We start from the raw sequence: 120885 nt of genomic DNA on the forward strand, positions 1-120885 counted from the left end.
TGTTTAGTGATAAAAGTTAGGAAAAAGTAAAAAGTTCTAAAAATGTGGTGGATCTTAGAAAGAAAAATGGAAGCAGGCATGAATTAAAGAATGGAGGATCAAAATTAACCACAGCTCCTACTTGTAACTCCACATACTATTTTTATCAGCAATATTGCCTGTAGCATAATATAGCATGATATTCAATAACTTATAAGTTAGGAATATTTCAGTGTAATAAAAAGCAATCTCAGAGATCAGCCTTGGCTGCATTACTATTCCTATCAGTTTTTACCAGTTTTGGTTCAGTTCAGTTCAGTCACTCAGTCATGTCTGACTCTTTGCGACCCCATGAATCGGAGCACGCCAGGCCTCCCTGTCCATCACCAACTCCCGGAGTTTACTCAAACTCATGTCCATCCAGTTGGTGATGCCATCCAGCCATCTCATCTTCTGTCGTCCCCTTCTCCTCCTGCCCCCCAATCCCTCCCAGCATCAGGGTCTTTTCCAATGAGTCAACTCTTTGCATGAGGTGGCCAAAGTATCAGAGTTTCAGCTTCAACATCAGTCCTTCCAATGAACACCCAGGACTGATCTCCTTTAGGATGGACTGGTTGGATCTCCTTGCAGTCCAAGGGACTCTCAAGAGTTTTCTCCAACACCACAGTTCAAAAGCATCAATTCTTCGGCACTCAGCTTTCTTTATAGCCCAACTCACACATCCATACATGACCACTGGAAAAACCATAGCCTTGACCAGACGGACCTTTGTTGGCAAAGTAATGTCTCTGCTTTTTAATATGCTTTCTAGGTTGGTCAAAGCTTTCCTTCCAAGGAGTAAGCATCTTTTAATTTCATGGCTGCAGTCACCATCTGCAGTGATTTTGGAGCCCCCCAAAATAAAGTCAGCCACTGTTTCCACTGTTTCCCCATCTATTTGCCATGAAGTGATGGGACCGGATGCCATGATCTTAGTTTTCTGAATGTTGAGCTTTAAGCTAATTTTTTCACTCTCTTCTTTCACTTTCATCAAGAGACTTTTTAGTTCCTCTTCACTTTTTGCCATAAGGGTTATCAGTTTAGTAAAACTTACTAGGAGGAAGGCAAGGAGCCAAGATCAGAGATAAGAACCTAGTTTAGTATGTAAAGATATGGGTGAAAACTTGTGCCAGTGAATTCCCTACCATTAATGTACTTCGATTTGGAATGTGTTCATATATGTATTCAAGCACATACAGGGGGTCTTGGAATGGATTCCCCACAGATAAGGGGGGAATATATATATTCCAGTTTATTTCAAAAGTATTAAATAGACATAAATAATTCAAATCCTCTGTTAGCAAAACAATGTTCCTGGAACAATCTGCTTTTTCTTAGCACATTCATTTAGGAAAAATAGTTACACAAAATGAGAATGAAGTTTAAGTTGTTTAAGAATAAATATGCTTGTTTTTCTAGTATTTTAAAAACACTTTCGATCTCAATTTTAAAAACACTTTAGTTCCAATAAATATACAAAAATATTATCTAAAATATAGGCACGTGGTAAATTTTTTTATAATTTAAATTTATTATATAAATATTATTAGAAAAAGTCAACTTGTTTGTATAGTCTCAAGATTATTTCAAATTGGCCCCTAATAATAAAACTTATTTAAAAAACACCCCACATGACTAAAAACTTCCAAAAGTATTTGTTCTTATAAGTGACTTTTAGCAATTTCAGTCTTTGAAACTCATTTTATAAACTAAATTGGTTTCCTTAACATTTTAATTTTCTTTCTGAATAAAATATTTTTTCTATAATTTACTATTGGTCTTTTTAAAGTAAATCTTAAATACTTTTCATTATTTTGTACAGGTAAATACATTTATCTCTTAATGTGCGTAGTACAACATGTTTTATTTGAGGTACTTACAAAAACAACTACAATAGTCACCCCTCGTCTGTGGGGAATCCATTCCAAGATCCCCTGTGGATGTCTGAAACTGCTATTAGTTTTGAACTCTGTTTCCTGTTTTCTACCACAACTTTAATGTCTTTCCAGTCTTAACTAAGTTCTTATCATACACTGTGGCTGTAACTTTTGCAGTTTGAGGTGCAACAGCAAAATCAACAAGAGTTTCTTTTTCTTTCTTTACACTTTCATGAATGTTCTTACCATAAATTTTAACAACCTCAGCATATGATTTTTTCCTATGAGAACTTTCATATTTTCACATAAAGGAAGCACTTTATGGCTTTTCACTGTCAAATCCTAATTGCCAACATCACTACTCTTGTGTTCGAGGGCCAGCATTAAGTCAAATGAGGGTTACTTGAACACAAGCACTGCAACAGCCAATCTGATAATCCAGACAGCTCCTAGGTGACTAGGGATGGGAAGTGTATACGTATACAGCATGTATGATAGTGTGTATGCTAGACAAAGGGATGGTTCACATCCCGGAAGGATGGAGTAGGATGGTGTGAAATTTCATCATGCTACTTAGAATGTGTACAGTTTAAAACTTATGAATTGTTTATTTCTGGAATCATTTAATATTTTGAGACCATCATTGTCTTTAAGTAATGGAAACTGTGATAAAGGGTAACTACTATATATATTATGATATCTTTTAATATCTTCACAATTGCACAAGTAATACCGGGTTTTATCAGGATTGTTTTCAACAAAATTCACACATTACCTTGGAAATAAAGTTTAAGTTAAACTTCAGCATTTTCCTCCAGTTTGATGCCCCCCCCACCCCGAGGGACTGATATTTATACAGCCTTGTCATGTCAACTCAAGAGATGCATCAACTTGGGATAAATTAGATTCTAGGCAGGGTTGGTATGAACTGACTGCTGATCTGAAATGTTCCTAAATATATTGTATGCCAAGTATCTCAAAATTGTTTATGGTACAGTCTGTGTTTTGTAGAATGCAGCTGCACTAAAAAGTGGATGTGAGGGTTTCCCTGGGTGGTGCAGTGGTAAATAATACACCGGACTACGCAGGAGACACAGGTTCGATCCCTGGTCCAGGAAGATCCCACATGCCAACTAAGCCCACGTGCCACAACTACTAAAACTCAGGTGCCCTAGGGCCCCTGCTCTGCAACAAGAGAAGCCACCACAATGAGAAGCTTGTACACTGCAGAGAGTAGCCTCCACTCTCTGCAACTAGAGAAAAGCCACACAGCAACAATCTGCATTCAGAGAATGACTTTGGAAGCTGTATCTGGGTATCTAAGACCTCTGGCATGTTGCTGTTACGTATGCTGATACTTCACTTGTTTGGTATTTTTTGCTTAAATTTTGGTGAACTTGGGTAATAATTTGAGTAAATAAACAATGGGTAAGTCCACTTCATCTTAAGAATTTGGTTATCATTCTACATTTGAAATCTACAGTGGTCTTATTAAATGACCCTTGTGCAGAAGGATGGGTCAGGAGGATCTTTTGAGGTTTTGGTGCTAAGGTAACTGAAAACTAATCTTTGGTTTGAGACAGTGGAAGTTTTTTGAGGCAAGTTATGGGAGACATGGGAGAAGGGCATGGCAACTCACTCCAGTATTCCTGCCTGGAGAATCCCATTGGACAGAGGAGCCTGGTGGGCTACAGTCCAGAAGGTCGCCTAGACTTGGACATGACTGAAACAACTTAGCATGCATGCATACATGGGAGACACATCTTATCAATGAAATTTAGATGATATAACTTCAAATTTCTGTGATTTAGCAGAATGTATTAATAAAGGCAAAAAAGGGAAGATATCTAGATACTTGGCTGGTTTACTTTTAAAAGCATTGACAAAATGGAAACTATATCAGAACACAAAGAAGCAGACTGAATGAGGGGCTTCCCTGGTGGTCCAGTGGCTAAGACTCTGAGCTCCCAATGCAGGGGGCCTAGGTTCAATCCCTGATCAGGTAACTAGGTCCCACATGCCACAACTAAGGGTTCACATGCTGCAACTGAAAGATCCCACAGGCTGCAATTAAGACTCAAATAAGTAACTAACTAAATATTAAAAAAGAAATAGACTGAGTGATGCAACAAACATGTAAAATAAAATATGTAGAACAGAAGATGGTGATATCAGCAAGAGAAATGAATTAGTGAGTGTGCAACATAAAATTTGGTGGTGAACTATTATCAGCTGGGAGGTAGGAAACTGGTAGTTAGGGCAACTGTATTTGCCTTGCCAAAGAAGTCTCAACAAATTTGTTCTATTTACTCCTATTTGGGGTTTGTCAAAGGGTATTTATTACCCATTTAGAGTAACAAGGGATACTCCTTTTGTTAAGGTAAAAGAATAAAAAGATGGTTGAGATCTGCTTTCAAAGTTTCAACAGGAAAACCCAAACATGTATGACTGGTCTAAGTTAAACGGCTTTGGGGTAGTGCACAGAGTTTTCTGGGATTACCAGAAATGGAAGCATAATACATAGTGATATGAGTTAGAGACAGAGAGGGCAACATTAAAGGACTAAAAGATAATACTTTGAAGATAATGTGATGTGGTGTTAGTAAGTTCAGCTCAGTTCAGTCAGTCAGTCGTGTCTGACTCTTTGCGACCCCATGAATCGCAGCACACCAGGCTTGCCTGTCCATCACCAACTCCCGGAGTCCACCCAAACACATGTCCATTGAGTCGGTGATGCCATCCAACCATCTCATCCTCCGTCATCCCCTTCTCCTCCTGCCCTCAATCTTTCCCAGCATCAGGGTCTTTTCAAGTGAGTCAGCTATTCGCATCAGATGGCCCAAGTATTGGAGTTTCAGCTTCAACATCAGTCAGTAAGTACTAAAATTACATTAAATTACAAATTGGAATATAAGAAAGTAAGGACAGCCTGTAGAAATGTCACCTCTATCTGAATGTTTTACTGGATTTGATATGTTGTGAGAATGGAGGGCTTTGCCCTTGCTTGCTAGTATCTATCAGGTATTAGTCTAGTTAGCCTCCACTCATTTCTACTTTGACATACAAATGAGAAGATTTAGAATTGTGTGAACTGATTCTACTGATCACCTTCTCTGTGCTAGGCATGGTGAAAACAGTTTAAGAAGTAGAGTGAACTAAAGGTGGCTGGTATACTAATATAGATTTGGCCAAGGAATTACATTTTTATTCTAATTTCAGAAGAAAGTTCAAACACTTTCATTTGATGAAGGCTCCAATACATGTTTGAATAGTTAATCGTTCCTGTGTAGCCATACATCTTCATTAGATTAAAAGATTTGATCCCTATAAAGAGGACACAGGTTTATTATTGGTACATTGAAAATACTATGCTACTTTATCTTTTAGAGAAGGAAGACACCTAGGAATTAGGAACTGTGGTAACACATATGACTAATCCAAAATGGCTAATTCATTCAACTAAAATATAGTGCCTTTCCTGATACATAAAAGTTGGGGAAATAACTTGGACTGGACCCCAGCAGACACTCTACAAATAGTATGGAATGAATTACTATCTTTGTAGACTCTCTAGATAAGAAGAGGACTATTTGCACATTAATGAGTGTATTTACTGCACTTGAGCATTTTATTAAACCTTATACTGTTACCCAAAAGAGATCTGAATTTTAATGGGGTTAAGAAAAATAATCCTAGAGACTTATAAACTGAACTCAGTCTCTTTGGAACTGTATCATTCCAAGTCACAAATGACTTCAGATGTGTCTGCTGTACAGTTGCAGAAAGATTGCAGTCTTTGGCAAACATTAACACTATCACACAATGGCATTCATTGAGGATTTTAGGCTTGTAAATCACTTGGTGTGCAGCAAAGAAGAACCCTTTGAAAGCCAAATGCAGGTCTGTTATTAGGCTCTGGTAGAAATAATTTCCCTAGGGGAAAAAGTAGATAATTTTTGCATTGCATGTAAAGAATGCCAGAGAAATGTTCCAGAAAATGAGATAACACAGCAGAGGTCATTGAATAAATGAAGAGTATATACAGGAGTATTCACTGGTGGTGGCTCTGGAGGAAGTATCTCTTATTTTTGAATTCATGACTAATTGCATGTAAAGAATGCCAGAGAAACGTTCCAGAAAATGAGATAACACAGCAGAGGTCATTGAATAAATGAAGAGTATATACAGGAGTATTCATTGGTGGTGGCTCTGGAGGAAGTATCTCTTATTTTTGAATTCATGACTAAACTATAGCTCTGTCACTGAGACCGAATATAGGACACCCCAAGGAGCTACCATCTCCTAGCTCCTAGTGAGCTAGGAGAATAATCTGAACCTTTTGATTCTTCCCCTGAAAAAGCAAAGCAAACTACCTGATTCATTAACAGAAGGTCCAGAACTGAGACAAGATGCCTTTTGGAAATCTGTAGCCATTTACCTTGCAGATGAAGGATAAAGTCTTAACTGAAGGAGGCAAGAGTAAATATACCCAACGTCAGGAAAAGGATAGTATACAGGATCCTCACCAGTCTTATTGGGTGGCTTGAAATGAGTTTTGACAGTAATAATTATGTGTTGCACTTTGGGCTGCATTTACCCTGTGGCTGAGGTCATAGAGCAGTAAATCAATGGTCATATATCCCCTTGGACAGCAAGGAGATCAAAACAGTCAATCTTAAGGGAAATCAACCCTGAATACTTGTTGGAAGGACTGATGCTGAAGCTGAAGCTCCAGTATTCTGGTCATCTGATGAGAATAGCCGACTCATTGGAAAAGCCCCTGATGCTGGGAAAGACTGAGGGCAAAGGAGAAGAGGGCATCAGAGGATGAGATGGCTGGATGGCATCACTGATGCAATGGAAATGAACTTGGGCGAACTTCAGGAGATGGTGAGGGACAGGGAGACCTAGTGTGCTGTAGTCTATTGGGTTGCAAACAGTTGGACATGACCAGGTGACTGAACAACAGCAAGAACAACATATATCAAAACTCTGATCACAAGCTGAAGCTAATGTTAACAACTTTGGCTAAGAAGCTTAATACTATGTGGACTTATATTACTCATCACCGTGGTTTAATTAAGAACTGGAACAGACTATTTAAACACCTGATATTAAAAATAAACAGTAATAATGGTATAGAGGATTAGCTGGCTTGACTATATAAGTATTTCCATCTGAATAAGAAGCTTAGTAAAGTGGGGATACCTCTGCCACAATTTTCAGATACAGAGATGGTAGTGAGGGAGTGGAGATTTCTGTACTTTAAAAAAAGTAACTTGAGGCCTGTCTTCTTTTTAATTGAGATTAAAACTAATTGAGATTGAGACTCCATGGGATCTCAAAGAGTCGGACACGACTGAGCGACTAACACCACCGCTACACCACCACCACCAACTTACATAGAGGCTTCCCTCGTGGCTAAGCGGTAAAGAATCTGCCTGCAATGCAGGAGACGCAGGAGATGTGGGCTTGATCCCCGGGTTGGGAAGAGCCCCTGGAGGAGGGCATGGTAACCCACTTCAGTATTCTTGCCTGGAGAAACCCATGGCCAGAGGAGCCTGGTGGGCTACAGTCCATAGTGTTGCAAAGAGTCAGACACAAGTGAAGCAACTTAGCATGCATGCAAAACTGACTTACAGGGCTTCCCTGGTGGCTCAGATGGTAAAGAATCTGCCTGCAATGCAGGAGACCCAGGTTTGATCCCTGGGTTGGGTAGATCCCCGGATAAGGAAACGTCTACCCATCCCAGTATTCCTGCCTGGAGAATTCCATGGATATGGGTGCCTGGTGGGCTACAGTTCATGGGGTCGCAAAGAGCTGCACATGACTGAACATCTAAGCATATACACACACTTCACTTCTGAGCCATAGTCAGCTCCAGGTCTTGTTTTTGCTGACTGTATAGAGCTTCTCTATCTTCAGCTGCAAAGAATATAATCAACCTGATTTCTGTATTGACCATCTGGTGATGTCCATGTGTAGAGTTGTGTCTTGGGTTGTTTGGAAAAGGGTGTTTACTACGACCAATGTGCTCTCATTGCCCTGCTTCATTCTCTACTCCAAGGCCAAACTTGCCTGTTACGCCAGGTGTCTCTTTACTTCCTACTTTTGCATTCCAGTCCCCTATGATGAAAAGCATATCTTTTTAAATTTTGGGGGGGGGGGTGTTATTTCTAGAAGTTCTTGTAGATCTTCATAGCACTGTTCAACTTCAGCTTCTTCAGCATGTGGCTGGGGAATAGACTTGGATTACTGTGATGTTGAATGGTTTGCTTTGGAAACAACCTAGATCATTCTGTTCTTTTTTAGATTGTACCCAAGTACTGCATTTCGGACTCCTTTATTGATTATGAGGGCTACTCTATTTCTTCAAAGGGATTCTTGCCCACAGTAGTAGATATAATGGTCATCTGAATTAAATTCACCCATTCCAGTTCACCTTAGTTCACAGATTCCTAAGATGTTGACGTTCACTCTTGCCATCTCCTGCTTGACCATACCTAATTTACCTTGATTCATGGACCTAACATTCCAGGTTCCTATGCAATAGTGTTCTTTACAGCATTGGATTTTATTTTCATCACCAGAGATATCCATAACTGACTGTCATTTCCACTTTGGCCCAGCTGCTTCATTCTTTCTGGAGCTATTAGTATTTGCCCTCTGCTCTTCCTCATTAGCATACTGGACACTTTCTGACCGGGGGCTCATCTTCCAGTGTCATATCTTTTTGTCTTTTCGTACTGTTCATGGGTTCTCACAGCAAGAATACTGGTGTGATTTGCCATTCTCTCCTTCAGCAGACCACATTTTGTCAGAACTCTTCACTACGATCCATCCGTCTTGGGTGGCCCTGCATGGCATGGCTCATAGCTTCATTAAGTTATGCAAGCCCTTTTGTCACAGCAAGGCTGTGATCCGTGAAGGGAATATACATTTTTTCACAGCAAAGGAAACCATAAACAAAATTAAAAGACAACACATAGACTTGGAGAAAATTGCATATTATGCAACCAACAAGGGCTTAACTTTCTTTTTTTTTTTTTTCAGAAATGATTTCCTTTATTTTTTTTTTTCAGTGGGTTTTGTCATACATTGATATGAATCAGCCATAGATTTACACGTATTCCCCATCCCGATCCCCCCTCCCACCTCCCTCTCCACCCGATTCCTCTGGGTCTTCCCAGTGCACCAGGCCCGAGCACTTGTCTCATGCATCCCACCTGGGCTGGTGATCTGTTTCACCATAGATAATATACATGCTGTTCTTTGGAAACATCCCACCCTCACCTTCTCCCACAGAGTTCAAAAGTCTGTTCTGTACTTCTGTGTCTCTTTTTCTGTTTTGCATATAGGGTTATCGTTACCATCTTTCTAAATTCCACATATATGTGTTAGTATGCTGTAATGTTCTTTATCTTTCTGGCTTACTTCACTCTGTATAATGGGCTCCAGTTTCATCCATCTCATTAGAACTGATTCAAATGAATTCTTTTTAATGGCTGAGTAATATTCCATGGTGTATATGTACCACAGCTTCCTTATCCATTCATCTGCTGATGGGCATCTAGGTTGCTTCCATGTCCTGGCTATTATAAACAGTGCTGCGATGAACATTGGGGTGCAGGCGTCTCTTTCAGATCTGGTTTCCTCGGTGTGTTAACTTTCAAAATATACAAACAGTTCATACAACTCAATAACAACAACAACAAAAAATCAAATAACCCAATTGAAAAATGGAGAGAAGATCTAAATAGACATTTCTCTAAAGAAGGCAAACAGATGGCCAATGCACACATGAAAAGATGCCCATTAAGCTAATTATTAGAGAAATGCAAATCAAAAATACAATGAGGTACTACCTCACACTAGTCAGAATGGACATCATGAAAAAGTCCACAAATAATAAATGTTAGAGAGGGTATGGAGAAAAGGGGACCAAAAGGGAGCCCTCTTACATTGTTGGTAAGAATGTAAATTGGCACAGCTGCTATGGAAAACAGTGTGGAGGTTCCTCAAAAAACTAAAACTAGGGTCAGTTATCATGTGAGTCAGCAATCCCCCTCCTTGGCACATGTCCAGACAAAACTATAATTCAAAAAGATACATGCACCCTATGTTCACGTTGTTCAGTTGCTCAGTCATGTCCAGCTCTTTGCAACCCCGTGGACTGCAGCACGCCAGGCTTCCCCGTCCTTCACCTGTGTTCACAGCAGCACTGTTTACAATAGTCAAGGCATGAAAACAACCTTAATGTCCATCAACAGATGAATGGGAAAAAAAAAGATGTGGTATATGTGCACAATGGGATATGACTCAGCCATTAAAAAACAATAAAATAGTGCCATCTGTAGCAACATGGATGGACTTAGAGATGATCGTACTAAGCAAAGTAAACCGGAAAGAGGAGACAAGTAGTAGAAGATATACCTTAAATGTGGAATCTAAAATGTAATACAGATGAACATACCTGTTAAATAGATTAACAGACATAGAGAACAGACTTGTGATTGCCAAGGGGGAGGGGGTTGGTGGTGGGAAGGATTGGGAGTTTGGGATTAGCATATGCAAACTTGTATATATAGGACGAGTAAACAACAAGGTTCTATTGTATAGCACAGAGAATTATAGTCAGTATCCTGTGATAAACCATAATGGAAAGGAATATGAAAAAATATATATATTGTGTATAACTGAACCACTTGGCTGTATAGCCGAAATTAACAAAACAGTGTAAATCAACTATACTTCAATAAAACAAAATGGTTATAAAAATGATAGCCAATAAATAAAATGGTTATAAAATAGATAACCAACAAAGATTTACTGTATATAGTGCTAAGTCACTACGATTGTGTCTGACTCTTTGTGACCCCATGGACTGTAGCCTGCCAGGCTCCTCTGTCCATGGGATTCTCCAGGCAGATACCAGAGTGGGTTGCCATTTCCTCCTCCAGAAGATCTTCCCGACCCGGGACTTGAACCCACATCTCGTATGTCTCCTGCACTGGCAGGCGGGTTCTTTAACCCTAGCACCACCTAAGAAGCCTTTACTGTATAATACTGTTGTTGTTATTGTCCAGTTGCCCAGTTGCACCCACTCTTTGTGACCCCATGGACTGCAGTATGCCAGGCCTCCCTGTCCTTTATCAGCTCCCAGATTTTGCCCAAGTTCATTTCATTGCATCGGTGATGCTGTCCAGCCATCTCATCCTCTGATGCCCTCTTCTCCTTCTGCCCTCAATCTTTCCCAGGATCAGGGACTTTTCCAATGAGTCATCTGTGTACATCAGATGACCAAAATACTGGGGCTTCAGCTTCAGCATCAGTCCTTCCAGTGAATATTCAGAGTTGATCTCCTTTAATGTTGACTGGCTTGATCTCCTTGCTGTCCAAGCGACTTTCAGGAGTCTTCTCCAGCACCACAGTTTGAAGGCATCAATTCTTTGGCATTCTGCCTTCTTTATGGTCCAGCTCTCGCAACTGTATGCGACCACTGGGAAGACCATAGCCTTGGCCATATGGACCTTTGTCGGCAGAGTAATGTCTCTGTTTTTCAACACACTGTCTAGGTTTGTCATTGCTTTCCTGCCAAGAAACAGTTGTCTTATTTCATGGCTGCAGTCACAGTCTGCTGTGATTTTGGAGCCCAAGAAGAGGAAATCTGTCACTACTTCCACCTTTCCCCTTCTATTTGCCATGCAGTAATGGGGCCAGATGCCATGATCTTAGTTTTTTTAATAGTCTTAAGTTGGCTTTTTCACTCTCCTCCTTCACCCTCATCAAGAGGTTCTTCAGTTCCAGGGAACTATATTCAATATTTTGTAATAAAGTATAATGGACAAATATCACTGATTTGAAAGATATGAATCTGAGCAAACTCTGGGAGATGATGGAGGACAAAGGAGTCTGGTGTGCTACAGTCCACTGGGTTGAAGAGCTGGACAGAACTTAGCAACTGAACAACAACATAATGGAAAAGAATTAAAAAAAAACAAGACTATTTCACTGAGTCACTTTGCTATACCATGAAACTAACACAATATTGTAAATCTCTATGTGGGTGGTCAGTCACTCAGTTGTGTCTGACTCTCTGTGGCCCCATGGGTTGTAGCTGACCAGGTTCCTTTGTCCATGGCATTTTCCAGAAAAGAGTATTGGAGCAGGTTGCCATTTCCTCTTCCAGGGCATCTTCCTGACCCAGGGATTGAACTTGAATCTCCTGCATTGCAGGGGGATTCTTTACCACTGAGCCATCAGGGAAGCCCCAAATACTAATAGTTAAATCTCTTTCTAAGAATATTTTGTTTTCATTGATTCTTTCCTGAGTTTGATTAACTCTTGTCTTGTACCTTAATTTTAGTCCATATCTGTTCTTTTTGTCTTAGAATTTAAAAATTTTTAATATATATGTACTTGTTTAAAATTTTGAGTTGGTGTCCTATGATACTATGTTACAATGATATCCTGTTCTCTGTTTTTAGGGGGAAAATGTAGAAATGCATTGGTTTTCATTTTGTTTTATTCTTACCATAGCTTACTATGGATGTTTGCAATTGCTTTCTGGTCATTTGAAATTTAAAATTTTCCAGGACCCTCAATTACAGTTATAGACAGACAAGAAGGAGGTATATATACATATATATGTATATTGGTTCATTATGTCCTTGTTAGTCTATAGTGCAATGAAAGTTTCAAATTTCTAGAACTTTCATTGGAGGAGCATTTGAAGTGTCTTCTGATTTTGTGATTCTCTTTTGTTTCTTTTCTTTTTTTTTTTTTTTACTATTTACTTACTTATTTTTATCTATTTAGCTGTGCCGGGTCTTAACAGGTGGGATCTTTTAGTTGTAGCACATGGGATCTCTTAACAGTTCCCTGAATAGGGATCAAACCCAGGCCCCCTGCATTGGGAGCACAGAGTCTTAGCCAGTGGTCCACTGGGGAAGTCCCTCTTTTGTTTCTATAAGGCCCTAATTTCCTTCTCTTTAATGTCTGTCCTTTCTTTATACAACAAGCTTGCCAGGAGTTCCTTTTTTCCCATGTCCCTCCTTCCACAGAGGTGATGCTTTCACTGAGCCTGCTTATTTCACTCTGCATACTTCCCGGTCCTTTTCAGCACCTCATAGCCTCTGCTATGTTTCAGGATTCTCTAGATAAGTAGGATATTATGGAAGTGAGTCAGATCTGCTTTAAGATATCAAGGATAGAAACCACTATATTCTTCTGAAAGATAAAGATGGTTGGGACATTTTGACCTTTGCAGATCTCCATAGTTTAATATATATTCTTTACAGCAATTTAAGGACTTCTTTGCATGCTTGATTATCTGAACAGATATTATGTTAAGCTCTGGGTTTATTATTTCCCATGTCTGTGTCAACTATGATATTCCATTCACAAAGGCCACGGCCAGGATTTACTTTACCTTTTACAGAATGTTTCTCTTATCAATTGAAGCTCGATTAAGGAGATGTTGAAATTATGTTGCTATGTGAGAAAATTTTGAACACCTGTCAACTATTTCTGAATCTAGCTTAAAAATCCACAGTAATAATGTTTATGCAATGTCACGTTAAATACCCCAGGCACTGTTAATCAAGAACCATAGAACTAAATCAATATGGTGATTATCCTCTTATTGAAGTGGATAATAGTAGATAGAACTTGGTGTCAGTGTGACATTAAAGTCCAAGCTAAAGCCAAAGAAGTCAAGTGTGCTAATCTCTATAGCCATAAACGTTGAAATTTCAAACAGTATAATACTTGGATTCTAAAGCAAGGTTGATCCATGTCACCTATAAATTTTATAAATATTTATTCACACTGAACAACACATAGGGGTATCACTTGCTTGCCAGCATTTTTGTGCTGGTTACTGCTTGGCCAATCACGGAGAGAATAAAAAGCCACCACATCTATTTAGGATAACCTGAAGAGGGTGTTAAACAAAGGCAAGAAGGACAGATGGAATACTGAAAATTTGCAACTGTAAATACTTCTTTAGGACAAATTAACCACTACCAGATTACAGTTACCTGTTTAGTTGTATGTGACTTTAGTTTTGTTAATGCATTCTTGAAGTATTGAAGACTGTAAATTATCTTGTTTCCAATAAGGGGAATTGAAATAAATTGGGGATAAAGAAGATAAAAACTTTCTGTCTCCTAGTTTTGTGGGTTATATAGGTGGAGTTTTAAGCTTGTTTTTAAATGACTCAGAGAATTCTGGAGCAAGTCTTTTGGGATAGTTAGAAGACCCCCTGGAGGAGGGAATGGCAACCACTCCAGTATTATTGCCTGGAGAATCTCCATGGACAGAGGAGCCTGGTAGGTTACAGTCCATGGAGTCACAAAGAGTGGGACGTGACCGAGCAACTAAGCACCATACAGCACATCTCTCCTCTTAAGAGGCAGTTTTAGCTCAATGTCCAAGGTGAGTAATTAAGTGAGAAGAGACTGGTCCAGGGAAAAGTCTCTTCACACTTAACTGAGGAGATGTGACACAAGGGGGCTTTCCTTTCAATGGAAACTCATTTAGGGCTTTTAGAAAGCAAGGATCGAGCCAACTACGATCACTGAAATACGCCCTGTATCAAGTCCTGTGTTACACTCGACTTGGTTGTGATCATCTTTGCTCTTATGGGGGAAAACAAACCAAAACAAAACAAAAGCCTAACAAGGTGTCATGAGAATGGTAATTATTTGAGATAATGAGAAACTGCCCAAGGGAAATTAGCAAAAGTTTGGTTCACAGACAGGAAATTACATGACAGTTTCACTAAGTAACTTTTCAATTCTCATGTGAGGAGGAATGGGCATTATGAGTAGACATTTCCATCAGTCCCTAAAACATCTCCTCTAAAGGAGTGCTAGGTTAATAATGAGAGACTTAAAGATTCAAATTATATAGGGTACTAATTAATTAATCCCTTATTAAATCTGATTCAAATCAGGGCCTTGTCAGCTAGGGATTCTCATTGCTTCTTCCTTTCCAAGCTCCATCAATGCCAGGATCTCTGGTTCTTTAAACTTCACTAATAGTATGAATTGGTGGCAATAGCTGACTTATTCCCAAAATATATTTGGAAACAAGCTGTTCTCAATTTTTAATGTGCACATGCTATTGAACTCTTATTATTGACTTCAGAAACTTTCTTGGTCCTTTGAATCACCAATATTACTTCCTCTAAAGTTTCAAAAATGAAACTTTTCATAGAGCCACAAGAGACTCCAAATAACCAAAGCAATCTTGAGAAAAAAGAACAAAGGAAGAGTAATTCTTCCTGACATCAGACTATATTTTAAAGCCACAATAATCAGAACAACATGGTACTGGCACAAAAACAGAAACATAGGTCAATGGAAAAGAATAGAGAGCCTATAAATAAATCCATGCACTTATCATAAATTAATCTGACAAAAAAGGCAAGAGGATACAATGGACAAAAGAAAGTCTCTTCATTAAGAAGTGCTGGGCTCCGTTTGCATGAAATATTTTTTCCAGCCCTTCACTTTTAGTCTGTATGTGTCCCTTGTTTTGAGGTGGGTCTCTTGTAGACAGCATATATAGGGGTCTTGTTTTTGTATCCATTCAGCCAGTCTTTGTCTTTTGGTTGGGGCATTCAACCCATTTACATTTAAGGTAATTATTGATAGGTATGGTCCCGTTGCCATTTACTTTGTTGTTTTGGGTTCACGTTTATACAACCTTTCTGTATTTCCTGTCTAGAGAAGATACCATTACATGCCAGTCAGGATGGCTGCTATCCAAAAGTCTACAAGCAATAAATGCTGGAGAGGGTGTGGAGAAAAGGGAACCCTCTTACACTGTTGGTGGGAATGCAAACTAGTACAGCCGCTATGGAGAACAGTGTGGAGATTCCTTAAAAAACTGGAAACAGAATTGCCATATGACCCAGCAATCCCACTTCTGGGCATACACACTGAGGAAACCAGATCTGAAAGAGACACGTGCACCCCAATGTTCATCGCAGCACTGTTTATAATAGCCAGGACATGGAAGCAATCTAGATGCCCATCAGCAGATGAATGGATAAGGAAGCTGTGGTACATATACACCATGGAATATTACTCAGCCATTAAAAAGGATTCATTTGAAACAGTTCTAATGAGATGGATGAAACTGGAGCCCATTATACAGAGTGAGGTAAGCCAGAAAGATAAAGACCATTATAGTATACTAACACATATATATGGAATTTAGAAAGATGGTAACGATAACCCTATACACAAAACAGAAAAAGAGACACAGAAGTACAGAACAGACTTTTGGACTCTGTGGGAGAAGGCGAGGGTGGGATGTTTTCGAGAGAACAGCATCAAAACATGTATATTATCTATGGTGAAACAGATCACTAGCCCAGGTTGGATGCATGAAACAAGTACTTGGGCCTGGTGCACTGGGAAGACCCAGAGGGATCGGGTAGAGAGGGAGGTGGGAGGGGGGATCAGGATGGGGAATACATGTAAATCTTTGGCTGATTCATGTCAATGTATGACAAAAACCACTACAATATTGTAAAGTAATTAGCTTCCAACTAATAAAAATAAATGAAAAAAAAAAAAAAGAAGAAGTGCTGGGAAAACAACATGTAAAAGAAAAGTTAGAACATTTTCTAATACCATATATAGAAATAAACTCAAAATTAATTAAAAGCCTAAACGTAAGACCAGAAACCATAAAACCATTCTCAGAAGAATACACAGGCAGAACACTCTCTGACATAAATTGCAGTAATATTTTTTTTGTGTGTGTGTGTGCCCAATGCCATCATTTTATTTTATTTTATTTTTTAAAATTAATTAATTTATTTATTTTACTTTACAACATTGTATTGGTTTTGCCATACATTGACTTGAATCCGCCATGGCTGTACATGTGTTCCCCATCCTGAAACCCCCTCCACCTCCCTCTCCATCCCATCCCTCTGGGTCATCCCAGTGCACCAGCCCCGAGCATCCTGTATCATGCATTGAACCTGGACTGGCGATTCGTTTCACATATGATAATCTACATGTTTCAATGCCATTCTCCCATATCATCCCGCCCTCGCCTTCTCCCATAGAGTCCAAAAGACTGTTTGATACATCTGTATCTCTCTTGCTGTTTCGCATACAGGGTTATAGTTACCATCTTCCTAAATTCCATATATATGTGTTAGTATACTGTATTGGTGTTTATCTTTCTGGCTTACTTCACTCTGTATAATAGGCTCCAGTTTCATCCACCTCATTAGAACTGATTCAAATGTATTCTTTTTAATGGCTGAGTAATATTCCATTGTGCATATGTACCACAGCTTTCTTATCCATTCATCTGCTGATGGGCATCTAGGTTGCTTCCATGTCCTGGCTACTGTAAACAGTGCTGTAATGAATATTGGGGTGCACGTGTCTCTTTCAATTTGGTTTCCTCAGTGTGTATGCCCAGAAGTGGGATTGCTGGGTCATATGGCAATTCTATTTCCAGTTTTTTAAGGAATCTCCACACTGTTCTCCATAGCGGCTGTACTAGTTTGCATTCCCACCAACAGTGTAAGAGGGTTCCCTTTTCTCCACACCCTCTCCAGCATTTATTGCTTGTAGACTTAGATAGCAGCCATCCTGACTGGCGTGTAATGATACCTCATTGAGGTTTTGATTTGCATTTCTCTGATAATGAGTGATGTTGAGCATCTTTTCATGTGTTTGTTAGCCACCTGTATGTCTTCTTTGGAGAAATGTCTGTTTAGTTCTTTGGCCCATTTTTTGATTGGGTCATTTATTTTTATGGAATTGAGCTGCAGGAGTTGTTTGTATATTTTTGAGATTAATTCTTTTCCGTTGCTTCATTTGCTATTATTTTCTCCCATTCTGAAGGCTCTCTCTTCACTTTGCTTATATTTTCCTTTGTTGTGCAAAAGCTTTTAATTTTAATTAGGTCCCATTTGTTTATTTTTGCTTTTATTTCCAATATTCTGGGAGGTGGGTCATAGAGGATCCTGCTGTGGTTTATGTTGGAGAGTGTTTTGCCTATGTTTTCTGAGGTTTGTTTCTTGAGTAGGCTGGATGAGGTCCATGTTTAGTGATAGGATACTAAATTTGGATTTGGACATGTTGAGTTTGTTGGGTCTTTGAGATATTTGATGAAATTATCAGGTCACTGGAATGTGGCAACATCAATAGTAATTAGTATGTCCTAAAAATGACTCAGAAGCAATTAGCTGCCTAATGACACAAAGCATGGTTCTAATTGTTACACTTGGGTATGTCTGGGGTGATTTGCTCATGGATTAGCTCATAATGCCCAGCAGAATGACTTTGCCTTCGTCCCACAGGGAATCCATTGATAACTTTCACTGAGCGAATCCCAAGATTCTTTTTGCTTTGTTAGGAATAGATTTGAAAGAGTACAAATAAATATGTTCCTGAAAGTAAGGCTTCCAAGGAAAATCTTTGCACAAGTGAACACTGCTTCATTCTATACCTTCTACTTTCCTTCCTTAAGAAGAGATGAAGCCATAGATGGGATAACATGTGCTCAGTCACATCTGACTCTTTGTGAGCCCACAGACTGTAGCCCACCAGACTTCTCTGTCCAAGGAATTTTAACTTGCTATCTGAAATATATTTGTCATGCAAAGTCGCTTTAGTCATGTCCTACTTTTTGCAAGCCTATGGACTGTAGCCCACCAGGCTCTTCTGTCCATGGCATTCTCCGGGCAAGACTACTGGAGTGGGTAGCTATTTCCTTCTCCAGGGATCAAACCCATATCTCCTGTGTCTCCTGCATTGGCAGGCAGATTCTTCACCAATGCGACACCTGGGAAGCCCACATGTGAGAACAGTGGTGGCCTAATCAATTTGGCATTCGTAAAGATGACTCTGGCCCTAACATAAAGTATGGTAGAGGGAAATATACCTTTCAAAATTTTATTTGAAAAATCACCATTTTTTCCTTCAAGAAAACCATCATTTTCTCATTCTCCCCAAGTCTTACAGAAACTGAATGAGGACACCAGGATCTGTCTAATTTTAATTATTTGTAGTTTTCAATTTGTCTATCTGATAAATAAACACCCAGGTAAGTGATAAAAATCCTGGCAATCCTATGAGATTTTCTATTTCTCTTCAGGACAAATAATTCCATATCCCTGTAATAAATATTAGATGTTCTACTGTTGAGAAAATAAGCATAATAAGATTTATTTTTAACAGTAAATTTGAAGAAATAGAAGAAAAATCCAATGGGGAAATAATTATAATGACTCAAAGTTTCAGATATTATTTCATAATCTATAGAAAATTTTCTAGTCAAGGTATGGACAATTTGGACATACCTTGGACAACAATTGGACAACAATTATGCTGTTCAAACTTGTTAAAAGTTATTCACGGAATCATGATAAGATGAGATAAAATCATCAATTGTATCTTTATTAGGGTCTTTAATTACAAATGTAAGAGGATTATCTATCTATCTATCTATCCATTCATCTATCTATCATCTATATCTTAAGGTGAAAGATCCAAAATTCTTAATAACTTTTGACCTAATTATGAAGTTTGGAAATATCAACTATAGATTGAGAGTTGGTGAGAAGAATAGATAGGGTTAGTCAGGACAAAATGTCCACTTTGGAAATGAAACAATCTGACTCTGTACTCATCGTCCATATGGCCAGTTTTCAGTGGAGATATATCATTCAATCTTCTTGCTATTTGTATTGTGTTTCCATGTCTCTTTACAGGTATATACTTTAAAAGAAATATTCTTAAAACTAATTTTTGTTCATGTAAGTGAAGATGGAAAATAACTAAGATCTTAAGAATAAAGTAATACAATTTTGGTAAATAGGTAAATTTTTGTCTGTATCTTTATCAACAAAAATATGTATATATATTGTGTTATTTATTTTATTTTGAGAAACAGCTGAATTTTCACACTAAATTATAGGTGGATTTTCCCCTTAAAGGTAATCTAAGAATCTCTACGCTCACTTCCAAATATCTTAGGATCTCTTCTTTTGGATTTACTTTTAGGAAAAATTTATATGTCACAGAAGAAAGTATAGTTATTTAAAGATCACATCAAATATTTCATTTGCATTATTGACAAAAAATAAAACACTTGTCAGTATATCCAAAGAGAAAAGTACTTAGTTATAAAAACAAATGAGAAACTTACTGTACTTTATACCTAACTCTATTCATTTAGAAAATATTTTTGAGTATTACAAAAGAGAGAGAGAGAGAAATCACTCTCAATGGTTGAAGTCAAATATCACTGAAAATATTGAAAAGCGCATCTACATAATCCAAAAAAATTACTGAACTGAAGATATATTTTTACAAATGTCCTGATTAAAGGGGCTACATAAACAAGGAAGATGCATGTTTTTAAAAACAAAATAGGACACTTTCATGGTCTTTTATGACTATGTTCTTCACCTACCCTTTTCACTGCAGTGATAGTCTGAGTAAATATGATGGAGGCAAACAAGACCCTGGTGACGGGGTTTGTTCTCACAGGACTCACAGATCTCCCAGGGCTGCAGGTCCCCCTGTTCCTGGTGTTCCTGGTCATCTACCTCACCACCATGGCGGGCAACCTTGGACTGATTTTTCTCATCTGGAAGGACTCCCATCTTCACACCCCCATGTATTCATTCCTGGGCAGCTTAGCCTTTGCAGATGCTTGTTCTTCCTCTTCTGTGACTCCCAAGATGCTAATGAATTTCTTATCTGTGAATCACACGATGTCCCTGGTTGAGTGCATCTCCCAATTTTATATTTTTGCTTCCAGTGCAAACACAGAATGTTTCCTCCTGGTGGTGATGGCCTATGACTGCTATGTGGCCATATGCAATCCCTTGCTTTACCCAGTGGTGATGTATAATATCTTCTGCACCCAATTAATAGGTGTTTCATATATTATTGGGTTTCTTCATCCCATGATGCATGTGGGTTTGTTATTTAGATTAACTTTCTGCAAGTCCAATGTAATACATTATTTCTACTGTGAAATTTTACAACTATTTAAGATTTCTTGTACTGACCCTAGAGTTAATATGCTCCTGATCTTTGTATTTTCAGTCTTTATACAGTCTTTCACTTTTATGAGTATCATTATCTCTTACACCCATGTTCTCTTTGCCATCCTAAAAAAGAACTCTGCAAAGGGCAGGAACAAAGCCTTCTCCACCTGCAGCGCCCACTTACTCTCTGCTTCCTTGTTCTATGGCACTCTCTTCTTCATGTATGTGCGTCCTGGGTCTCGATCAGCTGAAAATCAGGATAAACTATATTTTTTATTCTATACAATCATAATTCCTCTGCTAAATCCTTTTATTTACAGTCTGAGGAACAAAGAGGTTATAGGTGCCTTGAAGAGAATAATAAATAAGTAAACAGATTTTAAGGCAAAATTTGAACTGTTCTTTTCAAACTTCACAAAATCAAGGGGTCTGCAGTTAAGCAAATTGGTCTTGGCTTTATCATTTAAACAGAGGGTAGTTAGTGTACAGGGCAGTTTCTAAGTACTGTATGATGAAAGTCAGCTTCAATGGCAAGAGGTGTTCATATCACAGAAAACTGAATTTTTAATGAAAAATAGAAATCCTTTCTAAAACTAAGGATTTAGGGTTTGCAGTGTTTCACTCTGTAAATTCCACCTAAATTAGATACAGTAGTATGCAATTTTACTGTGGCAGGCATTTGCATGTTTCTTTGTTTGAAACTGGAGTGAGTGAGTGAAGCTAATTCTCTAAGCTTGAATATCAAAAGTCTTGCTGTTTCTCAACTGTTCAGAGACTCAGATGAAACGACTTCTTGTAGGAGATTGTCCCTGAAGAGGAAAATTTCTTTGAATGAAGAAAAGGTTTAAAAAGCACAGAATACAGAGACTGGTGCATTTTACTGGAGAATAATGAAAGTTGGGATAAAATGAAAAATGGACTATTGAATTTGGCTCAAATATATGCAGGTACATAGTGCATTTTACTGGGAAATTATAGGCAATAGTGATATTCAAGAATTTGCAGATATTAAAAGATTTCAGAATGCATTTCCTCAGATATTAGTAGTCTACTGTATTAATCTTTACATGTTTAATAAAATATAAATATAAATTCATATAATTTTCAAACTTATACTCTTGCATGTTTACTATTTGATTCATGTCAATGTATGACAAAAACCACTACAATATTGTAAAGTGATTAGCCTCCAACTAATAAAAATAAATGGAAAAAAAAATACGATGCAATTACACGATGCAACATTTCTTAACTTGTGTAAGTGCCACCCTGGAATGAGTCTCATTTCCAAAATGCTTATAAAAATCTGCAATATAATATCTATTGTTCTTTCATTGATTGCTCTGTATGGAATGTGGAGTGACTTTCTTTATTGGCTATATTCTAAATTTAAAGGAATTCTAAAGTAGTAAATGTAAAATTTATTTGCACTTATAATCATATTGCTAGCTACCCACTGCTGTTGCAAAATCCTCAGGTGGTGACCTGGTATTGCTGATCAGTAAGGGAGAATTAAGAGGAAGAAATATATAGAAAGAAAATCTGATGTATGGACACAACAGGTATGCAGGGTAGGAGGATGCAAGGCTGAGAACTGAAGTGATGCAGCTCTTCTTCCCTGTCTTAGACCATCTACAATCTTTCCCAGGGCACCTTCACTTTCACTTATTCTTAATAAGTGAACTTAAAATGATTATATGAATGTAGTCAGCCATCTAAACAGGCAGTGACAAGAAAAATGAACACACTGAAGCCAAATGAATTAGACAGTTCTACAAATCAAATCAGTACTGGGAGAAAATGATCCTTATCATATAAATGGAAGAACTTAATAGGAGCATCTCTGGTGCTGATAGAGATTGAAGTTTCTAATCCATCCATGCTTCTGCAAGGTGTCCTGTCCTCTCTTCAACCAGTTGGGGGAAAGGGTTTAGATTTGTGAAAAAGGACACGATTACTAATATTTCAAAGCACAAGTACTGTGAAGCCATATAATATCCAAACTCACCAGAAAAAAATCTCACATATTGAAGTATTTATTTTTTGAGAGTAATTTTGGAGAGAACTGACCGCTGGAGGGAGTCAATAGTGCATTTACATCCTTTAAGTTGGTGATTCTAAAATTGGCAAGTTTAGGCTCCCTCATTCTAAAATATAGCTCATCAAGCCATTTCCTAGGAACAAAGGAAATCTTGGTTTCCTAAGTTAAATAACCTGCAGTGGATAACACTGAAAGTATAGCAACCACAAGCAGACTGTGTTCCTGACAAACAGTCCCAGATTTCGGGGTAAAAGAAGATCTACAACTTTCTAGATAGAGAGACTGGATGACTAACAAAGTAAAGATAAGTACAGTAATATCTGATGTCTCATTTTTTGCACTGAAAATAGAGATAATGGAACAACATTTATAAACTACTGAGAAAAATAATGGGTTCATGAGTAGTGTTGTGTAAAGGGATTGTGAATGATCGTGCAAACTGTGTGCACCGCTTAACTCAGGAGCACCATTCACAAAACAATATTGTGTTGCTGGCTGCCCTGTGTTTTAGACACCATAAGCAATGATACAATAGATAATGATGGTGTGATTGGGAATAGTATTTTAAGTAGTTAGCTTTTGAAGACTATAAAACAAATAGCATTTCATCACTCTTCTAGGTGAATTTTGGCAAATATCAGAGGATACTTTACTCCAATTAAGAGCCCATGTTATGTAGTATAAACTGTATGCCATGACTCACTTTGAAACACTGTTTTCTACTTGGCTTCTCTGGTTGCTCAGATGGTACAGAATCCGCCTGCAATGTGGGAGACCTGGGTTTGATCCCTGGCTTGAGAAGATCCCCTGCAGAAGGAAATGGCAACCTACTCCAGTATTGCCTGGAGAATCCCATGGACAGAGGAGCCTGGTGGGCTACAGTCCATGGGGACACAAAGAGTCAGAATTGACTGAGTGACTAACACTGAAGTCTATAAGAGCAATTTTTGTCATTTCTTTTCTATTTGTAGACAAACCTCAATTTAAGGTTCTTGAGAATGCAATGCTTGAGGGGTAGTCTGACTCACTATAATAGCTAGTGTTGAGTGACTCATTCAGCATGAGTTATAGATCACACTGTCCATTGATTCATATATATTCCCTGTCACAGACACTGTTGGTGCCTGCCCATGTCTTTTTTATACATCTTCATCTGAGGGCTTTGTATGATGGCCAGAGCCATTTTAACCCTCATTCAAGGCAAACTGTAAGAACTGGGAAATGACTACTATTCACAGAATCTCCCTTAGACCATTTATCAACCAATGACTGACAGGAGTCAGTGAACAAATACCTCAGACATTTGCCCTTTAGTTGATATAAATTTGACATTTATGCTCTATACTGGCTTATGGTGTTTCCAAAAAATGATTAAGCTTGATTGCCCACAGCTGTAACCTGTTTGCTAAGTTACTCTATCAGCTGCATTTCCTTTCCTATTTCACTTCATCACTTTCTCAGTCATCAACTATTTACAGTTAAATTACTGCACTCAAATAATGTCTCAGTCTCTGAGATACAACCTAAGACACCCTGTACCCCTTCTATCTCTGGCAGAAAACAAACCAGGTACCACTTTTGCCCTAGGGTTTTATGCATGAACTAGGCATACCTGTACTACCCTATTTCAATGTGATGAAATTATTACTTCTACAGAAATCTCAATGGTTGTGGGTCCTCCCACTACTTTGAATATGCCCCATCTATCCAGATGTTATTCAGATCTAAGCAGAATGTTAAAGCGAGTTTTTCTTTTACCTCATACCTTTAAGAGTCTGTGCCCTACCACATACATATACAATATACTCTACCAAAGTTGATGATGAATGTCCATTTTAACTTGGTATCTGAAATATGTGTGTGCATGCTAAGTTGCTTCAGTCATATTCTACTCTTTGTGACCCCATGTACTGTAGCCCACCAGGCTCCTCTGTCCATGGGTTTCTCCAGGCAAGAATACTGGGGTAGGTTGCCATTTCCTCCTCCAGGTTATCTTCCCAACCCAGGGATTGAATCCACATCTCTTATGTCTCCTGCATTGGCAGGTGGGTTCTTTATCACTAGCACCACTTGGGAAGACCATCTGAAATAAACACTTTAGTTATTAAAAAGAATCTTAAATTTTATAATTAAGGATACTTCATTTGTCCTTCAAGTACCATCTATTTCCATTTTTGCCATCAAAGTTTTGCATTCATTATGTCAGGAAATCTGGAAGACCCAGCAGTGGCCACAGGACTGGAAAAGGTCAATCCTCATTCCAATTCCCAAGAAGGGTAGCACTAAAGAATATGCTAACCATCGGACAATCACACTCATCTCCTATGCTAGTAAGGTCATGCTTAAAATCTTGCATGCTAGGCTTCAGAATTATGTGAACTAAGAACTTCCAGATGTCTAAGCTGGATTTAGAAAAGGAAGAGGAGCTAGAGATCAAATTGCCAACATTCGCTGGATTATAAAGAAAGCAAGGGAAACTCAGAAAAACATCTATCTCTGTTTCATCAACTATGCTAAAGCCTTTGACTATGTGGATCATGACAAACTGTGGAATGCTCTTAGAGAGATGGGAATACCAGACCACCTTACCTGTCTCCTGAGAAACCTATGCGCAGGCCAAGAAGCAACAGTTAGAACCCTGTGTGGAATAACTGACTGATTCAAGATCGAGAGAGGAGTACGACAGGGCCGTCTGCTGCCACCCTGCTTGTTTAACCTATATGCTGAGCACATCGTGAGAAATGCCTGGCTGGATGAGTGACAAGCTGGAATGAAGACAGGTGGGAGAATCAACAACCTCAGATATGTGGATGATACCACTCCAATGGAAGAGAGTGAAGAGGAACTAAAGAGCCTCTTGATGAGGATGAAGGAGGAAGAGTGAAAGAGCTGGCTTAAGACAAGTATTGAAAAAACTAAGATCAGGGCATATGGCCCCATTACTGCACGGCAAATAGAAGGAGACAATGTGGAAATAGTGACAGATTTCCTCTTCTTGGACTCCAAAATCACTGCGGATGGTGACAGAAGCCATGAAATCAGATGACTGCTTCTTGGCAGGAAAGCAATGACAAACCTAGACAGTGTGTTGACAAACAGAGACATTACCCTGCCAACAAAGGTATGTGTATTCAAGACTACATAGTCTTCCCAGTGGTCATGTACGGCTGTGAAAGCTGGACTATAAAGAAGGTAGAATGCTGAAGAATTTATGTTTTCAAACTGTGGTGCTGGAGAAGACTCCTGAAAGTCCCTTGGGCAGCAAAGAGATCAAACCAGTCAATCTTAAGGGAGATCAACCCTGAATATTCACTGGAAGGACTGATTCTGAAGCTGAAGCTCTAGTATTTTGGCCATCTGATGCAAACAGACAACTCATTGGAAAAGTCACTGATGCTGGGAAAGACTGAGGGCAGAAGGAAAAGAAGGCATCAGAGGATGAGATGACTGGACATCATCACCGTTGCAATGAACATGAACTTGGGCAACTCTGGGAGATGGTGAGGGACAGGGGTGTGCTGCAGTCCATAAGGTCGCAAAGAGTCAGACATGACTGGGCAACTCAACAACAACATTTCCATTTTTACTGTCCTACAAATGAATGCCAGATTTCGGTTAAAACTTGTGAGACAAACAAACTAATAACAACAACAAACCAAGAAAGAAACAACCCAATATCAAAATAGAAAACACTAAAAAGAACTCGTGTCAGATATGACTCAGAAGTTGGGATTATCAATCAGCAAATTTAAAATGACCATGATTACTATGTTAAAGTTTCTATGCATGAAGAGATTTTAGAGAGAATTCCAGAGAGAGAGAGAGAGCATTTTTTAAAAGTCAAGTGAAAGTGCTAGAAATACATATTTTTTAAAACATGAGAACAAAGGTAAGCGTATTTTTGGTGAGCTCATCAGTAAATAAGACAGGGACAAATCCGTGAACTTGAATATACATTAATGAATATTATCAAAATTAAATATAAATAAGAAAAAAGTAAAAAAAAAAAACCCAGGATATTCACATACTATGAAAGACCATCAAGTTATCTAATATGTGTGTAACTGGAAACTGAGAAGAAGAGTGGAGCTGAAGAAATGTTTGAAAACATAATTGTCAAGAATTTTTCAAAGATAGTGAAAGTCATCAAACCAAAGATTCAAGAAGCACACAGAACCTGAGGCAGAATAACCAAAACAAACAGAAACCAAATCACAACAAAATAAAAATGCAGAACAACTGGACACATTATATTAAAGCAGCTAAAAACTAGAGATAAAAAGAAAAGTTTGAAGGTAGCTAGAGGGGAAGAAAAAGTATACAGTCAGAAGATAACTGAGTATTGAGTGACATATTTCAAATTGTGGGGGGAAAAGACCTGCCAACTCAGAATTCTACCTAACAAAAAATAAGTTCCAAAAATGGATGTGGTCCCAGTCCCTAGTTTGGGGGCATTTTCTCCCTGCTGAGGGTCACGCACCTGCTTTTGAGATCTGGCTCTTTACTCCCACAGATATAGGGGCAGGTTTAGAGGATGGGCCAGGAAGCTTGGAGCTGGGTGGGTTGACCCTCTTACCTGGTGGGCCTCCAACACCCCTCTTGTGTGTCTCCTTCAAAACAAACCAGGAATGGGGCAGGGGAGGACAGTGGCTGAAGTTTTTGGGTTCCTGGGAACTCAGTGCCATGTGAGTTCTGCAGAGGAATGGCATGGTGGGTCCTTTAGGGTGCAATGAAGCTGGAACCTCAAGGCAGCTGGACTTCTCAGCCTGAGGGCTAGTCTGCGGCCAGGGTGAGAGTGACTCTGAAGGGCCTCCCCAAGCCTTAGGCCGTCTTCCTGGTGCAGCAAACAGGACAAGGTGAAGCTGAGGCGAAACCCAGAGGGGTTCCTGGACAACAGAACTTTATAGAAGCTCAGAAGCAGAAGAGGATCACCCGGCGGGAAGGTGTTTTAGGATCTACTGTCTTGAGACTTTGCATCTCAATGTCAGTATGTGTGTAGCTGTGTCCCCTGCTGCAGAAGTAGGCGGGGGAGGCTGACAACAAGGAGGCTCTTCAGGGGCAGGCAAAGAGGAGTCGGTCACTTTGACCTTTGAGTGTGAAGTGTCCCCCTTTGTCCAGGTCACCACTCTGGGCTTTCCCACGCTTTCAAACTGAGGCGGGGAAAGAAGAAAGGCAGAGAAACTGAGGGAACAGACCCTGGGATTTGTGCCAGGGCTTTTGGAAAAGGAAATGGCAACCCACTCCAGTGCTCTTGCTGAGAAAATCCTATGGATGGAGGAGCCTGGTGCAGGCTACTGTCCATGGGGTTGCAAAGAGTCAGACATGACTGAGCGACTTCACTTTCTTTCTTTTGGAGTTAGGTTTTTCATTCAATACATAGGAAACAGTAAATTGGGGACAGGAAGAATGGAGGCTGGAAAAGGCAATGGCGACCCACTCCAGTACTCTTGCCTGGAAAATCCCATGGACAGAGGAGCCTGGTAGGCTGCAGTCCATGGGGTCGCAAAGAGTCGGACACGACTGAGCGACTTCACTTTTACTTTTCACTTTCATGCATTGGGGAAGGAAATGGCAACCCACTCCAGTGTTTTTGCCTGGAGAATCCCAGGGACGGGGGAGCCTGATGGGCTTCCATCTATGGGGTCGCACAGAGTTGGACACGACTGAAGTGACTTAGCAGCAGCAGCAGCAGAATGGAGGCAGAGAGTTTTGAGGAAAATGGCTGGAAGAAGGGTAAAATTCACTGACACTCTTGATTTAAAACCCCATGTCAATCATTGCTTTGTTCTTAAACAAAGAAACCTGGGACACAATAAAAAAAAATAGAATATAAAATAAAAATGTTTGTGACAAAAATGGAAAAAAAAATCATTATCTGAAGTCCTAGAGGAAAGGAAAACATTAAAGGAAGTTCTTTAGGCAGAAGGAATATGATACCAAAGAGAATCTTGGTGGTACACAAACAAATATTACTGAAAATAGTTAAAACATTCATATAAAAGGATCTTTCTTATTTTGGATTAGTCTAAGATGTAACAGAATGCCAAAAAAGAGTAGCAATATATCATACTTTTACAGATAAAATATATGACAATATAGCAAAAAGACTGGAGGGAGAATTTGCAAGTATATTCTTGTTAGATTATTACCCTACAAATATAGTGGCATAAAAATATTTGAAGGTAGATGTGATTAAAGTAATATATTGTATATCCTAAGAGAATGACAAAAATAGACATGTATAAATAAGCCAAATATAGATATAAAATAGAGTAATAAAGTTTCTATACTCCAAAAGCAGGCAGGGAAAGAACAGAAGAATAGAAGATAGAATAGAACAGAGAATAGGATTGGCCTGAATCTCCTGCGGGTCTCACGTTGGCAGGTGGATTCTTTACCACTGAGCACCTGGGAAGCCGGAATAAGAATAAATAACCTGAATATTTGTACACTTTTTTAAAATTTGGATTTTTAGTTAAAAGTTTTCAGGAAAAAAATCCAAGTATATATATTTTATATAAAACAGATAAGCAGAAATAGCTAAATCATCTTCTAGGAATTTTTTGAGAGAAGTACCCAAATATTTTTTTCGACATTCTAGGGAAAGACATAAGTGTAGGGAAAAGACAGCAAAGTAAAATATATTGCTACCTGAGCTTTGGTCAAAATAAGACAATATTGTGGCTTCCACTAGAGGTCCCGGGAATTTTTCTCCATGAAGCTCAATATGAATACTGATTTCCAGTATTGGAAGAGATGGAGTCAGAGGTGTGCAAAATTTAACCCTTGGTGCCCAAAGCTGGCCTGCACTGGCCAGACCGAAGCCTGGAGGCCAGTTTGGAAATGAGAGTGAAATGGAGTTGGCCACGTTTGGAAGAAAATCCAGGGTGAGCTTATTTCTCTGGTCAGGAAGAAAAGATGACTAGACTTTTAATAAGAGAGCAAGGACTACTTAGCATTACTATTAAAAAAAAGGAAAGATAGACAAATCAGACTGTGGTAAATCAAAGTCTGAAGTTTAGATACCCCTTAAGCCCACCCTTGTGGTCCCATCAGAATCTTGTCATATCATACATCACATTAACATCTCCTTACTTTAGGAGAAGGACAAAGGTAAATGAAAAGAGAATCAGAGTAGGAATTTAAACTCCTTTCTCTAGAGTTATTACTCCAAACATACTAAACAGGAACAGCAGGTTGCAAAACTGCATAATTTTCTTATCTGCAAACACGCAGATGTATGTATATTTGTATAATATATGATACACAAATTTTAAAGATTTATATTAAAATACTAGTAGTATATATTTTTGTGCTGTGCTGTCCTTAGTCGCTCAGGTCGTGTCTGACTCTTTGAGACCCCATGGCCTGCAGCCCGCCAGGCTCCTCTGTCCATGGGGATTCTCCAGGCAAGAATGCTGGAGTGGTTGCCCTGCCCTCCTCCAGGGGATTTTCCCAACCCAGGGATGGAACCCAGGTCTCCCGCATTGCAGGCGGATTCTTTACTGTCTGAGCCACCAGGGAAGCCAAGTATATATTTATAGATGATTATAAAATATTTTATTTTCCTATGTTTATCAATATTTTCAAATATTTCTGCAGGCGACAGCTGCATTTGTGAAATAAAATAATTTCAGAGTGAATGAAAGATACTGACAATGAGTCTGTCATTGACCAAACTCTATTCAGTTTCCCTTGAGTTCTTTTTCAACCAGGCTTGATTTTTGAACTTTCATATTCATCCCTGAATTGTCCAGTTTTAGAAAGAATCCTGCTAAGGCAGTTTGACCAGTGCTACCCCTACCCTTGATATCTGATCATCCTTGATACATAATTAGGTTCCTTATCCTCTACCATCTCCCAGGTGATGTCTGATCACTTTAACCTGCCTTCAGCAATGCTGTGAAATAGCTTCAGCCAAAATTCCCCTTATTCCTGATGTATCCTCTCGGTAATTTTTCACCTACTGCCTCCCTCCCCACTCCTTGGCTGTTAAGTACTCACTTGCTTATGCTATATTCAGAGATGAGCTCAACATCTCTCCCCCATTGCATGATCCCATTGAAGTGGTCCCTATACCTATTAAAATGTTGTTGTTGCTTAGTCACTAAGTCATGTCCAACTCTTTGCAACCCTATGAACCGTAGCCTGCCAGGCCCTTCTGCCCATGGGATTCCCCAGGCAAGAATACTGGAGTGGGTTGCCATTTCCTTCTCTAGTGCATCTTCCCAACCCAAGGACTGAATCTATGTCTCCTGCATTGGCAGGCGGATTCTTCACTGCTGAGCCACCCAGCCACCCACATATCTACTAAAATATTCTCCCCTTGAATAAGGTCTTCCTTATCAGCTTCAGCAAGTGTCACTAAATTATCTTTTCTTCATAGCACCCAGATTGGAGAAGAAGAAATAAATATATTTTAAACAGATGGTTTTTCTTTACTTCTTTGCCTTTCACTAGCAAAATTCTAAGAAAGCAGAATGTGGGTTAATAAGTCTATCAAACAATATGCCTTTTTTCCCTCCTATGTTGCCAGCCACATTTGAGTTTTTTTAACCTTTTAGATATAAAACCAAGATGTCACAAGTAAGTAAATTAAGGTTTATTATGTAATATATAAATGTTCATGGATAATTCTGTTAATGCACAAAAAGAAAATCTGAACTTGTTACCACCTTGTTCAAACTCCTTCAACAGTCACCCTTTAAGGTGGGGGTAAAGAACAAAGTCCCTCATCTGCCCTCCAAGGCCACATGTTACCTACATATACCAGCCTCTCTGACCCCATGTGGCTCCTCCTTGCTTCTCTTTTTGTAAACCTCATTTACCATGTTGTGACTGTCCAATTAGCTAGGCTCTTTGATAATCTGACAGTCCCTGCAATGATGAAGGCACTGTGAATGGGACCTGTCTACAAGCAATAATCACCTTGCTACAGATGAATATCCCTAGGCCACACACAAACTTACTGAAACAAAATCTGCATTTTAACAGGATTTCCAGGAGATCCACAGGCAATAAAGTTTGAAAAGTACTGTCTAGGTCTCTTCCCACTGTGGTCTTTGGTTTTGTTTTTCTTTTGCTTCTCCTCTGACCATTGCTTTGTAAGATTTCTCATCAAATTTCAGCTTAAAGCTAGAGGTTAGGTGTGATTCTGGAATGTGAGCTACAGTTAACACGAGGAGGACAACTTGGGGTTCACCCCTTAATGTAATCTAGAACTTAGAATAATTAAAATCATGTCTGATTAGCTCAGACAACAGGATACTAAGCAGAGAATCAACATTTATAGATAAATTGAAACTTTCATAAACATATCAGAAGTGTCACCTGTGCTGGAAGATAATGGCATAAAGTGTGATTTTTATTGTTAAAACTGGAGCTATCTACAATGATGGATGTTTATAACTGTAGGGCCTACAATGCTCAATGGGACAACTGGATTTCTCATACATGTCCATGTCCACCATAAGCTGTAAACACTTAGCTTTGTCCTAAAGGAAATCCTTGGGTGGTATCAGGGGAATTTTAGTCCTTCATTCCGCCTCCTTCTGGCAAAAACATACACCTGTGTAACTGGTTGACTGTTCTGTTCAGAGAAATTAATATAAACTACAATTTCTTGAGTTTGGGAAGTGAAGTCTTCAAAATGAATCAGTGTGCAAAGAATTGCTGTCTGTGTTATTGTCATTTCTGTGTTGCTGTAGATTTTTCTACTCTAGAAAGCCTGAAGTATTGAAAGGATATCCACAATTTCTCGTAAGTTATGGGTAAGAGAGAAATGATTTGTATAATAGTAGCTATTCTTTGTATAAAAATTTAAAATACTGTTTAATTTAAAATAATTTTAGATTGGGTTCAAAAGATGTCCAAATAGCCAGGTAGAGAAGAAAAAATTAGTGAATTAATTGTGTATTTTTGTGACTAAAAATTAGATATGTAAAATAGCTATAAGAATTGTTTCCTTTAAATTAAGTGTTTTATTATTTTTTAACTATAAAGATTTTATGAGGTAAATTTTGGTGAGCCAGAAAGTTAAATAATTTAAAATTAGGTTTAATGTTTCAGGTCATATGTTTCTTATATAAGAAATCATTTTAATGATTCCAACAAAAAGAATCACTCTGATTAATTAAATGCTGATTAAAAATTTTAAGGTAAATCACTTAAATATTAATTCCTCTATTCCTTCACCTACTTATAAGAATAATTTTAATATATATAGTATAGAAATATATATATATTCAAATACAAATGAAAAAATATATCATATATATGTATGCTATGAAATATACATAAATATATGTAAAATATGTTTTCACATATGAAAACATATGTAAAACATGTTTTCATATGAAAAATATATGTAAATCATATATACATTTATGTTAGAAAATATATAGACAAAGTTTCTCCATTGTGTTTTCTAGTATTTATGAATTAGTAAGTACTTGTGGGATGATTCAATGGTAGAAAATCTGCCTGCAATGCAGGAGACACGGGTTCAATCCCTGGGTCGGGAAGATCCCCTGGAGTAGAAAACGGCAACCCGCTCCAGTATTCTTGCCTGGAGAATCCCATGGACAGAGGAGCCTGGCGAGCTGCAGTCCACGGGGTTGCAGAGTTAGACATGACTGTGAGGCTGAGCACGCATGCAAAGTACCCACCCACGTATTAAATTTGATAATTCTCAATTACTTATTGATTAGGATTGAACAAGGAAGGAAATTTCATATAAAAATCTACTTAACTGAAATTATTGATGATCATTATATTGCCTGTATTCAAGATCCAGTTTTTTCACTGTTTTTGATTCCCTCTCAAAACTAAATATCCCACAATTGGTAAAGAGTAAAGTGCTCTCAAGTTAAATGAGCAGGATTTCTAGATAAGGTCAGTTCTAATCCCCGTAATAACAAAGAGAAAGCAATTTTGAATATGGAATTTTCTGACAGTACCAATATATTTATGATCAATACAAAATTTATAAAATAAAATTTTAAATTGAATTCTCTTTTTCATACACAAAGTCTATAGGAAAATAAACTTTGAATAAATAAATTTTTTCAGGACAGATAACCTCAGGGCACACCAGTTAAAACCCTCACTCCTGAGTCTCTGAGCCTTCCTCTTTACAGCTTCCCCCTGTTATCCGAAAGTTGAACATTTCTTTGAAACCTTTTAAAAGCTGAAATGGCATAAACAGAAGAAGCTATAACCTTAGGACCCATCTTCCTAACAGATGGACAAAATAAATCAAGATACAGTACAGATGTTCACAAACACAATTCAGAGCAATGATGACTTGATGTTGAAAAGATAACTATAGTTCCCTGAGGAAGGAGCTTGGTGGCGTCACTCTGGCTGCTGGGGGTATGTGTTGTCTCTCTAATTGCTTGCTGCAAAAGAAATGCTGAGCACTGCTTTTGCCTTTTTATTGGTAATAGCAAAATTCCTCTTCAGATCTCACTCGGTTATTAATATAGTTTTTTCACACAAGAAAAGTGGCAGTAAAGCCAACTTTTGAATAGGGGACATACCTGTATTTCCTCTTTGGTCTTTCTTGGATACTGCCTCTCTCAAATACTTCCTTGTCAGCTCTTTTTCGGGTTGTCTTTCCTATATGTATCCATCTATGGCTCTGATATTTTCCATCTGTTACCACCTCTCTGCTATTTCCTTTCATCAATATATACTGCCTGCCCACTTTTCCTGTTTCCTTTCTCCTCTCAACTCCTTCCTCTCCCATTTTTTGAAAACTTTCATCAAAATATTCTAGAGAAGAAAGAAAACCCTGTAAGTGTCTAGGAGAAGTAGAGAAATGTCAGCAGCTCTCTACCTTTCTTGGGGTACTCCATACTCTTCCACCCACTCGTTTCTCATTCACTTCTTAACTATGGTCTGGCCTCAACTGAATCACAGAATGCAAACTGCTCTCACTAAAGCCACTAAAAATCCCTTAATTTTCACACTCAATGAAACCTGATCATCCTTTGTCCTATTAGACCATTTATTTTGGCATCTGACATGTCCTTCTGTGCTTCTTGTAGTTCTTTTTGAGTATCTTTTCTCTCTGTAAGTTCACAGCACTCAGTGTTCCAGTTCCTTCCTGCTTTTCGGCTTAGAATTCTTTTCTGGTCTCTCCCTAGTCTTTCTCTGTTGTGAACTAGGACTCTTGGTTACCACAGGAAATGAGTTAATTAAATGGAAATGGCTCTAACATAGGATGAGAGAATGGAGAAATTGGGTGAAAAAACAATCTGGAACAGAAGGAAGGAAGCAAAGGAGCCAATCGATGGCCAAAATCATGTCCCAACACCAGCTCAATGAGACCTGCTGTCCCTACTGTTGAATTTGGAAGGCCAGCTGACACAATGCCATGGCCATGGATGCAGAATGCATTTGCTGGAGCCTTGATATTGCGGTCTTTGCAACCAATATTCTCTTTTGTCCCTGTGCCTTTTCTCTTTATTTCCATATTCTAAATGGAGGTTTTGTGGATTTGGTTTGCCAAATCTAGATCAAGTTCCCTCACTCTGTGTGCAACAGGAATGGAAAAGTCAGATTCTAGTTCTGTTGGTTTCTTTTTTAAAATTAATTTTTATTGGTATATAGTTGATTTACAATGTTGTGTTAGTTTCTCCTATACAACAAAGTGAATCAGTTATACATATACATACGCATATACCTAGTTCCCATATAGGTCATTATGGCCATCATCTTTTGGCTTCTTGAATGGGTGATACCTCTACCGGCCACCAAGGCTATGTGGCAGAAAAAGTGGTCAGATGTTGGCTATCAAATATATGCTGTGTATCCACTGTGCAACTGCTTTAATACAACTTCCTCAAGTTTCTTTCCATGTCCTTCTTTATGCACACTCTTCAATCGATAGGTTATTAATAAATATGCCTTCAGCTACTCCCCAAACTCCTAAGACATTACTTATATGAAGGTATAGTAGACTCATATTACTAAGTACATCTCCTCTTAATGTTCAGAGGATGCTCGCTGCATAAACTGGCCACTGTAGCTGAGACCTTGATTTCAATTTTTGATGATTATCTAGTCAGTCACCGCGTACCTCCTCTCTCCTTCACTAACCCACCCTTTCATATCTAATGTCGTCAGGTCCTAGTGACTGCACTTTGAATTCTTCTGCATCTATCTCTTTGTTTCTCTCATAACTACCAAAGTTATATTGCCAACAGACTAGACACTATACATGCATTTGAATCACTTGTGGAGCATTTTTTTAAAGTACAGATTGTTAGAACTCCATCTTGATCCACTGAATTAATTTCTACAGTAATACCTCACAATAGATGTCCTGCATAAAAAGCTCCACAGACAATTCTGATGGATAATCTGGTTAGAAATCCCCTGGACAATAGCAACATTTCCTGAAGAGTATCCCTGACCCCAGCTTCTCCTCCATGATATCTGTTTTCTGCACTATTGAAAAACTAAATTAAAATACTCTCCAGTGTCTCTCCCTGTCTTAAAAACTTTCAGTATGTACATATTACCTGAGGCAAAAAGCTCAAGATCCTTCACATGGTATTCAATTCATTTTATAACCCTGCTTCTTTTGAACATCTATTCCCTTGACTGATAATCCATGTCCCAGACTCAGAATTTCCCTACCACAGTCTATCAAGTTCCCACAAATTTAGCAAATGGTTAGAATGTTTCTTTTACGTAAATATATTAATTTCAGCACATTATTTGAACTGAAATTATTATACTGATTGACATCTCTTCAGATCCCCCAAATAGTTCATTATAGTAATATTTTATGAAATTAAAAGAAGTATGATTTCTTTTGACCCCAGTTTCCAAGCATTCAATTCATAAAACCATAGTGAATGTTCTTTCTACATTTTTTGCATTTTATTTCAGGGGACTTCCAGTGAAGATATGGAAGAGGAAAATATAACGTTGCTGACAGAGTTTGTCCTCACAGGACTTAAGTATCAACCACAGTGGCAAATCCCCTTGTTCCTGGTATTCTTGGTGATATTCCTCACCACCATTGTGGGGAACCTTGGTCTTATTGCTCTCATCTGGAATGACTCTCAACTTCACATCCCCATGTACTTATTCCTCGGGAGTCTGGCCTTTGTGGATACTTCCATATCATCCACAGTGACCCCCAAGATGCTGGTCAACTTCTTCATCAAAAGCAAGACGATCTCTCTCTCTGAATGCGTGGTACAATTTTTTTCTTTTACAGTCAGTGCAACCACAGAATGCTTTCTCTTGGCAAGTATGGCATACGATCGCTATGTGGCCATATGCAACCCTTTACTTTATCCAGTGATTATGACGAATAGACTATGCACGCGACTGTTGGTCTCATCATTTGCAGGTGGTGTTCTTCATGCCTTTATTCATATAGGTTTTTTATTTAGATTAACCTTCTGCAGTTACAACACGATACATAACTTTTACTGTGATATTATGCCACTGTTCAAAATTTCTTGTACTGACCCTTTTATTAATATTCTGATGGTTTTTATTTTCTCTGGTTCAATACAGGTGTTCACCATTCTGATTGTGCTTATTTCTTATACACTAGTTCTCTTTACAATTTTAAAAAAGAAGTCTGTTCAAGGTATAAGGAAGGCCTTCTCCACCTGTGGAGCCCACCTCCTCTCTGTCTCTTTATACTATGGGCCTCTTCTCTTCATGTATATTCGTCCTGAATCCACACAATCAGATGATCACGATATGATGGACTCTCTCTTTTACACTGTCATAATCCCTTTGTTAAATCCAATTATCTACAGCCTGAGAAATAAGAAAGTCATAGACTCGCTGATGAAAATGTTAAAGAGGAATATTTAGGTCTCATAATATCTGTTCTCTTTCCATTAAAACAGTCATAAAACTTCAGATCAGATTTTGTTATGTGATGACTAGTGTTCAATTTTTTTGTAGTTATAACTGTCATTATTTTAATGACCTAAGATGTTAGTTTCTAGCAAATTCCTTAAAATGTCTATATCTTTTTCAAAAACACAAAGGTATTTTAATTAAGTGTTCATATCATACTAAAATAACTAAAGCAGAAAACACATGAAAACATTTTACATGCTTGTATATTCTGTATGGTTTTATAAGTGAATTTATTAAGTATATTTTAAGCGCTAAAATAGTGTTGTACCTCTGAAAATTACTTGAGCACGATGTCTTTGATACAATATAACTGTATAAAAATGAAAGTCAGTTGCTCAGTTGTGTCCGACTCTTTGCAACCCCAAGGAATGCAGCCTGTCAGGCTCCTCTATCCATGGAATTCTCCAGACAAGAACACTGGAGTGGGTAGCCATTTTCTTCTTCCCTTCTCAAGGGGATCTTCCCAACCCAGGGATCGAACCCAGTTTCCCACATTGCAGGTGGATTCTTTACCGTCTGAGCCACCAGGGAAGCCTGATATATACAATATAGCTGTATAGCCTGGAGACACGTATCACATTTAACTCCACAGTAGAGGTGGGTTTGTGTTTGAGTGAACAGTGGCAAATCCCAGGAATTCTGCTAGCCATCAAAAAGTCTTTTACTCTACCGAATCTCACTTCTTGTGGGGACCAATTCACCAATTTCAACCTAATCAGGAACACCCTCACAAAAACACCCCCAAATAATGTTTAAGTAGGTATCTGGACAGCCCATGGATTAGTTGACACATAAAATTAACAATTACAAGTTCACTTGCTGTCAACTTAGTGCCCATACACATATCTTAAAAATTATATTCTATTTCTAAATAATGATAATAACAAGGAATAATTCCACCTAACATGATACAACTCTGCTGTGTACAACCGAAAATGTATTACCTCTTCCAAAGAGTGGAGGTAAAATCTTTGAGTGAAGTTTGCTATTCATTTTCTTTGATATCGGGTAATACAATGCCAAATTAACAACACTTTATTATGATAATATAAAGTCTGTACATCTTAGGTCTCATGATAAGGGAATAAGAATGGAAAGAAAACAAAGACAAGTGCTATACAGACACAAATATATTCATATTAAACTAAGAAGGAAATCTCTTGGCAATTACAATCCTCATATCTGTAACTGGACATGTGATTGTTGTTGGCATTTTAACTAACTTCTTTGACTACCCATTCTGTGTTCTCTTTGCCTTCAGCAAGCACCTGACTCAGGTGGTCATTGTTCTTCCCTTGGTGGAATGACCCAAATTTCTAAAGAGTCTGGGCCATTAGAACTATTGTGTGGTTTGGCCTCGCAGTTTTTCATTGACCTTAACCATGGGAATAACAATGCTAAAAGATACCCTCGAGGGTGCTGTGTATACCAGACATACTGTTTATCACCTTTTCGTGGAGGAGTCCAGTTTCCTCTTGTTACTTGCCATCAATCACCTCACCGAACATAGCAACTCACTTCTTTGTCTCATGATTCAAAGAAATGTAAAGTCAAAGGGACTGAGTGGTCGTCTACTTTCAGGTCAATGGAAGAATTGTCGTCTGTCTTGGTGGAAGCAGGCTGTCCCGCTAGAAGGTTTTCCCTTCACCATTGTCCTTCCTGAATGTCACAGAGAGGAGCTGTATGCAGCAGCTTTCCACTTTCTGATGGTGCCCACGTACCATGCAGAACCATCTGTAAGTCAGGCCCCAGACTTCTCAGTCAGCTAATTATAAGGGCACAGCCCCCAGCTGCGACACAGAAGCCTTTGCGGCAGGATTGGAGGCCAGTAGCATTGGAACCGGAGAAGGCGATGGCACCCCACTCCAGTACTCTTGCCTGGAAAATCCCATGGATCGAGGAGCCTGGTAGGCTGCAGTCCATGGGGTCGCTAAGAGTCAGGCACGACTGAGCGAATTCACTTTCACTTTTCACTTTCATGCATTGGAGAAGGAAATGGCAACCCACTCCAGTGTTCTTGCCTGGAGATCCCAGGGACAGGGGAGCCTGGTGGGCTGCCGTCTATGGGGTCACACAGAGTCGGACACGACTGAAGTGACTTAGCAGCAGCAGCAGCAGCAGCATTGGAACCACTTCTTCAAGTAACTTATTTGTGCCTTCAGGGCCTTTCCTGCTTGATCAAGTATATGCTGTTTCTATTTGATGAAGGAATGCTTCTGTGCACACTGAAATTTAAGGTTAGTGGGTCAGATGAGATCCCGTTTGTCAAGGGCAGCTCCAGTATCATGGCAAATCAGTGGTCCACGGTTAAACATTCATTTTTCTTTACCGAGGTTGACTATCAGGCCTACAGCTGCTTCTCTACAGTAGAGTAGTTATCCACGGAGAATGGCAGTGCTTTGCTCAAAGTTCTAAGGGCTTGTATTTTGATCCACCTCCAGAGGCTGATTAAAGGCTCCAAGCAGCTGCCACTGCTGATTCAGGCTCCACTGGATCTGCTGGATATGGCCTGAGAGGCAGGACAGCGTGCACCACAGCCTACACATGGTACAAAGCTGCCTTCTGCTCTGAGTACCTCTCAAGACTAGCACTTGGTAATGGGCTGGAATACCACACCCAAATAAGGATAATACTGCCTCCACAATTCACAGAGGCACATTATGTGTTGTGCCTCTCTTTTTCAGCAAGGGCCAGATGTAACAACTTATCCTTAACCTTAGAAGGGTTTTTTTTTCATTTATTTTTATTAGTTGGAGGCTAATTACTTTACAATATTGTAGTGGGTTTTGTAGGCTTTTTTTTTTTTGACAAGCTCTATATCACTGGACACCTATAAATTTCACTGAAATAGAAGATCCCTGAACTGTCATCATATTTATTTTCTACCCGTCCTGCAAGTGGCTTCCTGATAAATATTATTTCTTACTCACTAAGAGTCGGACACAACTGAGCAACTGAACTGAACTGAACTGAACTGAAAACCAATAAGCACAATGTCATCCAGGTAACAGACTAAAATGATATAATATTTACAAATCACATGTTTGATAAAAGACGTGTATCCAGAATAGATGAAACAGTCCCAATACTCATAATAAAAACAAATAAAATCAATCTAAAATGAGTAAGATATTTGAACAAACACTCCATCAAAAAAGTTATAGAGGTGTCAAAGAAAGATGCAAAAAGGCACTCTATAAAAATTAGTTACTAGGGAAATGCAAATGAAAGTGCAACAAGCTATTACTTATCAAAATGACTAAAATTGAAAAAAAACATCCATACTGGAAGTAATACAGGTATTTGTGATCAAGGATAGATGACCAAATAAGTTAGGAAGTAATTACTCAAAATTAAAGAGGACATCATACTGAAGCCAAGTGTTGGTTATGTTGAAGCTACCACTGCCCATCACATTCCCCACTCTATTCCTCTGTGCATTTTTCACATGATTCCTCTCTTCTATGATATTTTTCTCCTCTATTTTGGCTTTCACCAGCAAAATTCTAAGGAAGCAGATCAATAAGTCTATGATGCTGTTTGCTTCCCCCCATCTAGCCATCCAAGTCCTGAGTGGAGGTTAAGCATTTTCTTTTGTTACTCAGATAGCACATCAAATTATCAAAAATAAGTCAGTTAACTTTTGTTTACCTGAATGAATTACACTGAAAACTTTCTCTGCTAATGCAAAAAAGGAAAATCTGATCATCATACCACCATTTCAAAATCCCATAATAGTTTTCCTTTACATTGGAATATAGAACAAACTCTCTGACCTGGCCTCCACGTTCCTGTGTTACCCACATAAGCTGGCCTCCCTGATCCCATTTGGCTCTGCATGCATCCCTCTATTCAGCTACATTTACTATGTTGTGTTTCTCTAATTATCTAGGCTCTCTGATAAACTGATAGTCCCTCCAGTGGTGAAAGTCCTGTGGACTGCACCTGTCCATAAGCTTCACCTGTTATAAATGAAGATGCTCAGGTCCTATCCCTGATCTACTGAAACAGAATTTGCATTTTATCTAGACCTCCAGGAGACTCACAGGCATTAAAGTTTGAGAAGTACTGTCAGGTCACCTCTCATTGTGGTCTTTTGTTTTTCCTTTACTCCTTCCCCAGACCTTTGCTTAAAAAGCTTTCTCACCATACTTCAGCTTAAAGTTGGGAGTTAAGCATGTGTCTGGAACATGAGCTACAGTTTGCTTGAGGAGAACAAATTTACTTGGGGTCATGTCTTGACAGGAATCTAGATTCTAAGACCATACTGATCAAAGCACTCAGAGCATCAACATTTATTGAGCTTGCATACACATGTCAGAAGTGCCATCTGTGGTCGAAAGTGGTGACATAAAGTGTAATTTCTATTGTTAAAACCAGAACTGTCTACTATGACTGATGTTCATGATTTCAGAGACTGTGATGCCCCGTGGAACAACCTGGATTTCTCATACATGACCAAATCCACAATGCCCAGGAGAACAGCTTAGCTTTGGCCAAAAGTTAATCCGTGTGTACTATCAGGGGAAATTTAGTCCTTCATTCCTTCTGCTTCTGGCAGAAGCACACAGTTGTACAATTGGTTAACTCATGTGTTCAAAACAAATTTATATAATATAATTATAATTTATATTTATATATGCAAATAACATTTTCCTGAGCTTAGATAATGAAGCTTCCAAAATGCAACAGTGTTCAAAGAACTGTCACCTGTGTTATTGTCAATGCAGTGCTCCTAGATTTCTACTTCAGAAAGTCTGAACACTGAAATGATTACAACAATTTCTAACAGATACAGGTAAGAGAGAGTAATTTTTCTAATATTTATTATTTTTTATGGAAGGTTAAAATACTGTTAAAATTAATATAATTTTGATTTGATTTACAAGATGCCAAAATTGTCAGTTGAAAAATGGAAAAAAATAATGAATAATCTGCACATCTTATTTTTGAGAGGAAAATCTGGATGAGTAAAAGAGTTCTAAGAACATAATATACTCTTTAAATATTTAATCATCTCGTTAGCATAATTATAATGACTCTATAGAACAAGTTTTGATGAACTAGAACTTCAAACAAGTGAACAACAGTTTAAGAATTTAGGTCAAAATACTGTTTGTAGCTTGATAGGGATTACATTGAATCTATAGATTGCTTTGGGTAATATACTCATTTTCAAGCTATGGTATTTTTCACAGAACTAGAGCAAATAATTTCACAATTTGTATGGAAAAAAAAAAAAACCTGAATAGCCAAAGCAATCTTGAGAAAGAAGAATGGAACTGGAGGAATCAACCTGCCTGACTTCAGGCTCTACTACAAAGTCACAATCATCAAGACAGTATGGTACTGGCACAAAGACAGAAATATAGATCAATGGAACAGAATAGAAAGCCCAGAGATAAATCCACATACCTATGGACAACTTATCTTTGACAAAGGAGGCAAGGATATACAATGGAAAAAAGACAACCTCTTTAACAAGTGGTGCTGGGAAAACTGGTCAACCACTTGTAAAAGAATGAAACTAGAGCACTTTCTAACACCATACACAAAAATAAACTCAAAATGGATTAAAGATCTAAATGTAAGACCAGAAACTATAAAACTCCTAGAGGAGAACATAGGCAAAACACTCTCTGACATAAATCACAGCAGGATCTTCTATGATCCAGAATATTGGAAATAAAAACAAAAATAAACAAATGGGACCTAATGAAACTTAAAAGCTTTTGCACAACAAAGGAAACTATAAGCAAGGTGAAAAGACAGCCCTCAGATTGGGAGAAAATAATAGCAAACAAAGCAACAGACAGAGGATTAACCTCAAAAATATACAAGCAACTCCTGCAGCTCAATTCCAGAAAAATAAATGACCCAATCAAAAAATGGGCCAAAGAACTAAACAGACATTTCTCCAAAGAAGACATACAGACGACTAACAAACACATGAAAAGATGCTCAACATCACTCATTATCAGAGAAATGCAAATCAAAACCTCAATGAGGTACCATTACACGCCAGTCATAATGGCTGCTATCCAAAAGTCTACAAGCAATAAATGCTGGAGAGGGTGTGGAGAAAAGGGAACCCTCTTACACTGTTGGTGGGAATGCAAACTAGTACAGCCGCTATGGAGAACAGTGTGGAGATTCCTTAAAAAACTGGAAATAGAACTGCCATATGACCCAGCAATCCCACTGCTGGGCCTACACACTGAGGAAACCAGATCTGAAAGAGACACGTGCACCCCAATGTTCATCGCAGCACTGTTTATAATAGCCAGGACATGGAAGCAACCTAGATGCCCATCAGCAGACGAATGGATAAGGAAGCTGTGGTACATATACACCATGGAATATTACTCAGCCATTAAAAAGGATTCATTTGAAACAGTTCTAATGAGATGGATGAAACTGGAGCCCATTATACAGAGTGAAGTAAGCCAGAAAGATAAAGAACATTACAGCATACTAACACATATATATGGAATTTAGAAAGATGGTAATGATAACCCTATATGCAAAACAGAAAAAGAGACACAGATGTACAGAACAGACTTTGGCACTCTGTGGGAGAAGGCGAGGAGGGGATGTTCTGAGAGAACAGCATTGAAACAAGTATACAATCAAGGGTGAAACAGATCACCAGCCCAGGTGGGATGCATGAGACAAGTGCTCAGGGCTGGTGCACTGGGAAGACCCAGAGGGATGGGATGGGGAGGGAGGTGGGAGGGGGGATTGGGATGGGGAACACATGTAAATCCATGGCTGATTCATGTCAATGTGTGGCAAAAACCACTACAATACTGTAAAGTAATTAGCCTCCAATTAATAATAAAAAAAAGAATTTAGGTAATAATGTTTTCTGGATAAGAAATCTTTCTGATAATTGTATTCAAAATATTTATTTGACTTAATTACCCACATTCTCTGATTAAATTTTAAGTTAAATCACTTAAATAGCAATCTCTATTCTTTCACCCACTTCTGACAATAATTCTGTTATATAGACATGTATACACACAGACAGAAAAATGCAGAAAATTTTACTGCATTGCTTTTCTCAGATTTATGACTTAATCAGTACCTACATATCAAATTGAGAATTTTTTAATGTTTAGTGATTTGGGTTTGAGTGGGAGGATGCTTACTCGAAATAAATGTACATTTAACAACTTCAATTATTGTCACTGGATATATATATTGCCTTTATTCAGTTTCAGTCTTTGCTTGATTTTATTCCACTAATAAAACCTGTGGAGAAGCAAATGCTGTGCGTGTAAACCAGAAAGATTTCTAGAGATAGTCAGCTCTAATCACAATAATAACAAAGTAAAAGCATCTTTTAAAAGTGAAAATAACTTTGAGGCAATACTAGTATTTTTATAAACAAAAGGTAAAATTACAAAGAAAGTCTCTAATTCATACACAAATTCCATAGGAAAATAAACTTGGAATTTTGAGTAAAAGAAGAAAGAAATGTTTCTTTGTGCTGACAATATTTGTTGAAACCAGAATTGATAAGATATTTACCCCCCAAACCACTGAGACTTTCCTCTTATTTCATCTTCAGATCTTCTCTGATACTTCCTTTCTTCATTGCTTGTCGTTCCTACACTTACCATCTATGTTCCTTAGTCTCTTCTTGTTTTTTGTTGTTCCTTGTTTTCATCCACTCAAATTTCCCATTCCACTTCTCTACCTACTCTCTTCTCAATTTCTTCCTCTCTCTTTCTTTTGAAAACTTTCAAAATATTGTTCTATAAGAAATAAAAATTGCATCTGCCTGTGGGTGGTAAACAAATGTCAACTGTGGTCCATGTCTTAAATACTTTATTTCATTCTCCTCACTGCTGTGCCACTTGCTTCCCATTCCCTTCTCACTATTCTCTGATCTCAACTCTATCCCCAAATGGAGACTGCTCTCACTAAATATCTCTTAATTCTCACACTCATGACTTCTGTTCACTCCTTATCCTCCCAGAGCAGTTATTTCGCTTTAGACACCATACTTCCCTTTGTCTTTCTTGAGTATTTTCCTCGCTTTAAGTTCCCAACACTCAGCTTTCCAATTCCCACCTTCTCTGTTCACTCTGCCCAGTATCCTTTGCTTGTCTTTCCTTTTCTCCTCCTTTGTGAGCCAGAGCTCTTGGTTGCAAGATGAAATGAGTTAACTGAATGAAAACTGGCTTAAACACAGAAATGTTGGGGGGGTGGGGGTGGAGAAATCCACTGGGGAAATTGGCAAGATACAAAGGAAGAAGTCAGACAGTCAACAGCCAAACCATGTCCCAGCTCTAGCTCAATAAGATCACTTGTCACTGCTGCTGAACTTGAATTCCACAACTCACTACTGATGCCACTGTTAACGTGCACAGGATTCACGTTCTGGTTCCTCAGTTGATTTTGCAACCAAAGCAACCAAAATTCTCTTTGTCCCTCATTTGACCTCTGTCTCCCCTCTCCAAATCCCAAATCCAGGGTAAATGAGTTATTTTTTTCCCCCAGCTATAACAAGTCCCCTCCCTCTACGTGCCATGGATGGGAAAGTTAGTTTCCAGAAACTTTGCCTTCTACAAAGGATGAGAGCTTTAGTCTGCCACCAAGACTCATTTGGTAGAAAAGAGAATCAGATGTCATCCATCCAATAAATGATGTATATTCATCTTTAATCTCTTTCTATAACTTCTTCAACTTTATTTTCTTTCCTTCCATTTTTCACCTTATGCACACTGCTCAACGTACCAGCCATAGTAACTGCTTTCATTCACCTCAATGACACCCAAGTCATTATTTCTATGAAACACTTGTAGAATCACACTGCTAAGTTTACCTCACTCAGATGTCCAGAAGATGCCCCTTGCAAAAACTAGCTACTGCATCCGAGTCTTCAGTCTCAGTTTTTAATGACCACCTAACCAGTCACCAAGTGACTCTCTTACTAACCACTCCTTCACATTTAATCTGTCACCAAGTCTCATTGGCTCTATAGTCTGATTTATTTTTAATACTTTTATTTATTTGTTTATTTTTGGCTGTCCTGGTTCTTCGTTGCTGCGTGGGCTTTTCTCTATTTGCAGAGAGCAGAGGCTCCCCTGTAGTTGCAGCGTGTGGGCTTGTCACTGAGGGACCTTCAGGAGCGGTGGGGCCTGACCTCAGCAGCTGTGGTTCCCAGGCTCCGGAACACAGGCCCAGCAGTGGTGGGTCATGGGCTTAGTTACTCGGTGGCACATGGCATCTTGTTGGCCGGAGATTGAACCAAGGTCTTCAGCATTGGCAGGTGGATTCTTTACCACTGAGCCTCCAGGGAAGCCCTGATTTATTTTGATCTATGGCTCTGTCAGATGTTCGAGTTGGATTTAGAAAAGGCAGAGGAACCAGAGATCAAATTGCCAACATCTGCTGGATCATCAAAAAAGCAAGAGAGTTTCAGAGAAACATCTACTTCTGCTTTATTGCCTATGCCAAAGACTTTGACTGTGTGGGTCACAACAAACTGTGGAAAATTCTTAAACAGATGAGAATACCAGACCACCTGACCTGCCTCTTGAGAAACCTGTATGCAGGTCAGGAAGCAACAGTTAGAACTGAACATGGAACAACAGACTGGTTCCAAATAGGAAAAGGAGTACGTCAAGGCTGTATATTGTCACCCTGCTTATTTAACTTATATGCAGAGTATATCATGAGAAGCGCTGGGCTGGAAGAAGCACAAGCTGGAATCAAGATTGCTGGAAGAAATATCAATAACTTCAGATATGCAGACAACACCACGCTTATGGCAGAAAGCGAAGAAGAACTAAAGAGCCTCTTGATGAAAGTGAAAGAGGAGAGTGAAAAAGTTGGCTTAAAACTCAACATTCAGAAAATGAAGATCATGGCATCTGATTCCATCACTCTTGGCAAATAGATGGGGAAACAGTGGAAACAGTGACAGACTATTTTTTGGGGGCTCCAAAATCACTGCAGATGATGACTGCAGCCATGAAATTAAAAGACGCTTGCTCCTTGGAAGAAAAGCTATGACCAATCTAGACAGCATATTAAAAAGCGGAGACATTTCTTTGCCAACAAAGGTCTGTCTAGTCAAAGCTATGGTTTTCCAGTGGTCATGTATGGATATGAGACTTGGATTATAAAGAAGGCTGAGTGCTGAAGAATTGGTGCTTTTGAACTCTGGTGTTGGAGAAGACTCTTGAGAGTCACATGGACAGCAAAGAGGCCCAACCAGTCCATCCTAAAGGAAAATCAGTCCTGAATATTCATTGGAAGGACTGATGTTGAAGCTGAAACTCCAATACTTTGGCCACATGATGTGAAAAATTGACTCATTTGCAAAGACCCTGATGCTGGGAAAGATTGAGGGTGGGAGGAGAAGGGGACGACAGAGGATGAGATGGTTGGATGGCATCACTGACTCAATGGACATGAGTTTGAGTAAGCTCTGGGAGTTGGTGATGGACAGGGAGGCCTGGCGTGCTGCAGTCCACTGGGTTGCAAAGAGTCGGACACGACTGGGAGACTGAACTGAACTGAACTGACAGCTCTGTCTTCTCCCTCATCACCCCAATCACAGATGTTCATCACAGATGAACAAGAACTTCACATACTTTTAATCACCTGGGGAGCATTGAAAAATGCATGTTATTTGACCACATTCATGATCTTTGGGATCAATTTCTAAAATGGTATCTCAGGCAATATTCTGCATGAAAAACTACCCCAAACAATTTGGACATGTAATCTAGTTTGGGAATAACTGGACAAGAGTGATAGCTTACTAAAGAGTATTTATGACACAAGATTCTTCTTCCTACATTCTGTTTTCTACAACTAAATATTTAAGTTCACAAATAACCTTTGATGACACGCCACATCTTAAAAGTGGCAGTGCTTGCCTATTGCTTGGTGAATAAAATTGAAGATTATTCATATGATATTCAATTCACTTGATAACCTAGGCCTTTCTAACATTTTTAAAACCTGCGTTCATCTCAAACACACAGAATTTCCATGTCTCATTCAGTAGTTTCCCCATAAATTTGTTCATGTTCAGAATTTCCTTTTTCTAAATAGGTTTATTCCTCTACATATTTTGAACTGAAATAATCACATTTTCCAAATATAACAATTTCCCCCAATACTTCTCACATATTAAAGTAAGAGTAAATAAAATTGCATTCAGGCTAGTTTATGGTTTTATTTATATTAACCTAACTAAATTTTCTTTTTAATCTTCTGATATATATTCTTTTCACATTTACTGCATTGCTTTTCAGAGGCCATCTACTAAGGACAGGGAAATGAAAAATGCAACATTGCTGACAGTTTTTTTCTCACAGGACTTAAGTATCAACCACAGGGGCAAATCCCCTTGTTCTTGTCGTTCTTGGTGATATACCTCATCACCATTGTGGGAAACCTTGGTCTGATTGTTCTCATCTGCAATGACCCTCACCTTCACATTCCCATGTACTTAATCCTTGGAAACTTGGCCTTTGTTGATGCCTGGCTATTCTCCATAGTGACTCCAAAGATGCTGTGTCAGCTTCTGTGCCAAGAGCAAAATCATCTCTCTCACTGAATTCAAGTCACACTTTTCCCCCCTTGCAATCAGAGTAACCACAGAATGCTTTTTGCTGGCAACAATGGCATATGATCGCTATGTGGCCATAAGGCAAACCATTATATTATCCAATGATTATGACAGATAGACTGTGCGTCTGGCTACTAGCTTTGTCATTTTTAGGTGGCCTTTCCCATGCCACACTTCATAACATTTTTAAATTCAAATTAACCTTTTGTGATTCCATCATAGTATAGCACTTTTACTGTGATATTATACCATTGTTTAAGATGTCCTGTACTGACCCTTCCATTAATTTTCTGATAGTATTTATTTTCTCTGGATCAATACAGGTGTTCACCTTTCTCATTGTTCGTGTGTCTTATTCACTTGTTCTCTTTACAGTTTTAAAAAAGAAGTCTGTAGAAGGTGTGAGGAAGACCTTCTCCACTTGTGGTGCCCACCTGCTATCTGTCTCTTTATATTATGTGCCTCTTCTCTTTATGTATGTGCACCGTGGATCTGCACAAGCAGATGATCAGGATATGATGGACTCTCTATTTTACATTGTCATAATTCCTTTGTTAAATCCAATTATCTACAGCTTGAGAGATAAGGAAGTCATAGATTCACTGACAAAAATGTTAAAAAGAAATGAGTATATATAATACTAATAAGTGTCCTTTTTTCATTAAAACAACACAAAATTTTACAGGTGAGATGTTGCGACATGCTGATTAGTGTTCAAAGTTTTTTATATTTATAATTATTCTATTATTTTAATGACTTAAGATGTTAGTGCCTAACAAATTCTTTAAAGTATTTGCTTATCTTATTCTAAAATATATAAGGTATTTAATCAAATGTTAATGTCATAGAAAACTAATTAAATTGAAAACAAATGGAAATATTTCATATGTTTGCATGTTCTTCAATGTGTGACTTTATAAATGCATTAAGTACTAAAGTAGTGGATTTCCTCTGAATAGTTTATCACGTGTTTGATACTCACACAACTGTAGAGCCTTGTATCACATGTAACTCCACAAGGAGGCAGGTTTGTGTTTGAATGAACAGAAGTATTCCCAGAATTCTGCCTGCCATCAAAAGGTATTACTTTCTACTTTATCTGACTCATTATAAATCTTTAGTAGGGATGAACTCTCATATCACATAGAGAAATAAACAGAAATTAGAAAATAATGGGGAAAAATGGCATTAGAGGTAAGAAATTAAGTCAGAGCTACAGTGTAAAAGATGCCCTTAGCTAGTATGCTTTTTAGAGAAAGGCAAAGAGGCAAGTTGTCTTTCACTGTCTATGATGCTTTCTAAGGACCTTTCTAGCTTTGTTTTTATTTGAAGGTCAATCTGAAAAACTTCACTAATTTAGAAAACTAACAGATTACAATGATGATTTAAGTTGGATAGGCATAGAAAAGAAGAAATTGCAGAATAGAAAGAAAATGGTCAATTTTTCTAGAATTAAAAATAGGCAAAATATTAAGATTTTAAAAACAGTAATATATTGTTAACATTTAACAATAATAGTAATTGTTATTGGAGTGTGTTGTTGACAATGAGGAGCTTTAAATGTATATTTGTTGTTGTCATTGTTCAGTCGCTAAGTCATTTCCGAATCTTCGTGACCCCATGGACTGAAGCATGCCAGGCTTCCCTGTCCTTCACTATCTCCTAGGCACGTTCACTGAGTTGATGATGCTGTCGCATCATCTCATCCTCTGCTGCCCTCTTCTCCTTTTGCCTTCCATCTTTCCCAGCATCAAGGTCTTTTCCGATGAGTCGGGTCTTCGCATCAACTGGTCAAAACACTGGAACTTCAGCTTCAGAATTAGTCCTTCCAATGAATATTCAGGATTGATTTCCTTTAGGATTGACTGGTTTGATCTCCATGCAGTCCAAGGGACTCTCAAGAGTCTTCTCTAGCACCACAATTCAAAAGCATCAATTCTTTGGTGCTCATCTTCTTTATGGCCCAACTCTCACATCCAGACACGACTACTGGAAAAACCATAGCTTTGGTTATACAGACCTCTGTCGGCAAAGTGATGTCTCTGCTTTTAAAAATGCTATCTACTGGGAAGACCCAGAGGAATCGGGTGGAGAGGGAGGTGGGAGGGGGGATCGGGATGGGGAATACGTGTAAATCTATGGCTGATTCATATCAATGTATGACAAAACCCACTGAAATGTTGTGAAGTAATTAGCCTCCAACTAATAAATAAAATAAAATAAAATAAAAATGCTGTCTAGGTTTGTCATAGCTTTCCTTCCAAGGAGCATCTTTTAATTTCATGGCTTCAGTAATCATGTACAGTGACTCCGGAGCCCAAGAAAATCAAATCTGTCACTGCTTTTACTTCTTCCCTTCTATTTGCCATGAAGTGATTGTATCAGATGCAATTATCTTAGTTTTCAGAATTTTGAGTTTTAAGCCAGCTTTTCACTCTTCTCTGTTAGCCTCATCAAGAGTCTCTTTAGTCCCTTTTTAGTTGCTGCCATTAGAGTGGTATCATCTACATATCTGAGGTTGTTGCTATTTCTCCCAGCAATCTTGCTCCCAGCTTGTGAGTCATCCAGCCCAGGATTTTGCATGATGTACTCTGGTTTCTCTCATGGCTCAGATGGTAAGGAAACTGCCTGCAGTGCAGGAGACCCACGTTCTATCCCTGGGTTGGGAAGATCCCCTGGAGAAGCGGATGGCTACTGGCTCCAGTATCCTTGCCTGGAGAATTCCATGGACAGAGGAGCCTGGTGGGCTACAGTCTGCAGGGTCGCAAAGAGCTGGACATGACTGAGCAATTAACACACACTCTGTGTATAGGTTAAATAAACAGGGTGACAATACGTGGTCTTGTTGCACTCCTTTCCCAATTGTGAACCAGTCAGTTGTTCCATGTAAGGTTCTAACCATTGCTTTTTGACCTGCATACAGGTTTCTCAGGAGACAGGTAAGGTGGTCTGGTATTCCCATCTCTTTAAGAATTTTCCACAGTTTGTTGTTGATCCACACAGTCAAAGCCTTTCATGTAGTCAATGAAGCAGACCTAAATGTTTTTTTTTCTGGAATTTCCTTGCTTTCTCTATGATCCAACGAATGTCAAAGATCAAGTAACTTTGAGATGATACAAGGTTATATAGCTCACTGAGTAGATGGGAAGGACATGAAAATAAACAAGAATTTGGATATTTGTGCCTTCAAGTCCTTAAATGTCCATTTTGTCATACTATATACTCTAAGAATAATAAGTGATTCATCTTCAACTCCACCTTTCTGTTTATCTCACCACTGATTCTATATATATTCTTTCTGATATCATTGAGAGCCTCACCTTCATAACTGCATATCTTTTTGATTTACAAAACTCAAGTTACTTTTCTTCCATTCTGTGGATCCTCTCTTACTTCCCAAACACAGCTGCCAAATTATTCTTTGTATGCAGAACTCAGAGCAAATAATATATTAGACATTATAAATGCTGTCAGAATATGATTCTTTTTTACTTTTGAGAAGATATTAATACCATTTAAATGACACTTATTTGAATGAAATGACTAACAGTATTGTCATATTTCCTTCTATTTTTCAATATACAGCAAGAAACTTGCTAAATGTACTGAGAGTATTTATGTTAACACAGGTTTTTCTGGTTAACGGAACCAATATGATATAAATATATAATCTATATATACATATAGATATCTATCTATCTAAATGTATATTATATAAAGAGCTTCATTATAAGATATTGGCACATAGAATTATAGAGACTGAGAATCTGCCCTCTGCAAGCAGGAGACCCAAGGTTATAGATGCTCATAGTTCAAAGGCCTGAGACAGTAGAATCAATGGTATAGATTTCTGTCTGAGTCTGAAATCTTAAGAACCAAAACCATCAAAGACACGAGAAGAGCAATGTCTGAGACAAGCAGAGAAACAATTCAGTGATCCATTGCTTTTTTTGTTGTTGTTAAATTAGGGAGAGGCATTTGCTTTACTCAGTCTACTAATTCCAAACTAATCAGGTCTGGAACCACCCTCACAGACACATATCCATAGGTAATATTTTTCAAGATATCTGGATATCCCATGGCCCAGAGAAGCTGATACATAAAGTGAACCATCACAACTTTACCTGTTATCAATTTGGCACCTATACATAATTCCTTACCATATTTAATCTTCAAATAAAGACAACAAGGTCATAATTCTGCCTAACATGATATGACTATGCTGTGTACAACTGAAAATGCACCAAGCCTTTCCCCAGATGAGAAGGTAAAATCCTTCAGTGATGTTTACTCTTCTCCTCAATATCTGGGAACTTAATACTATGATGTCTAATTAACAATGCTTAATAACAATGATATATAGTCAATACATCTTATGTGACAAGGGATAGGGAATACTAGTGGAAAGAAAACAAATATATTATCTGTATATGTATAAACACACACACACACACACACAATGTATTCTTACCAAAACAGGAAGAAAATACATACAGCAGTGTTACTGTCTTCATATCTGTAACTGATGACATGGCATTTAAAACTTTATACACTTATACATTCTCCCACTACCAGTCATATTCCCATTGACTTCAGGAAGTAGTGAAGCTAATTATTGCTATTTATCTGCTGGGGTGACACAAATCTAATGACCCAAAGTGTCCAACTGGTTTGTTAAAGCTTGCCACTGACCTTAATCATAGGGAAGAACCTCTAAGAGAGGTGCTATAAAATTTTTTATAAGAGCAATAATAATTTAAAAAGAAATTTTAATATCTAATATGATCTAAAATCTTAAAATCTAGTATCATTTCTATCATTTAGTCTTATTGTTTTAATTTCCATTTTTATGTTTTATAATATGCATAATATTTTAGCATTATGGTACATCTATCTAATTTATAAATAAAATGTGTAGATTTGGAAATATGCCAAATGTCTTTACTGACACGAATGTACACCAAAAATGGTTTGGAATCTCTCATATTGTGAAGCAACCAGCAGTCAGAAGACAGGTGAAATACATAAGGAGATGAGACAATCTGGGGGAAATTCTAGAATGAAAGAAGAATGAGATCAAGTATAGAACTCAGGGGAACATTAGTGTAATTAAGGAAAAAGAAAGAAACACAATTCAGCATAAAAGACTCAGATGGAGCAATCAGGAAGATAGAAGCAGTGAGTGTTATCACAGAAGCCAAAGGTAAAGATTTTCAATAGTCAAAGCCTACAGTTTGGTTAGAAAGGTAATTAGATGTTCTTTGCAGCAGGCATTCAGAGTTAGTTGTGACTTTACTGAAAAACAGGGTTTGATAAATTGGGAAGGACAGAAAAAAATCAATGGAAAGGAACCCAAACAGAACAACTTCCAATCTAATTCTCCATTCCCTTTATATTACCTGTTCTCTTTACATTATGTATAAGTAAACTTCTACCACCCTAGTTTGCTATTAATCTTTTAATTAGGTCTTGCTCTTTCAAGTTTCTAGGCTTTTATCACATGATTCCCTCATGCTAATTCTTTCCTCATGTGCTTTGCTTATAAAATCCTAATTTATCTTCAAGATTCATCAGGAATGACAATTCCACTTAGAAATCTTTTTTTTTTTAATTCGTCCAGGTCACAATTAACTTTGTTCACTATATTTTAATACAGCTTAGTTATACTTTTTTATATCACAGCCTAAGTTGCTTGGTAGTTAGCAATATAAGTGTCTCTGTCTTAGTCACTAGGAGATTCCTTTCAGAAGTATTTGTGAAACTTGAGAAAGTCTTATCCCCACATGCTCACATTCTGTGTGCACTTTACCCACTGTCTTTTCCAACACCATGTCTATTGCAAGCACTTGATTTAGGTTAAACTGAACTGAAATTTTTAAAATAAAAAAAGCACGTACTGAGGATCTAGTTCCATTTGTGAACACAGGTTCCGAATACATATGACAGTGTCAGTGACTTGCTGACTTAAGCATATATAATCAAGACTTAAAATCAAGACACATACAAGTGATACTTGATCAAGTAGCAAACGCAATATAAAAACAAGTATCATGTATACTCTGGTCACCTGATGTGAAGAGCCAACTCATTAGAAAAGACTCTGATGCTGGGAAAGACTGAAGGCAGGAAGAGAAGCAGATGACAGAGGATGAGATGGTTGGATGGCATCACCAACTCAATGGACATCAGTATGAGCAAGCTCTGGGAGATGGTGAAGGACAGGAAAGCCTGGCGTGCTGCACTCCATGGGGTGGCAAACAGTGGAAATGACTGAGCGACTGAACAGCAACAATCTTGTATATTAGGAAATGAAAACATAAATTGAAGGACCTAGGAAAGTCCTTAAGGAGGAGATCTGATTTGAGATGAGGATGGAGTAGTTCTTGGAGTAAAGAGAGGAGGACAGTGTTCTAGATGAGGGAAACATAAGCACATTAATTAAACAGGTGCAGAGAAGAACAGAAGGGATGCACGTGGCCAAGTGCCCTGAGGTGAGAGGAATAAAGAAAGGTGAGAGGCAAAATTCAGACAGACTATGCAGCATCTGAAAAGACAAAAATAAAAAAAGTGGACTCGTGTGAAAAACCAATGAAAGACATTGCAAACTCTTGAGTAGGAGAGTATAATTTTTTCATTCATTGAACAAATATTTGTTGAGCACTACAAAATGTCCCATATTGTTTAAGGTGTTAGAAATATACAGGGGTGAACATAACAGAGAAATCCCTTTCCTCTTAAGTCTATATGCTAATGGTGATTGGGTGAAAGGAGTGACCAACTGACTCCTTGTGATATAATAACAAATAAATACGTAGCATATCGAAGGTGATTAATGGAATGAAGGTTCCTGAGAGTCCCTTGGACTGCAAGGAGATCACACAAGTCAATCCTAAAGGGAATCAAACCTGAATACTCATTGGTAGGACTGCTGCTGAAGCTGAAGCTCCAATACTTTGGCCACTGGATGTGAAGAACCGACTCACTGGAAAAGACGCTGATGTCCAGAAAAACTGAAGGCAGGAGGAGAAGGGGATGAGAGAGGATGAGATGGCTGGATGGCATCATCGACTCAATGGACATGAGTTTGAGCAAACTCTGGAAAATAGTTAAGGACAGGGAAGACTGGTATGCTGCAGTCCACGGGGTCGCAGAGTCAGACACAATTCAGTGACTGAACAATAGAGTGGAAGGAAGGGGAAAAAATAAGGTAAAAAAGATAATGGCAGCTGAGGGAAACTGCAAAGATAGGAGAAACATTTCAGTAATTCATATGTAGGAATAAATAATGATATGATAGTTTCCAATGAGATTTCTAAAAGATATTGGGACAAATGTAAATCACAGAGTAAAGTTAATGACCCCGGTTAAACCTATCACATCTTTTACTCTCCTTTCAAAATTCTAATAATCTTTCATAAGGCATATTAATTATTCCAGTAAAAGGTAAAATTAATATGAGACTGTTTTCTGCTGATTTAAAATTTATGCAGATAATAAACAGCATTTAATAAGAATATATATAATAATTAGCAAGATGATCATCAAACAACCTTAGTCTTATAAGGCATGTTTTTATGTGCTTCAACCACATAGTCTTACAAGGCATCTTTTTATGTGTAGGGGATTGAATCTCCCCACAGAAATACTCTCATGTCTGTGCAAGGAAATCCCTTAGGATTTGATGGAAATTTTTAACTTTGCATCGTAAGGAACATAATTATTGACTCTGACCTATTTGCAGTCTCCCAGATTTTCATTCTTTTAATCCCAAATGCTTTAGAGACAAAAGTTTATATTCTGAAATGCTGTAAGACCTAAGACCAAAAGGAAACATGAGTTGCTATAAAACATTCTCAGTGAAATTTAGGTAAGGGGAATATTCTAATTTATTTTTACTTTTAGTATTAACATTCATTAATATATATTTATCTGCAATTATTAAGCATCTTTTGGTTGTTACTAGGTTTCAACTATGCCATTATCTTTCTATCTCTTTTCAAAACTGAAGACTATGGAAAATTAGGATGAGATTCAAACTGTTATTCACGATAGCCTTTTCAGATTAAGGTAGAACTTCAAAATATACAGGTAAAGACAAAAAGGAACTCTATTAAATAATTCAGGCACTTACACTGAACATTTTCTAACTTAGCTGCATAATTAAGTGGATTATTTTTAGTACTTTAAAACAAATAACCAAAATTTTCAGTTGGTATTTTTACTTTGATATTTTACTTTTACTTTGATATTTTGATTATGGAAAAATAAAACTATTTTGACCAAAGAATTTATATTATTAAACCTAACAGTTAACAGTCCTAGTGGATCACTAAATGATAGCTTTTTAAGAAGAAAACAAAGTTTGTCCTCAAAAATTGCATGAAGATTTAGAGGGTTTTCTCTTCTAAGTTTATGAAAAAACTAAAGTATAAAAGCAAGCTTACTATTATTTATTAGCTTTTAATCCACTGTGATATACTTTGGAAAGTCTTACACAGCTTTTTAGAGTAGGAAAAATAGTAGATGAGTAGATTCAAATGAAAGGATACCTATTTTTAAATTAAATATACATATGGTATTTATCATAAAACCATTGTTTAACATATATAACATGCTGATTTGATACATTTGTATATGGTAATATGATTGCCATTGTAACATTTAGGAGTCTATCATGTCACATGATTGTCACTTCTCTGTGGTGAGAATAATTAAGATCTAGTCTCAGTACTTTTGATGGTTATAGTAAATATTTTTGTCTACATTAGCTATACTGTTCATTAGATTCCAGGACTTATTTATCTACTAGTTGCAAGTTTGTACCCTTAAACAGCATTACTCCTATTCTCTTACTCCTTATCCCCTAGTAATACCATTTTACTCTGTTTTTATAAGTTTTGCTTTTTTAGATCCACACATAAATTATACCATACAGTACTTGTCTTTCTCAATCACTTAGCATAACGTCCTCCAGGTCCATTCATGTTTTCACAAATGGCAGGGTATCATTCTTCCTCATGGCTGAATAATATTCAATTGTGTGTGTGTGTGTATATATATGTATGTATGCATACATACATACACACCACACTATCCACCTCGTCTTCTTTATCCACCCATCCTATGATGGACACTAGATTTCTATTGTGGATAATGTTGCAATAAATATTACAGTGCAGATATCCCTTTTATAACTTGTTTTCATTTCCTTTTGATTATACACCTGGACGTGGAACTTAGGGATCATATGATGGTTTTATTTTTAATTTTTTGAGGAAAATTAATCTTATTTGTAATGGCTGAACCAATTTACATTCCCGCCAATAGTGCATAAAAGTTCTCTTTTCCTCACATCTTTGCCAATACTTGTTATTTCTTGCCTTCTTGATGACAAGCAGTCTGAGAGGTATAGGGTAATAGCTTGTGTTTTTGATTTGCATTTTCCTAATGATTATTGCTACTAAATACCCTTTCATGTGCTGTTGATTATTTGAATGTCTTCTTGAAGAATACCCTTCAAGAAGTTTAGTTCCTCTGCCCACTTTTAAATCAGATTTACTTTTACCATTGAATTGTATGAGTTCCTTATATATTTTGGATATTAATCCCCAATTTTTGAATTATGAGGTTTGAAAATTTTTCTTTGTAGACTCTTCTTCAAAATTAATAGACTCAACTTGCAGGAGAGGTCACTAAGGATCATTGATAGGATTCTGAAAACAACTTCACCCCTTCTAGGTCACTGGGATGGAGGAAGGGCTGGAATCAATACTGTTTTCTCCTCATAGCACAGTACAGCTGTCATAAGCAGTACAAGTCACAGTTAACTTCAAAATGCCTATAATTTAATAAGGAAATTGTGCTTTCAAATATAAAAAGGTAGATTATACATAAGGCATTCTAGATTGTGTTGCATATGTAAGACATGCTTGAGAGCAGACAAAATGGAGATCAGTGTGGTCTGGGGCATTTAGTTAAAACTTTCTTAAATAGCCTTACATGTAAATTATGCTTTATATGAAAAGAGTAAGTGATTTAGATACATGGGCAAAAGCACCAGGAATAATCATGGGCAGAGTCAGTATTTATGGAAATAGGTATGACACTGGGAAAAGGAATAAAAGATATGCTAATCAATGGATATTTAATTCCTTAGCTACCAAAGATCACTATTTTTAAAACTGAATAGGGAATAGTCCTCTCTTTAATCTTAGTAATCTTCATGCAACTCCTAAGGCAAAATTTTAAGATGTCTACTGTATTTTTTTTCAAACAGGCACTCTACTGGGAGATTATATGAAAACTTTTGCTCAATGAAAAAAATATATGTAAGCAAAAATTGACTTTAAATTTATTCTAAAAATTTTAAAATACTGACATTGAACTTATTTGAGGACACTGAACCAAATATGGATACCCTAAATTTGTACACTGTACTTGCACAATTTCATAAAGACAAACCTTTCCCACTGTAAGCATCCTCCCTGGAATTATCAAAACAGTCTCATGAACCTGAGTTTTAGATTTGAGGTCATAGAGGCTGACAGGTTAAGGGAACAAATGTCCCTTAGAAGTCTGTGTGCCTGTATCACAGAGACAGTAGGAGAATCTGAAGAAGCAGCTCCTCTCCTTGTTGTAAAAAGAAAAATTTGAAGGTAAAACTATACACGCTCTAAATGAGAATCTTATATTTCCATAATTCTTATCTCAACAAACAAGGTAGAGATGGCTGAGGATAACTGCTCCTTGGCAACTGAATTTATCCTCATAGGATTTACAGATCACCCGGAGCTGAGGACTCTTCTGCTCCTGGTGCTCCTCACCATCTATCTGATCACCATGGTGGGGAATCTTGGCCTGGTGGCATTGATAGTTACAGAGCATCGTCTTCACACACCAATGTACATCTTCCTGGGGAATCTCGCTCTGATGGATTCCTGTTGCTCCAGTGCCATTACCCCCAAGATGTTGGAGAACTTCTTTTCTAAGGACAAGATGATTTCTCTCTATGAATGCATGGCACAATTTTATTTTCTCTGTCTTGCTGAAAGTGCAGACTCCTTTCTCCTGGCAGCAATGGCCTATGATCGTTATGTGGCCATCTGCAAACCACTTCAGTACCACATCATGATGCCACAGAAACTCTGCATTCAGATGACCATGGGGGTATATGTGGCTGGAAACCTGCATTCCATGATTCATGTAGGGTTTCTGTTTAGGTTAACTTTCCGTGGGTCTCATCAAATCAATCACTTTTTTTGTGATGTTCTTCCATTATACAGACTCTCCTGTGTGGACCCTTATATCAATGAATTAATGATATTTATCTTTGGAGGATCAGTTCAAATATTCACTATTACCATAGTAATAATTTCTTACCTTTACATCATTTTCACAATTTTCAAGATGAAATCTAAAGAAGGAAGAAAGAAAGCTTTATCTACTTGTGCATCCCACTTCCTCTCTGTCTCAATTTTCTACGGTTCTCTTCTCTTCACGTACATTCGACCAGATTCAGTTAATGAAGAAGATGAAAATTTACCTGTTGCTATTTTTTATACTCTAGTGATTCCTTTATTAAACCCTTTTATTTATAGTTTAAGAAATAAGGACGTAATAAACGTTATGAAAAAAATTATGAACGTATCATAACATTCTGAAACAATTACCATGCCATGTGGACTGCTGATTGCAATTTGAGAAAACTTTTTTCAAAATCAAAGAATATTGAGAAAATGGGAAATGACAACTTTCAATATAAAATATTAAATTATTAACACATGATTAGTTTCTGAGCCGAATAAACAAGTTCAGAAAAGAGACTTTCTGCTAAAATGTACTCCAAAATATAAGCTATTAGTTTTCAACAGGGATAAACTAAATAATTACTCTTGAGGTCAAAACTGTGTTCCAGTATGATTAGTTCCAACAGTTACTATTAGTTTCAGAGTATAATAGTTACAATTTTCAACAAATCCTAGAACTAGAAGTTACATACAACAGTTGCCTTCATTTAATATTGCTGGCAAATTTCTGCAATTGGAAGCCATAATCTAACAAACTCTTCATACCTCAAGTTCTCAAAAATTAATTTCTTCTTAGGCAATACTGTGTGACAGAAGGAAGCTATATATTTCCATTTGAATATAAATTTTGAGTTTAAGATATTATATTTGAATATGAATTCATATAAAATATTTATTTGCTAATCAACACTTTCCCTTTGTTAGTCAATTTTCTATCAAGTTTTCTGAAATAGAGTATTTTAAGTTATTGTTGATTTATCAGTCTGTAGTTGAATACATTGCTACTTATATTGATACCCTTATGTATTTGATATTTTCATGCTGTTTAGTTTTGATTGGCAGTCCATCATATATGACACTCTAATTACTATATATACTAATTAAATAAAGATTTCTTCCTCTCATATTATTGTTTGACTTGCTTATTATTAGAAATACCTCTATCCTGGGCTGATTCCAATTAAGAGTATTAATACATGCATAGCATTAAGAAAAACCTGGAGATGTTGATCAAGCATAATTGAGACAGAAAATATTAACAACTCTATATTTATAAACAAAAACATGTATTGATCTTTACATGTACAATTATGAAAGACATAAATAATTTACTGAGAACCTACCAACTGCTAGGCACTAAGCTAGAACTTTCATATATATTACCCTCTGAATAGTTAGACAAGGTTTTTCATGCTTTTCCACAGTAAAAATCTCATACTTTGACAAGTCAAGAAAAGGGTTTATTACCAAAAGACCAAATCTAGAAATAATAAGCAGATTAACAGATGCATGTGATTCTTTGATCATTTTCCTTTTGCCCTCAATCCATTTTCCTACTTCCTTTCCTGTGTTTTGTTTTATAATTAAGGACCATTGTCAAATTCAGACTTCTTCACTTTCAAATGTCTTCTATCTACATTTGGACAATGAGGAGCAGCGTAACTAAAGACGGGGGGGGGGGGGGGGGGGGGGGGGGGGGGGGGAATCCCCATAATGTTTCTCCCCTCCCCCACTGCTAAAGGGAGTGTCTCCAAGCACAAGCTGCATCTAATCACTGAGTCCACCTACTGGAGGAAAGTTGCTCATGCGTGTGAAATCATAGATTATGTTAACTAACCACTCACCCTTGTAGAAACTCCTCACTAATAGTAATATCTGAGCTGCCTTACTGTTCTGTTTGACTTTTTGATTTAACAGTGCTTTCGAACTGTTTACTAAATTAAATTTCTCTCCTTAACTAGTGGGCAAAGTCTTTGTTTACCTACATTGTTCCTCTTACAATGACTATATAAATTTAAAACCTTACAATGACTATATAAATTTAAAAACTTTTACATAATAATAAAATAGCCACATAAAATACAAAAAAATTGAAGACATTTATGAGAGACAGAAACTGGTTAACACATATATAAGAAACTACTACAATTCATAAAAGACATGCAAACATCTGAGTGGAAGGAAGGGGCAATGGACATTTAACAGAAAAATTGCAAATCTAATAAGCTTAAGAAATATATTTCACTTATTTAAATTTAAATAAGTGAAATTAAAATTTTTTTGGTTTTACTTATTTTACTTCTATTGTATGAGGGGAAAGAAGAGCTATCAGTTTGGAAAACATTTAAAAGGATATGACAGCCAACTTGTTGGGAGTATAATAGAGCAGTTATACCTCTAAAATTGATACAATCTTTTTGCAGGACAGTTAAGCAAAATAGATTAGATTTGGGGTGGCCACAACTGGGGAAAAAGTTTGATCATGGGTTTAGAGATCACCAGGTCCCAAGGTGGAGCCTGGGTGGGACAGTGGTGGCCACTGATGGCATTTACTGAAGTACCACCTCCGAGGCCTCCCAGATCTCTTAGCAGAGCCGCAGGTCCCTAAAGAGGCAGAACATTGAAACTCTGTGCATGTGACCCACTTATTTTAACATCCCCTCTGCTGAGTGTGCAGGGAGAAGGGGAAAATACACATTTACAGGAATGGGGTCACCACAATCCCACTCCTGGGCACATACCCTGAGGAAATCAAAACTGAAAAAAGCACATGTACCCCAGTGTTCACTGCAGTGCTATTTACAACAGCTAGAACATGGAGGCAACCTAGATGTCCATCAACAGTTGAATGGATAAAGAAGCTGTGATACGTATATACAATGGAATAATACTCAGCCATAAAAAGGAACTCATCTGAGTCCATTCTAATGAGGTGGATGAACCTACAGCCTATTATACAGAGTGAAGTAAGTCAGAAATAAAGATAAATATTGTGTACTAACACATATATATGGAATCTAGAAAGATGGTACTAATGGAATTATTTGCAGGGCAGCAGTGGAGACACAGACATAGAGAACAGACTTATGGATGGAGGTGGTGGAGAAAGCAGAGGGTGAGATGTATGGAGACAGTAACATGGAAACCTACATTATCATATGTGAAACAGACAGACATATAGTAAACAGGAGCTTGTCAGCCACTCTTTCCACTGTTTCCCCATCTATTTGCCGTGAAGTGATGGGACCGGATGCCATGATCTTAGTTTTCTGAATTTTGAGTTTTAAGCCAACTTTTTCACTCTGCTCTTTCACTTTCATCAAGAGGCTTTTTAGTTCCTCTTCACTCTCTGCCATAAGGGTGGTGTCATCTGCATATCTGAGATTATTGGTATTTCTCCCGGTAATCTTGATTCCAGCTTGTGCTTCATCCAGCCCAGCATTTCTCATGATGTACTCTGCATATAAGTTAATTAAGCAGGGTGACAATATACAGCCTTGACATACTCCTTTTCCTATCTGGAACCAGTCTGTTGTTCCATGTCCAGTCCTATCTGTTGCTTCATGACCTGCATACAGATTTCTCAAGAGGCAGGTCAGATGGTCTGGTATTACCATCTCTTTCATAATTTTCCACAGTTTATTGTAATCCACACAGTCAAAGGCTTTGGCAATAAAGCAGAAATAGATGGTTTTCTGGAACTCTTGCTTTTTCAAAGATCCAGAGGATGTTGGCAATTTGATTTCTTGTTCCTCTGCCTTTCTAAAACCAGCTTGAACATGTAGAAGTTCACGGTTCACGTATTGCTGAAGCCTGGCTTGGAGAATTTTGAACATTACTTTACTAGCGTGTGAGATGAGTGCAATTGTGCAGTAGTTTGAACATTCTTTGACACTCCCTTTCTTTGGGATTGGAATGAAAACTGACCTTTTCTGCTCCTGTGGCCACTGCTGAGTTTTCCAAATTTGCTGACATATTGAGCGCAGCACTTTCACAGCATCATCTTTAAAATACTTGAAATGAAGTAAGAGTGCTTTATTTGATATCAATTTTGTAATGAGTTCAGGGGGATCACTTGCCCTGGGATAACCACTGCATGTCAGTTTATCACTCTGAGTTTCTTTCAAGACAATAAAAAGTATCATACACCTAAAGTTAATTAAATCTTTTTCTTTTTATCATGAGGATTATTTCCTGGGGTATATCAGGAGAAGCTCTTGTTAAAAGTTTGGATTAAAATATTTACAATAATCTTATTGTTATATATTTCTGGAGGTACTCACAAATTTAGACCAGATCAACTTCCAGGAGAGATACATTGGTTATCATTGGAAAAATATTAATTGTCAGGATTATATGATTTTTGGACCATAATACTCAAAGAAATTTCATATACAAGCTATTTCTTATGCTGTAATAATATGATGAGAAGGGACGTAAGTCAGCCTCATTTGAGGGTTACAGTTAACAACTGCATCATGATATTTCCACTTATTTTTCAGTATAAAGAAAGAGGTTCACTAAATATATAGTCTTTATATAAATCAGAATTATCCAGGATAGTACCAATGGGAAGTACACATATATGAAGACAAATATAGAAATCAACCTATATAACTCTCTTTGTAAACATATATCTACACACACTTCTATATCTAAAGATATATATTATTAGGTTTGGGACACCTTATTATGGAGTCTGAGAAGACCTGTGATCTGTTATCTGCATGGTAGAGATCCAGGAAAGCTGAGGCAGTTATCAGGTTTGAAATCGAAGAACTGATGATATACATTCCAGCCCATGTATGAAAACCTGAGAACCAATAGCATGGAGGGCAAAATAAGATTCGCGTTCTGTCATGAATCAGATTCAGTCAGCCTCCCTCTGCCTTTCTGTTCCATACAGGCCCAGAATGGATGAGGTGACACTCACATACAAACGGTGCTGTAATCCACTTTACTAAGTCTACTAAGTCAATACTAATCTCTTTTAGAAACACACAGACACACACAAAAATAATGATAACTGGGTATCTGGGCAATCTAGACCATGTTAACGTGACACAAAATATGAACGACCACAAGTCCACCTGTTGTCAGCTTAGTTACCACACACAGCTAGTGGTAAAGAATCCAACTGCCAATGCAGAAGATGCAAGAGAAACAGACATGATCTGTAGGATGAGAAGATTCCTTGGAGAAAAAATGGCAACCCACAACAAACTGTGGAAAATTCTAAGAGATGGGATTATCAGACCATCTGACCTGCCTCCTGAGAAATCTGTATGCAGGTCAGGAAGCAACAGTTAGAACTGGACATGGAACAACAGACTGGTTCCAAATTGGGAAAGGAGTATGTCAAGGCTGTACATTGTCACCCTGCTTATTTAATTTATATGCAGAGTACATCATGAGAAATGCCAGGTTGGATGAAGCACAAGCTGGAATCAAGATTGCTGGGAGAAATACCAATAATCTCAGATATGCAGATGATACCACCCTATGACAGAAAACAAAGAGGAACTAAGGAGCCTCTTGATGAAAGTGAAAGAGAAGAGTGAAAAAGCTGGCTTAAAACTCAACATTAAAAAAGAAAAACAAAGATCATGGCATTTGTCCCATCACTTCATGGCAGACAGATGGGGAAACAATGGAAACAGTGACAGACTATTTTTTTGGGGGCTCCCAAATCACTGCAGAAGGTGATTGCAGCCATGAAATTAAAAGACATTTGCTCCTTGGAAGAAAAGCTATGGCAAAACTAGACAGCATATTAAACAGAGGAGACATTACTCTGCCAACAAAGGTCTGTATAGTCAAAGCTATGGTTTTTCCAGGAGTCATGTAGATTCGTAAGAGCTGGACCATAAAGAAAGCTGAGTACCAAAAAATTGATGCTTCTGAACTGTGGTGTTGGAGAAGACTCTTGAGAGTTCCTTGGACTGCAAGGAGATCAAACCAATTATCCTAAAGAAAATCAATCCTGAATATTCATTGGAAGCTCTGAGACTTTGGTCACCTGATGCAAAGAACTGACTCATTAGAAAAGACCCTGATTCTGGGAAAGACTGAAGCCAGGAGGAGAATGGGATGACAGAGGATGAGATGGTTGGATGGCATCACCCACTCGATGGACGTGAGTTTGAGCAACCTCTGGGAGTAGGTGATGGATGGGGAAGCCCAATGTGCTGCAGCCCATGGGGTTGCAGAGTTGGACACAACTGAGCAACTGAACTGATATCCCAATATAGACTGCTATGTATAAACCTAATGGCAACCACAAACCAAAAATCATAATAGATACAACACATAAAAAGTAGGAAGAAATACAAGCCATAAGGTTATCAAGTCAGAAGGGAAGGAATCAGAGAAGAAAGCATAAAAAAGAAGTACAAAACAACCTCAAAACAACTAATAAAATGGCAATATGTACATGCTATCAATAATTATTTTAAATGTAAAAAAAGATTAAATGCTTTAATCAAAACATACAGAAAGGCTGAAGGGATACAAAAACAATACCCATATTTATCCCACAGATACTCACTTCAGATCTAAAGACACACAGAGACTAAAAATGGAGGGATGAAAGTTATTCCATATAAATGGAAATCAAAATAAAGCTAGGGTGAAGTGAAAGTGAAAGTTGCTCAGTTGTGTCTGCCTCTTTGTGACCCCATGGACTATACAGTCCATGGAATTCTCTAGGCCAGAATACTGGAGTGGGTAGCCTTTCCCTTCTCCAGGGGATCTTCCCAACCCAGGGGTCAAACCCATTTCTCTCGCACTGCAGGCAGATTTTTTACCAGCTGAGCCACAAAGTAGCAATACTTATATCAAATGAAATAGACTTTAGAACAAAGACAGAAACAGGAGACATAGAAATACACTATATAATGATCAAGGGATCATCCAAGAAGATATAACCATTGTAAATATGTAGGTACTCCACATAGAAACACAGTACAGAAAGCAAATATTGATGAACATAAACGAAGATGTTGACAATAACACAATCATAGTAGGGGACATTAACACTCTTCTTACATCAGTGGACGGATCATCCACACAGAAAATCAGTAAGGAAACTGATCTTCAAGGATTCTTTAGATCAAATGGGCTTAATCGATATGTATACAGGACATTCCGCCCCATAACAGCAAAAACACATTGTTTCAAATGCACGTGGAACACTCTCCAGGATACATTATGAATGGCAGCACCCAAAAACAAGCCTTAAGAAATTTAAGAAAATTAAAATCAGATCAAGCATTCTGACCACACTGCTTTGAGACTAGAAATCAATAATGAGAAAAAAAAAAATCCCTCCAGAAAACACAAACATATGGAAGCTAAATAACACACTACTAAAAATTCAATGGGTCAATGAAGAAATCAAAGAAGAAATTTTTTTAGAGGGGGAAGAAAATGAAAACACAATGATCCTGCAAAGGCAGTTATTAGACGAAAGTTTACAGCAAAACAAGTCTACCTCAGAAATAAGAAAAATCTAATTCCTAAGTAAAAGGAAATAAAACCTACAGGTCAAAGCAGAAATAAATGAAAGAGATTAAAAGAAAAAAATATAAAAGAGTAATGAAACTAAGAACTGCTTCTTTGAAAGATAAACAAAACTGTTAAACCTTTAGCCAGACTCATCAAAAGAAAGAGGATCCGGATCAAAAAATAAGAAATGGAAAAGAATAAATGACAACCAGCACTACAGAATTACAAAGGATCATAAGAGATTACTATGAACAAACTCTATGTCAATAAAATGGACAACCTAGAAGAAAAGGATAAATACCAAGATATATACAATCTCCCAAGACAGAACCAGAAAGAAATAGAAAATATGAACAGACCAATTACCAGCAGAGAAATTGAATCAGTAAAGTAACAACAACAACGAACATAACAAAAATTCCCAACAAGCAAAAGTCCAATACAAGATAGCTTCACAGGTGAATTCTATCAAACATTTAGAGAAAAGTTAACACCCATCCTTCTCAAAGTATTCTAAAAATTACAGAGGGATGAAAGCTTCCAAACTCATTTTACATTGCCAGGATTACCCTGATATAAAAGCTAGAAATACATATCTCACAAAAAATTATAGGCCAATATCTATGATGAACACCAAGGCAAAAACCTCCAAATGAATATTAGCAAACCAGTTTCAACAATATATTAAAAAGATTGCACATGATTAAGTGGGTTTTATACCAAGTTATGCAAAGATGGTTCTGAAAGTCAATCAATGTGATACACCACAGCAAAAAATTGAAGAATAAAAATCATATGATCATTTCAATACATGCAGAAAAACCTTTTGAAAAAATTCAACATCAATAAAGTTGCAAGATACAAAATTAATATACAGAAATCTGATGCATTTCTATGCATTAACAATGAACTATCAGAAACAGATATTAAGGAGGCATCTCATTTATAATTAGATTAAAAAATAAAATACCTAGCAATAAACCTACCTAAGGACGTAGAAGAACTAAGAAAACTATAAGACACTGATAATAGACATGAAGGCATACACAAATAGATGAAAAGATACACTCTGTTCTCTGGAAGAATCAATCTTGTTATAATGACATACTTCCCAGGATAATCTACAGATTCAGTTCAATCCCTGTCAAAGAATCATGACATTTTTCATGATAGAACAAATAGTACTAAAATTTGTACTGAAAAACAAAATAATTCAAAGAGCCAAAACAATCCTGAGAAGAAATAATAGAGCTGGAGGTATATACTCCCTGATTTGAGAATATACTACAAATTAAAGTCATCAAGACAATATGGCACTGGGACAAAAATGGATGTACAGATTAATGAAACACAGAGGAGAGCCCAGACATAAAAACCCATAAACTTATCATTAATTAATCTACAATAAAAGAGGAACGACATTCAATGAGAAAATTCAGCACTTCAGTAAGTGCTGCTGGCCATAAACAGGAATGAATGTGAGTCAGCTGAACTGAGGTGGATGAACCTAAAGCCTGTTATACAGGGGGAAGTAAGTTAAGAAGAGAAAAACAAATATCCTGTATTAACACAGAATAATGGAATCTAGAAAAATGGTACCGATGAACCTATTTGTACGGCAGGAATAGAGATGCAGACATGGAGAGTGGACTTGGGGGCACAGCAGGGAAAAGACAGGGTGGGGCAGACTGAGAGGGCAGCATTGAAACATACAGATTATCATCTGCAAAACAGATAGCTAGTGGGAAGTGCCGTATAACACGGGGAGCTCAGCCTGGTGCTCTGTGATGACCTAGAGGGGCGGGAGGTTCAAGAGGGTGAGACAAGTGTATACCTGTGATCGATTCATGTTGTTGTACGGCAGAAGCCAACACAACATTGCAATTATCCAGCAATTAAAAATAAAAAAATAAGTGCTGCTGGGAAAACTGGATGCTACATATAAAAGGATGAAGTTAGAACACTTTCTCACATCATACACAAAAATAAACTCAAAATGGCTTAAAGACCAAAATGCAAGACCATAAATCCTTAAAGTGGCTTCCCAGGTAGGACTAGTGGTAAAGAATTCACCTGCTAATGCAGCAGACATTAGAGATGTAGGTTTGATCCCTGGGTTGAGAAGATACCCTGGAGTAGGGAATGGGAACCCACTCCAAAATTCTTGCCTGGAGAATCCCATGGACAGAAGAGGCTGGTGGGCCCTGGTCTATAGGGTTGCAAAGAGTCAGACACGACTGAAGTGACTTAGCATGCACAAATCCTTATAAGAAAACATACTAGAATTTTATTTGACATAAATCATAACAATATATTTTTGGATTTGTTTCATAAGACAGAATAAACATTCTCAATGTAATTTGTCATTGGGAGAAATGCAAATTAAGACCATAGTGAGATATCATGACCCACCTACTGAAATGATAACATTGGAAAGACTTCTTATACTGGAAGCAACAATGTAGACACCTGTTAGATTTAAAAAAAAACAAAAAAAACAACAACCTGATAGGTTAAAAAAAAAAAGACTGAGAAGATAGTTACACAATATTGAGGTGGGCAGTATGTTTAAGACAAGCTACATATTATATGTGTTGATGCACATTATACTACTTACTTCATCTGTCTGCTGAGTTTCCACAGTGACTTCTCGTTATCTATGTTTTCTTTTTCACCTCCTTTTTATCTTTCACTAGCAGAATTCTAAGTACACAGAAGAATTGAAAAATGACCCAAAATATGTCCTTTGCTTTCCCTCTAACTTCCAATCAAATCCCAAGTGGAGGTTAAACATTCATTGTACACTTCAGATATAAAAACACAATATCACAATTGTCATATTATAATATTTTGATGTAAATAATGCCATTATTTTCTTCAGTGAATGCTCAATGGCAACTTTGTTTATACTTAAAGGCAAATCTGAATATGCGACCACCATGTGCAAAATCCCTCAACAGTTTTCATTTAAGTTGGGATATAGATCAAATTGGCAATATCTGCTAGATCATGGAAAAAGCAAGAGAGTTCCAGAAAAACATCTATTTCTGCTTTATTGACTACACCAAAGCCTTCGACTGTGTGGATTACAATAAACTGTGGAAAATTCTGAAAGAGATGGGAATACCAGACCACCTGACCTGCCTCTTGAGAAACCTGTATGCAGGTTAGAACTGGACATGGAACAACAGACTGGTTCCCAATAGGAATAGGAGTACGTCAAGGCTGTATATTGTCACCCTGCTTATTTAACTTATATGCAGAGTACATCATGAGAAATGCTGGGCTGGAGGAAGCACAAGCTGGAATCAAGATTGCCGGGAGAAATATCAATAACCTCAGATATGCAGATGACACCACCCTTATGGCAGAAAGTGAAGAGGAACTAAAAAGCCTCTTGATGAAAATGAAAGAGGAGAGTGAAAAAGCTGGCTTAAAGCTCAACATTCAGAAAACTAAGATCATGGCATCTGGTCCCGTCACTTCATGGGAAATAGATGGGGAGACAGTGGAAACAGTGTCAGACTTTATTATTTTGGGCTCCAAAATCACTGCAGATGGTGATTGCAGCCACGAACTTAAAAGATGCTTGCCCCTTGGAAGGAAAGTTATGACCAACCTAGACAGCATATTAAAGAGCAGAGACATTACTTTGCCAACAAAGGTCCATCTAGTCAAGGCTATGGTTTTTCCAGTGGTCATGTATGGATGTGAGAGTTGGACTGTGAAGAAAGCTGAGCACTGAAAAATTGATGCTTTTGAACTGTGGTGTTGGAGAAGATTCTTGAGAGTCTCTTAGACTGCAAGGACATCCAACCAGTCCATCCTAGAAGAGATCAGTCCTGGGTGTTCATTGGAAGGACTGATGCTGAAGCTGAAACTCCAGTACTTTGGCCACCTCATGCGAAGAGTTGACTTATTGGAAAAGACCCTGATGCTGGGAGGGATTGGGGGCAGGAGGAGAAGGGGACGACAGAGGATGAGATGGCTGGATGGCATCACCGACTCGATGGGCGTGAGTTTGAGTAAGCTCCGGGAGTTGGTGATGGACAGGGAGGCCTGGCGTGCAGCAATTCATGGGGTCACAAAGAGTCAGATACAACTGAGCGACTGAACTGAACTGATAGAACAAAATCTCACCTACCGTGAGGTCTGATGTGACCCCACCAATGCTGGCCTCCCTTGTCCACTCTGACTCCTCTTTGCTTCTCTTTATATTTCTGCTACATTTGCAAAATTTTTTGGTTTATTTCTCTAATGATCTAGTTCTTTGATAAGGTAGGCCTTCAGATGATGAAACTGAAGAAGGCAAATGTCTGGAGACAACACCATATTAGAAATGTAGATACACAGTCATCACTACTTAAACAGAACTTGCATTTTAAAAAAACCTCTGGAATATTCATAGGGATTAATGTTTGAGAAGCACTAACTTAGGCCACTTCCCACAGTGGTCTTCGGTTTTCTTTTTCTTTTTCTCCTCCTGCGAATTTTGCCTAGTAAGATTTCTCACTAGTTTTCAGCTTAAAGTAGGAAGTCAGGTGTAGTTGTGGAATGTGAGCCACGGTTTGCCCAAGAAGGAAAGATTTAGGAGTTGACTTCTAAAGAGAATCTGTAACTTTGGCCTCACTGAAATCATGAGTGATGAGCTCAGACAATATTGTACTCATCAAAGAACTTAGTATATCAAATTTATAGATAAACTGGAGTTTGCATAAACATTTCAAAAGTGCCTGTGGTGGAAAGAAGTGGTATGAAGTGCAATTTCAATTGAGAAACCTGGGAACTGTCTACAATGACTTGATGTTTATGATTTCAGTCTGTAATGCCCAATGAGACAACCTGGATTTCTCATACATGTCCAAGTTCAAAATGCCCAGCAGACCAGCTTAGCATTGTCCTAAAGGGAATCTTTGGGCATCATCAGGGGAATTTGAGTTCTACGCTCTTTCCTCTTCTGACAAAAGCACACAACTGTACAACTTATTTACTCTGTGTTAAAGACAAATTCATATAAACAACAGTTTCCTGAACTTGGAAAATGAAGCCTTCAAAATGAAACAATGTACAAAGAACTATTGCCTGTGTTATTGTCATTGCAGTGCTCTTGTATTATTTTCTACTTCAGAAAGCTGAACCCTAAAAGGATCTTGAAAACTTCTTAGTAGATACTGGTAAGAGAGAATGATTTCTATAATAACATTATGTTTTTACTGAAAACAAAGAGTCAGACACGACTGAGCAACTGAACTGAACTGAAAGTTTAAAATACTATAAAATTTATAATAATTTTGATTTGGTTTACAAGATATCAAAATAGCCAGGTGAAAATGGAAAGCAAATAGTGAATAATCTGTATATTTTATTATTGTGAGTAAATATGGTCAAGCAAGATAGCGCTAAGGCCACATTGTAATCCTTAGTGATATTTAATTATTTGGTTAATACAACTATTATATAATTATTCCATAAGATAAGCTTTGGTAAACTGGAACATTAAATAAATTAAAAGTGGGTTGAAATATTTAGGCCACAATGTTTCCCATGCAAGATCTTCCTGACAACTGTATTCAAAATATTTATTCTACTTAGTTAACCTATATTCACTACTTTTCCATGTATTTCTTAGGTTATTTCACTGAATATGTAAATATATCATCTATCTATCTATTTATGTATCTTCTGAAACGGTAAAAATACCCCTCTAGTCTCTTTTGACCTTTAGTAAAAGGTAGGCCTTAAGTACCCACACACTGAATTAAGAATTTTTGATTATTTATTAATTTGAGATTGCATGGAAGAACTGCAATTACAGGTACATTGCCTTTATTCAGTTTTAGTTTTTAGCTCAATTTGATTCTGCTACTAAAAGTTGCGGAGAAGCAAATGCTATAAAGAAAAGCTGAATTTCTAGATAAATTCAGCTCTGATTACAGTAATAACAATGATAAAGCATCTTTTAAATATAAAAAGAACTTTGAGGCAATGCTAGTATATTTATGAACAATTTTAAAATGAATTGAAAATGCAATACTATTTCATATATAAATTGCACATGAAAATAAACTTGGAATTTTGAAGAAAAGTAAAAGAAAGGTTTCCCAGTGCTGCCAACTTTGGATGAAACCAGAGTTAAGACAAATATTTGCCACCACTAAGCCCCCAAACTCTGAGACGTTTATTTAATCTTCAGCCTTTCTAATACTTCTCTCTCTCTCCATTTCCTGATCTTTCCTATGCTTATCCATGGTCCTTAGTCTCTTTCTGTTTTTTTGTTCCTTTTTGTTTTCTTTTCACTCAAAGTTTCCACTTCACTTCTCTACCCATTCTTATCTCCATACCCTCCTCTTTCTCTTTTGAAAAACTACATGATATTGTTCTACAGGAAAAAAAATCCGCATCTGTCTCCCGGTGGTAAAGAAATGTCAACTGTTCCCAACATGTTAGATCCCTTCTTTCATTCTCCTCACTGCTAGGCCACTTCTGATTGTTCTCTAACTCAACTCTGTTACGATATGAAAACTGCTCTCACTAAAGCCACTAAAAGTCGCTTAATTCCCACATGCAAAGATTTCTTTTCACTCTGTCCTATCAAAATATTCATTTGGCTTTAAGGACTGTATTTGACTTCGTTCTTCTTGAGTATTTTCTTCTGTTTGAGTTCCCAACACATCTTTCCAATTCCCTCCTGTTTCTTCTATTCACTCTGCTCAGGAGCATTTTTTTTTTTTTTTTTTTTTTTTTGTCTTTTTCTCCTTTTGGGTGACTCAGAGCTCTTGGTTGCAAGAAGAATTAAGTTATTTGAACGGAAATTGGCTCCAATGAAGAAACGTTAGGGTGAGTTGAAGAAATCCACTGGATAAATGGGAAGGCACACAAAGAAAGAAATCAGACAGCTGACACCCAAATCATGTTTCAGTTCTGGTTCAGTAAGACCGGTTATCATTGTAGCTGAACTTAAATGCCGCAACGCACACTGACAATGCCATTGTTGTGGACATAGGATTCATTTTCTGGGGTTACAACACTTTTTCCTTGGTTAAGTTGGCAAACAAAATCCCTTTCGTGCACATATAATTTTTGTCTTTATATATGTTCTAAATGCAGTGTGGTGAGTTTGGGTGCTTTGCTTAGTTGCTCAGCCGTGTCCCACTCTTTGCAACCCCATGAACTGCAGCCCGCCAAGCTCCTCTGTTCATGGGGATTTCTCCAGGCAAGAATACTGGAGTGGGTTGCCAAGCCTTCCTCCAGGGGGTCTTCCCAACTCAGGGACTGAACCCAGGTCTCCTGCATTGCAGGCAGATTCCTTACCAGCTGAGCTACCAGGGAGCCCTGAGTTTGAGTGAAAGTGAAAGTTGCTGAGTCATGTCTGACTCTTTGCGACGCTGTGGATTATACAGTCCATGAAATTCTCTAGGCCAGAATACTGGAGAAGGGTAGCCTTTCCTTTCTCCAGGGGATCTTCCCAACCCAGGGATCAAACCCAGGTCTGCCACATTGCAGGCAGATTCTTTACCAGCTGAGCCACAAGGGAAGAGTTTGAGTGTCTAACCCTAAATCAAATGCCTCACTAAACACCCCCCCTCCCACCCCTCCCTGCCCCATCCTAGGTTCAAGGGGAAGGACAAAGTCACTTTCTAGAATTTTGGCTTCTAGAGTGGATGACAGTTTTTGTTTGCCCCCAAAACTCATGTGGTAAAAAAAGAGGATCAGATTTTTCCATCTAATAAATTATATACATCCATTTCTCTCTAATATAACTTCCTCAAGTTTATTTTCATGCCTTCTCTCTTTTTACCTTACTCACACTGGCCAATGGAAAGGTCATACATACTATGTATTTCAGCCACCTCAATGACTCCCAAGTCATTATTTCTATCAATCTTTTGTATAATCATACTGTGAAGTTTATCTAACTTGACTATCCAGAGGATGTTCTTGCAAAACCTAGCTACTGCATCTGAGTCTTCTATGTCAATTTTTGATGTCCATCTGCCCAGTCACTTAGTTACTCTCTCTCCTTTACTAATCACTCCTTCATATCTTACATGTCACCAAGTTCCAGTGACACTGAGCAGGACCCTGTAGGGCCCTCATGAGTACAAAAGATTTTCAGTATTTCCCATTTCTTTGTAGGAAAAAAGCTTTAGCTCTTAGACCTTCCCTGAGTTCCTAAGGTCAGATTCAAACAGTTCCTAATTAGGAAAAGGGGGGGAATACAGAAGCAAAGAGGAACAGTCAGCAAACAATATTGCAGAGATGAAGCAGGGTCCTTGTTCTCCCTCAAGGAATATACATAACAACATAACTTTAAGTTCTTCTTTAAGGCCTCTATCCAGGTGGAGGATGGTAACTTCAGGCTGAGCACAAGATTCCTGGAACACACCCTGTTACCCCATCACAAACCAATCAGAAGAGAGTCATACATTCTGCAGCCCCCTCATCCCAAGTTTTGCCTTTAAAAACTCTTCCTCAAAAACCAAGGATGAGTTAGGATTTTAGAACGTAAGCCACATATTCCCCTTGCCTGGCCCTGTACTAAACCTTTCTCTGTTCAAAACTCCCAAATAAACTTTTTGGTTTGTTTGGTCTTTCTATGCATCGGGGACACAAACTTGAGTTCAGCAGTACAAGTGATCTTCATTCTCATTTTATTTTGATCTCTTTGTCTTCCTCATCATTACTAACATTATATCACATGAACTAAGAATTTCACATACATTTAGGTCACCTGGTGAATATTTATAAAATTCCTTTTATCAGAGCCCATTCATGATCTACTGAATCAATTTCTTCAGTTATACTTCAGAATCAATATTTTGCACAAAACTCCCCCAGACAATTCTGATATGTAATCTGGTTTAGGAATCATTGGACAATAGCTACAGCTTCCTAATTATTGTTTATGACGCAAGTTTCTTCTCCCTGCACCCTATTTTCTATAGCCAAATATTTAAATTCAAAAAATAAGTGATGTTCTCCCTCTTTGTCTAATAAGTTTAAGATTCTTGCCGAATGCTTGCAGAAGGAAGTTGAAGATCTTCACATGACATTTCATTCATTTTATACACTGGTCCCTTCTAACATTGCTACTTTGTTCTACACAATGAATCCATGCTCTACACAAAGAATTTCTTGACCTTACTCTTTCAGTCAATTCAGTCGCTTAGTCGTGTCCGACTCTTTGCGACCCCATGGACTGCAGCACGCCAGGCTTCCCTGTCCATCACCAACTCCCAGAGCTTGTTCAAACTCATGTCCATTGAGTTGGTGATGCCATCTGACTATCTCATCCTCTGTTGTCCCCTTCTCCTTCTGCCTTCAACCTTTCCCAGCATCAGGGTCTTTTCCAATGAGCCAGTTCTTTGCATCAGGTGGCCAAAGTATTGAAGCTTCAGCTTCAATGTCAGTCCTTCCAATGAATATTCAGGACTGATTTCATTTAGGATTGACTGGTTTGATCTCCTTGAAGTCCAAAAGACTCTCAAGAGTCTCCTTCAACACCACAGTTCAAAAGCTTCAATTCTTCAGTGCTCAGCTTTCTTTATATTCCAACTCTCACATCCATACTTGACTACTGGAAAAACCATAGCTTTGACAAGATGGACCTTTGTTGACAAAGTAATGTCTCTGCTTTTTAATATGCTGTCTAGGTTGGTCGTAGCTTTTCTTCCAAGGAGCAAGTGTCTTTTAATTTCATGGTTGAAGTCACCATCTGCAGTGATTTTGGAGCCCCAAAAGATAAGGTCTGTCACTGTTTCCATTGTTTCCCCATCTATTTGCCATGAAGTGATGGGACCAGATGCCATGATCTTAGTTTTCTGAATGTTGAGTTTTAAGCCAACTTTTTCACTTTGCTCTTTCCCTTTCATCAAGAGGTTCTTTAGTTTCTCTTTGCTTTCTGCCATTAGGGTGGTGTCATCTGTATATCCGAGGTTATTTAGTATTCAATAAGTTTGCTCATCTTCAGAATGTCTTTCTTCTCTTCTAAATCTTCTCGTTTCTGTGCAAAGTTTTAAATGACATAATGCTTTTCTGTGTTCTAAATCTGCTCACTTCTGAAAAAAATTTTACGTGATGTAATTGCATTATTCTAATATAACTTTTCTACTACTAATTTTCATGTATCATAGTAAGAGTAAATAAAAAATATTCAGGTTAGTATATGCTTTTATTTCAATTGCCCTCAGCGGATTCACTTTTAAAAATAAATGATCTTCTTTTTCCATTTACCACATTGCATTTCAGATGCCATCTATTAAGGATATGGAAACCAAAAATGCAACAGAGCTGAGAGAGTTCATTCTTACAGGACTTACACATCAACCAGAGTGGCAAATTCCCCTGTTTCTGCTGTTCTTTATGATATATCTCATCACCATCATGGGAAACACTGGTCTGATTGCACTCATCTACAATGACCCTCAACTTCATATCACGATGTACTTTTTTCTTGGGAACTTGGCCTTTGTGGATACTTGGTTATCATCCACAGTGACCCCCAAGATGTTAATCAACTTCCTAGGCAAGAGTAAGATGATCTCTCTCTCTGAATGCAAGATACAATTCTTTTCCTTTGCAATCAGTGTAACCACAGAATGTTTTCTGCTGGCAACAATGGCATATGATCGCTATGTAGCCATTTGCAAACCACTACTTTATCCAGTGATTATGACCAATAGACTATGCACGCAGCTGCTAGTCTCATCATTTGTAGGTGGCCTTCTTCATGCCTTAATTCATACAGGTTTTTTATTCAGATTAACCTTCTGTAACTCTAACATAATACTTCATTTTTACTGTGATATCATGCCACTGATTAAAATTTCTTGTACTGACCCTTCTATTAATGTTCTGATGATATTTATTTTCTCTGGCTCAATACAGGTGTTCACCATTCTGATAGTTCTTGTCTCATACACACTTGTTCTCTTTACAATATTAAAAAGGAAATCTTTGCAAGGCATAAGGAAGGCCTTCTCCACCTGTGGGGCCCACCTCCTGTCTGTCTCTTTATACTATGGGCCTCTTCTCTTCATGTATGTGCGACCTGGATCCACACAAGCAGATGATCAAGATATGATGGACTCTTTATTTTACACTGTCATAATTCCTTTCTTAAATCCAATTATTTACAGCCTGAGAAATAAGAAAGTTATAGATTCCCTGGCAAAAATGTTAAAGGGAGATGGTTTTATCTCATAGTATTATCGGTACTCTTTTCATTTAAATATTAACAATATTATATAGTTTAGATGTTGCTATGTGATAGTGTTCAGTTTTTTTTGGATGTATAATTGTTCTAATATTTTAGTGACTTAAGACATTAGTAACTAATAAGTCCCATAAAATAGATTCATGTTCTTATTCAAAACATGTAAAAATTTGAATCCTCTTTATAGAATACTAAAATAAAGCAAAAAACCCCAAGTATTTTCTATGCCTGTATGTTCTTCCATGTGGTTTTAAAATGCATTAAATATTAAAACAGAGAAGTTCCTCTGAAGGAGACTTGTTTATGATGTCTTTGACACTTACAAGTCAATCACATTTAACTTCAAAGTGGAGGCGGGTTGGTATTTGAATGAAGAGAGGCAAACCCTAGGAATTCTGCTGGCCATCAAAAGGGTTTACATTCCACTTTATTTGGTGCATGGTAAATTTCACTTCTCATGGGAATCAACTCTCATATCACAGAAAGAAATGGGAGAGCAATGAGAAAAAAAAAATGACAGGGGATCTAAGATAATGAAGACAAAGAGCTACACTATGAGAGATGCTTTTACCTTCCTGGGCTCCGAGAGAGACAAAAGGCAAGTTATTGCTCACTATCTATGATGATTTCTAAAGTCCCTTCTGGCTGTGTATGTATTTGTAGGTCAATCTGGAAAACTTTACTAAGAAGGTTAATAGATAAACTGAAAGTTTAGGATGGGTAAGAATGAAGAGGCAGAATAGGAAAATAATGGTCAATATTCCTAGAATTTTTTTTTAAAAAGTGAAATTAATTAGAAAAATAGTCACATGTAAAGGTTATTGGAATGTGTGGATGACAATGAGAAGCTTTGCATACTAACATGCGTACTTACTAACAAAGTTCAAATAATGTCAAGATATGATACCGTACTGCCCAGTGAGAGGCTAGGAAAGACACGAACAAGGGTTTGGATGTGTGTGCTCCAGATGTTCATTTTCACTCCATACTCTAAGACTAACGAGTGATTCACCGTCAGGTCCACCCCTTGTCTTCCTCCCATTATTGATTCTAGGTACATTCTTGCAGATACCACTGTGGCCCTCAGCTTCATAACCACCTACCTCTAAAACTCTAATTACTTATTGCCTCCAATCTGCTCATTCTCTCTTATGTCCCAAACATATCTGCCAGATTTTTCTTTGTAAAAAGAACTGAGATGAAATCACATAACTCTTCAAGGATTTTTAATGGACTCTCATTATTACTGAGTTTCCCAAATTTGCTGACATACTGAGTGTAACACTTTAACATCGTACTAGGTTGTCATTAAGGGAATCAATGGTGCTATCAGGGGAATTTTATTTTATTATTCCTTCCCCTTCTGGCAAATGCACATAGTTAAAATGTATATAAGCAGCATTTCCCTGAGCCTGGAAAATTAAGCCTCCAAAGTGAATCCGTGGGAAGAATTATCACTCCTGTTACTGTCATTCTGGGGCTCTTGTATTATTTTTTGCTTCTGAAAGCCAAACTCTCAAAGAATCTCAACAATTCCTTAACAGCTATAGGTAAGAGAGGATGACTCTTATAATATTCACTTTTAATAGAAATTTAAAATACTTTTAAATTTACAATAATTTTGATTTGGTTTACAAGATACCTGAACAGTCATTTGAAAATTGAAAGTAAATAGTGAATAATCTGTTTATTTTACTATTATGAGTAAATATGAATAAGCAGAATAGCTCTAAGGCTACATTTTACCATTTAATCATACTTAATTATCTGCTTAACATAATCACAAGACTCCACAGGATAAGAGTTGGTAAACTAGAACGTTAAATTAAAAGTTGGTTTAAATATTTAGATCACAATGTTTCCTGTGTAAGTAATCTTTCTGATAATTGTGTTCAAAATATTTATTCCATTTAACTAACTATACTGGTGGATTAAATTTCAAATTATATCACCTAAATAGTAACCCCTCTATCCTTTCATCCACTCCTTAATTATTTCATTGAGTATATCTGTGTACATATATATGCAAAAGTTCTGGAAATGGCCCTTAATCATTTTGACTTTTATTACTTCATAAGTACCCATACACTGAATTGAGAATTTTTCATTATTTACTGATTTGGGACTGAATGGAAGGAAAGTGTATTTCAAATAAATACACAGTTAACAGTTGCAGTTATTGGCATTGGTTATTTATATGACCTTTATTCAGTTCCAGTCTTTGGCTCAATTTTATTCTGCTAATAAAAACTGTGGATAAACAAATGCTGTGACAGAAAACCAGAAGGATTTCTAGAGAAAGTCAGCTCTAATCTCAGTAACAGCAAAGGTAAAGGATCTTTCAAACATAAAGTTTGATGCAGTGTTAGTTTATTTATAGACAATATACATTTCTGAAGTAAATTTATTTAAATTAAACACTGTCATACACAAATTCCATAGGAATAAAAACTTGGATATTTGAAGGAAAGAAAAAGGAAAGTTTCCCAGTGTTGAAAAATTTCAAGGAAAACCAGGGTTAATATAAACATAAGGCCCCCCAAACCATTGAGACTTTCCCCTTATTTCATCTTCAGCCTTTCTCTGATACTTCCTCTCCCTCTTCATTTCCTTCTCTTTTCTACACTTATCCATCTACATTCCTTACTTTCTTTCTGCTTTTTGTGGTTTCATGTTTTCTTCCCACCCACCTACACATCTCATTCTACTTCCCTACCCAATCTCATCTCAATGCCCTCCTCTATCTCTTTTGAAAATTCTCATGACATTTTTCTACAAGGAAAAAAAAAACCTCATCTGTTCTTCACATCTCAGATACTCTGTTTCATTCTCCTCACTGCTGTGCCATTTGCTTCCATTCAGTTTCCAGTGTTCTTTGATTCAGTTCTAGGACAAAATGGAAACTGCTCTCACTAAAGCCACTAAAAATCTCTTAATTTCCAGATTCAATTATCTCTGTTCACTCCTTATCTTAACAAGAGCAGTGATTTCACTTTTGGCACTCTACATTCCTTTGTGCTTTTAAAGTATTTTCCTCTCTTTAAGTTCCCTACATTCAGCTTTCCAACTCCTTCCCTCTTTTCTGATGAGTCTGCTCAGTAGCCTTTTCTGGTCTTTCCTTTTCTCTTTTGGGTGAGCCAGTGCTCTTGGTTCCAAGAGGAAAACAGTTAATTGAATGAAAACTGAATCCAGCAAAGAAATGCTAGGAAAGTTGGAGAAACCCACTGGAGAAATGGGTAGTCAACACTCCAAATCATGTTCTAGCTCTAGCTCAATAGCCTTGTTATCATTGTTGCTGAACTTAAATACTACAAATCACACTGAAAATGCCATTGTGATGGGCACAGGATTCATTTTCTAGGGACGTGATACTGTTCCCTTGATTGAGTTGGCAACCAAAATGCTCTTCTGCACACATCAAGTCTTTGTCATTCTCTCTCTATATTCCAAACTCAGTGTATGTGCAGTAGAGTTACTAGCAGTAGATCAAGCCCCCTTACATTAGGCTCAAGGAAAAGTCAGTTTCTAGAAGTTTGGTTTCTAGACTTATTAGGTAGAAAATAGGATCAGGTGTTATGTATCTAAAATTATGTATATACCTACACACACACACACACACACACACATATCCACTTTTAAATCTCTTTAAATTTCCTCAAATTTATTTTCATGCTACATTTCCCTTTACCTTGTATACATTTCCCAATGGATAGATCATACTATATTTTAGCCACTTCTATGACTCCCAAGTCATTACTTTTTATTTTTATTAAGCTTTTGTAGAATTATATACCTGGGTGTTCAGAGGATGCTCCTTGCAAAAACTGGCCATTTCATCTGAGCTTTCAACATCAGTTTTTGAAAACCATTGGTGAGTTAGGATTTTTTGAGCTGAAGCCACCCATTCTCCTTGCTAGTCCCTGCAATATACCTTTCTCTACTCCAAACTCAGACATTTTGGTTTGTTTGACCTCACAGTACATCGGGGACACAAACTTGCATTCAGCAACACAAATGAGTCTTCATTCTGATTTATTTTAATCTCTCACTTTGTCTTCTTTGTCACTCCTAATGTCATATCACACATGAATTAAGAACTTCACACACATTTAAATCACCTGGGGAATATTTCTACAATACATATTATCAGACTCCATTCAAGATCTACTGATCTGATGTCTACAGCAATACTTCAGAATCTATAATTTGCACAAAATTTCCCTCAGACAATTCTGATGTCTAATCTAGTTTGGGAGTCACTGGACAATAGTCACAACTTCCTGATTAGTATTTATGACACAAGTTTTTCTCCTTGCAGTCTATTTTCTGCAATCAAATATTTAATTTCAAAAATAACTGATGTTGCCACTTTCTGTTTTATATGTTTTCATTTCTTACTTATTTCTTGAAGAATATAGCTCAAGATCATTCATATGGCATTCAATTCACTTTATAAACTGGGTCCTTCTAACATCTGTACTTAGATGCTGCATCCATGTCCTACACATAGAATTTCTTGATCTCATTCTATAGTATTCCCTAATTTTGCTCATCTCCAGAAAGTCTTTCTTCTCTTCTAAATCTGCTCATTTCTGTACAAATTTTTAAATGTTGTAATTGAACTGTTTTAACATAACTTACACAAGTAATTTTTATGTACTATAGTAAGATTATTAAAGAGCATTTAGATAGTATATGGTTTTATTTCAATTACCTTCAACAAATATTAGTTTTAAAATGCTTGATAACTTTCTTTTCCATTTACTGCACTTGTTTCAGAGGCTATCTATCAAGGATATGGAAACAAAAAATGCAACAGAGCTGATGGAGTTCATTCTCACAGGTCTTACACATCAACCAGAGTGGCAAATCCCCCTGTTCCTTCTGTTCTTCATGATATATCTCATCACCATCATGGGGAACCTTGGTCTGATTGCTCTCATCTGCAATGACCCTCACCTTCACATCCCCATGTACTTATTCCTTGGGAGTTTAGCATTTGTGGATGCCTGGGTATCATCTACAGTGACCCCCAAAATGCTGGCCAACTTCCTAGGCAAGAGTAAGATGATATCTCTCTCTGAATGCATAGTACAATTCTTTTCCTTTGTAATCAGTGTAACCACAGAATGTTTTCTGCTGTCAACAATGGCATATGATCGCTATGTGGCTATCTGCAAACCATTACTTTATTCAGTGATTATGGCCAATAGGCTATGCATGCAACTAGTAGTCTTATCATTTTTAGGTGGCCTTATACATTCCATAATTCATACAGGTTTGTTATTCAGAGTAACATTTTGTAACTCTAATATAATACATCACTTTTATTGTGACATTATGCCACTGATTAAAATTTCTTGTACTGATCCCTCTATTAATGTTCTGATGGTATTTATTTTCTCTGGTTCAATTCAGGTGTTTACCATTCTCATTGTTCTTATCTCTTATATACTTATTCTCTTTACAATATTAAAAAAGAAGTCTATACAAGGAATAAGGAAAGCCTTCTCCACCTGTGGAGCCCACCTTTTGTCTGTCTCTTTATACTATGGGCCTCTTCTCTTCATGTATGTGCACCCTGGATCTGAACAAGCAGATGATCAAGATATGATAGACTCTCTATTTTACACTGTCATAATTCCTTTCTTAAATCCAATTATCTACAGCCTGAGAAATAAGAAAGTCATAGATTCACTGACAAAAGTGTTAAAGAGATATTCTTAGATCTCATAGTAATATCTATTTTCATTAAAGCATTAACTAAATTGTATAGTTTTGATCTTGCCATGTAATGATTAGTATCCAAATTTTTTTGTACTTATAATGTCCTATAATTTTGGGACTTATGTTAGCATCTAATAAATTTCCTAAATACTTTTTACTTCTTATTACAAAATTTTTATTAAACTGTTTATATAATACCAAAATAAAGCAAAAAACAAATGCAATCATTTTATATGCTTTTATGTTCTAGAACATGACTAAAAATGCATAAAGTACTAAAATAGTGAAGTTACTCTAAGGGGGAATTGTTTATGGTATCTTTGATTCTTATAAACCATAGACCTAGAGACAGAGACTCTTAATACTTTTAACTCCACAGTGGAGGCAGGTTAGTATTTGATTGAACAGAGGCAAATCCCAGGAATTTCGTCTGCCGTCAAAGGTCCCATATTCCACTTTATTTAGGCTATGGTAACTTTCATCATGAGAAATGCTGGGCTGGAGGAAGCACAAGCTGGAATCAAGATTGCTGGGAGAAATATCAATAACCTCAGATATGCAGATGACACCACCCTTATGGCAGAAAGTGAAGAGGAACTAAAAAGCTTCTTGATGAAAGTGAAAGAGGAGAGTGAAAAAGTTGGCTTAAAGCTCAACATTCAGAAAACTAAGATCATGGAATCTGGTCCCATCACTTCACAGCAAATAGATGGGGAAACAGTGGAAACAGTGTCAGACTTTATTTTTTGGGTCTCCAAAATCACTGCAGATGGTGATTGCAGCCATGAAATTAAAAGACGCTCACTCCTTGGAAGGAAAGTTATGACCAACCTAGATAGCATATTAAAAAGCAGAGACATTACTTTGCCAACAAAGGTCCATCTAGTCAAGGCTATGGTTTTTCCAGTGGTCATGTATGGGTGTGAGAGTTGGACTATAAAGAAAGCTGAGCACTGAAGAATTGATGTTTTTGAACTGTGGTGTTGGAGAAGATTCTTGAGAGTCCCTTGGACTGTAAGGAGATCCAACCAGTCCATCCTAAAGGAGATCAGTCCAGGGTGTTCATTGGAAGGACTGATGCTGAAGCTGAAACTCCAATACTTTGGGCACCTGATGTGAAGAGCTGACTCATTGGAAAAGACCCTGATGCTGGGAAAGATTGAGGGCAAGAGGAGAAGGGGACGACAGAGGATGTGATGGTTTGATGGCATCACCGACTCAATGGACATGGGTTTCGGTGGACTCTGTGCTGCAGTTCATGGGGTCGCAAGGAGTTGGACATGACTGAGCAACTGAACTGAACTGAACTTCTTTGGTAATCACCTGTCATATCACACAAAGAAAAGGAAAAGCAAGGAGGAAAAAAAATGGCATGGGAGTAAGACAGTGAAAACAGAACTACACTGCAGGAGATGATCTTAGCTTAGAGTGATGCTTAGGAAAAGGCAAAGAGGCATGTTTTCTTTCATTGTTTATGACTTCTACAGTCCTTTTTGTGTCTGTATTTTATTGATCAATTTCAAAAGCTTCACTAAGAAAGCTAGCAGATTGCATCTGGCTGTTAGTTTTGTCATTTTTAGGTGGCCTTTTCCATGCTATAATTCATAATGCTTTTTTAATTCAAATTAACTTTCTGCAACTCCAACATAGTACATAAATTTTACTGTGATATAATACACAGTGATATAACATTGTTTAAGATTTTCTGCACTGACCCTTCCATTAAATTTCTGGTGATATTTATTTTCTCTGGGTCTATACAGGTGTCCACTATTCTCATTGTTCTTGCCTCTTATACACTTGTTCTGTTTACAGTTTTGAAAAAGAAGTCTTTACAATGCATAAGGAGGGGCTTCTCCATCTGTGCAGCCCACCTGCTATCTGTCTCTTTATACTATGGGGCTCTTCTATTCATGTATGTGCACCCTGGATCTGCACAAACAGATGATGAGGATATGATGGACTCTCTGTTTTACATTGTCATAATCCCTTTGTTAAATCCAGTCATCTACAGCCTAAGAAATAAGAGAGTTGTAGACTCACTGGCAAAAATAGTAAAATGCTTAGAATTCATACTAGTATCAGTCCTCCTTCACTAATACAGTCATATAATATCACAGATTAGATGGTGCTATATGACAGTTCAGTTCAGTCACTCAGTCACGTCCGACTCTTTGGGGCTTCATGAACCACAGCACGCCAGGCCTCCCTGTCCATCACCAACTCTTGGAATCCACCCAAACCCATGTCCATTGAGTCGGTGATGCCATCCAACCATCTCATCCCCTGTCGTCCCCTTCTCCTCCTGCCCTCAATCTTTCCCAGCATCAGGGTCTTTTCCAATGAGTCAGCTCTTCGCATCAGGTGGCCAAAGTACTGGAGTTTCAGCTTCAGCATCAGTCCTTCCAATGAACACCTGGGACTGATCTCCTTGAGGATGGACTGGCTGTATCTCCTTGCAGTCCAAGGGACTCTCAAGAATCTTCTCCAACACCACAGTTTAAAAGCATCGATTCTTTAGTGCTCAGCCTTCTTCACAGTCCAACTCTCACATCCATACATGACCACTGGAAAAACCACAGCCTTGACTAGATGGACCTTTGTTGGCAAAGTAATGTCTCTGCTTTTTAATATGCTAATCTATAAGAATTTTGAGTCACTATGTTGTATACCTGAAACTAATATGTGAAACAGAAAGTCGCTCAGATGTGTCCAACTCTTTGCAACCCCATGACTATATAATCCACGGAATTCTCCAGGCCAGAATATTGGAGTGGGTAGCCATTCCCTTCTCCAAGGGATCTTCCAACCCAGGGATTGGAACTAACATATTATATATCATGTGTGTGAGTGCTAGGTTGCTTCAGTCATGTCTCACTCTTTGAGACCCTACGAGCTGTAGCCCTCTAGGCTCCTCTATCCATGGGATTCTCTAGGCAAGAATACTGGAATCAGTTGCCATTTCCTCTCCCAGGGATCTTCCTGAACCAGGAATTGAACCTGTGTCTCTTATGTCTCCTGCATTGGCAGGTGGGTTCTTTACCACTAGCACCACCTGGGAAGCCCATATCATGATAAATGTGGCCACTTCTCCTTCCAGGAAACCAAGCAGGTAGACTGCTCAAAGTTTTGCCCAATGGGCGGATATTCCATCACTTCTGTCCTACAGGTATGTCACAGAGAGCGTCAGTAGTGCTGTAGTTGTCCACCCTCAGATGGTGTCTTCATGTGGTACAGAATCATTGTTTAATCAGCTCCAGGTAATCTCTTCCTCTTTCCATGGATTATAGAGACCAACCCACAAGGCCATAGTGCAGGCTGGGCTAGAGAAGTCATTGAAGCAGGTATGGAGATCATGTTTCTTCAAGAAACATACTGGTGCCCTGAGGGCTTGCTCAGGCCAGAGTGGGTACATTTCTCTTCCATTTGACAAAATTATGGCAGTGTAGTGCCAATTTTATGGCTTGGTGGGTCATATAACACCAAGTTTATGAAAAGCTATTCCGGTCTCATGGAAAACTGGCATTTTAACCAGCATTTTAAATGTTTAAGCATTCAGCCTCTAAAAATTCAGGTCAACAGCAATTTGTCACAAGGAGAGTAGTTATTTGCAGTGGATGCAGGCCTTTGCTCCAGAACCAAGGTTCTGCTCTACTTTTTACCTATGTGTGTGCTAGTCAGTCAGTCATGTCCAGTTTTTTGCAATCCCATGGACTATAGACTGCCAGGTTCCTCTGTCCATGGAATTGTCCAGGCAAGGATACTGGAGTGGGGAGCCATTCCCTTCTCCAGGGGATCTTCCAGACCCAGGGATCGAACGTGGTTCTCCTGCACTGCAGGCAGATTCTTTTCCATCTGAGCCACCAGGGATGCCCAAGAGGCCTGCCAGACTCCCAAGTGCATCCTTATCTGCCACTGCCACTCCAAGCACCAGAGTTTCTGTGAGATCATGTGGTTCAATTGGCTGAGCAGTTTGACAGCAGCCTGGACCTTTTGTAAACGTTCTCCTGTTCTGAGCCACACTCAAAGCTAGCAGCTCTGGCTGGAATGGGCTGGAATAACACACCCAAATGACGATGGTGTTGTTTCTAAAATCCACAGGGTCCCCTTAGGTGTTGTGCCCCCTTTTTTTTTTCTTTTGTAGGAGGTGCCAGATGTAACAACTTATCCTTCACCTATTAAAATGACTAAAACTGAAAAGACTATTCATACTAAGAGCAGCAATGCAGACCTTTGTACTCATTCATGGACCACAAAATGAGTTAAAAGGTAATTATACAAAACTGATGGAGAAGTAAATGGGAACCCAGTCCAGTATTCTTGCCTGGAAAATCCCACGGGCAGAGGAGCCCGGGGGACTACAGTTCATGGGGTCGCAAAGAGTCAGATATGACTGTGTGACTGCATACATACACAACTGAAGGGGCAGGAAATTGTTGCGTTTGAGTTATGCTGAAGCTACTAATGCACAGTATATTGCTTACTCCATCCTTCGCTGTTTTCATACTGACTTCTATTTGGTCTATGGTGTTTGTTTGTTTTTTTTTCATGCCTTTTTCTGCTTTCACTAGCATACTTCTGAGAACACAGGATTACTGATTAATGAGTCTACCAAAGTCTATGCTCTTTGTTTTTTTTTTTTCCTAGCTACTAAGTTGGTCCCAAGTGGAGGTTAAACATTTTTCTATTTTTCAGATATCAAAACTAAATATTATCATTTTCATATTACACTACTTTGACATAAATAATGACATTATATTTATAAATAAATGTTCAATGGCAACGTCTCTGTTAATAATTAGAGGCAAATCTGAACATGTAACCCTCATGTTCAAAATCCCTCAATAGTTTCCCTTTCAATCGAGATAAAGAACAAAGTCCCTGAAAAGCTAGACCTGCAAATGAAGGAAGACCTTGAGGAGTGCAAATGTTCAGAGGTATAACCTTGTTAGAAATGAAGACACTCAGGACCAGTTCTAACCTAGTGAAACAGAATGTGCATTTTAAGAAACTCACCAGGAGATTCACAGGACCTGAAGTCTGAGGAGCACTGATCTAGGCTACTTCCCATGCATTCTTTTTTTTCATTTTTCTTTTGCGCCTCTCCCTGACCTATGCCTAGGGAGAGTTCTCATCAAATTTCATTGTAAAGTGGAAAGTTAGAAATAGGCATGGAATATGAGCTATAGTCTTCATGGGGAGGACAACTTACTTGGGGTTGGCTCTTAAAGGGAATTTAAAACTTTGGCTTCATGAAAACCAAGTGTGACTAGTTAAACCAGACCATACTGACCAAAGCACGCACAGTATCAAAATTCACAGATAAACTGGAGTTTGTATAAACATGTTAGAAATGTCATCTGTGATGTAAGTAGTGCAATTCCAATTTTTAAAAAATCTGGAACTGTCAACACTGATTTGATTTTTATTTCAGAGTCTGTAATGCCCTGTGGTATTGACTGGATTTGTCATAAATGTTCATGTCCATAATACCCAGTGGAAAAGCTTAGGACAGTTGTAAAGAGAATCCTTGGGAGCTACCAGGGGAATTTAGTTTTTTCACTTCCTCCTCTGGCAAAAGCACACAGTTATGTAATTGGTTGATGTTGTTCAAAACAAATTCATATAAACAACATTTTCCTGAGCTTGGAAAATGAAGATTCCAAAACGAATCAGCGTGCAAACTGATGCTGCCTATGTAGAATCACTGAAGTGTTCCTGTACTATTTTTTACTTCAGAAAGTAAAAAACTGAAAAGATCTCCACTGTTTCTTAAGAGATATTGGTAAGAGTGAATGATTTCTATAATACTCATTGTTTTTTATACAAAGTTAAAATACTATTAAATTTATAACAACTTTGATTTCATTCATAAGCCAATTGAAGCCAATGTACAGCCAACTGAAAATGAAAAATGAACAGTGAATAATCTGTAACTTTTATTATTGTGAGTAAAATCTGGATGAGAAAAATAGCTCTAAGACTACATTATATTCCTTAATGATATATAATTATTCAGTTAGAATAATTACAATGACTCTGTAGGATAAGTTTTGGTGAAGTAGAATGTCAAAAAATTGAAAGTGAGTTTGGGGATTTAAGTCATAATCTGTCCTGTATAAGAAATCCTCTGATAATTGTACTCAAAACACTCATTTCATTTTGTTGCTGTTGTTGTTCAGTCACTAAGTCATGTCCAACTCTTTGCGATGCCATGGACTGCAGCACTCCAGGCTCCCCTGTCTTCCATTATCTTCTGGAGTTTGCTCAAATTCAAGTCCATTAAGTCGGTGATGCTACCTAACCATCTCATCTCTTGCCACCCCTTTGTCTTTTTGCCATCAATCTTTCCCAGCATCAGGGTCTTTTCCAAAGAGTTGGCTCTTCACATCAGGTGGCCAAAGTATTGGAGTTTCAGCTTCAGCATCAGTCCTTCCAATGAATATTCATTTAATTAACCACATTAACAAATTAAATTTTAAGTTAATTTGCTTAAACCATAACCTCTCTTTCCTTTCACCAACTTCTGACAATAATTTCATTGAAAAAAATATATATATCTGGAAAAATTCAGAAGATATTTCCCAGTGCTCTTTTCAGCCTTATGACTCAATAATCACCCACACATTGAATTGAAAATTTGATTTTCATTAGTTATTGGAGACTGCATGGAACAAAATCCATTCCAAATATACATTTAACAAATCCAAATTTTTGGATTGGTTATTTATGTTGCCTGTATTAAGTTCCAGTATTTGCCTCAATTTTTTCTGCTATCAAACTGGTAGAAAAACAGAATCTGTCAGGTAAACCCAGCAGAATTTCTAGGGAAAGTCAGCTGTAATCATAATAATAATAAAGATACTGTGCAGTGGTAGAATATTTACCAACAATGCAAATTTATAAAGTAAAATTAAAATGAAAGTCTCTGTTCCATATACAAATTCCATAGGAAATAAACGGGGTTTTGAATAAAAGAAAAAGGATTTATAGTACTGATGGCTTTTAACAAAAATCAAATTTAAGACAAATATTTGAGCCATACCTCTAGCCTTTCCTTATTTCATCTAAGCTTTTCTCTGATACTTCCTCGTTCCCTCTTCAATGCCTTGTCTATCCTACACTTATCCATCTGTATCCCTTCTCCTCTTTCTGCTTCTTGTTTCCTTCCCCCTCCAAATTTCCCATTCTATTCCTTTATCCTCTTTCTTCTCAATGCCTGCCTCTCTTTCTTTTGAAAATTTAATGGCATGGTTTCTCAAGACAAAAAATAAATTGCATCTGTCTCCACATCTCAGATACTCTCCTTCATTCCTCACTGCTATGCCACTTGCTTCCCACTCATTACTCATTATTATCTGACATCTGTTCTGTCACAAATGGAAACTCGTCTCACTAAAGCCATTACAAATCTCTTAAATCCAACTCAGTGATTTCAGCTCACTCTTTTTCTTACCAAATAAACTGTACTTTCCTTTGTCTTTTTTGGGCTTTCTACTCTTTAGGTTCATAAAACTACCCTTCTAATTCCCTCCTGCTTCTCTAGTCACTGTTCAGTAGCCTTTTCTGGTCTTTTCTTGTCCCTCCTTGTGTGAGCCAGTGTTCCTGGTTGCAACGTGAAATGAGTTAATTCAATGGAAATTAGCTCTAACAAGTAAGTGCTAGGGAAGTTACATAAATCCACTGGACAAATGGGCAGGAACACACAAAAAAAGCAGTTGAACAGATAACCACCAAAATCATATTGCAGCTCTAGCTCTGTGAGACCTGTTGCCATTGCTGCTGAATTTGAATGCTACAGGTCACAATGAAAATGCCATTGTTGTGGGTGCAGGATGCATTTTGGCATCATGATATTGCAACTTCGTTGACTTGGAACATCTCTTTTCTCAACATTTGACCTCTTTCTCCCCTCTTCATATCCAAATTCAGTGTAGATGAGTTTGAGTGGCTAATGGTAGATCTGGTCCCCTCACTCTAGGTTCAGGGGGTAGAGAAGGTCAGTTTTTAGAATTTTGACTTCTAGAGTGAATGCTAATTTTTATCTAACACCAAGAGTCATATGGCAGAAAAGAGAATCAAACATTATTAACTAATACGTGATGGGTATCTATTTTAACACCTCCACATGTATTTTCTCTTACCTTATCCACACTGTCCACTGTCTTCTGGATAGGCCATACATACTATGCTTTCAGCCACCTCAATGTCTCCTAAGTCATTATTTCTTTTAAGCTCTTATAGATTATTATTGCTGAATATATGTCACTTTGATATTCAGAAGAAGTTTCTTGCAAAAACTGGCCTCTGCATCTGAATTTTCCTTAATTTTCCATGATCACCTAGTAAGACACCAAGTGACTTTCATCTTTACTAACCCACTCTTCCGGCTTCCCTGATAGCTCAGTTGGTAAAGAATCTGCCTGCAATGCAGGAGACCCTGGTTTGATTCCTGGGTCAGGAAGATCCGCTGGAGAAGGGATAGGCTACCCACTCCAGTATTCTTGGGCTTCCCTTGTGGCTTAGCTTGTAAAGAATCTGCTGCAACGCAGGAGACCCTGGTTCGATTCCTGGATCAGGAAGATCCCCTTGGAGAAGGGAAAGGCTACCCACTCCAGTATTCTGGCCTGGAAAATTCCATGAACCGTATAGTCCATGGGGTGGCAAAGAGTTGGACACGACTGAGCAACTTTCACTGACCCACTCTTCATATCTCATGTGTCACCAAGTCCCAGTAACTCTACATTGTGATTTATTTTGATCTGTTTCTTTGTGGTCTCAAAACTCCCAATGTCATATCACATATGAACTAAAAACTTCAGATACATTTACATCACTTGGGGAGCATTTATAAAGTGCGTATTATTAGATGCCATTTATGACGTGTATGGCAGTGAATTCATTTGTTAAACCAGGCCCTTGTAACATTTTTACTTCTGATGCTACATCCATAACTAAAACACGGGATTTCTCTACCTTAGTAGTTTTCCCATAAATTTGCCCATGTTCAGAATATCTTTCCTCTATTCTACATCTGTTCATCCCCACATACATTTTGAGATACAATAGGCAGTTGGTCAAAAAGCTTGTTTGGGTTTTTCCATAAGACCATACAGAAAAACTGAACAAAATTTTCAGCCAACATAATAGTTGGTTTTTTCCAGCACAATAATTTCCCCAAAATACTTTTCATGTATTTCAGTAAGAGTAAATAAAATAAAGGGCACTCTAGTGTATGTTTTTATTTCTATTATCATCCTGAAATTTTCTTTTTAAATGACTGATGACTGTCCTTTTTTCATCTACTGCGCTGTATTTCAGAGGCCATCTATTAAGGATATGGAAACAAAAAATGCAACAGAGCTGACAGAGTTTGTTCTCACAGGACTTACATATGAACCAATATGGCAAGTCCCCCTGTTCCTGCTGTTCTTGATGATATACCTCATCACTATCATGGGAAACCTTGGTCTGATAGCTCTCATCTGGAAAGACCCCCACCTTCAAATTCCCATGTACATATTCCTTGGGAATTTGGCCTTAGTGGATATCTGGCTATCCTCCACAGTGACTCCCAAGATTCTGGTCAACATTATCACCCAGAATAAGAGGATATCTCTCTCTGAATGCCTGGTGCAATTTTTTTCATTTGCAGTCAGTGCAACTACAGAATGTTTTCTGCTGGCAATGATGTCATATGATCGTTATCTAGCCATATGCAACCCACTACTTTATCCAGCAATTATGACTCATAGACTATGCATGGGAATGTTAGTCTCATCATTTGTTGGTGGCCTTTTTCATGCCTTAATTCATACAGGCTTTTTATTAAGATTAACCTTCTGTAATGACAACATAATACATCACTTTTATTGTGACATCATGCCATTGTTTAAAATTTCTTGCACTGACCCTTCTATTAATGTTCTGATGATATTTATTTTCTCTGGCTCAATACAGGTGTTCACCATTCTTATTGTTCTTATCTCTTATACAGTAGTTCTGTTCACAATTTTAAAAAAGAAGTCTGCACAAGGCATAAGGAAGGCCTTCTCCACCTGTGGGGCCCACCTTCTCTCTGTCTCTTTATACTATGGCCCTCTTCTTTTTATGTACGTGCGTCCTGGATCCACACAAGCAGATGATCAGGATATGATGGACTCTCTGTTTTACACTGTAATAATTCCTTTCCTAAATCCAATTATCTACAGCCTGAGAAATGAAAAAGTCATAAATTCACTGCTAAAAATATTAAAAAGAGACAGTAAGATTTAATACTAATATGTGTTCTCATATATGAAAGCAACATAAAATTATGTCAATTAAATGTTTAATTGTGTGTAATGTTCAAAGTTTTTTGCATTCATAACTGTTCTATTATTTTAATGACTTAAGATTTTAGTACCTAATAAATGATTTTAAATATTTGTATCTATTATTTAAACACACAGGAAATTTTAATCAAGTCTTCATATCATACTAAAATAAGCAGAAATGAAAGTATTTTACATGCTTGTATATTCTTCATTGTGGTTTTATAAGTCCATTTACTAAACATGTATTAAGCACTAAAATTGTGCTGTACCTCTGAAAAGAACTCAAATATGAGGCCTTTGATCATAATCAGCCATATAGCCTGGAGACTCATATTACACATAGTTCCAGATAGTAAGCATGTTGTGTTTGAGTGAACAGAGACAGATCCCAGGAAAGCTGCTGACCATCAAAAGGTCTTCTATTCCACTTTATTTAGGACATGGTGAGCTCACTTCTTGTGTATTCAACTCTCATTTGACACAGAAGAATAAACACAATGGGAAAGCAATGAAGAAAGCATGAGAAAGAATTCAAGGATTTTTGACCTGACCTTCACCATTGAAGGATTCTGTTAACTCAGTCTGCTTCTATGAGGAACAAAAAGGGGTGAGTTGCCTCTCACTGCCCATAATGCTTTCTAAGGCCCCTTCTAGCTATGCTTGTTGTTGGGTAGTCTGAAAAGCTTCACTGTGTCAGAAAGCTAACAGTTTAGCTTGAGGGCCTAATTTGAAATGGGCATGGGGAAGAAACAAGTGGCAGAATAGGAAGGAAATGTTCTCAATCTTTGAAATCTGCCAACTGGCACAGTGGTAAAGAATCTGCCTGCCGATGCAGGAGGCACAAGACATGCGGGTTCGATCCCTGGGCCAGGGAGATCCCCTAGAGGAGGAAATGGCAACTCCCTCCGGTATTCCTACCTGGAAAATTCCATGAACAGAGGAGCCAGGTGGAACAGTCCACAGGGTCACAAAGAGTCAGACAAAATGAGCACATGAGCACACAAGTGCAAACTACTGTAGGGACTGAATGTCAGTTTTCCCCCAAATTCAAATGTTGAAGCACCAACCCCTTAATATGGTGGTATTAGAGTAGACTCTTTGCAGGTAATTAGTCTTAGATGAGGTCACAAGACCATGAGGCTCAGATCATGAACTCCTTGTTTCAAAATTCAGACTTAAATTGAAGAAAGTAGGGAAAACCACTAAACCAATCAGGTATGACCTAAATCAAATCCCTTATGATTATACAGTGGAAGTGAGAAACAGATTCAAGGGATTAGATTTGATAGACAGAGTGCCTGAAAAAATATGGACAAAGGTTCATGACACTGTACAGAAAGCAGTGATCAAGACCATCCCCAAGAAAAAGAAATGCAAAAAGGCAAAATGGCTCTTTAGGAGGCCTTACAAATAGCTGAGAAAAGAAGAGAAGTTAAAGGCAAAGGAGAAAAGGAAAGATATACCCATTTGAATGCAGAGTTCCAAAGAATAGCAAGGAGAGATAAGAAAGCCTTCCTAAGTGAACAATGCAAAGAAATAGAGGAAGACAATAGAATGGGAAAGACTAGAGATCTCTTCAAGAAAATTAGAGATACCAAGGGAATATTTCATGCAAAGATGGGCTCAATAAAGAACAGAAATGGTACAGACCTAACAGAAGCAGAAGATATTAAGAAGAGGTGGCAAGAATACACAGAAGAACTATACAAAAAAGATCTTCATGACCCAGATAATCATGATGGTCTGATCACTCACCTAGAGCAGACATCCTGGAATGTGAAATCAAGTGGGCCTTAGGAAGCATCACTACAAACAAAGCTAGTGGAGGCGACGGAATTCCCGTTAAGCCACTTCAAATCCTAAATGATGATGCTGTTAAAGTGCTGTACTCAATATGTCAGCAAATTTGGAAAACTTAGCAGTGGCCATCGGACTGGAAAAAGTCACATTTCATTCCAATTCCAAAGAGGGGCAATGCCAAAAAATGTTCAGACTACCTTACAATTGCACTCATCTCACAGGCTAGGAAAGTAATGCTCAAAATTCTCTAAGCTGGGCTTCAACAGTACGTGAACCATGAACTTCCAGATGTTCAAGCAGGATTTAGAAAAGGCAGAGGAATAAGAGATCAAATTACCAACATCTGTTGGATCACAGAAAAAACAAGAGAAATCCAGAGAAACATCTATTTCTACTCCATTGACTATGCTGAAGCCTTTGACTGTATTTGGATCACAATAAACTGGAAAATTCTGAAAGAGATGGGAATACCAGACCACCTGACCTGCCTCCTGAGAAACCTGTATGCAGGTCAAGAAGCAACAGTTAGAACTGGACATAGAACAACAGACTGGTTCCAAATTGGGAAAGGAGTATGTCAAGACTGTATATTGTCACCTTGCTTATTTAACTTATATGCAGATTTCATCACGCAGAATGCGAGGCTGGATGAAGCACATGCTGGAATCAAGATTATCGGGAGAAATATCAGTAACCTCAGATATGCAGATGACACTACCCTTATGGCAGAAAGCGAAGAAGAACTAAAAAGCCTCTAGATGAAAGTGAAAGAGAGAGTGAAAAAGCTGGCTTAAAACTCAACATTCAGAAAACTAAGATCATGGCATCTGGTCCCATCACTTCATGGCAAATAGATGGGGAAACAGTGGAAATGGACAGACTTTACTTTTTGGGTCTCCAAAATCACTGCAGATGGTGATTGCAGCCATGAAATTAAAAGATGCTTGCTCCCTGGAAGAAAAGCTATGACAAACCTACACAGCATATTAAAGAGCACAGACATTACTTTGCCAACAAAGGTTCATCTAATCAAACTATGGTTTTCAATTAGTCATGTATGAATGTGACAGTTAAGATTATAAAGAAAGCTGAGCGCCGAAGAATTGATGCTTTTGAACTGTGGTGTTGGAGAAGACTCTTGAGAGTCCCTTGGACTGCAAGGAGATCAAACCTGTCAATCCTAAAGGAAATCAGTCTTGAATATTCACTGGAAGGACTGATGCTGAAGCTGAAACTCCAAAACTTTGGCCACCTGATGCAAAGAACTGATTCAGCTGAAAAGACCCTGATGCTGGGAAAGATTGAAGGCAGGAGGAGAAGGGGATGACAGATAATGACATGGTTTGATGGCATCACCGACTTGATGGACATGAGTTTGAGCAAGCTCTGGGATTTGGTGCTTGACAGGGAAGCCTGGTGCATGGCAATTCATGGGGTTGCAAAGAGTCGGACAGGACTGAACGAATGAACTTACTAACTGAGGTCATTAGGGTAAGGCTTTTCATGATGGGATTAGTCCCCTTATAAGAAAAGAGAGAGACAAGAGAGCTAACTTTCTCTACAGGGGTACTCAGCTAAGAAAGGCCATATGAGAAGGCAGCTGTTTGCCGGCCAGAAAGCAAGTTCTCACCAGTACAGTGTTTGTTGGACCCTTGGACTCAGACTTCCCAACCTCCAGAATGTAAAAAATCAATGTCTGTGATATAAGGCCAAAAATCTATGATATTTGATTATAGCAGTGTGAGTTAAAAAAAAAACACTATTTTGAAACAATCAGTGGAAAAACATTTTACAATATTAAGATATTTAGAGAACAAAAAGAATTTCTACAGATCCACTAGTTCCCACGTAAGTAGCACTATAAAAATAGTCTGAAAGCTTCACCCTAGTGTATCATTTGTATTCCAGACCTACTCCTCCTTACTCTCCTTGTGGAGTAGTCCTGTTTCCTCTTGGTAGTTGCCATCTATCACCTCAGTCAGCACAGTAACTCCTTCGTTTGTTTGATAACACAGAGGAATGCAGATTCAAAGGTAGTGAGTGGGAGTTTACTTTCAGGTCAATGAAATCATAGTCTGTGTCTGGGTAGAAACAATCCTCCATTTGGAAGTGAGAATGCAACGCCAGAAGGGCAGAAAAACATAGGAACAAGAAATAAATATTTTGTAGTGGTCACTAGGGATAGCAGTCACTGCTGCTACTCCCATTCTGCCCCTTGATTCCTAGACCCATGGAACAGTATCATACACTGGTGTTTGGTTCAGAAACTTCAGCTTTCTGAAGATACTTGTCCTAGCTTTGTGAGATATTGCCAGATAGTTCTGCTATAACTGAAGCTTTACAATGGTCATTTACCATTCTATCAAACTATATGCTTCATGGTGCACAGGGAAGGCCAATGAATTCCACAAGCATGGGCGCACTGCCACACTTATTTTGCTCTGAAGTGAGTTCCTTGACCATAATCAGTACTGTTAAGAACATTATGACATTGGAATGGGAATTCTGTTAGAATAGGCTGATAATTTTGGCAGAAGCATTGACTACAGGAAAGTCACATATCTAGACATATCTGTATCTAGAGTAAGTATCTATTCCAGTAGAACAGATCACTTTCATTTCCATTTCCTTTTCCACTTCCAATGTAATCATGCTGCCACCAAATACACGACTGATCACTCTCGTGAATGATGGTGCCACATGAAGGATGTAATATTGGTCTCAGCTGCGGCCGTGCACCCAGCAGAGGACAGAGCCAAGCTTAGGGACTTAGGGAGGGAAAGTCAATAGTGTTGAGCCAATCGATCATCTCAACCCATGCCACCATGGCCACTTTGTCTAGGAGCCCATTAAATGATAGGGCTTCCCTGGGGCCTCAGCGGTAAAGAATCTGCCTGAAAGTCAGGAGCCGCAGGAGACGTGGGTTCAATTCCTGGATAAGGAAGATCCCCTGGAGGAGGGTGTGGCAATTCACTCCAGTATTCTTGCCTGGAGAATCAAGGATAGCTTCTAAGATTCCCCTACAAGGCCTTCGACAACTAACACCAAAAAAAACATGTCTTTTTCATTATAGGGGACTGGAATGTAAAAGTAGGAAGTCAAGAGATACCTGGAGTAACAGGCAAGTTTGGCCTTGGAGTACAAAATGAAAACAACACTGGGAGCTGACTGTGGCTCAGAACATGAACTCCTTATTGCAAAATTTAGACTTGAATTGAAGAAAGTAGGGAAAACCACTAGACGAATCAGGTATGGCCTAAATCAAACCCCTTATGATTATATAGCCAAGTGACAAATAGATTCAAGGGAATAGATCTAATAGAGTGCCTGAAGAACTACGGACAGAAGTTTATGACATTGTACAGGAGACAGTGATCAAGACCATCCCCAAGAAAAAGAAATGCAAATAGGCAAAATGGTTGTCTGAGGAGGCCTTACAAGTAGCTGAGAAAAGAAGAGAAGTGAAAGGCAAAGGAGAAAAGGAAAGATATACCTATTTGAATGCAGAGTTCCAAAGGACAGCAAAGAGAGATAAGAAAGCCTTCCTAAGTGAACAATGCAAAGAAATAGAGAAAGGCAATAGAATGGGAAAGACTAGAAATCTCTTCAAGAAGATTAGAGATACTAAGGGAACATTTCATGCAAAGATGAGCATAATAAAGGACAGAAACAGTATGGACCTAACAGAAGCAGAGGATATTAAGAAGAGGTAGCAAGAATACACAGAAGGAATCTCCACACTGTTTTCCATAGTGGCTGTACTAGTTTGCATTCCCACCAACAGTGTAAGAGGGTTCCCTTTTCTCCACAGCCTCTCCAGCATTTATTGCTTGTAGACTTTTGGATAGCAGCCATCCTGACTGGTGTGTAATGGTACCTCATTGTGGTTTTGATTTGCATTTCTCTAATAATGAGTGATGCTGAGCACCTTTTCATGTGTTTGTTAGCCATCTGTATGTCTTCTTTGGAGAAATGTCTGTTTAGTTCTCTGGCCCATTTTTTGATTGGGTCATTTATTTTTCTGGAATTGAGCTGCAGGAGTTGCTTGTATATTTTTGAGATTAATCCTTTGTCTGTTTCTTCATTTGCTATTATTTTCTCCCAATCTGAGGGCTGTCTTTTCACCTTACTTATAGTTTCTTTTGTAGTGCAAAAGCTTTTAAGTTTCATTAGGTCCCATTTGTTTAGTTTTGCTTTTATTTCCAATATTCTGGGAGGTGGGTCATAGAGGATCTTGCTGTGATTTATGTCGGAGAGTGTTTTGCCTATGTTCTCCTCTAGGAGTTTTATAGTTTCTGGTCTTACATTTAGATCTTTAATACAGTGTGGAGATTCCTTAAAAAACTGGAAATAGAACTGCCATATGACCCAGCAATCCCACTTCTGGGCATACACACTGAGGAAACCAGATCTGAAAGAGACACTTGCACCCCAATGTTCATCGCAGCACTGTTTACAATAGCCAGGACATGGAAGCAACCTAGATGCCCATCAGCAGATGAATGGATAAGGAAGCTGTGGTACATATACACCATGGAATTTTACTCAGCCGTCAAAAAGAATTCATTTGAACCAGTCCTAATGAGATGGATGAAACTGGAGCCCCTTATACAGAGTGAAGTAAGCCAGAAAGATAAAGAACATTACAGCATACTAACACATATATATGGAATTTAGAAAGATGGTAACGATAACCCTATATGCAAAACAGAAAAAGAGACACAGAAATACAGAACAGACTTTTGAACTCTGTGGGAGAAGGTGAGGGTGGGATGTTTCAAAAGAACAGCATGTATACTATCTATGGTGAAACAGATCACCAGCCCAGGTGGGATGCATGAGACAAGTGCTTGGGCCTGGTGCACTGGGAAGACCCAGAGGAATCGGGTGGAGAGGGAGATGGGAGGGGGGATCGGGATGGGGAATAAGTGTAAATCTATGGCTGATTCATATCAATGTATGACAAAACCCACTGAAATGTTGTGAAGTAATTAGCCTCCAACTAATAAAAAAATTAAAAAAAAAAAAAAAAGAATACACAGAAGAACTATATAAAAAAGATCTTCATGACACAGATAACCACAATGGTGTGATCACTCACCTACAGTCAGACATCTTGGAATGTGAAGTCAAGTGGGCCTTAGGAAGAAGCATCACTAAAAACAAAGCTAGTGGAGGTGATGGAATTCCAGTTGAGCTATTCCAAATCCTAAAAGATGGTGCTGTTAAAGAGCTACACTCAATATGCCAGCAAATTTAGAAAACTCAGCAGTGGCCACAGGACTGGAAAAGGTCAGTTTTCATCCCAATCTCAAAGAAGGGCAGTGCCAAAGAATGTCCAACTACCACACAATTGTATTCATTTCATATGCTAGCAAAGTAATGCCCAAAATTCTCCAAGCTGACAACTTCCAGATGTTAAAGCTGGATTTAGAAAAAGCAGAGGCACCAGAAGCAATAAATGCTGGAGAGGGTGTGGAGAAAAGGGAACCCTCTTACACTGTTGGTGGGAATGCAAACTAGTACAGCTGCTATGGAAAACAGTGTGGAGATTTCTTAAAAAACTGGAAATAGAACTGCCATATGACCCAGCAATCCCACTTCTGGGCATACACACTGAGGAAACCAGATCTGAAAGAGACACGTGCACCCCAATGTTCATCGCAGCACTGTTTATAATAGCCAGGACATGGAAGCAACCTAGATGCCCATCAGCAGATGAATGGATAAGGAAGCTGTGGTACATATACACCATGGAATATTACTCAGCCATTAAAAAGAATTCATTTGAGCCAGTCCTAATGAGATGGATGAAGCTGGAGCCCATTGTACAGAGTGAAGTAAGCCAGAAAGATAAAGAACATTACAGCATACTAACACATATATATGGAATTTAGAAAGGTGATAACGATAACCCTATATGCAAAACAGAAAAAGAGACACAGAAATACAGAACAGACTTTTGAACTTTGTGGGAGAATGTGAGGGTGGGATATTTCAAAAGAACAGCATGTATACTATCTATGGTGAAACAGATCACCAGCCCAGGTGGGATGCATGAGACAAGTGCTCCGACCTGGTGCACTGGGAAGACCCAGAGGAATCGGGTGGAGAGGGAGGTGGGAGGGGGGATCGGGATTGGGAATACATGTAAATCCATGGCTGATTCATATCAATGTATGACAAAACCCACTGGGAAAAAATAATAATAATAAAAAAAAAAGATACATGCAAAAAAAAAATTGCTAACATCTGTTGGATCATAGAAAAAATAAGAGAATTACAGAAAAAACACCTACTTCTGCTTCATGGACTATGCTGAAGTCTCTGACTGTGTGAATCACAACAATCTGGAAAATTCATAAAGAGATGGGGATACCAGACCACCTTACCCACCTCCTGTGAAACCTGCATGCAGGTCAAGAAGCAACAGTTAGAACTGGACATGGAACAATGAACTGGTTCCAAATTGGGGAAGGAATATATAAAGGCTGTATATTGTCACCCTGTTTATTTAACTTATATGCAGATTACATCAGGTGGAAATGTCAGGGTGGATGAAGCACAAGTTGGAATCAAGATTGCCAGGAGAAATATCAATAACCTCAGATATGCAGATGACACCACCCTTATGGCAGAGAGGGAAGAAGAACTAAAAAGCCCCTTGATGAAGGTGAAAGAGGAGAGTGAAAAAGCTGGCTTAAAACTCAACATTGAAAAAACTAGGATCATGGCATTCAGTCCCATCACTTTGTGGTGAATAGATGAGGAAACAATGGAAACAGTGACAGACTTTACTTTCTTGGGATCCAAAATCACTGCAGATGGTGACTGCAATCATGAAATTAAAAGACACTTGCTCCTTGGAAGAAAAGATAAACCTAGACAGCATATTAAAAAGCAGAGACATTACTTTGCCAACAAAGTTTCGTCTAAGCAAGGCTATGGTTTTTCCAGTAGTCATGTATGGATGTGAGAGTTCGACCATAAAGAAGGCTGAGCACCAAAGAAGTGATGCTTTTGAACTGTGGTGTTGGAGAAGACTCTTGAGAGTCCCTTGGACTGCGAGGAGATCAAACCATTCAATTCTAAAGAAAATCAATCCTGAAAATTCGTTGGAGGAACTTATGTTGAGAAGGAATCCCCAACATTTTGGCCACCTGATTTGAAGAGCTGACTGATTGGAAAAGACCCTGATGCTGGGAAAGACAGATGACAGGAGGAGATGGGAACATCAGAGGACAAGATGGATGGATGGCATCATCAACTCAATGGACATGAGTTTAAGCAAGCTCTGGGAGATGGTGAAGGACAGGGGAGTTTGGCGTGTTTCTGTCCACGGGATTGCAAAATGTTGGACATGACTGAGCAACTGAACAACAATTGAATGATGACAAGGTTACTTGAGAAAGAGTAACTAGTGACCAGTCACTGGGTCATCTTAATCACTTAATGATAATATCCTATTCTGCTGAGACCACTTTTGTGTGTGGGTGTGAATATTCACATGGGACACAAATATCTTCATGTTTTGTGCCCATTCAGAGAAATTATTAACATAACTCTTTTACAGATCTCCTTGTCATCAATTTCCAGTCATTTTCCTTCAAAGGCTTTGAACATCCCACCAAACCACTGGCCAAACCAGTGAACTGGTATATATTCACACATCTGTCCATTTCTCCAGAATAAAGTGAACAACCAGGTGCAATGGTCAAAGTTCTGCTCACTGGAATGTTTCTCCATCACCAGTGTCCTTCAGGGATGTCAGAGAGAGGAGTTTTACTGCAACAGCTATTCACTTTCTGATGCTGTCAGGTTTTAGGTTGCTTCCATGTCCTGGCTACTGTAAATAGTGCAGCTATGAACATTGGGCTGCATGTATTATTTGAACTGTGATTTTCTTGGGTATACACCCAGGAGTAGGATTGCTGGAGCATATGGTAACTGAATATTTCATTTTTTAAGAAACCTCCATACTGTTTTCCAGAGTGGATGTCTACTTTTACACTCACAAAAATAGGGTATGAGGGTTCCCTTTTCTCCATACCCTCCCCAGCATTTACTCTTTGTAGATTGTTTGATGATGGCCACTCTGACCTGTGTGAAGTGATGCCTCATTGTATTAATATTTTTGATTTGCATTTCTCTAATAATTAGTGATGTTGAACATCTTTTCACTTGTTTGTTGGCCATCTGTATGTCTTCTTTGCCTAAATATCTATTTAAACATAAATGTCGATTACATCTCTGCCCATTTTTGATTGGGTTGTTTGCTTTTTGATATTGAGCTGTATAAGCTGCTTGTATATTTTGGAGATTAATCCTTTGTCCATTGCCTTGTTTACAAATATTTTCTACCATTCTGAGGGTTGTCTTTTTAACTTGTTTATAGTTCACTTTGCTGTGAAAAAGCTTTTGAGTTTCATTAGATTCCATTTGTTTATTTTTGTTTTTATTTTCATGACTCTAAGAGGTGGGTCAGAAAAGATCCTGCTGTAATTTATGTCACAGTTCTGCCTATGTTTTCCTCTAAGGATTCCATTGTGTCTGACCTGACATTCAGGTTAATTTATTTTGAGTCCATTTGTGTGTATGGTGTTAGAGAATGTACTAATTTCAATGCACTGTGGTGCCTGAACGGGAAGGAAGTCCAGAAGGGAGAGGGTAAATGTACATGTATGACTGATTCATTTTGCTATACAGTAGAAACTAATACAACATTCTAAAGCAACTCTGCTCCAATAAAAATTAGAAAAAAACTGAACCCTCTATAAGGACTGCTTCTTATGATTTCAGATTCTGTAATGCCCCGTGGAACAACCTGAATTTTTCATAAATGTCCAAGCTCACAGTGCCCAGGGGAACATCTTAGGTTTGCCCTAATGGGACTGAGTCCATGGGCTCTATCAGGGGAATTTTATTAACAGTTCTTCAATCACACCTTTTTGGCAAAAGCACGGTTCTAAAACTGCTTGAGTCTTGTGTTCAAAACAAATTCAAATAAAAAGCATTTTCCTGAACTTGGATAATGAAACCTCCAAAATGAATCAAAGTGCAAAATATTGCTGCTGGTGTTCTTGTCAATGCAGTACTTTTGCATTATTTTCTACTTTGAAAAGTCAAACACTATAAGGATCTCAACTTTGGTAGCTATAGGTAAGACAGAATGATTTGGTTTTTTTTTTCCATTTATTTTCATTAGTTGGAGGCTAATTACTTTACAATATTGTAGTGGTTTTTGTCATACATTGACATGAATCAGCCATGGATTTACATGTGTTCCCCATCCCCATCTCCCCTCCCACCTTTCTATAACATCTATTTTTAAAACTAATGTTAAAATACTGTTAACTTTTACACTAATTTGATTTGGTTTGCAAAAATGCCAACATAGTTGAAAATGGAAAACAAATACTGAATAATCTATTTTATTATTATAAGTAAAATCTAGATGAGCAAAATAGATCCAAGACTATATTGTACTCTTTAATGATACATAATTATATGATTAATTATAATGATTCTGTAAGATATGTTTTGGTGAACTAGAACATTAAACAAATAAGTGTGAGTTTACAGAGTTACATCATAATGTTTCCTCTGTAAGATCCTTCTGATAATTTTGCTCAAAATATATATTCCATTAACTTAACTACATTCTCTGATTGATTTTTAAGTTAAATCACTAAAATAGTAACCTCTCTCTCCGTTAACCCAATTCTGACTGCAATTTCTTTGGAAATTAAAATAATTTCATTGAAATATAATTTCATACATATATATGAAATTGACTGTATACATATATATATATACACACTCACAAAGGTTGTAGGTATGTGTGTGTGTGTATGTGTATATATATATATTTGTGTGCATGTATATGTATATATATGTATATAAGACTGTATGCAGAAAGTGTTTCCTAAGTGCTCTTTCAAAGTTATGACTTAAGTACCCACACATTAAATTGAAATATTTTGTTTGTTGAATTGTTTAAAATTTTATAGAAGGAAGCACATTCAAACAAATATACATTTAGCAACTGCAGCTGTTGCCACTGTTTATTTACATTGCCTGTATTAATATTCCAGGCTGGGGGTTAAATTTTTTTTTCTAGAAAACTGGTAGGGGAATAAATGCCCTCAATTAAATCCAGCAGGATTTCTAGAGAATGTCATTTCTCTGTGACAACAGAGACTCTAAGTAGAGTTAGCATATTTATTAAAAATAGAAATTTACAAAGTAAATTTTCTTGTCAAATAAGTGAATTAATATATTTCTGGTTGACATGTTTATAACTAGCTACATAATCTGATTCAAATGATTGTGAAATATATGAATACTTATTATTACTATTCAGTTCAGTTCAGTCGCTCAGTTGTGTCCGAATCTTTGCGACCCCATGAACCGCAGCACGCCAGGTCTCCCTGTCCATTACCAGCTCCCAAAGTCCACCCAAACCCATGTCCATTGTGTCAGTGATGCCATCCAACCATCTCATCCAGGAGGTCTGGCTCTAGGTGAGTGATCACACCATCGTGATTATCTGGGTCATGAAGATCTTTTTTGTACAGTTCTTCTGTGAATTCTTAATATCTTTTGCTTCTGTTAGGTCCATACCATTTCTGTCCTTTATTGAGCCCATCTTTGCATGAAATTTTCCCTTGGTATCTCTAATTTTCTTGAAGAGATCGCTAGTCTTTTCCATTTTATTATTAGCTACATTAATGATTCCCAAATCATTATTTCTATTATGCTCCTATGGAATCATAATGCTTAGTATATAACACCTGGATGGTCAGAGGTTGCTCCTTGCAAACACTTGCCATCACATCTGAGTTTTCAATCTCAATATTTGATGACTTTCTACCTGGTAATCAAGTGACTCTTATGACTTTCTCTCTTTTATTATTAACCACCCCTTTACATCTAATATGTCTGCAAGTGCGAGTGGTTCTATATTCTGATTTACTTTGAACTATCTGTTTGAATTCCTCATCACCCCAATGTCAAAGCACACATGGAATAAGATTTCTGCATATATTTTCATCACCTAGGAAACATTAATACAATGACTAGATAACATTCATGGCCTAGAGAATCAACTCTGATAATAATACCTCAGAATCTATTTTGTACCACTCCCTAATGGGTACTTCTAATGGGTAACTGTTGTAAGAATCACTGGTCAATAGTCACAGCTTCCAGATTAGTACTTCTGACGCCAGGCTACATCCTCTGAAGTCTACTTTATTCAACCAGTTATTTAACTTTAAAAATAACTGAGGATGCATCTCCATGTTTTAAAAATTTTCAGTTTGTCTATTCCTTAAAGAACAAAATTCAATAAAGTTTCATTAGTATTCAATTTATTTTATAATCATGCCCTTCTAACATCTTAATTTTGACACTATATCCATGCCCTAAACACGTTTCCTCCCTCTCATTTAATAATCCCTCATAAATTTGATCATGTTCAGAATGTCTTTCTCTTCTTCTACGTCCATTCATAGCTGTACATATTTTGAACTGAAATAATTATATTATTCCAATAAAATGATTTCTGCAAATACTTTTCAAGTATTTGGTAAGAGTAAATAAAATAAAGGGCATTCAGGCTTGGTATATGGCTCTATTCATATTACCCTAACCAAATTTCCTCTTTAAAATTCTTGAGAAATGTTTTCTCCATTTACTGCATTGTATTTCAGATGCAATCTATTAATGATATGGAAACAAAAAATGCAACAGAGCTGACAGAGTTCATTCTCACAGGACTTACACATAAACCAGTATGGCAAGTGCCTCTGTTTCTGCTGTTCTTGATAATATACCTCATCACCATCATGGGAAACCTTGGTCTAGTTGCTCTCATCTGCAGTGACCCTCAACTTCACATCCCCATGTACTTATTCCTAGGGAATCTGGCATTTGTGGATATTTGGTTATCCTCCACAGTGACCCCCAAGATGCTGCTCAACTTCTTTGCCATGAGCAAAATGATCTCTCTTTCTGAATGCAAGATACAATTTTTTTCCTTTGTAATCTGTGTAACTACAGAATGTTTTCTGTTGGCAACTATGGCATATGATCGTTATGTGGCCATATGCAAACCACTAATTTATCCAATGATCATGACCAACAGACTATGCATTTGGCTGTTGGTTTTGTCATATTTTGGTGGCCTCCTTCATGCCACACTTCATAATGTTTTCTTCCTCAGATTAACCTTCTGCAATTCCAACATAGTACATCACTTTTACTGTGACATTATACCACTGTTAAAGATTTCTTGTACTGACCCTTCCATTAACATTCTGATAGCATTCATTTTTGCTGGGTCAATACAGGCATTCACCATTTCCATTGTTCTTACCTCTTATGCACCAGTTCTCTGTACAATTTTGAAAAAGAAGTCTTTGCAAGGCATAAGGAAGGCCTTCTCCACCTGTGGAGCCCACCTCCTGTCTGTCTCTTTATACTACGGGCCTCTTCTCTTCATGTATGTGCGCCCTGGATCTTTACAAGAAAATGATCAGAATACGATGGACTCCCTGTTTCACACTGTCATCATTCTGTTCTTAAATCCAATTATCTACAGCCTCAGAAATAAGAAAGCCATAGATTCACTGGCAAAAATGTTGAGGATAAATGCTTAAAACTCATATTAATATCTGTCCTCTTGTTAAAATAGTCATATAATTGTGCAGATCTGATATTGCTATTTGTAGTTTTGTGTATAAGTTTGTTCCTCTTATAACTATCCTAGAATTTTAATGACTCACTAAGGTGGGATTTCTAGTAAACATCTTAAAATATGTGGATATGTAACTCAAAACCAAGAATAAAGATAAATATTAATCAAGTGTTCATGTAACATTAGAATAATTAAAGAGGTAAATTATCAGAGTTCACACATATATTCTCAGTGTGGCTTCATAAATGCATGAAGCAATACAATGGTATAATCACTGAAGAAAATGGAATATAATGTCTTTGATAACAAAAGCGCTGTGTAGTCTAGAGACTTACATTACATTTAATTCTATAGTAAAGTTAGGATTGTTTTTGAGTGAATGGAGGACAATCACAGGAATTTGTGTCTATAAATAATCGAAAGAGAACTGAAATGAATACTTAAAATGAAGCAAAATTGCAAGGCTGATTATCAATCTTGTGATGAGCCCATGGAGATTACTAGGCCGACAACGGTCACTGAATGTCAGGTCACCTTCCTGTTGTTCAGTCGGTCAGTCATATCCAGCTCCTTGCGACCCCATGGAATGCAGCACACCAATCTTAGGTTTCTTTCATGACAATTGCAAGTATCATATCCCTAAAGTGATTAATCCTGCTCTACTTAGCAGGAGGATTAGCTCCTGCTATATATTAGGAGAAACTCTTTAGGTAGATGTTTGGATTAACAATTAAACAGTATAAGTAAAAATATCTTTATTACATATATCCAAAAGTGAAGGTCATAAGATTAGACCAAGTCATTTATCTTGTTTTTGTTCCCTAGGGGACATCCCTAAGCCTCAGAAATGGAGTGAATAAATCAAAGTCCAGATACTTTTATTATTTTTCACTATAGGATCCATGTTATTGCATATTGCCCTGGATTGTTATTTTTTGTTGCTGTATAATATTCCCATTGCTCTGATTATTTTTTTCCTGTAGGTTATCTAAATTTCTGATGGTTCACAAACTGTTATGACTCAAAGCCTATATTTATAATATGGGCAACTGGTGTATATTTCTTTGATAACCACAAAGTTTGATTCTATAACTGGCCTTTTGTTTGAATGAAAAGGTTGAGCACAATGTATCACCTGCCAAGTTCTTCTTTAGGTTGGGTAGGTATGAAATAGGCACTGGAGGCCTGTCAGATGTCAGACTTCCTATGGAGCCTTCTCTTGAATATATCTAATCAATAGATTCTAGTGCTCTGATGTATGTTTCAGAAAAATCCATACTAATTTATGCCTTCCAAAATTCACTAAAATCGCTTCACTGATGTGTTCCCATTTTTATTTCTGTTAGAGTTTTTTTTTTTTTCATTTTGTATATCATATAAGTCATTGCAGTGGAATGTTGGGAAAGATGTAAAATATAAACCTTTACAAAGCTTACATTTTAGAAGTATTGTCCAGATACCTTTAAAAAAAGAAACTATGAAATGACAAATGTATTATTTAATGTTAGTGAGATGTAAAAGCTATCAGGCTACATTCATCCAGTTGTCTGAAACACTGATGATATCAGATGAAAACGCTACTTGGAAACAATACAACAGAAATACTCTTTATTATGAAGATATATCAATTATTTAATCTTGAGATTTTAGAGAATTTATAGCTCCTCTCTCTTATGTACATGGATAAATACTTTTTTCTCCTCATTTTACAACACCTTATAATATTGAGAAGTTGCTGACAACATTATCCTTTACAGTGTTCAAAAAATCAACACAATCACAAGTTAAGTAAAAACAAACTCTACTAAATTTAGAATCATATTTCTCAGCCTGAGTTGCGAACTGCGGTTCGATTGTGAAGTCATGTTCAACTCTTTGCGACTCCATGGAATGCAGCACACCAGCTCTGTCCTCTGTCTCCTGGAGTTTGGTCAAATTTAGGTCCGCTGAGTCGGTGATGCCAGCCCACCAGCTCATCCTCTGCCACCTCCTTCTCCGGCAGGAAAGGAAAGACTGCCTTCAGTTTTTCCCAGCATCAGGGTTTATTTCAACTAGTCAGCTCTTTGTATCAGGTGGACAAAATACTGGAGCTTCAGTTTCAGCACCAGTCATTACAATGAATATTCAGAATTGATCTCCTTTAGGATTGACTGGTTTGATCTCTTTGCTGTACCAGGGACTCTCAAATCTTCTCCAGCACCAAAATATGAAAGCATCAGTTCTTCAGCACTCAGCCTTCTTTATGGTTCAACTCTCACATCTGTACACAACTACTGCAAAAGCCATAGCTTTGACTATATGGACCTTTGTTGGCAAACAGATATCTTTGTTTTTTAATACGCTGCCTAGGTTTGTCATGGCTTTCCTTCCAAGGAGTAAGCATCTTTTGGAATTTCATGGCTGCAGTAAACATTCTCAGTGATTCTGAAGCCCAAGAAGATAAAATCTGTCACTGCTTCCACTTTTTTCCCTTCTATTTTCCATGATGGGATGGGATGGGATGCCATGACCTCAGTTTTATTAATCTTGAGTTTTGCGCCTCCTCTTTCACTTCTTTCACCCTCATCAAGAGGCTCTTCAGTTCCTCTTTGCACTTTCTGCCATTAGAGTGGTATCATCCTCATATCTGAGGTTGTTGATATTTCCCCTGGCAGTCTTGATTCCAGCTCGTGAGTCATCTAGCCCAGCATGTCGCATGATGTACTCCGCATATAAGTTAAATAAGCAGGGTGACAGTATACAGCTTTGACATACTTCTTTTCCAATTAGGAACCAGTCCATTGTTTCATGTCCGGTCCTAACTGATGCTTTTTGATCTGCATACAGGTTTCTCAGGAGACATGTAAGATGGTCTGATGGTCCCATCTCTTTTAAGAATTTTCCACAGTTTGTTGTGAGCCACACAGTCAAAGGCTTTAGTGTAGTCAGTGAAACAGAAGTTTTTCTGGAATTCCCTTGCTTTCTCTATGATCCAACAAATGTTGGCAATTTGACCTCTGGTTCCTCTGCTTTTCTAAACCCAGCTTGTATATCTGGAAGTTCTCACTTCACATATTGCTGGTGGATTCACACATAGCTTGAAGGATTTTGAGCATAACCTTGCTAACATGTGAAATGAATGCAATTGCATGATAGTTTGAACATCCTTTGACATTCCTTCTTTGGGATTGACTGCCCAAGTACTGCATTTCAGACTCTTTTGTTTACTATGAGGGCTACTCCCTTTCTTCTTTTTTTTTTTTCATATTTTATTTTATTTTTTTATTAGTTGGAGGCTAATTACTTCACAACATTTCAGTGGGTTTTGTCATACATTGATATGAATCAGCCATAGATTTACACGTATTCCCCATCCCGATCCCCCCTCCCACCTCCCTCTCCACCCGATTCCTCTGGTTCTTCCCAGTGCACCAGGCCCGAGCACTTGTCTCATGCATCCCACCTGGGCTGGTGATCTGTTTCACCATAGATAGTATACATGCTGTTCTTTTGAAACATCCCACCCTCACCTTCTCCCACAGAGTTCAAAAGTCTGTTCTGTATTTCTGTGTCTCTTCTTCTGTCTTGCATACAGGGTTATCGTTACCATCTTTCTAAATTCCATATATATGTGTTAGTATGCTGTAATGTTCTTTATCTTTCTGGCTTACTTCACTCTGTATAATGGGCTCCAGTTTCATCCATCTCATTAGGACTGATTCAAATGAATCCTTTTTAATGGCTGAGTAATATTCCATGGTGTATATGTACCACAGCTCCCTTTCTTCTAAGGAGTTTTTGCCTGCAGTAGTAGATATAATGGTCATCTTAATTAAATTCGCCCATTCTCTTCCATTTTAGTTCAATGATTCCTAAGATGTTGATGGTAACTCTTGCCATCTCCTATTTGACCACATCCAATTTACCTTGATTCATGGACCTAATATTCTAGGTTCCTATGCAATGCTGTTCTTTATAGCATCATACTTTACTTTCACCACCAGACACCAGACACATCTACAACTGAGCGTCATTTCTGCTTTGGCCCAGCCTCTTCATTCTTTCTGGAGCTATTGGTAATTGCCCTCCACTCTTCCCCAGTAGCATATCGGACACCTTCTGAGTTTGGGGGGAGTGTCATCTTTGTCACCCCCAAAAATATCATATCATTTTTCCTTTTCATACTGTTCATGGGGTTCTTGTAGTAAGAAATCTGGAGTGGTTTGCCAGTCTCTCCTCCAGTGAACCATGTTTTGTGAGAACTCTCTGCTATAATCCGTCCATCCTGGGTGGCCCTGCATGGCATGGTTCATAACTTCATTGAGTTTCCACAGCCTCTTTGCCACAGTAAGGCTGTGATCCATGAAGCAGAGCAAATCCTATCTGAGAAACAGTACTATGTACTGGATGTAGATTCAAAAAATATACATCCTTCTGAACTTTGAACTTTCTGATATTATCATACAGGAAATTTTGTAACTTAGTTCTAAAGGTCCATTATATCTTTCACTCAAATTAGCTGCTTCAGAACTTTAGGGAACATGATAAGACAAGTGAATTTGATAATAATGGGGCCATTATGACATTTCATTTGCTATGAAGTAAATTCCTTGATCAGAGGCAATGAAATGTGGAATGACAGTGTGGAATGAAATGTACCATGACAGTGGATAAGGAATCCTGTAAGTCCACAGATGGTGTCCACAGCGGAAGCACTGTCTGCAGGGGAGGCAAATCTGTATCTAGAATAAATATCTATTCTAGTAAGAACAAAACACCAACCCTTTCTTGATGGAAAACTGTCAAAGTGATCAACCTACCACCATGTAGCTGGTTAACTACCCCCATTAATTGTGAAGTACTGGGGACTCAATGCTGGACCCTGTCCTGGCAAATGGAGCACTCTGACATGACCTTAGGCAGGCTGTCCATGTTAAGTGGAAGTTACTGATGTAGGGCTCATGCGTAAACTTTGTTCTTGTCTTCATTTTGCCTTTTTCATGAGCCTATCTGGTGATGACGGGTGTGGCTGGAGAAAGAGGTTAACCGGTGACCGTAGAATGGTTTCCAGCTACAAGTAGTTTTTAAAAATACGTTACTCTATATTCCTGGAGTCTTGTGCAGGTCAGAAGATTAGACCAGTTCATTTGTCTTATTTTAATTCCTCTGAAGCATTCTAAGTTCTAGGAAAATGGAGTGGATTGATCACATTCAAGTTGCTTTTAATCTTCTCCCTAAAGATTCATTCTAATTGTATATGTCTGTAGTTTGTTGACTATTATTGGTATACAATGTTTCCATTGTTCAGATGGTTTCCTGTCAATTACGTGGATTTTTGCTTTTTCATACACTGTAATGACCCAAAGACTAACTGAAAATGCAGGCTACATGTATGCATTTTCTTCTACTGTCATTAAGGACATTTCCTAATGGATTTTTCTTTGAATGAGAAGTCTGATGCCAAATTATGAGCATATGAGTGGGCTGTATAATCTATCAAGTCTTAATTTAGCTTGGTGAGTACAGGACAGACAGTTGGAGGCTTCTAAGAAACTCAGACCTCCGTGTAGCCTTCTCCTACAGATGTTTGGTCAACAGACTCCTCTGCTCTGCTCTGACCTTCAGTACAATTCAAACCACTTTATACCCTCCAGAAATTATCAAAATATCTAGTCAAATGATGTGATTCCACTCACCTTCTGTTACACATTTATTAATTTAATACATTATTTTTCATTAGAGTGGCACGTTAGGAAAGAGGTAAAATATAAACTTTTGAAAAATCCAGATTTCAGAAAACATATTTCACCTATGAAGAATATATATTCTACATTTAGAGAATATGATTCCTTTAAAAAGATATTGAAAATCAATCTGTATTGTTTAACAGTTATTTAGGTGTTTAGCATGATGCCATTTTACTAAATTCAGCCAGTTGCCTGGAACACTGCTGGAGACTGAGGACAGCAAGTGTCGTAATTCAAAAGAAGGCCTGAGACAGGAGGGCCAATGGTACAGATTCCTGTCTGAGTACAAAGTCTTGAGAATCAGGATCACCTAGAGCACCTAAAGATCAGCATCAACCAGGCAAGCGGAAACTGACTTCAACCTTCCTCTGCCTTGCTGTTACATTCAGACGCCCAGCAGACTGGATGATGCCCAGGTACGTTGGGAGGATCATGTGCCTTCCTGAGTCCACCACTTCCACACTAATCACTTCTGGAAACAGTCTCACAGACACACTCCAAAATAATGTTTAATCAGATAAATGGACAGCCCACATCCCAGCCACGTTGACACATAAAACTAACCTTATAATCTATCCATAATCACCATGGCACCCATACATATCTCCTAAAGCCATATGTTATCTCCACATATAAAAAAGAATAAAGTTACATTCCACCTAACATAACGCACCCATTTGTGGATAATGGAAAAGGTACTATCTCCTTCCCCAGAAAAGTAGGTAAATTCTTTGAGTGATATTTATTTCTCTCCATGATATATGGTAACTTAAATACTATAATGGCAAATGAACAGCCCTCAACCTCTATATCATACAGTCAGGATATGCACATGACAAGGAAAAAAGACTGGAAAGAAAGCTAAGACATTTGCTCTACACGTACACAAATGTATCCACATCACGCTAAGAAGGAAATCTCTTGGTAATTACAGTCCTCATATCTGTAACAGCTCACATGGTTGTAGCTGATATCTATTTTGCAGCTGATATTTTAACTGAATTATTTCTCTATATATTTTATATTCTTATTGGCTTCAGGATGGCTTTCAGGTGAACACTGTTCTTCACCTGGTGAGGTAAACGAAGCTTTCATTCCTGAAGAGTCTGAGCCATTAGAACTACTGTCTGACGTGTTTGTTGAAGTTTTTCAATGACCTTAATCATGGGAATGAAAACACTAAGAGACTAGTGAATCTTCTCTATTCCAGACACTCTTCTTTACACCCTTTGTGGAATAATCTAACTGCTTCCTGGTAGTTGCCATGAATCACCCCTGCCACCACAGAATTTCTTTTTTGTCTGCTGATTCAGAGGAATGCAGACCCAAAGGTCCTGAGTGCCAATCTACTTTCAGCTCAGTGGAATCACCGCTTTGTGTCCCGGTAGAAACATTCCTCCCTCTGTAAGTCAGAGTGTCAGGCCAGAAAGACAGAAAAACATAGAAACAAGAAGCAAATATTCTGTAGGGGTCCTTAGAGTTAATAGTGACTGGTGCCACTCCCATTTTCACTCCTTGATTCCTAGACCCATTAATCTGCTATGGGTGAAACCCTATCACATACTGGTGATTGGTTCAGAGATTCACCATTCTATCAAACTACATGTTTCAGAATGATGGGGAATAGGGTAAGACCAGTGACTTCCACAAGCATGGGCACACTGCCACACGTATTTTTTGCTCTGAAGTGAATTCCTTAACCAGAATCAGTGCTGTTAAGAATACTGTGACAGACCTTCCCTGGTGGCTCAGTGGTAAAGAATCCATCTGCCAGTGCAGGAGACATGGGTTTGATTCCTGGTCTAGAAGATCTCACATGCCTCGGAGCAACGAAGCCCACGTACCACAACTGAAGCCTGCACACCCAAGAACCCATGCTCCGGAACAAGAGGAACCACCACAGTGAGAAGTCTGCACACCACAACACGAGTAGACCCTGCTGTCCACAATTAGAGAAAAGCCTGCCAGCCACGAAGACCCAGCACAGCCAAAACCAAAATAAATGGATAAATAAATAAAATTATAAGGAAAGACTACCATGACAGTGGATAAGTGAAATTGCTAGTTTCTCAGTCATGTCTGACTCTTTGCAACCACGTGGACAGTAGCGTGGCAGGCTCCTCTGTCCATGGAATTCTCCAGGAAAGAATACTGGAGTAGGTACCCATTCCTTTCTCCAGGGGATCTTCCTGACCCAGGGATCAAATACGGATTTCCAACACTGCAGGCAGATTCTTTACCGTCTGAGCAAGAATACACATAAGAAATAAACAAAAAAGGTGTCAATGACCCTGATAACCACAATGGTGTGGTTACTCACCTAGAGCCAGACATCCTGGAGTGTGAAGTCAGGTGGGCCTTAGGAAGCATTACTATGAACAAAGCTAGTGGAGGTGATGGAATTCTAGCTGGGCTATTTCAAATCCTAAAAGATGATGCTGTTAAAGAGCTGCACTCAATATGTCAGCAAATTTAGAAAACTCAGCAGTGGCCACAGGACTGGAAAAGGTCAGTTTTCATTCCAATTTCAAAGAAAGTGAAAGTGAAGTCGCTCAGTCATGTCCGACTCTTTGCGACCCCATGGACTGTAGCCTACCAGGCTTCTCCGTCCATGGGGTTTTCCAGGCAAGAATACTGGAGTGGGTTGCCATTTCCTTCTCCAGGGGATCTTCCCAACCCAGAGATCAAACCCAAGTCTCCTGCATTGCAGGCAGATGCTCTACCCTCTGAGCCACCAGAGAAGAAAGCCAATGTCAAAGAATGTTCAAACTACCAGACAATTGCCCTTGTTTCACGTGCTAGCAAACTAACACTCAAAATCCTTCAAGCTAGGCTTCAACAGTACATGAACCAAGAAATTCCCTATGTACAAACTGGATTTAGGAGAGGCAGAGGAACCAGAGCTCAAATTGCCAACATCCGGTGGATCATAGAAAAAGCAAGGGAATCCCCAAAATATCTACTTCTGCTTCATTGATTACACTAAAGTCTTTGATTGTGTGGATCACAACAAACTGTGGAAACTTCTAAAAGAGATGGGAATACCTGAATACTTTACCTTCCTTCTGAGAAACCTGTATGCAGGTCAAGAAGCATCAGTTAGAACCAGTCATGGAACAACAAATCGGTTCAAAATTGAGGAAGGAGTACATCAAAGCTGTATATTGTCACCCTGCTTATTTAACTTATACGCAGAGTACACCATGACTACACTATTCATGGGCTAGATGACTCACAAGCTGGAATCAAGACTGCCAGGTGAAGTATTAACCACCTCAGATATGCTGAAGATATCTAATGGTATACCACTCTAATGGCAGAAATCAAAAAGGAACTAAAGAGCCTCATAATGAGGGTGAAAGAGGACAGTGAAAAAGCTGGCCTAAAACTCAACATTCAAAAACCTAAGATCATGGCATTAGGGCCCAACACTTCAGGCAAATAGATGGGGGAACAGTGGAAACAGTGACAGATTGTATTTTCCTGGGCTCCAAAATCACTGAGGATGGTCACTACAGCCATGAATTTAAAAGACACTTACTCCTTGGAAGAAAAGCTATGACAAACCTAGACAGCGTATTAAAAAGCAAAGATACCACTTTGCCAACAAAGGTCCATATAGTCAAATGTGTGGTTTCCCCAGCAGTCACGTATGGATGTGAAAGCTGGGCCATAAAGAAGGCTGAGTGCCAAAGAATTGCTACTTTTGAACTGTGGTGTTGGCAAACACTCTTGAGAGCTGCTTGGACAGCAAGGAGATCAAACCAGTCAATTCTAAAGGAAATCAATCCTGAATATGCATTGGAAGAACTGATGCTGAAGCTGAAGCTCCAATATTTTGGCCACCTGATATGAAGAGCCCCCTCATTGGGCTCTGATGCTGGGAAAGATGAAGGCAGGAGTAGAAGGGGTGACAGAGCATGAGATGGTTGGATGGCATCACTGACTCAATGGACATGAGTTTGAACAAACTCTGGGAGATGGTGAGAAACAGGGGAGCCTGGCATGCTGCAGCCCACGGGGTTGCAAAGAGTTGGACGTGATTGAGTGACTGAACAACACCAATTAAAGTGGTAAGGGATTCTATAAGACTAAGGATGATAATATTGGCAGAAGCATTGACTGCAGGGAAGTCAATAAACCTAGACATATCTGCATCTAGAGTAAGTATATATTCCAGTAAGAACAAAGGACTCCCACTTCAATCTAACCTTGCCGCCACCAGGAACACAGCTGATCACGCTAATGAACGGTGGTGCTACATCAAGGGCTTAACGTTGGGCTTGACTGCTGACTGACTGGGTACCCAGCAGTGGCCAAAGTCAAGCTGGACTCGGGAAGGGGAAGTAAATGTTGTTGAGCCTATCAATAACCTCTATCCCTACCACCTTGGCCACTTCATCTGGGAGCCCGCTGAATAGTGACAGAGGTGCTTGAGAAAGACTGACTCATGTCTATACATCGTGTGCTTAATTGCTCAGTCGTGTCCGACTCTTTGCAACACCACGGACTGTAGCCCGCCAGATTCCTCTCTCCATGGGATTCTCCAGGCAAGAAAATGGAGTGGGTCGCCATTGCCTTAGCCATGGGAGCTTCCTGACCCAGAGACAGAACCCGGGTCTCCTGCACTGCAGATGGATTCTTTACCATCATCTTAATCACTTGATGATAATATCCTATTCTGCTGAGATCACTTTTTTGGGGTGAACATTTGCATGGGACACAAACACCTTCATGTTTTTTGCCCATTTAGAGAGAACTATTAACATAACTCTTCTACAGATCTCTTTATCATTGATTTCCTATCATATTCCTTCAATGTCTATGAATATCCCACCAAACCACTGGCCACAATCAATGCATTGGCATATAATTGTTGCAGGAAGGGGGATTCCTTCCAGGGCCCGAAACTGGGCTCTTGTCTAACACTCAGAAATGAATTGTCCGAGGAGACACATGTGCTGACAAAGCAAGAGATTTTATTGGGGTAGGGCACCCAGGTGGAAAGCAGGAAGGGTAAGGGAACCCAGGAGAACTGCTCTGCTACTTGGCTTGCAGTCTTGGGTTTTATGGTGGTGGGATTATTTTCAGGGTGGTCTTTGGCCAATCAT

General features: G+C 38.1%; 7 protein-coding genes, 1 long non-coding RNA gene and 2 pseudogenes across 8 annotated transcripts; all 10 read left to right on the forward strand.

Annotated features, from left to right (window-relative positions):
• Nucleotides 1-20385: 20385 nt before the first annotated feature.
• Nucleotides 20386-21309, forward strand: LOC122687450 (olfactory receptor 5AC1-like). Its single transcript, XM_043892976.1, has one exon. It carries the CDS (start codon nt 20386-20388, stop codon nt 21307-21309), a length of 924 nt encoding a protein of 307 aa, XP_043748911.1.
• Nucleotides 21310-36877: 15568 nt separating this feature from the next.
• LOC122687451 (olfactory receptor 5H2-like) lies at nt 36878-37828 on the forward strand. The gene has a single exon (XM_043892977.1). The coding sequence runs from the start codon at nt 36899-36901 to the stop codon at nt 37826-37828; it is 930 nt and encodes a 309-aa protein (XP_043748912.1). The 5' UTR covers nt 36878-36898.
• Nucleotides 37829-49161: 11333 nt separating this feature from the next.
• Nucleotides 49162-50116, forward strand: LOC122687309 (annotated as a pseudogene).
• A 10087-nt stretch (nt 50117-60203) lies between these two features.
• Nucleotides 60204-61130, forward strand: LOC122687419 (olfactory receptor 5K3-like). The gene has a single exon (XM_043892913.1). It carries the CDS (start codon nt 60204-60206, stop codon nt 61128-61130), a length of 927 nt encoding a protein of 308 aa, XP_043748848.1.
• Nucleotides 61131-78556: 17426 nt separating this feature from the next.
• LOC122687484 (olfactory receptor 5H8-like) lies at nt 78557-79495 on the forward strand. Its single transcript, XM_043893013.1, has one exon. The coding sequence runs from the start codon at nt 78557-78559 to the stop codon at nt 79493-79495; it is 939 nt and encodes a 312-aa protein (XP_043748948.1).
• A 4786-nt stretch (nt 79496-84281) lies between these two features.
• On the forward strand, nt 84282-85232 carry LOC122687486 (olfactory receptor 5H8-like). The gene has a single exon (XM_043893015.1). The coding sequence runs from the start codon at nt 84303-84305 to the stop codon at nt 85230-85232; it is 930 nt and encodes a 309-aa protein (XP_043748950.1). The 5' UTR covers nt 84282-84302.
• A 67-nt stretch (nt 85233-85299) lies between these two features.
• Nucleotides 85300-89493, forward strand: LOC122687310 (annotated as a pseudogene).
• Nucleotides 89494-90936: 1443 nt separating this feature from the next.
• On the forward strand, nt 90937-100471 carry LOC122687581. The gene is made up of 3 exons (XR_006339176.1): nt 90937-91017; nt 96033-96155; nt 100422-100471. It is a non-coding gene; the product is annotated as an uncharacterized LOC122687581 (long non-coding RNA).
• On the forward strand, nt 94536-95507 carry LOC122687579 (olfactory receptor 5H8-like). The gene has a single exon (XM_043893156.1). The coding sequence runs from the start codon at nt 94572-94574 to the stop codon at nt 95505-95507; it is 936 nt and encodes a 311-aa protein (XP_043749091.1). The 5' UTR covers nt 94536-94571.
• An 8609-nt stretch (nt 100472-109080) lies between the features above and the next one.
• On the forward strand, nt 109081-110010 carry LOC122687578 (olfactory receptor 5H8-like). The gene has a single exon (XM_043893153.1). The coding sequence runs from the start codon at nt 109081-109083 to the stop codon at nt 110008-110010; it is 930 nt and encodes a 309-aa protein (XP_043749088.1).
• Nucleotides 110011-120885: the final 10875 nt, after the last annotated feature.

The sequence above is a fragment of the Cervus elaphus genome, chromosome 31 (assembly GCF_910594005.1).
Source record: "Cervus elaphus chromosome 31, mCerEla1.1, whole genome shotgun sequence".
In the NCBI taxonomy this organism is placed as follows: domain Eukaryota; kingdom Metazoa; phylum Chordata; class Mammalia; order Artiodactyla; family Cervidae; genus Cervus; species Cervus elaphus.

Bases quoted from the DNA above. Each gene is read 5' to 3' on its own strand.
- LOC122687419 (XM_043892913.1), top strand. From the start codon at position 60,204: ATGGCTGAGGATAACTGCTCCTTGGCAACTGAATTTATCCTCATAGGA.
- LOC122687578 (XM_043893153.1), top strand. From the start codon at position 109,081: ATGGAAACAAAAAATGCAACAGAGCTGACAGAGTTCATTCTCACAGGA.
- LOC122687484 (XM_043893013.1), top strand. From the start codon at position 78,557: ATGGAAACCAAAAATGCAACAGAGCTGAGAGAGTTCATTCTTACAGGA.
- LOC122687579 (XM_043893156.1), top strand. From the start codon at position 94,572: ATGGAAACAAAAAATGCAACAGAGCTGACAGAGTTTGTTCTCACAGGA.
- LOC122687486 (XM_043893015.1), top strand. From the start codon at position 84,303: ATGGAAACAAAAAATGCAACAGAGCTGATGGAGTTCATTCTCACAGGT.
- LOC122687450 (XM_043892976.1), top strand. From the start codon at position 20,386: ATGATGGAGGCAAACAAGACCCTGGTGACGGGGTTTGTTCTCACAGGA.
- LOC122687451 (XM_043892977.1), top strand. From the start codon at position 36,899: ATGGAAGAGGAAAATATAACGTTGCTGACAGAGTTTGTCCTCACAGGA.